The 144,179-nt window shown below is 44.2% G+C and overlaps 1 protein-coding gene across 4 annotated transcripts; it reads right to left on the reverse strand.

The window, feature by feature from the left end:
• Positions 1–44,448: 44,448 nt before the first annotated feature.
• TBC1D30 (TBC1 domain family member 30) lies at positions 44,449–115,670 on the reverse strand. 4 transcript variants are annotated; one of them, XM_040409297.1, is made up of 15 exons: positions 115,591–115,670; positions 110,316–111,274; positions 82,266–82,430; positions 72,690–72,751; positions 70,467–70,532; positions 68,013–68,138; positions 65,714–65,899; positions 60,548–60,716; positions 56,763–56,931; positions 54,543–54,648; positions 53,991–54,103; positions 50,162–50,301; positions 48,834–49,040; positions 48,646–48,696; positions 44,449–46,333 (listed from the first exon to the last, which is right to left on the reverse strand). In XM_040409297.1, the coding sequence occupies exons 2-15, from the start codon at positions 110,803–110,805 to the stop codon at positions 45,582–45,584; spliced, it is 2,802 nt and encodes a 933-aa protein (XP_040265231.1). In that variant the 5' UTR covers positions 110,806–111,274; positions 115,591–115,670; the 3' UTR covers positions 44,449–45,581. The 4 variants fall into 4 exon arrangements, with proteins under 4 accessions (XP_040265231.1, XP_040265240.1, XP_040265248.1 ...); XM_040409306.1 differs by lacking the exon at positions 48,646–48,696; XM_040409314.1 differs by lacking the exons at positions 82,266–82,430; positions 110,316–111,274; positions 115,591–115,670 and adding an exon at positions 72,982–73,162.
• Positions 115,671–144,179: the final 28,509 nt, after the last annotated feature.

Raw genomic sequence — 144,179 nt, forward strand, 5'->3', positions numbered from 1 at the left:
TGTCACTTTCTTAGGGTCCATTAGGTGACATAAAAACGATTGTTTCTGATTTCCATCCAGTCTGTGCAACACAACTGAAATTGCTTCTAAAAATAAAATCAATGCATCATCTGAAAAGAAGTGGAAATCCAATATCTGTGGTTTCCAAAATACAAAGAAGAAAGGAAGGAAATTACAGAATGTTTCAAACAGGGTGACAATTTGCACACAGTTGTGGCAGTATTGATGGGAAACATATTGTAATGGAATGTCCAGACAATGCTGGAAGCCGACATTTTAATTACATAGAGACATTCAGTTCTGTTCACTTGGCAGTTAAACATAAATACAAATGCCCACTAGCTGATTATGGTCACCATGGTGGAGACACTGATAGCAGAATGTTTTCTGAAAATGTCCCACTTAAAGATAATATCACTCAGTGTTTCCGTTTTCAAACTATTTCCCAGACAGTTTAATACTAGCCTACAGCAAAATCATACTGGAAATACAGGGATAGGTTTCAAATGAAATCTATTGTTTTTAACTTTTTCTTGGATGTGAAAGCAAGTATTAAAAAGAATAACATTTTATGTCTGAGATGAGTAAATATGTTATACTGCAAATGTTGTGTGCTAGTTAGGAGGAATCAATAGGAAGGTTGACCTGCAGCAGTGAATAAGTATGTATGCAGCACTCCTCAAGAATGAGTTTTTCTGAGTTAATAACTAGGGTCTTTTTATACATTACATGGATAGCCTGTTGATTTTATAATGCTTTTATCTCAAATACTGTGACACTACAGGGGAGTTAAAGGTGTTGTGTCACTTCAGCAAGGGGCATTTATCATGTAGAGAAAGTTAATACAAGGCACTTACTAATGTATTTTTATTATCCATATTGCTTCCTTTGCTGGCTGGATTCATTTTTCCATCACATTATACACTGCTAATTTCCATGATTACGACCGCCCTGCAATCCATCAGTAGTGGCCTTGCCTGCACACTATAGGAAAAGGGTCAGCATCTCTAACGGCCCAGGACCGTCGGAGCTCACATAGGCTAGTGATTTTTTTTCTATAGTGCTCAAGCACGGCCACCACTAATGGATTGCAGGGTGGTCGTAAACATGGAAACTAGCAGTGTATAATGTGATGGAAAAATCATTCCAGCCAGCAAAGGAGACAATATGGACAATCAAAATACATCAGTAAGAGTCATGTATTAACTTTCTCTACATGATAAATGTTATTTGCTGAAATGACACAATCCCTTTAAATGCTTATGACTGGGTTCCTGATCACTGCTGGTCAACTTAGTGACCAGTTTATCATTGGGCACCCTTTCAACAAAAATAGATTGTCCAAAACATTATCCAAAGAAACAAGCTGCAATAAAATATTACTAAGGAACAAAAGCTAATTGGTGAATAACGGCCATATCCTTGGTTGATATGTACAGAACGTTTACATGGGGCAATAATCAGGAACAAGCATTTGTTCCCCATCACAGGGCCTTGTAAAAGGGCTCTAAGCCGTACCATCTCTCCAAATCATTTCTACACTTATTTTACCGCCAACTTTCTTCCTATAGTGCTCATTCGGACAAGTACTTTAGCAGCATTTAAATGCAGGGCTCTTAAATAACACTGTGAGAATGTACCACTGGGAATTTTGTATAGGCAAGGCGAACAATAATGGCAATTGAAGAAAGACTCCAAAAAGAAAATAGACAAAACCACTACAATGTGCTGCTGAACCTTGTTATAAAGTTGCTTAGTCGCGATATAAAAAATAAGCCACTTAGAGATACAACTCTTATTTCTAAGTTTCACCTCTCTAGTTCTGGTAATGCAGACAAGCAGTGAATATAATGGTCGTTTTCATTCAGTTTGCTTAATAAACAGCATAAATATAGGGTATTTGAATATAAGTATATCCTGTATACAATAGAATAGGAATTGTACCAGTATTGTATAGTTAAAAGGCTGTTGAATAGTTCTGAGAGATGTACCAGATGAGTGTATTACATATACTGAGCCTCAGAAAGGCGAGATTCTGGAACCCCCAATACTTTTTAGGCACATTTATCTTCATTTAACAAGCAGCCAGGAATGTGTGTGCTCTTGTGGAAGGGTTTTATTATGTGCACAGCTATTTTTCTGCATTAACTTCACCTGCATGACATGTGAATACTTTATTAAACTTCATTCACACTGTATATGTGCTTCACATGTGTCGGTTCAGTGCTTTTATCAAAAACAGGAAATGAAGAACATCAGGTCACACCCGGGGCTGTGGGAGTTGAATAAACGGGTCATAAATCAATTTATTTTTGGGAGATTTACATATTGGCATTTACCAGTCTGTAAGCATTTAACAGGTTAAAGAAGCAGAGAGGAGACATACGGTAGCAGCATGGCATATGAAACAGGAGGTTCTAAATGTTTATCATCTTCAGAATTTCTATCCATAAGTCTTAAACTGTTAACATTCCAGTAAAACATCAATGTGAAACTATGTTGGGCTGGTTAACCAGAACCATGCAGGTACACCTCTAAGAATGATATTCCATCCTGCATCCAGATGTGGGTGCTCTTACAAAAAAGGTCCATTGTAGCCACTGTGTATAGAATATCACACAACACGTACTTAGAGATGTGATTCCTCAGGAGTAATGTGTGTGTTCTTTCCCATAAATGTAAATAGCTCCACACTGAACTGGAAAGATAAAACCTAAGTTTATTTTTTCAAAAGCACATAAAAGACATCCAGTATTTTGGGGTATACACAAAACACCTTCAGCAAATAGTAGCATACAAAACATAGAAAGGTCAGCCAATGCCAGTGTAGTACCAATTACAAACCAATCAGAACAGGATTTCAAAAGCCTACATTATAAAAGAATATACATAAGTAAAAAGAAGGCAAAAATACATATAAATACAAAACATTTGGAATCTCAAACTGAATCTTTTGGTGGATATAAAGAAGAAAAGAAAAAAAACGACTTATGTAACCATTGAGTAGATACAGCGTTAAGGGTGTAAATCTAAAACTGGACAAATAATAGACACTGGGAGATTTATAGATTGGAAATTTTTCAGCTAAGTAAAGATCCATTGCTTATTTCATAGAAAAGTACCAAAAATCTGTTCCCTGCTGATAGTTATCTCACCCACTTATATCACGCTGACATATTACGCAGTGCTTTACCGCCATTATCATCACTTGCTGTCTCCAATGGGGCTCACAGTCCATGTTCCCAATCAGTATGTCTTTGGAATATGGGAAGAAACCAGAGTACCCAGAAGAAACACGCAAACATGGGGAGAACATACAAACTCCATGCAGATGTTGCCAGGCACCACTTGTGCAGGGGACTAGCGGCCTGCTTTATTCAGGGGACTACCTGTTCCCCTGAGGGCCAGTCTGAGCCTAGTATGAACTATGTGGAGATGGTAACACCCAAGATTAGAAATAATCCTAGCTGTATCTGTAGACTTGGGCATATGTGATATTAGTGGATTAACCCCTTTAAGGGTCAAGTTGTAAATATATGGCACTAAACTTAGTCTATAAAATGAATGATCAGTATGGTTTGAAGGCAACTGAAAAAATGTATTATACCACCATTGATCCCATCACCAGTGTTGGAAAAACAGATAAACCGTTAGGTGGAATCAATAGTAGTGATTTGTTTCATTACTAATCGGATAGACCACAACATGGACTCTGGTATTATCTAGCTCCCACCTCACTTCTCAGCAGGCAGTAGTAATTTCCAAGAAAAACTATCTCTGGCTAAGCATGACAGATAGATGCCAAATATTTAATTGTGAAACACCAGATTGTAGTGAAATAGAGAGCACATCAGGAATTCATTGCCATCACAAAAAAAATAAAAGGAGATTGGAAACAAAAGCCTACTGTATGAATTGCTTGTTAGTATCAAGTTCTTAACCATAGCAAACACGCTCCTTTTGATGTGGGTATATAATAAGGATCTAGTGTCTAAGAGGATTAGTGTAACATAAACCATACAAATGTTTTGTTTAGTGGTTAATATATTTGTGTATATTTTTGTCCAAATCCTTTTTAAATTCTAGAAGAAATCTCGAGATTGAGTGACCCTGATCTGTGGTTGGGCCAACAACTGCAATTAATGGCTATACCACTATGCTCAGATGTCTATAAACCAACGGGTATGTCTGGCCAGTGGTAAATACACCAACAGCAATGTTCTTAAAGTATGCATTTTTTTTGTTTTTGATCTATTACAAGGTTGATTGAATGTGTCTCTATTTTCCTACATTTTTCATATTGAAATAGTGGCCATAGGGTATATTATTCTATTTTATTTGTTATATACAATAAAATACCTTTGAAAAAGTCCTTGAAAACAATTTCTCTCAATAACAATATCTCACTGAGCCCACTGTCTCCACTCCACTATGGTCTGGTGCAGCAATGGCAGACAGCACCAGAGACTTACAGTACCTTGCCAGCTCGGAGATATATTCCCAACCTCTACGCCTGATTTTCCACCACTATCTCTGGGGGACTGTGCGCACACAGATCCCCTGTAGTTGGTTGAAATGAGTGCAGAACTGGCATGCTTGGAAAACCACATGGCCTCCATGTTTACGAAGGGCAACATAGGGTGTTACATCGTTCGTCTAGAGTCCATGTGCAAGGTTGAGATACGCTCTCTGAAGGAGAACATCTCTACTCTAGATCCTAAAGTACAGTCTTTGGATGCCTCGCTTTCTACTCTACAGCAAGACTTGGAGTACCACCACTCTATTATACAGCAACAAATCCAGCACATTCGCATGCTGTATGATATCACAGATGACGCAGAGAATCCTAATAGAAGGAGCAATATAACAGTAGCTACTAAAGACCTGCTTCCCTCACATCAAAGTATTTTCAACTCTCTCTTAGACAAACCTCCTGATACTCCACTGGAAATCAACAGAGCTCACCGTACTCTGCGTCTATGTAGAGATCATCCAATTGCTGTATGGGTCTAATAGCAGTAACCCTCCTATAGATACAGCATATCCCCATATAGACAAATGCTTCAAGTTCCAATCGGGGTTCAGTCTCTGCCCCTCATTGCCCTAATACTAATAGCCTTTGTGGCTTGTACTAACAAGCTACTATACAGTACTCATATACACTGCGTGCAGAATTATTAGGCAAATGAGTATTTTGACCACATCATCCTCTTTATGCATGTTGTCTTACTCCAAGCTGTATAGGCTCGAAAGCCTACTACCAATTAAGCATATTAGGTGATGTGCATCTCTGTAATGAGAAGGGGTGTGGTCTAATGACATCAACACCCTATATCAGGTGTGCATAATTATTAGGCAACTTCCTTTCCTTTGGCAAAATGGGTCAAAAGAAGGACTTGACAGGCTTAGAAAAGTCAAAAATAGTGAGATATCTTGCAGAGGGATGCAGCACTCTTAAAATTGCAAAGCTTCTGAAGCGTGATCATCGAACAATCAAGCGTTTCATTCAAAATAGTCAACAGGGTCGCAAGAAGCGTGTGGAAAAACCAAGGCGCAAAATAACTGCCCATGAACTGAGAAAAGTCAAGCGTGCAGCTGCCAAGATGCCACTTGCCACCAGTTTGGCCATATTTCAGAGCTGCAACATCACTGGAGTGCCCAAAAGCACAAGGTGTGCAATACTCAGAGACATGGCCAAGGTAAGAAAGGCTGAAAGACGACCACCACTGAACAAGACACACAAGCGGAAACGTCAACACTGGGCCAAGAAATATCTCAAGACTGATTTTTCTAAGGTTTTATGGACTGATGAAATGAGAGTGAGTCTTGATGGGCCAGATGGATGGGCCCGTGGCTGGATTGGTAAAGGGCAGAGAGCTCCAGTCCGACTCAGACGCCAGCAAGGTGGAGGTGGAGTACTGGTTTGGGCTGGTATCATCAAAGATGAGCTTGTGGGGCCTTTTCGGGTTGAGGATGGAGTCAAGCTCAACTCCCAGTCCTACTGCCAGTTTCTGGAAGACACCTTCTTCAAGCAGTGGTACAGGAAGAAGTCTGCATCCTTCAAGAAAAACATGATTTTCATGCAGGACAATGCTCCATCACACGCGTCCAAGTACTCCACAGCGTGGCTGGCAAGAAAGGGTATAAAAGAAGAAAATCTAATGACATGGCCTCCTTGTTCACCTGATCTGAACCCCATTGAGAACCTGTGGTCCATCATCAAATGTGAGATTTACAAGGAGGGAAAACAGTACACCTCTCTGAACAGTGTCTGGGAGGCTGTGGTTGCTGCTGCACGCAATGTTGATGGTGAACAGATCAAAACACTGACAGAATCCATGGATGGCAGGCTTTTGAGTGTCCTTGCAAAGAAAGGTGTCTATATTGGTCACTGATTTGTTTTTGTTTTGTTTTTGAATGTCAGAAATGTATATTTGTGAATGTTGAGATGTTATATTGGTTTCACTGGTAAAAATAAATAATTGAACTGGGTATATATTTGTTTTTTGTTAAGTTGCCTAATAATTATGCACAGTAATAGTCACCTGCACACACAGATATCCCCCTAAAATAGCTAAAACTAAAAACAAACTAAAAACTACTTCCAAAAATATTCAGCTTTGATATTAATGAGTTTTTTGGGTTCATTGAGAACATGGTTGTTGTTCAATAATAAAATGAATCCTCAAAAATACAACTTGCCTAATAATTCTGCACTCCCTGTATACTTTAACCTACTCACCTTCTCTTCACTGGTCTCTTCTGCAGCTCCCCCGGTCCACACAGTAGCACACCCCCGCAGGAACCTCAAACATCTCGACTTTCACTTGCTTTCTGACTCTCTTCTCCCACTCTCTACCATCTGTTGCCTCCAAGACTTAGATGCTGCTACCACCCTATATAACACCACAATAAGTACAGCTCTCGACACTGTTGCCCCCCTCACACACAACAAAATCTGGAAAATCAACAGACAACCCTGGCACACCAACCTGACCAAAAAACTCAGACAAGCTTCCAGGGCTGCTGAGCGGCAATGGAAGAAATCCCATTCAAGTGATCATTTCACCGCATACAAGCAATTCCTCCTCATATTCAAATCCTCACTCGCTAATGCAAAACAGGCCTACTTCTCATCTCTCATATTTTCCCTGTCACACAGCCCTAAACAACTTTTTAACACTTTTAACTCCCTTCTCCGTCCCCCAGTGCCCCCACCCTCTCCACTCTTCTCAGCTGAGGACTTTGCCAAATATTTCAAACAAAAGATAGTCCACATCAGAGAAAGCTTTACTGCACAGTCCCCACAGACCCTCTACACAACTGCTCGGTCCTCTTCTCCCAAAACCCGCTTCTCCACCATTACAGAAGAAAAACTCTCCACTCTACTCTCCAAATCTCATCTGACCACCTGTGCACTTGACCCAATCCCATCCCACCTCATCCCTAACCTCACCACAGTGTTTATCCCAGCCCTAACTCATCTCTTCAACCTATTACTAAACTCTGGTGTCTTCCCCTCTGCTTTTAAACATGCTACCATTACACCCATCCTCAAAAAGCCTTCACTTGACCCATCTTCCTTGTCCAGTTATCACCCCATATCACTTCTTCCGTATGCCTCAAAGCTACTTGAACAACATGTCCATTCAGAACTGTCCTCCCTCCTCTCCTCCTGCTCCCTCTTTGACCGCCTACAATCTGGCTTCCGACCCCACCACTCGACCGAGACTGCCCTTAACAAAGTCACCAATGACCTACTGACAGCCAAAACCAAGAAACAATACTCTGTCCTCCTTCTCCTTGACCTGTCCTCTGACTTCGACACTGTTGACCACTCCCTTCTGTTGCAAACTCTCTCATCTCTTGGCATCACTGACCTGGCCCTCTCCTGGATCACATCATACCTCACAGACCGGAGGTTTAGCGTCTCCCACTCCCGCACCACCTCCTCGTCTCATTCCCTCTCTGTTGGTGTCCCGCAAGGCTCTGTCCTAGGACCCCTGCTCTTCTCTATCTACACTTTTGGCCTGGGACAGCTCATAGAGTCCCATGGCTTTCAGTATCACTCCTTACGCTGACGACACACAAATCTACCTCTCTGGTCCAGACATCACCACCTTACTATCAAGAATCCCACAATGTCTATCTTCTATATCATCCTTCTTCGCCTCTCGCTTTCTTAAACTTAACATGGATAAGACAGAATTCATAATCTTTCCCCCATCTTGTTCAACCCCCCCAACAGACCTATCTATCATGATCAATGGCTGCACACTCTCCCCAGTCAACAAAGCCCGCTGCCATGGAGTGACCTTGGATTCTGCCCTTTCCTTCCGACCGCACATCCAAGCCCTTTCCACCACTTGCCGCCTCCAACTCATAAACATCTCCCGCATCCGTGCTTTCCTTAACTTTGAATCTGCAAAAATGCTTGTACATGCCCTCATTATCTCCCGCCTAGACTACTGCAACATTCTCCTCTGTGGCCTTCCATCTAGCACTCTTGCACCCCTCCAATCTATCCTCAACTCTGCTGCCCGACTAATCCACCTCTCACCCTATTACTCCTCTGCCTCTCCCCTCTGCCAATCCCTTCACTGGCTCCCCATTGCCCAACAAATTCACTTCAAAGTACTAACAAATACATACAAGGCCGTCCATAACCTGTCCCCTCCCTACATCTCTGAGCTACTTTCCCGATACACCCCCACACACACTCTCCGATCCTCACAAGCCCTCCTTCTCTCCTCTCCTCTCATTGCCTCTTCCCACAATCGACTCCAAGATTTCTCCCGTGCATCCCCCATACTCTGGAACTCGCTACCCCAACATATCAGACTCTCACCTACAGTGGAATCCTTCAAAAGAAACCTGAAAACCCACCTCTTCAGACAAGCCTACAACCCGTGACCCTGCTGCCTCTATACCGCCATGACCAACTTAACCCGCACCTACTGTGTCCTTCTCCCATACCATGTAGATTGTAAGCCCTCACGGGCAGGGCCCTCTCTCCTTCTGTACCAGTCTGTAACTCGTCCTGTTCCTGCTTAGTGCACTTGTCTGTATTATGTATGTGCACCCCTTATCATATGTACAGTGCTATGGAATGAATGGCGGTTTAATAATAAATAATAATAATAATATCTATACACACATACATACAACAGAGGCCCTAAGGCATTGCAGCACAGTGTGTTGATTATTACACTGGCAGTCAGTCACTCACACACAGTGTGACCAAGACTGCTGCAGTAGACCTGCAGCCTCTGCTACCCACTGAGGTCACCAACGTGTCAGTCACTGAGGCAGGATGTTGGTTGGCATGGCCGCAGTGGTCACTCTGGGAGGGCAATTTGGAAACTTCTCTTGGCACCTGCAAAAACTATGTCCCCCTCCTCACATCCCTGCAGTGGAGCTGGCAACCGGAAACCACGCCCATGCCACACCAGAGTTCAGATGAGATGATGCTGAAATTCAGCTGGCCAATAAGCAGACCCAGCACCATAGCATCTCCCTGCTTATTGGCCAGCTGGCTTACAGACGGAGCCAGTAGGAAGGGCAGACTTCACTATACAATACTTCCTTCTTCTGCTGCTGTGTAGACCAGCTTTTAAGACTAGAAAGTGAGGGGCGGGACCATTAAGCCCCCACGGGCCCCCCAACATCACAGGTCCCATAGGGATTGCGTGGACTGCCGCCATTGGAAGGATGCCACTGCAGTTTATGTATTAGCTTTTTCTTCTCTCCTTCTTTCTTCTCTTCTACTTCTTTCCATTGCACCAATCCTAATTCTCAATCCATAGGAGTTAGCATAGCACTACATAAATCGCTTGCTGCTACTCTTGTGGATACTTTTATCAATCTTCATAGTCAATATATTTTTTCGAATCTTCAATTGGGAGACAAACTTTTTACGATAGTTTAATGTATATTTACCAAAATTGAAAATTAACGTGCTTAATTAGAAAACTTGATACCTTTATTAATAAATGGGTATGAGCAAGAGTGGTTGATATACTCAGATGCTCTGATGTATAAAAAGAAACGAACCTCCTATTATAGATAGGTGGTGAAATACTAAATCACTAAAGGGACGGGGGTAATTGTGGGTAAGTCTGTGGAAAGTTACTCTCCCTGGACGACCCTATGGAACTATGTCCTTAGCACAGGGATGTCCCCTGATGGTGGAGACACCCTGCCCCCGTACCTAGGCCTAGATATGGCTTTTCTATGTTAAGCATCGATTGACATACAACTAATATACTATAGATCAGTATACTAATGTAATTAATGTCTGACATACAGTGTCTATATCTTCTGATTTGCATAAACATCTGACATAGAGTACCTTTTACCCCCAGACTCCATCATACATACGGACAAGAGGTACATATCTGTATACACAGCGCCATCAAGTATGCCAAGGAGCTAAGTACCATCTTTCTTTGAAGCACCACCTTTTTGCTTTCTTCATTCCCTACGTATAGTACATTGTCATCACCTCCTGATGAGCTGCTGTATGCAGCCGAAACGCCTTGGGGTTGTGTCTTTATATTTATTATATTAGACTTATTCTTTTTGTTTTTTTCACTGGATCAATATTTCCCGATCCAGCTTTTCTAAGTAGGGCATCACTAGGGCCATATCTAGGCCTAGGTACGGGGGCAGGGTGTCTCCACCATCAGGGGACATCCCTGTGCTAAGGACATAGTTCCATAGGGTCATCCAGGGAGAGTAACTTTCCACAGACTTACCCACAATTACCCTCGTCCCTTTAGTGATTTAGTATTTCACCACCTATCTATAATAGGAGGTTCGTTTCTTTTTATACATCAGAGCATCTGAGTATATCAACCACTCTTGCTCATACCCATTTATTAATAAAGGTATCAAGTTTTCTAATTAAGCACGTTAATTTTCAATTTTCTTCCAAACCTATTTTTCACGTGTAATTTACCAATAGACATCCTCTTAAGTATTTTTTCATATATTTACCAAACCTTAATCAGGCAAACATTGGAGTTAGGCTTTTGAGTCTTCTTTCCGACTTTGCGGAGGGATTGATTGCAATGGAAGGAGATTTTAATTTTACGCTTAAACGGTTTGGCCACTTTCTGGTTACTGTTGACCAATGTGTTTGTGAGATAATTATATGGCACTTACTAATATAGCCTTTGTTGATATTCTGCACCATTTTCTGTATTTTATCAGGTATACGCCCTTGTTTACAAAGTCTTATGTCTGGACTTTTATAAAGCTAAATGTGAAGCTCTGTCTTTTTATAGTTTCTCTTATTTAACCTGTCAGATGTCTCATTTAAAATATATATATCTACATTGGAGCAAGCTCGTCTTATCCTAGTGAATTCTCCCACCAGAACTGATTTAATGGTGTGAATGGGGTGATTAGAAGTAGCATCCAAGATAGTGTTCCCTGCCTGTGGCTTTCTGTAAATGGAAGTGTGAATACAGTTGTAAATGAATCCCCAATCAGAACCAGACCAAAAAATGTACTCTTTCAGTACCTACTTCCCTTGTGGTGGCAGCCACTGTAACGTGGTAAAGTTTACAAAAATAAATAAATACGTTTAGTTCCAAGACCAATAATAATTCCTTTTTAATTACAACATTTATCTATGTAGATCTGCGTGCAATTCTCCGTTTCCTTTCAATGTCCTCATAAACTCAAATTTTTTTAAGGTATGACCCCCACTCCCTTGTTGAGGGCGGGGAGACAGAGCCCCAATACTTTATCAATATAGCTTTAGCGACCATCAATCCCCGCATCCAAATCCGTCTGACCTGGGCCGGGACTTCCACTTCTGACCCACATTCTCCAAAAAGCACTATCAAAACCCCCGGGTTATAATTCATTGAGCTCTCCCTTTGTAGGGTAGCGAAAACCTCATCCCAATAGCTTCTTATTTTGCTGCAGCTCCAAAGCAAGTGGACATAGTCCGCATTAATATATCCACATTTGGAGCAGCAGCAATCCCGATCTTTATTTTGGGGAAATTTTCCTTGGATTTTAGGCGTATAAAAAAGTCTGTGGAGGATCTTAAATTGGATTAACCTGTGCGCACTGGAAACTGACGCCTTTCTCACATTCCTATAAATAGTAGACCACTGTAGTGGGGGGCAATTCAGCTCTTGCTCCCACTTATTTGTGCTTTTGAAAGGTGTTACAGTTGCCAGTGCAATTCAGAGTTTTGCATAAAGTCTGGATAACTTCACTTTTTCATACTTCTGAGCGTCACAAAAATCAAAAAATATATTCTCTCGTGGAAAAAAGGGGCCTCTATTCCTAGAGGCTTCAAATATGTTTTAAACGTGAATACATAAATACATCTAATGGTGAACTATCAGTAAAACCAAATTCCAAAAGTGATTTAAACCGACCCATTTAAAAAAGGTCAGACACCCTGTTGATACCTTTACGTACCCAATAACCAAAATCTGTAATTTTGAAGAACTCCTCCAGCCCCCTGTTCTCCCACAGAGGGGTGAAAACAAACGGACCGGAAGATTTAAGGATCTTCTTCAGACTATTCCAAACCCTCTGCAGTGAGCACGGGACCAGCAAGGACCTCCTCATTCCCATAAACCCATTCTCCAACCATACAAAAATATTATCAACTGGTTTATCAAAAAGTTTTGTCAAATATCGTGAAAGTAAGCTCTCCTTAGAACAGCAACAACGCTGAATCTGTGCACACAAATAATAACCTTGAAAAAAGGGTAATGACAGCCCACCATCTGCCTCCGACAACCATAGATATCTCTGCTTTATGCGAACCCTCTTCCTTCCCCAAATTAAATCATTGATCATAGCCTCTAACCTATGAAAGAAAATATCTTCTATCCAAATGGGGGAGGCACACAACGGAAATAAAACTATCGGGAGGATAATCATTTTAATCAGAGCTATTCGATCCGTCTGTGCCAGTATCAGCTTCCGCCAAGCGCAAATTTTGTCCCTGACTTTATTCAGAACTGGGGCCAGATTAAGATCATAAAACCTATTTATAGGGAGCCCAATCTTAACCCCCAAATAATCTAAAGTGTCATTGGGGACCAAAACACGGACTCGCCTCCCCTCGTCTACAGCTTTTCGGTTTAGCCGGAGGAGCGATGATTTTGACCAGTTGATTCTATAGCCTGATAGTTTACCATAGTCTTCTATTACCTCTATGACGTACGGGAGAATTTTCCACCCCTGGTCCAGGAACAGAATCACGTCATCGGCATATAGACTTATTTTATCGCCCGTTCCCGCTACTCCAAAACCGTCTATACGACTATCCAAGCAAATCCGAGAAGCCAATGGTTCAATAAAGAGAGCGAAGAGGAGAGGAGACAGGGGACAACCCTGTCGCATCCCTCTTTGCATCGTAACGGGGGAAGATCTAATACCATTGACACTAATACATGCAACAGGATGTGCATATAGCATTTGAGTCATTTCCAAAAAGGGATTCCCAATGCCAAAATGGGACATTGTAGCCCACTCCATCCTGTCAAACGCCTTTGCGGCGTCCAAAGACAGAATGGAGTGGTCTATACTACCCCCAACAGACAGATTCAAATAAACCCTATATAGACTCATCTGTATTTGCCGTCCCGGAATAAAGCCCGTCTGATTGGGGTGTACCAAACCCGCTATAACCCTCTTTAGACGATTAGACCAAATTTTGGCGAAAATCTTATAATCCGTATTCAGGAGTGATATGGGTCTATATGATCCCATATCACACGGATCCTTGTCCTTTTTCAAGACCAAAATAATCACTGCTTCCCCAAATGATGGAGGTAAAGAACAGCATGCGCGAGATTCATTCAGGACTAGAAGCAGGATCGGCAAGAGTGCGCTAGCGTGGTACCTATATCGATCAAACGGCAATCCATCTGATCCAGGGGCTGATTTATATTTTAGAGAGGGAAGAGTCGCCTGGAGTTCCTCTAACAGAATAGGGGAGTCCAAGCGCTCTCTATCTTGAGAACATAACTGGGGAGCTCTAATTTTTGAAGATATTGATCCATAACGGTGCGACTAAACATAGACTCAGATTTATAGAGGGTAGAGTAATATCTCGCAAATTCCTCCCTTATCTCCTCTGCAGAGTTCACCCCAGCACCTTGTAAGTTCCTAATTTCTCTTATACTGGTAGACTCCCTCTGGTTGGCCACCAAGCGAGCCAGAAACCTACCCGTTTTACCAGATTCGCAAAAACGATTCTGGCCTTGAAATAGGAGCTTATGTTGTGCTTTTTTATAAAGGAGCGTCTTAAGCTGTAAATTGGCCTCTTTTAAGTGTTTAATAGATTGCTCCGTATAGGAGTCAATTAATGCGGCGCGTAAACTCCTTATTAAGTCTGTCAATTGTTGTTCCCTGCGCCGTACTTCCGTTCTGAACCTATTAATTTTACTAAAATATAAGCCCCTTATATGAGCCTTCAAAGCGTCCCACACATAGTGAATATGTGCCGATCCTACATTAAGGTCCCAAAATTCCCGAATATCTTGGTCTATTCGGGATTGCTCCCCTATCACATCAAACCAGTGCGGGTTCAGTTTAAAAGTTCTACCTATATTTGGAGCCTTCTTAAACACAACAAGAACTGGGGAGTGATCCGAGATTCCGTGGGGTTCATATCTCATTCTCAGGACTCGACCGCACAGATCACGACTTGCGAACGCCAGATCTATACGGGACATTGACCCAAATGACTGGCTAAAACATGAAAAGATTTTTTTATTGCCATATAGGTGGCGCCAGATATCGACCAGCGCCAGCTCCTAGCATATAGCAGTCAAGGGGGATCCCGCGCGGCCGTGCCCGGAGAACGACGAGAACCGGTCCAACTCAGGATCAGGGACTGCATTAAAGTCACCTGCCACTAAAAGCGCACATTGATTTTTTGTGGATATATATTGAACTAGCAGTGCAAACACCGTTGCATTAAATGGTGGGGGGATATAAATAAAAGCCAGTATGACCTCCTGCCCTTTCCAATACCCATGGAGAAATACAAATCTTCCCTCTTTATCAATCAAATTATCTAACGGTTGATACTCCATCCCGTGATGAATATATACGCTAATCCCTCTTGCATAAGAGGAGTAGCAAGCGTGGTACTCAAGAGAAGCCCATTTCCTTTTCAGTGTGTAGATCCTATCTACTGTAGCGTGGGTCTCCAGTAGTACCACAATCGCCGGCAGGTGGCGGACTACAAGGTCAAACACCACCGTCCTCTTCACCCTGTCTCCCAGCCCTCTCACATTCCAAAATAGAATGTTACACGGCATATCCTATGAATACAAATTTCCAAAACCCCCTTCCTTAACGGAGAAGCACGCATATCCACACAGCAAACGACGGCAGCCAATCCCTCCCTTGAACCCACCCCCAAAAATCCCCCCTATCTGGTTGACAGGGCATTTCACAATACCCATCAACCTCTCTCCTTCCACCAAACCTCCCCCCCGCCACCTCCCCTCATTAACCTCTACATAGCCATAATTAATATTATTTTACACATTGATGAATGGAGTGGACGGCAGCCAATGGGGGGGTGGGGGGGTGGATATAGTTATTATTATATATTGTCGTGAGGGTGTTCTTAGGATGCTGTATAGAATTTTTCTTCTTGTAAGGATGTTTATGATTGCCATGCTAGGCATACCGTTGTGATTATTACTGTTTTATGTACTAATATCATGATTTGGAAAAATAAAAATATATATTTATTTAAAAAAAATTACAACATTTATCAATTGCGATACTACTTGTGTGGTCTATGGAATTTGCTATATGAAGTGTGATCTATTATACACTGCTCAAAAAAATAAAGGGAACACTTAAACAACACAATGTAACTCCAAGTCAATCACACTTCTGTGAAATCAAACTGTCCACTTAGGAAGCAACACTGAGTGACAATCAATTTCACATGCTGTTGTGCAAATGGGATAGACAACAGGTGGAAATTATAGGCAATTAGCAAGACACCCCCAATAAAGGTGTGGTTCTGCAGGTGGTGACCACAGACCACTTCTCAGTTCCTATGCTTCCTGGCTGATGTTTTGGTCACTTTTAAATGCTGGCGGTGCTTTCACTCTAGTGGTAGCATGAGACGGAGTCTACAACCCACACAAGTGGCTCAGGTAGTGCAGCTTATCCAGGATGGCACATCAATGCGAGCTGTGGCAAGAAGGTTTGCCGTGTCTGTCAGCGTAGTGTCCAGAGCATGGAGGCGCTAACAGGAGACAGGCCAGTACATCAGGAGATGTGGCGGAGGCTGTAGGAGGGCAACAATCCAGCAGCAGGACCGCTACCTCCGCCTTTGTGCAAGGAGGAACAGGAGGAGCACTGCCAGAGCCCTGCAAAATGACCTCCAGCAGGCCACAAATGTGCATGTGTCTGCTCAAACAGTCAGAAACAGACTCCATGAGGGTGATATGAGGGCCCAACGTCCACAGGTGGGGGTTGAGCTTACAGCCCAACACCGTGCAGGACGTTTGGCATTTGCCAGAGAACACCAAGATTGGCAAATTCGCCACTGGTGCCCTGTGCTCTTCACAGATGAAAGCAGGTTCACACTGAGCACATGTGACAGACGTGACAGAGTCTGGAGACGCCGTGGAGAACGTTCTGCTGCCTGCAACATCCTCCAGCATGACCGGTTTGGCATTGGGTCAGTAATGGTGTGGGGTGGCATTTCTTTGGAGGGCCGCACAGCCCTCCATGTGCTCGCCAGAGGTAGCCTGACTGCCATTAGGTACCGAGATGAGATCCTCAGACCCCTTGTGAGACCATATGCTGGTGCGGTTGGCCCTGGGTTCCTCCTAATGCAAGACAATGCTAGACCTCATGTGGCTGGAGTGTGTCAGCAGTTCCTGCAAGACGAAGGCATTGATGCTATGGACTGGCCCGCCCGTTCCCCAGACCTGAATCCAATTGAGCACATCTGGGACATCATGTCTCGCTCTATCCACCAACGTCCCGTTGCACCACAGACTGTCCAGGAGTTGGCAGATGCTTTAGTCCAGGTCTGGGAGGAGATCCCTCAGGAGACCATCTGCCACCTCATCAGGAGCATGCACAGGCATTGTAGGGAGGTCATACAGGCACGTGGAGGCCACACACACTACTGAGCCTCATTTTGACTTGTTTTAAGGACATTACATCAAAGTTGGATCAGCCTGTAGTGTGTTTTTCCACTTTAATTTTGAGTGACTCCAAATCCAGACCTCCATGGGTTGAAAAATTTGATTTCCATTTTTTTATTTTTGTGTGATTTTGTTGTCAGCACATTCAACTATGTAAAGAATCGTTAATTTCTAACGATAATTTGTTTTCCCTTAGTCCTAACAGCAGCACAGATGGGGGTTAACTGCCCCCTGTGGACTGGTAGGACCGGCAGAATTTTTAATGAGCCCAAGAACCAATAAGCGATCTTCAGCTCCCTGAAAGGGAGGAGATCGCCCCCCAGCCCACCGTGTCTTTAACAAGCAAAATGTACCTAGGGTGGGAAATTTGTGTGCTGCTGTTAGGACTAAGGGAAAACAAATTATCGTTAGAAATTAACGATTCCCTTACGTCCTACCAGCAGCACAGATGGGGAGATAGCAAGAAGAATCCCCTAGGGAGGGTCCTCATGCCTGGCAGAACTAAGAACTGTCTGCCCAAAAGCCGAAAACTCTGCCACCCTAGCATCTATCCTATAATGGGAGATGAAGGTTGACTCAGAGCTCCAGGAAGCCGCCTTACAGATCAACTCTAAGGGGAGAAGTCTTCTCTCCGCAACAGAGGTGGAGACAGCCCTAGTAGAATGGGCCTTTACAAACTCCGGAGGATCTAGAGATTGGGAGACGAAAGCCTCCCTAATGGCTTCCTTGATCCAGCGACTAATGGTAGCTTTAGACGCTTTACGGCCTTTAGACTTACCGGCAAACAGGATGAGGAGATTCTCATCTATCCTGAACTCTCTGGATGTATCCACATAGACCTGGAGGCACCTCGAAATATCCAGCGGGTGTCTGGCTGGAGTATCGGAGGAGGAGGCTGAAAACAAAACTGGTAAAGAGATTACCTGGTTAATATTTTGGAAGGTTGGAACCTTAGGCCTGAAGTAGGGTAAAAACTTCAGGAGTACTCTGTCCTGCAAGAAGATGATGTAAGGGTGAATTGCAGAAAAAGCCTGTAGTTCAGAGATCCTTTTGGCTGAAGCTACAGCCAAAAGAAAAACCACTTTTAAGGTCAAAAATCTAAAATCCACCTCCTCCAATGGCTCAAAGGGGGGAGATGCTAACCCCATGAGCACTACTGAAAGATCCCACTGGGGAATAGGTTTCAGTATAGTAGGCTTTAGTCTTTCAGCTCCCTTCAGGAAGCGATTGATGAGTGGGTCCCGAGAATGCGGCCTGTTGAGGCAGGCCGAGATGGCACATATCTGTACTCTCAAGGTAGCTGGAGAGAGACCTTTATCTAGTCCATCCTGAAGAAATTGTAATATCGCAGGAAGGGGCGGATCTGCAGATGCCACCTGTTTGGAATCACACCATGACGTGAAGATTCTCATGATTCTGGAGTAGGCCTTCTTTGTAGACTCTGCTCTGGAATGCGACAAAGTTCTCAGGACCGACTCGGAAAGCCCTTCTATGTTGGGAAGGTAATGATCAACCTCCAGGCTGTCAGGTTGAACCTGTGCAGATCTGGGCAGAGGTGAGTGTCCCACGACACCAGGGTCTGCTCCGGGGGGAGCCTCCAGTATTGTCCCTGACTCATCTAAATGAGCTGGGTAAACCAGGATCTCCTGGGCCCGAACGGTATGATGGCTATTACCGAGGCCTGATCCTGACGGATTTTCGTCAATACCCTCGGTATCATGGAAAACGGAGGGAAGATGTAAGCCAGCCTGAACCTCCACGGTATCGACAGAGCATCTATCGCCAGGGGGTTGTCTTCCCTGTACAGGGAACAGAACCTCAGCACCTTGGCGTTGAACCTGGTTGCCATGAGATCCACCTCTGGCATACCCCATCTGTGAACTAACTGCCTGAAGATCTCCGGATGCAGAGACCACTCCATGGTCGGTAATCCTCGACTTAAGCGGTCCGCGATCATATTGAGGGAGCCTCGAATATGAGTGGCAGATAGATGGGAAAGGTTTGTCTCTGCCCACCGAAGAATTACCCCGATCTCTGACAGAAGGGGCAATGATCTTGTGCCTCCCTGCTTGTTTATGTAGAGATCCGCAGTCATATTGTCTGACTGAACTTTCACTGCTTTGCCCCGGATCTGAGGGGCGAAGTGAAGGAGGGCTAGCCGGATAGCTCGCATCTCGCGAAGATTGGAAGAGAGACGCCGCTCCAGAGGAGACCAAGATCCCTGCACTGGGGATCCGTCCAGGTGAGCGCCCCAGCCTATAAGGGACGCGTCTGTAGTCAATATGAGCCAAACTGGTTGGGTCATAGACTTCCCTGCTGGCAGATGGAACCACCATCTGAGGGAATTCCGGGTTTGACTGGACAGGGAGCACAGGGAATCTAGCCCCGCAGGGCTGCCGTTCCATAAATGTAAGACCTCCGACTGAAGAGGACGGAGGTGCCATAGTGCCCAAGGGACTGCGTCCGCAGCCGCTGACATGAGCCCCAGCATCTTCATGAGAGTTTGGATGGAGACTCGACGAGGGACGTAAAGGACCCTTGCCAGGTCCTGAATCCGTGCTCTCCTTTCTAGAGTCAACTGGAGGGACATCTCCACAGAGTCGACCACGAATCCTAAATAATGGATTGAAGTCGATGGGCTCACTGTCATGGTCTTACCTGCTTGCTGCTCTCCTTCGTTTGACATGTGCTGGCGGCCATCTTGGGTCCTGGGTTTCTTGTAGCCTTCCACCCTGCGGCTCCTCCTTCCCCTGGGAGGAGCTGGATGCCTAGCTCATATATATAGGAGGTCTGTGGCTTCAGTTCCTTGCTTGGTCCTCTTGTGTTCACATGCTTCTAAGACTGCTGCTGCTTCTGGTTCCTGATCCTGGCTTCGTCTGACTACCCTGCTGGTTCCTGATCCTGGCTTCGTCTGACTACCCTGCTGGTTCCTGATCCTGGCTTCGTCTGACTACCCTGCTGGTTCCTGATCCTGGCTTCGTCTGACTACCCTTCTGGTTCCTGACCTCTGGCTTCGCAAAGACTCTGCTCGGTTTCACCATCCGTTTGGACTTTTGGTTTACAGCTTTATTTTCAATAAAGCCTTCTTATTTTCACTTATCTCTTGTTGTACGTCTGGTTCATGGTTCCGTGACATTAGGACCAAGCCATGAATTCTGACGGTACAGGGCCATCCTCGCTACCCACGCTGGTTGCCAGACTTGATCAGCAGGATCACCTGTTGGGTCGGTTCGCTGTGGCGTTGCAAACCCTGCTTGAACGCACGGCTCATTTCGCTCCCGTTGCCGATGGGTCGGTTGTCGCTCCTGGGCTCGCTCCTACTGCCGCTCCGGTTGTTGCGCCAGAGTCTACCCCGACACCTGTTGTTGCGCCTGCGGTGTTTCGGGGTATGACCGGTTCTGCCCCTCTTCCACAGCGCTTTGGGGGAGAGCCAACTCAGTGCCGAGGTTTCCTTAACCAGGTGGGCATTTATTTCGAGTTGCTGCCACATGCCTTTCCTACTGAGAGATCAAAGGTGGGCTTCTTGATCTCGCTGCTCTCGGACAAGGCCTTGGCCTGGGCCAGCCCTTTATGGGAGAACAACAATCCGGTGGTTGCCGAGTTTTCCGGTTTTGTTGCTTCTCTTCGGAAGGTATTCGATGTGCCGGCTCGTGCTGCCTCTGCTGCGAAGCTCCTTATGTCCATCAGACAGGGTTCACGATCCGTAGCTGAATACGCCATTGAGTTTCGTACCCTGGCAGCAGAGGTGGGCTGGAATAATGAGGCTCTGGTCGCTGCTTTCTCTCATGGTCTCTCGGATGCCTTGAAGGATGAGGTTGCAGCTAAGGACCTACCAGTTGAGCTCGAGTCTCTTATTTCTTTCCTGATTTTGATTGACACCAGACTCAGGGAGAGACCTTCCTTTAAGGAGAACCTGCGGAGGTCTTCTAACAGATTGGTGCCTACGTTTGCTGTCCCACCCGTGCCTCCCTCTCCTCCCACGCCTCCTGGGGATGACTTGTCTGGGGGTGAACCCATGCAGCTGGGGTTTGCTCGCCTGTCCGAGGGGGAGAGGGCACTCCGGAGACGCGAGGGCCGATGCATGTACTGTGGTCTCGGTGGGCATTTTCGGTTGGCATGTCCGAACCGTCCGGGAAACGCTCGTACCCTGAGATCCTGTCGGGGGCAGATCTTGGGTGGAGTCTCCTCGTCCCCGGTTTCCCGTGTTGACAAACCACTGATCACTGTTGTCCTCTCCTGGGTCGGGGGCTCGGTAACGACCCAGGCGTTGGTGGACTCTGGTGCTGGTGGTTTGTTCATTGATAGTGTGTTCGCTGCCGCCAATTCCATTCCTCTGCAGGCTCGAGGTTCCCCACTGGCTCTTGAGGCGATAGACGGCAGACCCCTTCTGCCGCCACACGTGACTCATGAGACCCTTCCAGTGGGGATAGCCATTGGTGCCGTTCACAGAGAGTCGGTCTGCCTCCAGGTTATTTCGTCTCCACACTACTCGGTGGTCTTGGGGTACCCCTGGCTCCAGAAGCATAATCCGACTTTCGATTGGAGATCGGTCGAGATCCTCTCGTGGTCACCGCAGTGTGGGGCTAGTTGCATCCATGGGTCTGTCAAGTTGCTGTGTACTTCCTCGGACTCTCTGTTGCCTCCTGAATACGAGGAGTACCGGGATGTATTCGATAAGGTGCGCGCGGTTGCCCTACCTCCGCACCGCCCATACGATTGTGCCATAGAGTTACAATCTGGTGCCGTTCCTCCTCGTGGCAAAGTCTATCCACTGTCGGTAGCGGAGAATGAGGCCATGGAGGAGTACGTGAGGGAGGCGCTTTCACGCGGACACATTCGCAAATCTTCGTCCCCGGCAGGGGCTGGATTTTTCTTTGTGAAAAAGAAGGGCGGTGAGTTGAGGCCTTGCATCGATTACAGGGGTCTCAATCGCATCACGATCAAGAACGCTTACCCGATACCCTTGATTTCCGAGTTGTTCGATCGCCTTAAAGGGGCCACGGTCTTTACCAAACTCGACCTGAGGGCGGCATATAACCTGGTAAGGATCAAGGCGGGCGATGAGTGGAAGACCGCGTTTAACACCAGGACCGGTCATTACGAATCCTTGGTTATGCCCTTTGGGTTGTGCAATGCGCCCGCAGTCTTTCAGGAATTCATCAACGATGTTTTCCGTGACCTGTTGCAGCAGTGTGTGGTAGTCTATTTGGATGACATCTTGGTATATTCTGAATCCATGGAGGCCCACATTCTGGATGTCAGACGAGTGTTGCAACGGTTACGAGAGAACAAGCTGTTCGGTAAGCTTGAGAAATGCGAATTTCACCGATCCCAGGTAACCTTCTTAGGTTACATCATTTCCGCTGAGGGGTTCTCCATGGATCCTGAGAAGGTTTCGGCTGTCTTACAGTGGCCCCAGCCCAGTGGTCTTCGTTCCCTGCAGCGCTTTTTGGGCTTCGCCAATTATTATCGGAAGTTCATCAGGGACTTTTCCATGCTGGCCAAGCCTCTCACGGATCTGACCAGGAAGGGCAGTAATTCCCAGGTCTGGCCGCTCGAGGCCATCCGAGCTTTTGAGGCCCTAAAGTCCGCCTTTGTGTCGGCTCCGATTCTGTCGCATCCCAACCCTGGGTTGCCCTTTGTCCTCGAGGTGGACGCGTCTGAGACGGGAGTAGGCGCCCTTCTGTCTCAGCGTAGAACACCAGAGGGTCCTCTGCTTCCTTGTGGGTTTTACTCCCGGAAACTGTCTTCCGCGGAGTGCAACTATCAGATTGGTGACAGGGAGTTATTGGCCATCGTGCAGGCCCTTAAAGAATGGAGGCACTTGCTCGAGGGTTCGGTGGTTCCGGTTCTCATCCTGACGGACCACAAGAATCTGACCTACCTTTCTGAGGCCAAGAGATTGACACCACGTCAGGCCAGATGGGCTCTGTTCTTGTCACGTTTTAATTACGTGGTCTCCTACCTACCCGGTTCCAAGAACATCAGGGCGGATGCCTTATCACGGCAGTACTCCGAGCTGTCCAGGGAGGAGTCGATTCCGACTTCGGTCATACCTCCGAATCAGATCCTGGCCGCCATTCGCACCAGCCTGACCTCTCCCCTGGGTGAGCAGATTTTGGCGGCTCAATCTGGTGCTCCCTCTGGGAGACCCAACGGCAGATGTTTTGTGCCTGAGGAGTTGCGCACTCGGTTGTTGCGAACCTACCATAACTCCAAGACTGCGGGGCATCCTGGAAAGAATCAGCTGTCCTGGGCTGTTTCACGTCTGTTCTGGTGGCCTTCCCTACGTTCCGACATCGCCGCATATGTAGCGGCATGCTCCGTTTGTGCCCAGAGTAAGTCCCCTCGGCACCTTCCGTTGGGCCTTCTGCAACCCATAGCCACCGGGGAGCGCCCATGGTCACACCTGGGGATGGATTTCATTGTGGACCTCCCTGCATCCCGAGGCCATACGGTCATTCTCATGATTGTGGATCGGTTTTCCAAAATGTGCCACTGTGTTCCTCTCAAGAAGTTACCCTCTGCACAAGAGTTGGCCACGATTTTTGCCAGGGAGGTCTTCCGGTTGCACGGTTTGCCTAAGGAGATTGTGTCGGATCGGGGGAGTCAGTTTGTGTCCAGGTTCTGGCGCGCCTTTTGCTCCCAGTTGGGGATTCATCTCTCCTTCTCCTCGGCCTACCACCCTCAGTCCAATGGGGCCGCAGAACGATCCAATCAGGCCTTGGAGCAATTCCTTCGTTGCTATGTCTCCGATCACCAAGACAATTGGGTTGACCTCCTGCCTTGGGCTGAGTTTGCCAGGAACACGGCGGTGAACTCTTCCTCTGGGACGTCTCCCTTCATGGCCAATTATGGGTTCCAACCTGCCGTGTTACCGGAGGTATTCTCTCCCCAGGATATTCCGGCTGTGGAGGATTACCTTTCCGTCCTACGTGCTTCTTGGGTACAGATCCAGAAGTCCCTTGAGGTCTCTGCGCAGCGCCAGAGATTCCAGGCTGATCGCAGACGAGCGCCTGCTCCTTCCTACCAGGTCGGAGACCGTGTATGGTTGTCCACCCGCAACCTCAACCTTCGAGTGCCCACTCCCAAGCTGGCGCCTCGCTTTGTTGGTCCCTTCCGAGTGCTTCGCAGGGTAAACCCGGTAGCCTATGCCCTTGCGCTTCCTCCTGGCATGCGGATCTCCAACGTGTTTCATGTCTCCCTGTTGAAGCCACTGGTGTGTAATCGTTTCACTTCCTCGGTTCCTCGGCCTCGTCCGGTCCAAGTGGGCAATCGTGAGGAATATGAGGTGAGCAATATCCTGGACTCACGCCTGGTCCGCGGTCGGTTGCAGTTTTTGGTCCATTGGCGTGGTTATGGTCCAGAGGAGCGTTCCTGGGTTCCCTCCGCAGATGTCCATGCTCCTGCCTTGCTCCGAGCCTTCCACGCACGCTTCCCTCAGAAACCGTTTTGTGCTCCGCGGAGGAGGGGCCCTTGAGGGGGAGGTACTGTCATGGTCTTACCTGCTTGCTGCTCTCCTTCGTTTGACATGTGCTGGCGGCCATCTTGGGTCCTGGGTTTCTTGTAGCCTTCCACCCTGCGGCTCCTCCTTCCCCTGGGAGGAGCTGGATGCCTAGCTCATATATATAGGAGGTCTGTGGCTTCAGTTCCTTGCTTGGTCCTCTTGTGTTCACATGCTTCTAAGACTGCTGCTGCTTCTGGTTCCTGATCCTGGCTTCGTCTGACTACCCTGCTGGTTCCTGATCCTGGCTTCGTCTGACTACCCTGCTGGTTCCTGATCCTGGCTTCGTCTGACTACCCTGCTGGTTCCTGATCCTGGCTTCGTCTGACTACCCTTCTGGTTCCTGACCTCTGGCTTCGCAAAGACTCTGCTCGGTTTCACCATCCGTTTGGACTTTTGGTTTACAGCTTTATTTTCAATAAAGCCTTCTTATTTTCACTTATCTCTTGTTGTACGTCTGGTTCATGGTTCCGTGACACTCACATTCGACTTCTGCCAGTTGATAATCCAGCCCAGGCGGAGGAGAAAGGAGATTGCGATCTGAAGATGGTGGGTAAGGATCGGAATTGAAGAGGCTATGAAAAGCCAATCGTCCAGATAAGGAATAATAGTCAGTCCTTGAAGTCTCAAAGCTGCCACCACCGACACCACCACCTTGGTGAAGATAAGAGGGGCAGAAGAGATTCCGAAGGGAAGAGCGGCGAACTGAAAATGCCTGCGAACCCCTGAAATCTGGACCGTGATCCTGAGGAACTTCCAGGAGGCGGAATGGATCGGGATTTGGAGGTAAGCATCCCTGAGGTCCAGAGTAGCCATGACGTCCCCTGGGTTGAGGATGTGGCTGACTGACCTTATGGTTTCCATCCGAAACCTGGTTTTCCTTACAAATCGATTGAGAAATCTCAAGTCGATGATCATCCGGAGATCTCCCGTCTTCTTGGAAACCAGGAATACTGGAGAATAAATCCCTAGGCCTCTCTCCCCTGCCGGCACCTCCTCCAGAGCTCCCTTGGAGATGTAGTCCTGAATGTAGGACTCTAGGATCTTCTGTTTGGCAGACCCAAAGTTTCGCGTGGCGATGAATCTCTCTGGGGTGGGGGGGATGAGATCTACCCGGTAACCGGCAGAAACTATACCCTGAACCCAGGGGTCTGCAATCTGCTGGGCCCAAATGTGTTTGAAGTGGGAGAGACGGCCCCCCACGGGAATTTGGGGGAGGGGTACGGGAAAATCTAGAGGAGATACGGCAGGAGCAGCAGGGCTTAACCAAGAGCCTCGGGGAGGCCCATAGTCAGGAGGGTTTCGCCTCCCTGGTGGGTTTGCGGGGGCGTCTCGAGGATCTACGAGATGGCCCCCCCATCTCTACGCCTAGCCTGCTGCCCTGAACGGCCTCCGCCTTTCTGATCCTGTCTGGTGCGTCCCCGAAAGGGCTGCTGGGGGAGACTCTTCCCTTTCTTGTCGGAGAGTCCCTCCATAATTTTATCCAACTCGGATCCGAACAGCCTATCCGGCTCGAAGGGGAGCCCACATAAATTAAACTTGGACGCGTTGTCCGCATTCCAAGGCTTCAGCCATAGTGGTCTACGGGCGGCTGAGACCAGAGCCATTGTTTTGGCTGCCAGTTTTAACTGCATCTGGGTGGAATCACACAGAAAATCCATAGCCAGATTGACTGACTTGAAGGCGGTCAAGATGTCATCCCGGGAGACGCTCTGGTCCACGTCTGTCTGAATTTGATTCAGCCTGGAGCGTAGGAAGGAGGCTACTTCAGTGCTCGCAATAGATGTCGATGCGGAGGCAGCGGCCGCCGCGTAACCCCTTCTTAGGGTGCACTCTGCCCTCCGGTCTAGAGGGTCCTGCAGACTAGACCCATCGTCTGCAGAGACCAGAGTGCGCCTGGACAACTTGGCTATCGCCATGTCCACCTTGGGAATGGAACCCCACGATTCCACCAAGGGTTTAGCCATTGGGTATATAAGCTTGAACTTCCTGGTGAGGACTGGACCTTTTTCAGGCTTTCTCCACTCTGTGCGCATCACAGAAAGAAGGGTCTCATCCGCCCTAAAGACACGCTGTGTCCGCCCGGCGGGATCGGAGGACTCCCCCACGTCAACATCATGGTCCCCCGACCTGATGGACTTCAGCAACTTCTGTGTTTTCTCTGGAGGAAAAAAACAAGAAGTTAGTTCTTCTTCCTCAGAAGATGACCCCACCAAATAGGGGGTGGGTCTCTCGACTGGTGCAGCCACTTCCATAGGAGTCTGGGAGGATCCTGGTAGCCTCTCATTAAGTAGGCGCACTACTCCCTTTATGGAATCGTCCACGTAGGTCTTGGTCCACTGGAACATCTCCTGCATCGTGGGTTCCGTGGTTGCCTGTGTGCGACAACTTTCACACCTTGAGTAAGGGCAGTTGTTGTCCAAGGGTGTGTTACAGTCGTAACAGGCCAAATGCTTTCTTTTGGCCCCGGACTTCCGCTGTTGATCCGAATCCCTAGGGGAAGCCATCACTGTAACAGAAAAAAGACAGGTCATAACTCCCAACACACACACAGCGAGGTGGAAAGAGACCATATGGGACGCCCACCAGCACTTGAAGAAAATAGAACTGGAAGAAAATACCCAATAGCAATGAAATATATGCCAAGCACAGGGAACTCTGGAGCTAACTTGTCAAAGTAACGCAACCAGAGACTGAATGACCGGCTCTGGGCGTTTAAAAAGGGGACCTAATGGAGCCTTATTATAGGCTCACTTTACACATACACATCTCCCTTGACTACCCTGCTAGTGCAGGGTGTCCCTGGGAGGAAAAAGACTGTGCGGTGAGAAGAAAAACCCACCGTGCCGTCAGAGATTACGAAAAACCGGAAGTGACGTTGCGCACCTGCGCGTCACTTCCGGAAGATGGCGGCGCCCAGGGCGCCGGCACTAGCACGGCGAGAGCAAAACGGGCACTGCTGAGTCACCGAAAACCAGCGACGGAGGAAGAGGGGAGGGGGGCCACCTCCCCCCGAGGTAAAACTATAAAATATAGCCGCAATAAGCCTAAAAAACAAAGGCAAAAAAAGGCAAAAGGGGGCGATTTCTTAGAGAAAAACAAGAGAGCCCCCTTCAGCTCCCTGAAAGGGGAAGCCTCACGCCAGTCCACCTGTCCAAGGACAGAAAAAAACACGGTGGGCTGGGGGGCGATCTCCTCCCTTTCAGGGAGCTGAAGATCGCTTATTGGTTCTTGGGCTCATTAAAAATTCCGCCGGTCCTACCAGTCCACAGGGGGCAGTTAACCCCCATCTGTGCTGCTGGTAGGACGTAAGGGAACAAAGTATTTCAGAAGAATATTTAATTAACTCAGATCTAGGATGTGTTATTTTTGTGTTCCCTTTATTTTTTTGAGCAGTGTACATAGGTTGCACCACAAGGAAACTGAAAAAGCGCATAGTTGAGTATATTGGTTATGTGAACAAGGGCCAAGGCACTTCACAGAAGTTCATAATAACCAACTCACTTATTTCATTTCTTTTGGTACTTAACATGCTTGTTAACCCTTTCGAGGAGGAAACAGACAGCAACTTTTGCTAGCCAGGAAGGCTTTTCGAGTACATTTTCGAATTCCTACAGGTATGAACTGGAGATATGATCTATTGTATTTCTATTAAAGGTATCCTTTATCCATAACTGATTTATTTATTCGCTTGAATTTTTGTAATCGTGACAGTATATTGAAATTGTATTACAACTGCAAGCTTGTATCCAATCATGATGCTGCTTTCCATTGTATTTACTCATCGGTCCTTTCTGTTTTTAAATGTCCAGCCTTTGTAACATGTATTCATACCATGATTAAACACGTAGGTCAACTGGACCTTATTTTATGGATTTTTTGATGTTTCTACATTTTATGAGGATTATCCTTTTTCTTTTGTTCTAGGTGTTGAGTGCCGAGTCCGGGCTGTGGATCCTATCCTCAAGTGGCAAGGGTGCGGTTCTACAGGGAGTGCAGAATTATTAGGCAAGTTGTATTTTTGAGGATTAATTTTATTATTGAACAACAACCATGTTCTCAATGAACCCAAAAAACTCATTAATATCAAAGCTGAATATTTTTGGAAGTAATTTTTAGTTTGTTTTTAGTTTTAGCTATTTTAGGGGGATATCTGTGTGTGCAGGTGACTATTACTGTGCATAATTATTAGGCAACTTAACAAAAAACAAATATATACCTATTTCAATTATTTATTTTTACCAGTGAAACCAATATAACATCTCAACATTCACAAATATACATTTCTGACATTCAAAAACAAAACAAAAACAAATCAGTGACCAATATGGCCACCTTTCTTTGCAAGGACACTCAAAAGCCTGCCATCCATGGATTCTGTCAGTGTTTTGATCTGTTCACCATCAACATTGCGTGCAGCAGCAACCACAGCCTCCCAGACACTGTTCAGAGAGGTGTACTGTTTTCCCTCCTTGTAAATCTCACATTTGATGATGGACCACAGGTTCTCAATGGGGTTCAGATCAGGTGAACAAGGAGGCCATGTCATTAGATTTTCTTCTTTTATACCCTTTCTTGCCAGCCACGCTGTGCAGTACTTGGACGCGTGTGATGGAGCATTGTCCTGCATGAAAATCATGTTTTTCTTGAAGGATGCAGACTTCTTCCTGTACCACTGCTTGAAGAAGGTGTCTTCCAGAAACTGGCAGTAGGACTGGGAGTTGAGCTTGACTCCATCCTCAACCCGAAAAGGCCCCACAAGCTCATCTTTGATGATACCAGCCCAAACCAGTACTCCACCTCCACCTTGCTGGCGTCTGAGTCGGACCGGAGCTCTCTGCCCTTTACCAATCCAGCCACAGGCCCATCCATCTGGCCCATCAAGACTCACTCTCATTTCATCAGTCCATAAAACCTTAGAAAAATCAGTCTTGAGATATTTCTTGGCCCAGTCTTGACGTTTCAGCTTGTGTGTCTTGTTCAGTGGTGGTCGTCTTTCAGCCTTTCTTACCTTGGCCATGTCTCTGAGTATTGCACACCTTGTGCTTTCGGGCACTCCAGTGATGTTGCAGCTCTGAAATATGGCCAAACTGGTGGCAAGTGGCATCTTGGCAGCTGCACGCTTGACTTTTCTCAGTTCATGGGCAGTTATTTTGCGCCTTGGTTTTTCCACACGCTTCTTGCGACCCTGTTGACTATTTTGAATGAAACGCTTGATTGTTCGATGATCACGCTTCAGAAGCTTTGCAATTTTAAGAGTGCTGCATCCCTCTGCAAGATATCTCACTATTTTTGACTTTTCTGAGTCTGTCAAGTCCTTCTTTTGACCCATTTTGCCAAAGGAAAGGAAGTTGCCTAATAATTATGCACACCTAATATAGGGTGTTGATGTCATTAGACCACACCCCTTCTCATTACAGAGATGCACATCACCTAATATGCTTAATTGGTAGTAGGCTTTCGAGCCTATACAGCTTGGAGTAAGACAACATGCATAAAGAGGATGATGTGGTCAAAATACTCATTTGCCTAATAATTCTGCACGCAGTGTATATGAACAACGTGGTGAGATTTTTTTCTATGGATAAGTTCTGTTCTTAACTTGAGTCTTCAGCGCAATTTTCCCTTTCCCCCCATTCATCTTGCATCTCTCACATCTCAGTTATTCCTAACCCTGAGAAGGAGCTCTCCCACTGTGCCAATTATCATCCCATCTCTTTAATTAACACAGCTGTAAAATTACTTGCCAAGATCAAAGCACTGCTGCCTTAGATTATTCGCACTGACTAAGTCAATTTTGTAAAAGGGTGGGAAGCATAGGATTATACTAACAAAACCCTCCTTTTACACTCTCATATACTGAAATGCAGATTCCCTACTTGCTTGGTCTCAGTGCGTTCATTGGTGATTCTTGAACGCAGCCCTTTTTGTAAAAGGGTGGGAAGCATAGGATTATACTAACAAAACCCTCCATTTACGCTCTCATATACTGAAATGCAGATTCCCTACTTGCTTGGTCTCAGTGCGTTCATTGGTGATTCTTGAACGCAGCCCTTTTTGTAAAAGGGTGGGAAGCATAGGATTATACTAACAAAACCCTCCTTTTACGCTCTCATATACTGAAATGCAGATTCCCTACTTGCTTGGTCTCAGTGCGTTCATTGGTGATTCTTGAACGCAGCCCTTACACAAATCGATACAGGACACTCTCTGATAGGAAATGTTTGTTCCCTTAGAAACATAGAATGTGTCGGCAGATAAGAACCATTTGGCCCATCCAGTCTGCCCAATATACTAAATACTATGGATAGCCCCTGGCTTTATCTTATATGAAGGATGGCCTTATGCCTATCCCATGCATGCTTAAACCCCTTCACTGTATTTGCAGCTACCACTTCTGCAGGAAGGCTATTCCATGCATCCACTACTCTCTCAGTAAAGTAATACTTTCTTATATTACTTTTAAACCTTTGCCCCTCTAATCTAAAACTGTGTCCTCTTGTGGTAGTTTTTCTTCTTTTAAATATTCTCTCCTCTTTTACCGAGTTGATTCCCTTTATGTATTTAAAAGTTTCTATCATATCCCCTCTGTCTCTTCTTTCTTCCCCCTTTATTCTAATCTCTCTGTCCAAGTTAAGGTGAATAATCTTCTTTCCTTTCCCTTTCCCATCTTTAATGGCACGAGGCAGGGGGTTTCCCTTGTTCCCCCTGCTTTCTGTAATGAAAAAGGAAAAATACAGCACCCACTTCAAGTTGTGATTGATGTCTCAGGTTCACGCCCCCATAGAGCCTTGTCCAGTTGCTCCCTATCAACATCCACAAAAAAGAGGAGTGGAGGCAGCATCTAAAAGGAAATAATGCTCTTTAATTCATATAGGACGTTTTGGCTGTTACCTAGCCTTCCTCTGTAATAGTTATGGAGCATGCTCTGACATTACTGGTGTATAAGTAGGTTGTTGAGACCATAAACTGGCTTTATACACAGATTATTTATTACTTTATGTGCCTAATCCCATTATCTCTATTACCCTTATTATAAAAAAAAAAATGCGAGCAGTTTAGGAGTGTTAGTAATTTGAAAATAACTTACTCCAAATCCGAAGCTCTTAAAGCTGACTTGTCACCACAAAATGCAGTGCAATCTGAAAGCACCATATTATAGAGCAGGAGAAGCTGAGCAGATTGATATATATCTTTGTGGAAAAAATATTGGTGAAACCTGTAATTTATACATTTATACCTCAGCTTTTTCCACTTTCTGGGAACACCTATTGGTACAGGAGGGAAGTGTTATCAGTGACTGACAGCTATCTCTGTATGCCCTACACACAATGCTATCAATTACTGATAACACCTCCCTCCTGTACCTGTGTATGTTTTCACAGGTAGTAAAAAAAAAAAAAAAGCAAAGATATACTGTAAATATATAAATTACAAGTGCTACTGAATTTTTTCCTACAAAACTATATATCAATCTGCACAGTTCCCTCTGCTCTATAACATGTTGCCTGCAGATTGCTTTGCACTTTGTGGTGACAGGTTCTCTTTAATCTCACAATGCCTCAGGGCCTAATATCTAGTCAGTTTTCTTTCCGACGGAATTCTAAGTCTCTTCTGGGGGTTCAGATTCCATCAGATCTCTCTAAACTGTATCCTTTAAATGTCACCCCTATACTACAGCAGACCCTTAACGACTTACGGTTATACAATAGTCCAATACAATCGACTCTCATGGTTAGGCTGCATTAGTGCTGTCAAAATGGATATTTTACCCTGATTTCTCTATCTCTTTCAAACTCTTCCTATCATCCTGCCAACAGCTTAAAGAGTTTGCAGGGTGCCATAAGTAAGTTTGTCTGGGGTACTTTATGACTGCATATTACTCAAAAGATTCTAACTCGTCCGAAAGCTCATGGCAGAACAGGGCCTCCCTCCTCATGGCTTGTAGACTGGATTCACAGCAGCACTCATAAACAATGATCGGGCATTGAAAGAGCCAGTTCCTCCTTACATCCTCACCTTGGATCTCTCTCATAGACCAGTACACATGACCCCACTATTTGACAATCCTACCTTTCCCCCAGCAATGCACAAATCCACTTTCCGCTATGAAGTCTGCTCGGTTGGTGCAGGTGGTTGCTGAGGGTAGGACCCCGCCAACATTTGAAATGCTGCAGGGGACCTGCCCTGAGAGGACTTTCAATATGCTCAATTCCGAGATTTTGCAAGAACTGGTATCCTGCCACAGCTTTCTTTGGTCTCCTCTATGGATTTTGAATCTGTACTCCTGCAGTCAACCCCATCCGTGCATGTCATATCAGTGTTGTACAAATTCCTTCAGTCTAAATTTGATACTTCTACACTCCCTTTTGTGAAAGCCTGAGAAACTGAATTATATATAAATCTGTCTAAAACAGAATGACATAAGATTTTATTTTTTACTCATAAAGCCCCAGTCGCTTGGCATGTTTTATTTTTAATATGTATTGATTCTTGAGTTGAGTTACCAACACCACTTTAGGGCCTTCACCACAAATAGTGCTTTTGTCTCTTCTCCCGGTAGCCATCTCTGTTTGCATGAAGGGGCTTCTATGTTACTTTATCACAGCAGCTCAAATGGTTATACCTAGAAACTGGAGGTCAGTGTAACCCCCCCTTATTTAAAGAATGGATCTATGAGCTTAACTATATCCAACATATGGAGACTTTCATGGCTGAAGATCATAACAGATCCTACCAAACAGAGACAATGGTTGCCCTGGATTACATACAGCTTCCTGGTCTGGCTAGATAAATAGGTTTTCTTGACATTCTGTTGGTACGTGCATCCTTCCGTACCTGCTAGACAACCTCCCCCCCCCCACTTTATTTGTCTCATTCTTCTATGGATTTGCGTTCCTTTGACATTGCAATTTCTCTCTGTAGCATGCTCTGTTTCCGGTTTTCTCACTATGTTTGTAGACTATGCAATGTATGCTATTTTGTATGAATTTTGACACATTTGCCTATTTGTTTTGTATTTCTCATCAAAATTAATAAAACTTAGATTTAAAAATCCATCCATTGTTTCCCTGCCGGTCCTGGTTTACTGGCTCTGGATATTACATGTGACCTCTGCAGTCACAGGCCTCCGCAGTGACATATGCTGAGATGTCATTGCTGGAACCAGAATTACAGGGATCAGGAAAGCCTCAGCACAAAAGAGGCAGAAGGTGAGTATACAGTTTTTGGGGAGTTTTTCACATCAGCTGTTGGAATCAGCTGCATGAAAAACCGCAACATAATCAGCATGGTTTGGTGTGGATTTTGTGGCACATTTGTGAAGTTCCCAGTCGCTAAATAGGGGCATCTGCAGTGGCATAGCCATCGGGGAAGCCACTGCTTCGGGGCCCAAACTCAGAAGGGGCCAGGGAGCAGTAGCATGGGTGTTGCCAGCAGGGCCGTATTAGGTTGCGCCCCATACTTAAAAACAAGAGGGTAGAGGGATTCTCGTATCTCTTCTCTGCACTGCTACACTGTGTTAGCTGATTGGTGGAGCAGCAGAGGGCGGAAGCTGCTGCTCTACCAATCATTTCAGTCACACTTCAGTGACAAACAGGGTCCTCCAAAAGGAAGCACTAGGACCAGCCTGGATGCGCCGGCCCGTCTCGCTCTTAGCACAGCTGACCTCCTGCCCTGGCATAACAGACAGCCAAGAAGAAGCACGATTGTCCCTGAGCAGTGCGCCCTCACCTGCCTGGCTCTAAGCACTGCTGCTGCCTGCCAGCCAGTGCCACTGACCTCCTGGTTCAGACTCCCTGTCTGGTGGAATATGGAAGTGCCACTGCATTGATGCAGTAATTCATGCAAAAGGAGCGTTGACCAAAGAGTGCATAAACTGTACATACTTATCAGTAGACCAACATTTCTGTATTAAAAATCATTTTTAATTTGTCTTTTTTACATTTTTTGAGATACTAACTTTGGGGTTTTTATTAGCTGTAAGCTGTAATCCTCAACAATAAAATCAACGCCAGAAACAGATTGTTGTGTATAATAAAGCTATATAAAATGTGAGTTTCACTTTTTGAGTTAAATTACTGAAATAAATTAACTTTTCGAAAATATTCAAATTTATTGAGATGTACCTGTATATACCGAATTTTTGGCTTTATAAGATTCACTTTTTTACCCCAAAAGTGGTGGGAAATGGCAATGTGTCTTATAAAGCGAATGGTGCAATTTGTACATTTCTTACACTCATACATCGCCGGCCGCTATGCTGCACAGCACGGCCTGCGATGTTTTAAAGCTCTATCACGCGGGGTGGGAGGAGGGGCTGGAGGCCGGCAACTGCTGTTGCACTAGCTGTGGGGCCCGGTGCAGTCACTGTACTTCATTACATCGGCCCCGCTCACAGCACTCTTCATATGTAAAGTCTAGTCATGTAATCCTCAACCAGTGGCTCTCCTTTGTTAAACTACGATAATAGTCTGTAGTAGTGCTTACTATCAAACTAGCAGGCAGGCTGGCAACGTAACATCACTCCCTCCGTCATGTTCCTCCCACTTCATTAATGAAGCTGGCGGAGCAGGAGCGTGACTGAGTGAGTGACATTACGCTGCCGGCATGCCTGCTAGTTTGATAGTGAGTACTACTACAGACGATTATAGTAGTTTAACAAAGCAGAGCCACTGGTTGAGGATTACATGACAAGACTTTACATATGAAGACTGATGTGAGCGGGGCCCGGTGTAATAGGGGTCACTATTTACTCAGGGACATGAGAAGACACAGAGGGGACCAGCATTAGATGCTATCAATGTGTCATCTACAAATCTCCCCCATATCAATGTGTCATCCACAGATCCCCCCCATAACAGTGCGTCATCCACAGACCACCATTAGTTCAAAACCCACCAAAAGCGCACCTTTTCGTTTAAAATATTTTTTTTCTCATTTTCCTCCTCAAAAACCTAGTTGCGTCTTATAAAGCGAAAAATACAGTATACTTAAAAAGGCACCAGGTTGGTCGAAGCTAAGAATGGCAATGACACGGAAAGATAGAATAAATCACAAAATCTGGTCATACGAGTACAAAATTATTTGGATAAAACTAAAGCATACACTGATACAATCATATAATGAAAGAATGAAACCCCAAATACAAAAATATATGCATAGAGGAGTCCTGCACTGGATATAAATGCGTGTAGCCTCAGAGAATAAAACTGTCACTAGGAATTAAAAACAGATTATGTTAGGGGAGGTAAGGAAGAGGGCAATGTGGGAAAAAAGTATGAATAAAAATCAATGATTCTCTAAGAGTCAATAAAGTGGTTTGTGCAGTGACAGGAGATGCAGAGAACAGGCAGCGCTCACAGCGTCCTGGTTGTCATGGGAACAGTGGAGAACTGAAGCAGCAAGCTTATGGGTGCTGGCTGAGGGCAAAAGGGTTGTATAGGTGCTGGGATGAAAACTATGGCAGAAGGATGAGCAAGTGTAACAGACATACACAGTATGAGTAGCGAGAAACAATGTTGAGAAGGCGTAATGAATGGGGAACAGAATTGGTTAGTGTTCATGAATGATATATAAAACAAAAACTAAAGCACGTAGTGTTAATTAATAGTAGATCTTATTTCATGCATGGCAATAATCGTGTAACGTTTCGGCTCGCAAGCCTTCATCAGACATTATGCCGCAGTTGAGATGAGGAAAAAGAAGATTGAAGAGGAAATCAGGCTCGGTAGATGACTTGTGTATTGAGTTATATATCCATGTGTATATAGAGCAGGCGCAGTGTTGATGAATGATTCAGATTGACTTTGTTAATGTTAATATACAAATAGTGTGAAGAGAGAACGACCTGTAAATTAAAAGAGGCGAGGGAAGATATAAAACTACAGTGTGATGACTGAGGAGGTCCGATCCACAGGCTTGGAGTGGAGGCTATTGATGGATCATGGGCAAGATGTGAAAGGAAGGATCAGTAGTATGAATATATGCACTGTGTTGGGGGAAAAAAAAACTTACAAATTATTACAATATATCATGTGGGGATACCCCGATAAAGAAATCCCTATAGACCCACACCTACAAAAAATAATTCCACCCAGACCCAATATTATTTTAGGGGGCAATATTCCTGAGAACCATCTCAGCTCCCAGTCACATCAGAGGTCCCCTCCAACTTATCAATATATTCAAACAAGAAAGTTTCAGATGCAGATCTACCAAATAGAAGTCTCAAGGGCCCTTTACACGGGCCGGCAATTGAACAGATTATTGCTAACGAGTGTTACTAGTGAAGGAATCTATGAACGACCGAAACACTCAGTCATCGGGTAATTGGATTTTTTGTGCTGCCCAAAAGATCATCGTTTCCCAGTGGCAGATTGTGCTATGTAAACACGATATCTTGCCGGGAAATAACAAGACAGTATGGGGAAGAGTGATGGCATTGTTATTATGAAAGCGCCATTCATTCTATGGCGCTGTACATATGAAAAGGGGTGCACATACATATTACAGACAATTGCACTAAGCATGAACAAGATGAGTTACAAACTGGTAAAGAAGGAGAGAGGGCCCTACCCGCGAGGGCTTACAATCTATTAGCGATCGCTCCTCCCCATACTCTGGGAGATCGGTGCATGTCTCCTCCGCTAGCGATCAGCAGATTGTCAGGAAGGAACGCTTCCTTCCTGACAATCTGCTAGGTCGTCGTCCCGTGTAAAGCTGCAGAACCATCCTATCAGTTCTTTCACCTCCAATATCACACATGAATCATTTAAGTGTAGACTCACTGTGTCTGTGGAATACTACATGATGGAGAACAAAAAAGCACAATGCAATCTGTCAATACAATTAGTCAATGCAAACAGAATTGGGCAGAAAATATCACATAGAATCTGAAGGGCATACATGGATTTGGTTAATTAGATAATCTTGGTTTGGATATCATCTTGTCCAGGAATTTGGGGAATTTAAGGGGCACTAAAGGCAGAATCCAAACACAAAAAAACATAATCTACTTATGTGTCTTTGTTATTTGCTCTTATTTCATCAGATATCACAATTGCAGACCATGAAAAATACAATAGAAAAGCATTGCATTGTTCTCTCAGGCTGCACCCATGTCTACTCCCCCTCCCTCCTCTGATGCTAGTGCATGTGAGACAGAAAATATAGGAGGAGGAGAAGGCTGTATTTAGTCTGGGAAAAAAGGTAAATTCCAGCTCACCAAATGCTCCCATGCACGGAACGGACAAGTCCTCTCAGCATACAAGATAAAAGAAAAGTTCCAGCACTTCGTATTCCGGTTATTGCTTCGTCTTGTGGATAATCACATCCCACCACTGCAACAGGTTAAGATGTTTCAAACGCAAACGTTCTTAATCATAGGGGTTATAATTAAGAACGTTTGAGTTCAAAAAACATGTTAGGGTCCATTCACATGTCCGCAAATGGGTCTGCATCCGTTCTGCAATATCGGGAACGGGTGCGTACTCATTCATTCTCAATGGGGCAGAAATGGATGCGGAGAACACACTATGTGCTCCTCGCATCCGCATTTCCGGAGCGCGGCCCCGGCTCCGCAAAAAAATAGAACATGTCCTATTCTTGTCCGCAATTACGAGAATACAAGAATAGGCAGTTCTATGGGGGTGCCGGCCGGGTGTATTGCGGATCCGCAATACACCACGGATGTGCGAATGGACCCTTAACCTGTTGCGGTGGTGGGATGTGATATTCACAAGATGTAATCTGCAACTGATAATGAAATAAAGACGAAGCAATAACCGGAATACGAAGTGCTGGAACCTTTCCTTTTATCTTGTATGTATTTAGTCTGGATAACTTTTGTCCACACAAAGAGAGAGGCCATTTTGTTGGAAGGACTCTCCTAGTTACTATAGTACAAAATAAATGTGTAACTGCCAACCACAGAAACAATATGTAGCAGCTCTACTATAGTATATACAACTAATCTGCCCAGTTACACAGTGATAATTCCTCCTTTCACTACAGAATTGTGCAGATCTGCCTTTCAACAAAACTGCGGAGTATGTGGAGGTAAGCTGGAGGCCAAACTACATATACAGTATATACTCAGGTTGTCCTGATATATTTATGGATATAGGGGAAGACTTATCAAACTGGTGTAAAGTAGAACTGACTTAGTTGCCCATAGCAACCAATCAGATTACACTTTTCATTTTCCAAATGAGCTGTGAAAAATGAAAGGTGGAAGCTGATTGGTTCTACTCTACACCAGTTTGATTAATCTCCCCCATAATTTATGTGAAATGTATGTACCAAGTGTGGGCTCCATTACATCTCTGCAGAGGTTCTTACCCAGCTTTCCCAGACTGCTAAATTCCAAACACTGACAGAGGGGTAAAGGAGGGCAGTAGGAAAATAAAAATAGTGATCTGGACTCCTTATTTGAAGTACTACTCATGTATTACTATAGATAATTGTCCAAGATCCTGGTGACATATTCCCTTTAAATGCATGCACCTAAGGCAATTTTATGGGATTGTTTTTATTTTATAAAAAGATAAAAGGAACACAAAAAAAAAAATAGGGGGTGCTAACTGTTCTGTTGTCAACAGAATTTGTGAAAACTAGAAGGACATTTAAAAAAGGAAAAATGATGCAACAGCATTTTACAAGGAACAACTTGCACAGCAGAGAAAGAACTTCAAACATTGCAAATACGTAAGGTTGTTAGCATTCAAAGGCAGGAGCAGAGGGGAATGCAGTTCACAGACGGAACCTAATTCTATTTGGCAGGGCTGAACAGGCATGTCAGTTTTTACAGCAACTGACATAATACACTGCAATGCAGAAGTATTGCAGTGTATTATATGGACAATCAAAGATCATAGCACATGTTCAATCGCCTATTGGGACATAGCAAAAAAAAAAAAAAGTTAAAAAACTTTTAAAAAGTGCTTAAGTGTTTGAAAAAATAAAAGAAGCACATTTTTCAGCTTGCAAAACACATTTATGTACAATTTTAAAAAAAAACATACGTGATGGGCAGTTCCAAAATATATGAAAGAGTGCTACTAGGGCAGTGATGGCTAACCAATGGCACTCCAGCTGTGGTGAAACTACGACTCCCAGCATGCTCTATTGTATTTTTACCACATCTGGAGTGCCGGAGGTTAGCCATAACAGCCCTTGGGGAACCAAACTGCCAACAGATGTTTGGCATAGCAGAGGCAAGTTTGTTTAAAAGCTTAGGGGTGCAGTACCATGTCATTAATACTTCCAGGCTGGGTTCACAAGTGACTGTCTAGCTGTGGATTTGCTGTTGCAGATTTTTGTGAGGCAAATCTACAGCATTATACAGTACTAGCAAAGTGAAAAAGCTTTTAGCTCGTCAGTCACACTTGGCAGAATAAAATCAGCAGCAAAAACTGACCTGTGGTACGGATTATAAATCCGTAGCATATCAATTTATACTGAGGATTTCCCCCTTTTCAATGCAAAGAATGAATCTGATCTGCAGCTTTTCTGCAACATTTGGTGCATTTTTTCTGCTGCAGATTGTCAGCTAATCAGTCACTTTAGAACCCAGCCTCAAAGTCTACCTTTAAAAAGTCTTTGGTAAAATAATCACACGTGTCAAATTTCTAGGCGATTCCTAAAATGGTTATCTGGGATTTTGATACTGATGACTAGGAATGAGCGAATCGACTTCGGATGAAACATCCGAAGTCGATTCGCATAAAACTTTGTTCTAATACTGTACAGAGCAGGAGGTCCGTACAGTATTAGACTGTATTGGCTCAGATGAACCGGTTATTGCTAGACTTTGTGCAATAACTTCATAAATTAATTTGTACTGTAAGAAACCATCTTCCAAACTCGGGTTCGGTTCCAAGGTGACAAACAATAACTTCGGCTCATCGAAGCCAATACATTCTAATACTGTACAGAGCTCCTGCTCCGTACAGTATTAGAACAAAGTTTTATGTGAATCAACTTCGGATGTTTCATCTGAAGTCGATTCGCTCATCCCTACTGATGACATATTCTCTGAATAGGTCATCAACATCAGATATTCAACAGTCCGACTCTCAGCACACCTGCCGATCAGCTGGATATCCATTGGATAACACCTGTGTTCTTGGTATTACAGCTCAGCCACATCCACTTGAATGGGACTGAGACGCGCCTAGACCATGTGAAACATATGGAAAAGTCACTCGCCTTGGAAGAAGAGTTCAATATCAGAACGGACCCTGCCAACCTGATATTAATGACTTATCCTGAGGATAGGCCATCAATATCAAAATCCCAGATAACCCTTTTAAATCCGTACCAAAATGAAGACAACAAAGAATAAACTTATCAATAAATAGATCAAAATATAATATCATGGAGTATAATCCTGGACTAGACCCGTTACTATGAATGATCTGAAGCAAAAGTTTGAAAGACAATTTTAATTAAAATTATTGTAGAGTAAATCCAAAACAACTATTAACAGGGTTGTCCATGATTTGCATACTGATGGGCCATCCTCAGCATAGGTCACCAATGGCACCCCTGACGATCAGCTGTTAGAAGAGACCGTGGCACTATTTGAGTGCTAGGATCTCTTCCTAAGGCCTCTTGCACACAACCATATGTATTTTGCGATCCGCAAAAAACGGACCCGCAAAAAATAACGGAACGGAACAGCTGGCCCCTAATAGAATAGTACTATCCTTGTCTGTAATGTGGACAATAATAGAACATGTTCTATTTTTTTACGGAACGGAAATACGGAAACGGAATGCACACGGAGTAACTTGTGAACGATACCGCATATAGTCCGCAAAAAAAAAAACTGAGTGGACACGGAAAGAAAATACATTTGTGTGCAAGAGGCCGAAGCCTGTGACATCACGTTCATTGGTCAAATGGCCTAGGCGCAGTTCAGTCCCATTCAAGTGAATGAACTGAGCTGCAATACCATGCACAGCCGCTATGCGCTGTGCTTAGAAAACTGAGAGGAAACCATGTCATAGCGGCCTCTTCAAACAGCCGTTCAGCGGGGGTGCCGGGTCTCCAACAATCAGATATTGATGACCTATCCTGAGGATCAGTCATCAATATTAAATACCTGGAAATCCCCTTTGAAAGCAAATGAGAAAATCTATTCCATAAAGAGCATTAAAAAAGAAAGCAATAAAAGTAAAAAAAAAAATAAATAATGCGTGCACTCCACACTGTCATAATGTGTCACCTGCTGAAGTAGCATAGTACAATACCGCCCTCTGCTGTTGAAAACTGAATAATAAGCATACTTCAAAGCAAAGTAGAAACCTTTAGCTATATTAAATACGGTATGTTCCAAATAAAGTTCGTTATGACAAGAGGCAGCAATAAGATCAGGATTTTAATATCAGTGACTGAATGTTGTATATATGTAAAGGTTTTGAAGCACCAAGTTTTCTAGTTTAAAGGGTTTGGCCACTTTATACATTAAAGGTGTTTTCCGGGAGTTTTATACTGATCGGTGAGGTTCCAACACCCAGGACCCCCGTTGATCTGCCGTTTGAGAAGGTAGCGGCGCTCGGAGTATCGCCGCGGCCTTCTTTCAGCTTTTCCTAGGTCAGTGACTACACATTAGTCATTCACGTGGCCAAGGAGCAACTCAGCCCCATTCAAGTGAACGGCACTGTGCCTGGTAAGCTGTGAGAAGGCAGCAGGGCTCACAGGAGTGCCGCTCCCTTCTCTAAACAGTTCCAGTTGTCGGACCCCCACTGATCAGAATCTGATGACCTATCCAGAGGAAGACCCTTTTAATCCTAATGTGGGTCATATGGCACTTTTTTATGCATCCTGAACGGATTACTCTCCATTCAGAATGTATGGGGATATACCTGATCAGTTCTTTTCCGGCATTGAGCCCTTTTGACGGAACTCAGTGTCGGAAAAGAAAAACGCTAGTGTGAAAGTACCCTTACTCATGCATCTATACTTCAACATTTGGGCCTGTTTCTATATTCTTTTACTTGCCAACCCTCCTCCGCCTGGCCAGGCAGTTAGCCTCAGTGTGCCTGCCATTTAAACATGTGCTGGTTCTAGACTTCAGATGTTCATTAGAGGAGGCATGTGACATTAGTTACCTAGAAACAGGCCCAGATGTTGGAATAAAGCATGAATAAGTTTTATATAGTCCACAAAGGATGCATGTAAAATCGTTGCTGAGTTAATCCTTGATCGCTGAGACGGGCACTTTTGCACTAATGTAGTAAATGAAATGCCACAGAAGCAGAGAAAGACAGATAAGGGAAGCCTAAAACAGCTTACCAACATTCACAGTTTCTTACCAAGGTTGTTACTTCCTGAACCATGATCCAGTTTACCAGAAAGGCTCTTCTGATTAGCTGTGAAGCCCAAATATTTCCGTGGTACTGAGCTTACAGCAGCAAGGCCAGTTTCACACAGGCATATTCAGTCCAGTAAACGTCCTCTGTGTGGGAACAGTATTCCTCAGACTGAACACTGCTCCTCTGAAGTGAACTCGCATCATAATGATTTATGATGCTATGAATTCCCATCTCGCTGTGAAATGTAGTTACAGAATCATGTGAGTAAAGTTCAGCAGACCCGTGGTGAGACAGGAATTCACAGCAACATAAATCATTGTGATGCTGCTGGTTCACTTCAGAGGAGCAGTGTTTAGTCCAGGAAATACTGCTCGCACACGGAACGGGTTTCCTGGACTGAATACGCTCGTGTGAAACTGGACCGACTCTCACAAACATAAGCACATTAGAGATTATTTTATATTCCTAAAATATATATGTATTAAAATAAAATAGCAAATCTGCTCATATATTTGACACTAATAAAACAAATCTACGTATACATATGGGATTTGCAGCATGCACAAAAAACGCCTATAAATCCATGTTTTTTTCCCCATAATCTCAAAATTTAGATTTTCAATGTTGATGATTCAGATTCAGTTTGGATGTGTTTTCTACAAGTGGAAGTCTTCCATTCCCTCTCAATGTTGCCATTACCTTAGGGCAGTGGTGGCAAACCTATGGTACGGGTGTCAGAGGTGGCACTCTGAGCCCTCTCTGTGAGCACCCACACCCTGGAAAAAGTCTATGGTGTACCAATATGCCTTAGACCAGGGATGCTCAACCTGCGGCCCTCCAGCTGTTGTAAAACTACAACTCCCACCATGCCCTGCTGTAGGCTGATAGCTGTAGGCTGTTCAGGGATGCTGGGAGTTGTAGTTTTGCAACAGCTCGAGGGCCGCAGGTTGAGCATGCCTGCCTTAGACTTTCCCTGCCATTCATCAGCGCAGGGCGCACTATGAACGGCACAGGCAGCGCACTGAATGTAGGCAGGCTATTATAGCTAAGTGATAAAGTACATGGAAGGTATACTGTATTGGACTGTAGTATTCAGGGTAAATTGCCGTGTTGGCACTTTGAGATAAATATGTGGGTTTTGGGTTAGTTTGGGCACTCAGTCTCTAAAAGGTTCACCATCACTGCCTTAGCGTCTATTCAGTAGCTCGCTATACAACCTGAATTTAAATATGACTCAGTTTTATTTCATGTGAATTAAAGTGAGACTTGAAAATTCAGCATTTGCCCATAGTTTTCCCTCAAAACTTCTTTTGTAGGCTGCTCCTTGTGTGTCTGAGCCACAACTATCATGTGTGCACCTTGAGGGATAAGTGACCAACCAATAATCCACAGAATCTGCAGGTTTCTGACCTTGAAGGGCATCTTGATAATCATGACACCAACACCATGCTGTTCTAGTACTTTATTACTGAAAAGAAGGAAAGGAGACAACACATAGCACATATCTAGATTCCACCTTGCAGTTTTGCCTTTCTAGAGAACCATGCATTTGGCACTTCAAATATGAACAAGTAATATTTGGGAATCAGCATTACAAGTAGCTAGACATTTTACAAAGTCAAAAAGTAAAGTTACCACATCAGTGAGACTTTTTCCTATGGGAACAGAGACTAAGATTTGCAAGAACATCTTAACTGTCTTCTAGAAAGAACCACCTCTTTCTAATAACACATGTGAAGAACAAGCCAACACAGGATGCAAATTAAAGCATGCAGAAATGAGGCGTTCACATGAAAACTGGTTCTTCACTTTCTGACAAGGACATTTCTCAGGCCACAATGCGGGTAAGCAAGCTTCCTAACCATCCTGCCGCACTACTCAAACCTAAGCCATGTACATGATTTCTGAATATACAGGACAGGTATATAATTAAATAGGATTACATGATAGTAAACAACAACACCCCGATGGAAAAATATAAATATCCCACATTTCCGTTGCTCTGCAATAACTTACCTTTGTGTCAATTAAGCAAGTCTGAAGCATAGACCAGGTGGCCACTGCATATGCTGGCATTTGGCAACGATTCTGCAAAATGTTCAATATTTTTTTTATATATTCCCTTATAATAACAAATAATTATATTAGATTTGTAATTTACATCCAGAATATAAATATTGGTCTTGAAAAAAAGTTCCACTGAAATTGGATGAATGACTTTCTGTGGCTTCCCATTTATAGCACATCAAGACTAAGCTTTCTGTATCATATTATGCCAGTCACACTTACTTAGCAGAGAAAGAATTCTAGCGTGACAGCAAACAATTAAGATTCCAAAAAGCAATGACAAAAAAAAAGCAAGAATGATACATAATTGACGCAGAAATTATTCTTGCCATATCAGTCCCCCTCAATTACAGCCTTTTACTGCCAAATTCTTCTTTCATACCCAAGCAAAGTCTCTTATGTGGAACCACAAATCTACAGAAACATGTTACATGTGGACAAATTTTCCACGAGAGCTATGAAAATGTAAGGACAGAGAAAATGAAATCAAAAAGAGTCTACATAGGGAATAAAGTGCTGTTATCGTTTTTTGCTGCCAGTGGCACCATTAGCAGGCTTGTTAAAACTTCTGCTCATATGAGGGAAATTTACGGTTGGGGTTCTATTATTTGGCCCATACAACCCCAGATTCCTAGCAGCTGTAGATTTCCTAAGAGGCTTAACACATGGGAAGGGGCTGAAAACAGGCCCTTTTGGTGATTTTACTGAAGTTCCACTTTCACTTGAGGAGCTGTGCGACTTTGATGGGGTTTTTTGAATATTCTGGATCACCTCAGACATGTCTTTAGATTCATCACTGGTGCTCAGCTCCAAAGTCTCCAGCTTGCTCTGCACAACAGTTACATTTGCATTTTCATCCTCAAAAACAGGCTCCGGAGAATGTCCATCAGCCTTCATAACAGTCCTATCTAAGCTTATGTCTCCGCTCTCCACTGTGGAAGTATCGTCCTCAATGTCCTCTGGTTCTTTGGCTGCATCAACCTGATCTTTGAAAACTTCATTTTGCTCTTCTATCAGGCCAATTGTGTCCCCATAGCCTTTGGCCTTTGCTATATTTTTTCTATGAACGCGAATGTGGGTCCGCCATGGAGAATTCAGCTTTGCTTTGGCTTCTTCGTTGGGTAGGATCATGGACTTAGAGGTTGGTAACTGGACGGCTGTATTTTTAGCAGCTTTGTTTACTTGCTTTAACTTCTTGCCGAGTAACAGATGGTTTATTACTGGGGAATGATTAACTTGAGATGGCAGTATGCTGCTCGCAGGTCCTTTATCTGAAATGAGGTTACACAACATTTTAAGATGTCAAATACGGAAAGTCACTTGTCAGGCACACCAGTTTACCACACCAACTCCCGTCTGCAATTATTTATGAATAAAGATGGATTTTGGCATTTATAGTCACAATGGGTGGTTTATTTCAGGATATAGTCAGACCTACCGTGAAGGCCTGTTCTTATCTCAGACATTGATGGCATATCCACAGGGTAAGTCTAATAATGTCTAATTGGTTCAGGTGCTAAAAGTGAAACCACATCTATCTCACTGACGGCAACATCCAAGCTTCATGGGGTAGCTTGGTTTAAGGAAACTGCTGAGCTCGCTGTGTTACACTGTTTTTATAATAGGAGTGAATGCAAGTTACAGAAACCGTATAACACAGCGAGTCATCTCTCACAGCCTGGACACGACGGCCAGTGGGGCGAGACGGGACCCGCATCTATCAGACAATTATGGCATATTCTGTGGACATCACCAGGAATAAAGCCTCTGTAGGCTAATAACCTCACTTGTCCCGGATATTAAAACGTAACTTTTACTAACTGAAATAAAAGGACTCTTATATCAGTGACTGTGAGCTAAAGAGAAAGGGTTAAAACTATCTAATGCTCTGTCAGTTCTATAGCACGTTATCTGTAACTGCATTGTCAGCCGGGGGTGCACTCCCCATGCCTGCACATACTTGAACACTGTATTCACTGGGCAGTATCACACCGTCCTATATATAGTGTACTCTGGATAGTACTGGGCAGAACCACTATTCACTCTTGTGTGGGCTCCATTGTATTGTGCTGACCGAAGTCTGTCCGATACCCCTGATGAAGCCAGATTAGCTGGCGAAACATGTTGGGGGACAGTTTAGATTTTTAGTTTCTGATGCCTGTGTCAGGTCTGGCAACAAGTGCAGCACAATACAATGGAGCCCACACAAGAGTGAATAGTGGTTCTGCCCAGTACTATCCAGAGTACACTATATATAGGACGGTGTGATACTGCCCAGTGAATACAGTGTTCAAGTATGTGCAGGCATGGGCAGTGCACCCCCGGCTGACATTGCAGTTACAGATAACGTGCTATAGAACTGACAGAGCATTAGATAGTTGTACCCTTTCTCTTTAGCTCACAGTCACTGATATAGGAGTCCTTTTATTTGAGTTAGTAAAAGTTACGTTTTAATATCCGGGACAAGTGAGGTTATTAGCCTACAGAGGCTTTATTCCTGGTGATTTATATAAACCCTTCCCGGATAGGGTCGTATCTATTTATTGTAATATTCTGTGGACATGCCACAAATGTCTCTGAGAATACATCTTTAAACCTTAAACCACTCTAAGATCAACAATCCCCTAATAATCGAAACTTAGAAGGGCAAATAAATGAAATAACTGAGAAAAACAAGGGTTTTTACAAATTGGGAAAAAAAGAAATAAGGGAATACTGTATTGTTTGCTGCAACAGCAGTAGAATTTATCTTCATCATTTATATAGATGAAAACTCCCCTCCACCAGACAGAAAGCAGATTAATCAACAAGAAATCCCATATTTATGATTTGTCTTTAAATCTTACATAAACCGATTTGTGAAGAAATATTAGAAAAGATGGTTAATGGTTCAAGATCATGAAAGTATGCATGGTAATCCTTCACAGTGTGAAACATCTTTAGAGTCCTACAACAGACACTACATTAGGCATGGAGAGTATATTAAAGGGGTATTCCGGTTATATTACGTTATCACGATAATAGGGGTCCCATAATCTGTAGAGCCCCCTAAAATAAGCAGCCAGTCGGGCATGTGTGTGGCCGCTCCAATCATTTCTAGGGGAGTTCCGGAGAGCAGAGTATTGCTCTCAGCTATCTCCAGAACTCCTACAGAAATGAATGGAGCAAAAGCACACATGTCCGACTGGCCACTCCGTTCATTTCAGTGGGCTCTATAGGGTATGGGGCCCAAATTATCATGATCCTGTGGGGGTCGCAGTGATAGGACACCACCGATCTAATAGTTATCCGCTATCCTGTGGATAGGGAATAACTTATAACTGGAATACCCCTTTTATTATTACATACTTACATACTAGGTTTTAATGAGTGTGAGCAGTAGTGATTGTCATTATGAGCCATGACAGTGTAAATTAGAAATAAACTTCTTATTGTACATACTGAGCATTGAGCAAGAACATATGCTCAAATTCCCATATGCTCAAGATGTTAATCAACAAGCAAAATAAAGATGTTTCATTACAAAAGATGACCAGTCATGTTAGAAACATAACCCCAAACAGGTATTTCCTTTTTTAAATACCATTATTAAGTTGATCCCTAGGATCAGAAGGGATCTTTTCTTCTTCGAGTCCTATGTTAAAAATAAAACATGCAAGTGAATGGCAAATTTAAAAAAATATGACAATGGCAAATGGTGACGGCAATATTAAAAGAGAGAAAAAAAAAGTGGTGTATAAAAACGTATAAAAGACAGTTTAGGAGAGTTACCTGCTCGAATGTAAACCTGATGGACTTGCTGCAGCTGCCTCTTTTTAATTCTGGAGTACTGCTGCTTTAGGGCATTGATATCAGTTGTCATACGCTCCATCATCATACTATTAAAAACAGCATGATATTCTCCTCGACATGAATCAATTGCTCCCGGGCTAAGTTCTGCAATGTTGCCAAATTTGAAACTTTGGTCTTCTTTTTGATCTGAAAAATAGACCAGGAGAATTAAAAGGCTATTTCTAAAAATTGTTAATAAAAGTGAACCTACCCCCCCTGCTCCCTTGTCCAATGTCTTGTCTGTCTATATGTTACTGCAATTTTACATGTCCATTTAGATATGTCTAACTCATATTCTCCCATGAGCTGTACTATGTGATGACGGGTGTATACCCAGTTCTGTGGACATCATGTTTGAACTGTTAACACTGTTTGAATTTGCACATGTCTCTATTTTGGTTGTACTGAAAAATTTCAATAAAACCTAAATTTGAAAAAGTGAACCTAAAGGGCATCTGTCAGCAGATTTGTACTTATGAAACTGGCGGACCTGTTACATGTGCGCTTGGCAGCGGAAGGCTTTCGAAAAATCATGTTTTAATATATTCATATGAGACTCTAGGAGCAAAGTAGGCGTTGCCGTTACTCCCAGAGGTTCTTGGCCAAGAGACAATGATGGGGAGCACCAAGGGTCAGCCAAAACTGTAGTCAGGTACAGGCCGAGGTCAGAGCAGAGTCTGTGTGATCAGTTAAACAGTCCATTGGCTGTTCCATCAGATTTCACAGCAAACAATTAGATACATGCAATATGCAGATTATGCATTTTTAAAGTATAATTAGGTTGTTTGTAGTCTGCTTTGTGCTAAATATAGCACCTTTTTGCTCTCATTATATGCTGCAGCATTCATACTTTACCACCTAGTTTTTATATTCAAGTATAGGTCCCTTCTAGGAAAAATATTTCAAGAAAATATAAGCAATATGGGGTTCATTCATTATACTGAAATACGCCTATATTAGGAGTATTTCAGGCACAGATGGCGGCGAAACAGTTAGTTGTGCCGCAATCAGCGACTTTTCCCTGCTCACGCCAGGTCTAAAATTGTTGGCATGGAGTGAGCAGGGACGGGCCGACAGGACAGACTCATTCATCACTTTCTACGCCTGTTTTAGGCATAGAAAATGGTCCAAATGTAAGACAGCTCGGAAGCTGTCTAACATTTAGAAGCAGCATTGGAGGCCTGCGCCTCTTCATAATTTAGCCGGATCCACCGCCGTCTAAAACGCCAGTCTTAATAAGTTACCCCTATATGTCTGTTATTTTTTACCTCTAATCTGCCTTTGATACTTCTGCAGTTCTGGAGTCAAAAATCCACTAAATGGGCCAAGACACCCAACAGCATTGGCATTTAGGTCATCATCATCAATGTCATTTTCTTCATCACTGTCTTGCATCTTACTTGGGAGCCTGTAATATTAAAAAGTACACAGTATACTGTTTTAATGCCACTTTTTTCTCAGTTCTCAGTCATCACCACTATAGTTATTTAGAGGGTAATATAAACCAGGGCTGTGGAGCTGCAGTTAGTAGAAATGTACCAACTCGGACTTCCAGCTTGACAAAATATCTATTATTAATATTAACTTTCATATACATTTAGAAATGTTAATCATAAATATAATTTTATGTTCTATCAATCTAAAGCCCTTATTTATCAAAATCAGTGATAAGCAGGGTGTTCTAGTGGTGGTGGAAAAATCAGTTCTCCCCTCTCCTGTCCTTCATACTATAAAAAGTGATAAGCAGGGTGTTCTAGTGGTGGCAGATAATCTGTTCTCACCTCTCCTCTGTTCTCTCCTGTCCCTAAAAGTATAAATAGTGATAAGCAGGATGTTCTAGTGGTGATAGATAATCAGTTCTCAACTCTCCTGTCCTTATATTATAAACAGTGATAAGGAGGGGGTTCTAGTGGTGAAAATCCGTTCTCCCCCTCTCCTGTCCCTCCCTCATACTATAACCAGTGATAAGCAGGGTGTTCTAGTGGTGGCAAATAATCAGTTCTACCTTCTCCTCTGTTCTCTCCTATCCCTTATACTATAAACATTGTGATAAGATTTAAACAGCACTCGGTCTGTAGCTTATGCAGCGCAGGAAGCCCCGTTCCCCAAAAGCAATATGAAAGTAATTCCAGCAGACATTAGTCAATTCATCACGGTCTATTCTTTTATTCCAGCATACAGATATAGGTTTACAGAAATGCGTCCTGTAAACCTATGGCCTCATGCACACGACTGTTGTTTGGGTCCGCATCCGAGCCGCCGTTTTGGCGGCTCGGATGCGGACACATTCACTTCAATGGGGCCGCAAAAGATGCGGACAGCACTCCGTGTGCTGTCCGCATCCGTGGCTCCGTTCCGCGGCCCCGTTAAAAAAAATATAACATGTCCTATTCTTGTGCGTGCTTTGCGGACAAGAATAGGCATTTACATTGCCAATGCCCGTTCCGTTACGCAAATTGTGGAAGGCAACACGGGCGGCTTCCATTTTTTGCGGACCGCAAAAAACGGCAAGGCCGTGTGCATGAGGCCTATATCTGTATGCTGGAATAAGAGAATACACCGTGCTGAATTGAAAAACGTCTGCTAGGATTACTTTCATATCATACTATAAACAATGATAAGCAGGGTGTTCTAGTGGTGACAGATAATCAGTTCTCACGTTTCCTGTCTCTCATACTACAAACAGTGATAAACAGGGAGTTCTAGTGATGGTAGATAATTAGTTCTCATCTCTCCTGCTTTCTCTTCCATCTCTAATATTATAAACATTGATAAGCAGGGTGTTCTAGTGGTGATAGAAAATCAGTTCTCAGCTCTTATATTCCAATAAATATGGTTTAAGTTTCATCTAAGTAGCCCGATTACTTACAAGATCGTAAGAAAAATCCCAATGTCACCATTTTACTACCGAAAATTTGTTATTACTAAATAATTGGCCATTTATGAAGGCATCGGAGTATTATAAAATGCAAGAGTCGGAGTGAGAACTTTGGCCTTCCAACTCCACAGCCTATAATAAACTTAAAGAGTATATCACATAGCTTTCTGCTTTAATTTTCAGAAACAAAATCACTTAAATATATATGGTCGCATCTGTGCTGAATTTCCCATTGAAATAAGAAGGAAGAGTCTAAAACAGCTCCATATGTATCTGCGCATTTTCTGTGCAGTTTTTGCATTTCAACTTAGTGATAAATGAGCTCACCTGAGTATCACAATATAATATTTAATTCTTTTTTTTATTTTTTTCCTTAAAGAGGACCTTTCACTAGATCTCCCTGCACTTACTGTTATCCCTGGGCGCCGCTCCGTTCTCCCGGTATAGGCTCCGGTATCTTCACATGTTAGGCTCCACCCAGTTGAGCCTGCCTGCGTCTCCTTCTCCCATGCTGTAGCGCTGGCCAATCGCAGCGCTCAGCTCATAGCCTGAGAGAAAAAAAAACTCTCAGGCTATGAGCTGAGCGCTGCGATTGGCCAGCGCTACAGCCTGGGAGAAGGAGACGCCGGCAGGCTCCACCCAGTTGAGCCGAACATATGAAGATACCGGAGCCTATACCGGGAGAACGGAGCGGCGCCCAGGGATAACAGTAAGTGCAGGGAGATCCCTGGGCGCCGCTCTCCATGTCTGTATGCTTAGTTCACATCTTTTTATTCTAGTGAAAGGTCCTCTTTAACTCTTTCCTGAAGAATGCAATTTTCCATTTTTACTCCCTGCCTTTCCAGACTCCTAACTTTTTTATTTTTCCGTTCATATAGAAGTATGAGGGCTTGTTTTTTGGAGGACAGATTGAACCTTCTAATGGCACCATTTAAAATTGAATATAAAACTGGAAAAATTGAATAGAATTGGAAAATACATGCAATTCTGCCACACTTGTATGGCTTTTGTTTTTGCAGCGTTCCCAATGCGAAACAACTAACGCCTTAACTTCATTCTGCAATCAAGTCAGTACGATTACATATTTATAGTATTTACCACTATGTCCTTCCTTGAACCACTTCTGGTAGGTACTAACTAGGGAAGAGCGAATCGACTTCAGATGAAACATCCAAAGTCGATTTGCATAATACTTTGTTTGAATACTGTACGGAACAAGCGCTCCGTACAGTATTAGAATGTATTGGCCCCTATGAACCGAAGTTATTACTTTCTGAAGTCTCACGACACTTCGCATAATAACTTCATAAACCAATTTCTACTGTAAAAAAAACATTTCCCGAACTCTGGTTAAATTCCAAGGTACCACTTGGAACCGAACCCGAATTCGGGAAATGTTTTTTTTACTGTAGAAATTATTTTATGAAGTTATTATGCGAAGTCTAGCGAGACTTCGCGAAGTAATTAGTGTTGAGCGAACTTGTGTTTTAAGTTCGGCGTCTAAAGTTCGAGTTCAGGTTATCGAAATATCCCGTTATGGATTCCGCTACCATGGACCATAACGGAATTTAGAATCCATAACGGGATACTTCGATAACCTGAACTCGAACTTTAGACGCCGAACTTAAAACACAAGTTCGCTCAACACTAGAAGGAATACCTTCGGCTCATCAGTTTTCATGCAGGAGTCTTGGGGTGGTAGTGCTCTTTTTGGTGCAAATAGCTTCATTTTCCAACAAGTACAAGCGAAGCATGGAAACCACGGCAATGCATGTCGTTTTGCAGCACCACATGGCACACTACAACCCTGCTGCTGCACGAAAAAACCCTCACAGGTGTCACTGTCACCAGAAAATCAATATTACTCACTTTAGCGGTCAGTGCTTTAAATGTTATTACCTTCATACAAAACAACAATCCAAACTCATCAGTTTCATGAAGTGTAAATGCCAGCTCTAAATTCTTACAAATACAGAATACAGGTAACTTTAATACAGAATAAGGTAATTGGACACAGCGCATCCACAGACTTATTTTCAGCAACAGTTACATTATATGATACATGCACAACATTGCCTTGCATGAAATTAATGATATTTAGAAAATAAAATGGTAAATTTTATACAATACTGTTAAACTGAAAAGTTTTATGATAAATTGTACTATGCATAGGACAAAGGAAAGGTTATATGTTATGGTCAAAGACTGGATGTGGTTACCCAGAAAATGAAGCAGACTTGACTGGTGCTGGGAAAGGTGTGATATTATATGTATACTTCTCCCTCAGCTCGGCTAGTTGTGGAAATGGGAAAGTAGCCATCGAGTACACCGTCTACAAAAAGTAAATTGTACCAAAGTAAATATAACAAATACAAACATAAAAACACGTCATAGCCACAAAGATAGTCAGTACTATATACAGTATGAACTAGTAATATACAATACACAACTTCAAATAAACAGATGGTGGACAATTCATTCTTGTGCTCTTTCCAAATAATGTATGCAGTTACCAAATGAGTGGCACAATATCTCAATGACTCAGGCTCCATAATCCTCCTTAAATATTTAGAATGGAAAGCTTGCAGATAATGGGAATGGATTTATAATTAGCGATTTACGCATCAGTATATGTGAGATAGCACCCAAACAAGTGCTAGCAATTCTCACAGGGGCACATTTTAAACACTAATAATACACAGTGTTGTTCACACATGAAATGACACCATTCTGCAACTGAATGGGCTAGAAAATGAGAGTTTGCTTATAACCTGCATCAGTTCATTGCTGTCTATCAGGTTGTCTTCAAGCATCTCCTGGGTCAATCTCCCCATTGTACTATAGAATTCATCCGCATTTTGGCAACACTCAATTTGCCTGAAACAGAACAGGAATATTTTAATATCATTTAACAGCGCTATAGAATAACCATAAGATATAATGCACATGGCCGTGTCCATATTTTTCAGTCTGCAAAAAACATTTTGCATTTTTCTCACTCCCCTCAAAAGAAAGGGCTAATCTCATTTGTAATGCAGAAAAGTATATGACCTTTCCTATAATCTACAGAATGGTCACATGGATCTGAAAATTAAAAAAAAAACTGATGTCAGTGTGCTCTCTAAGAAAAATGCGGATAGCAAATAGATAAAAAAATATGGTGGTGTGCATAATATCTGAACAAACAAAGAATGCTGGGAAATTTCAGCTCTGAAGCCAAAAGAATTGTGAATGCATCCCTGGAGTAGAATGCATTGTATAACTTAGTATGTGGTGTATAATTTGTATGTAGATAATTTCTATGATGAAATGGGCCTAGGCTTCTGCAGCTCTCAGATCTCCCCAGATCAACATCCAGTTGGCTGCAGCAGTGACCTATCTCCAATGCGTCATGCCCCAGTCATTTGCTGCAGTGGCCATGTGACCCACATCAAACCACATGTTGATGCAGGGAGATCTGAGAGCTACAAAGGAGACGGAACCCAGCGGCTGGGATCAGGTACATATGATTTCCTCCGCAGTTCGATTTGCACTGGGAATTCTGCTCGAGAGGCCTCCAAGGGTGAACAACCCCTTTAATGTGTAGGTTCACTTTCTGTCATGTCCATTCAACGCGAGTGTCCAAATTCCTGGACATATGGGGACTTTTTCCACTATCCATAAAATAAAATGTGAAGTGTCCAAAGTTTCTTTGAAGCTGGAGGAGCTTGTGTAGGTTATTCTGATTCTAATGATCTTTTCAAAATTACACAGCAAATGCTGCCAATCATGTTTTAAATGGACAACGTTTAACTGTAGCTCCATGTGCAGTGCAAAGCTGGGTTATGGCCAGAATCTCAACAGCATATATCGCAAATTTTTTTTCATAGATCAACAATAAAAGAATAGATATATATTGTACATAGAAATGTTGATCAAATCACACTGTGGACAGGGTACATTATTAAAACATAACTTTTACTGGATATAGATAAAATACTACCAATAAGAAAACAAAAATTGCAGTGAGTAAACAATAACTAAACTATAGTCAGCACTCCCTGATTGCTAGAATACTTAAGTGATAAATGGGTAGCTCTTACCACTTCCATCAGGTGTGCGACACGGATATATCCTTCAGTACGGTGACAAAAGGACATAGGTGACTGGTGCTCCTAGTGTCAATGGAGAGTTAGGGGGATTAATTTCACCTGCCTACCAGACACAGAGCAGCCGCCCAGATAGGGGAGACACCATACGGAACCTCTCCCTACTTGGGGCCTGTTCCCTACAGTTACCCTCACTTTATTCCCTACATTCCACTTTTCATCCCAACCACGGGAAGTGAAGAAAAATACGATTAGGAAGCAATGACGATTCCTTGTCACGTAGAGGGTGTAGGCACAATTGGAGACAATGGTCCGTGCCTTGGTGTGAGGGAGTGTCCCCTATCCACCTTAGTCTCACCGCTAGTTGTGATAAACTGGGAGACGTGGCATCTAGGGAATTAAGTGAGGGTAACTGTAGGGAACAGGCCCCAAGTAGGGAAAGGTTTCGAATGGGGCGGGTGCTCTGTGTCTGGTAGGCAGGTGAAATTAGTCCCCTAACCCTCCTTCAGGTAGGGCTTTACATTTAGGACTAATTTGGATAACTAGGAGCATCGGTCACCTATGTCCTTTTGTCACCGTACTGAAGGATATATCCGTGTCGCACACCTGATGGAAGTGGTAAGAGCTACCCATTTATCACTTAAGTATTCTAGCAATCAGGAAGTCCTGGCTATAGTTTAGTTATCGTTTACTCACTGCAATTTTTGTTTTCTTATTGGTAGTATTTTATCTATATCCAGTAAAAGTTATGTTTTAATAATGTACCCTGTCCACAGTGTGATTTGATGAAAAATTGGGGTGAGACGGTATACCTTTACACTGTCATCTACAGTGTATTGGGGTATTTGTAGTTATTACATAGAAATGTTATCAAATTAAAAAAAACAAAAAAAACAAACATACTCTCCAAGCTTTGCCCAAATGGCCAGTGCTACTCGTAGGATGATCTCAGATCCCTCAAAGAACACGGAATCCCAGATTTTAAGAACAGTGTGGTTTGGAAGACAGGTTGCAAAGAGAGTCAAGAACCACTGCATGGTAAACACGTTTGTAAGAGGGGGCTCATATCCACCTGGAACAAAAAGGTCCATATGAAAGTAAATGTAAACTTACATAATAAGCGAATTCTCTAATACATACAGCTACTGTATGTTTGTATATTTTAGTACACATGGCATTTTTCTTAAAGGTTCAGCCACCGGGCATACACTTTTTTGGTGCTGCCGTTTTAAATCAATACAATCCCATTGCATATACAGTATCTAATTGTCACAGACGTACCGAGACATACAGACGTCCCCGCAACAGTGAGTGGCAGGAAATCTTTGAGACTGGCAACACGTGGTTTGATTTGACATGTTTACCTTGTGGAGCAATAGGCATCTGTGTTGTTTCTGGTACTGGCCACACCCTTAACCCCTTCAGGACCCTGCCATTTTTCACCTTAAGGACCAGGCCATTTTTTGCAAATCTGACATGTGTCACTATGTGGTGATAACTTTAAAACGCTTTTACTTATCCAAGCCATTCTGAGACTGTTTTCTCGTCACATATTGTATTTCATGACAGTGGAAAATTTGAGTCAAAATATTACATTTTTATTTATAAAAAAAAATACCAAATTTACCCCAATTATTTTTTAAATTAGCAATTTTCAACATTTAAATTTCTCTGCTTTTAAAACAGATAGTGATAACTCCTAAAATAGTTATTACTTTACATTCCCCATATGTCTACTTCATGTCTGGATCATTTTGTAAATGACAAATTTCTTTTTTTGGGACGTTAGAAGGCTTAGACGTTTAGAAGCAAATCTTGAAATTTTACATAAAATTTCCAAAACCTACTGTTTAAGGACCAGTTCAAATCTGAAGTCACTTTGTGAGGCGTACATATTAGAAACCATTTTAGAAACTACACCCCTCAAGGTATTCAAAATTGATTTTACAAACTTTCTTAACCCTTTAGGTGTTCCACAAGAATTAAAAAGGAAAATTTAGGCAGATTTTAAATTTTAATCAATTTTTTTCCGCTAACAAAGCAAGGGTTAACAGCCAAACAAAACTCAATATTTATTGCCCTGATTCTTTAGTTTACAGAAACACCCTATATGTGGTTGTAAACTGCTGTACGGGCACATGGCAGGGCGCAGAAGGAAACGAACGCCATATGGTTTTTGGAGGGCAGATTTCACTGATATAATTTTAAGTTGCCATGTCACATTTGAAGACCCCCTGATGCCCTAGAGTAGAAACTCCCAAAAAATTACCCCATTTTGGAAACTACGGGATGAGGTGGCAGTTTTGTTGGTACTATTTTAGGGTACATCTGATTTTTGGTTGCTCTATATTACACTTTTTGTGAGGCAAGGTAACAAAAAATAGCTGTTTTGGCACAGTTTTTTTTTTTGTTATTTACAATGTTCATCTGACAGGTTAGATCATGTGGTATTTTTATAGAGCAGGTTGTTATGGACACGACAATACCAAATATGATTTGGTTGATTTTGGTTGTTTGTTTCAGTTTTACATAATAAAGCATTTTTGAAAAAAATGCTTTTTTAGTCCCTCCATATTCTGAAAGCCATAGTTTTTTTTTTTGTTTTTTTTCGGGCGACTGTCTTATGTAGGGGCTCATTTTCTTCCGTATCAGATGACAGTTTGGTTGGTACTATTTTGGGGTGCATTTTTTGATCGCTTGGTATTACACTTTTTGTGATGTAAGGTGCCAAAAAATGGCTTTTTTGACACACTTTTTATTTTTATACGGTGTTCACTTGAAGGGTTAGTTCATGTGATATTTTTATACAGCAGGTCCTTACGGACGTGGCAATACCTAATATGTATCTTTTTTTATTTAAGTTTTACACAATAATATAATTTTTGAAACAAAAATAAATAAATAATAATAATAAATCATATTTTTTTTTTGGGCCGATTGTCTTATGTCGGGTATCATTTTTGCGGGATGAGATGGCTGTTTGATTGGCACTATTTTGGGTGGCATACCACTTTTTGATCGCTTGCTATTACAAGGTGACAAAAAATGGCTTTTTCGACACCGTGGTAGGTCACATGGTATTTTTTTTTATTTTTAGAGCAGGTTGTTACGGACGCGGCGATACCCAATATGTCGACTTTTTTTTTTTTACAATTAACACAATAAAAGCATTTTTGAAAAAAAAAAAATTGATTTTTGTGAACTCGCCTGTAAAATCTCTTTCTCGCTTAATTCATTGGGGGACACAGGACCGTGGGTATAGCTGCTGCTGCCACTAGGAGGCGACATTAGGCTGAAAAGTTTTACAGGTGAGTTCACAAAAATCTTGTTTTCTCGCTCGTATCATTGGGGAACACAGGACTGTGGGACGTTCCAAAGCAGTCCACGGGGCAGGAAGAACACACCCTCATGAAAACTGCCTCGCGGAAGCTCAAGACACCGCTGCCTGCAAGACCTTGCTGCCCAGTGCAGCGTCCGCTAATGCAAAAGTATGCACCGGGTAAAACTTGGTGAACGTGTGCAAGGCAGAACTAGTCGCTGCCTTACACAACTGTGAAGCGGAAGCATGGTGGAACCGAGCCCAAGAAGCACCCACCGCCCTAGTCGAGTAACCCGTGACACCAAGGGGTGGTACCTTTTCCCGGGAGCGGTATGCTTCAGCAATCGCCAAACGAATCCACTTGGCAATCGTCACCTTAGAGGCTGGCAAGCCTTTGCGGGGACCTTCAGGAACAACAAATAGGGAGTCCGTACGGCGGAACGAACTAGAAATGGACAGGTAAATACGGCGGAACGAACTAGAAATGGACAGGTAAATCCTCAGAGCCCGAACCACGTCCATCTGATGGAGAGCTCGCTCCCTAGGATGTGAAAGAGAGGGGCAGAACGAAGGGAGAACAATGTCTTTGTTGACGTAGAAGACAGAGAACACCTTCGGCTAAAAAGAAGGTACCGGGCGGAGCACCGCCTTATCTTGGTGGAGAACAAGAAAGCGGTCCTTACAAGAAAGCGCTGCCAAATCCGACACGCGCCCAATGGAGGCGATTGCCAGAGGGCTAGATCTCACAGGCTGTCACGATAGGCATCGGGCTGCCTTCCCTGCCATCGGGTCCCCGTCACCGCAGAGTGGGGACCCGATGGCCAGCCCGCACCGTCCCGCGGTCAGCACGGACGACGGCAGTGCGAGGATAAATGCACCGGCATCTGTGTTTTCACAGATGGCACGTACAGTAGGGATCCCGCTATCAGTGACTGCAGGACCCCTGCGGCTAATGGGGCGGGCGCAGCTTCTGCACCAGGCCGATCAGCACGCCATACATGTACAGCGCGGGTCCTTAAGGGGTTAACCTCCCGGTGTTGCTATTGTGTTCCCTATCTATAGTTGTTTCTCCACAATGCTGTGTGGTTTATAGCTTCAGTTGGACCTGTGGATAGCTGCTGTTTGGATCTCGGCTGAGATGCTGCCATGGTGCTGCCACAGCTTTTTGAAGTTAAGTGTTACCTAGGAGGTGTCCGTCTTCCTTCCCTAGTTTTCAAGCCTTATTTCCTTCCCCCTTTCCCTCCTATGTTCGGTGTGGTGTTTCCCTCCCACACTAGAGCGTGACACTAATATTAGTAAAGTTTCCATGACAACACAGTCAATAAAGATACAAGAAGGGTTTAAATGTGATCATTATGCATGAACATACCTCCACTTTCTCGATTTGCGGTTCTCTGAAGTACATCCAAATGATGAGATAGATCCGGCAGCTTCATTCTCACGAGATCCCGAAACACAGCCATATCCACTGACAGAGCCCGCAGGTTATTGACAAAGTAACTGTCTGGCAGCACTTTGTCAATGAGATAAATCATTATCTGTGGTGGAAGACAAACAATGTTTATGCACAAAAATAATAAGCTCTAAGGTATACAATGAACTACAACCCAAGAGGGTTTGTCAAAAAGTTCTGACTGCCCTGCCCAGAACAGATGACACTATCGACTTGACCTTGTTAATATCAAATATGCATACATTTGTATACTTAGCTGTGTAAGGCTCAGTTCCCACCACTTATTTGCTATATAACAATTATTTTTTTGTTTTGAAGAAAAAAGTTTACACGTAAATCAATAAAGATTCAACATAAAGTAGCTGCATTTTTCTGTCATTGTTTAACTTCCAAAAGACGCAGCACTCCAAACAGGGGTAGTGGAGTCAGAAGAAATGTACGGACTCCAACTCTGGTTTTAAAACAAAAGTATTACATATTATATGTTATTAATATTATTAACCTTAGCGTTCCTTCCTGGCAATTGCCTACCTGTCAGCGGAGGAGACTGCTACTATTACATGCAGCAATCTCCTCCTCAGTATGGGGAGGAGGGATTGCTAATGCCATCGCCGGGAAACGGTGATTTTTAAACTTGCTAAAAGATTCCAATTACCTGATGAACGAGCCTTTGCTTGTTCATCAGGTAATCGGCGGCAGTCTCACACAGGAAGATCATCGCTAACGAGCGTTCATGCAAACGCTTTTTAGCAATGACCTTAGGCTACTTTCACACTCGTGTTTCGTGCTGATCCGTCATGGATGGATCCGTTCAGAACGGATCAGTTTGTATCATCTTTAACCACGTCTTGAACACCATTGAAAGTCAATGGAGGACGGATCCGTTTTCTATTGTGCCAGTGAAAACAGATCCGTCCCCATTGACTTTGGCTCAGTTTCATCAGACGGACACCAAAGCGGAATGGAGACTGAACTGATGCAAACTGATGCATTCTGAGCGGATCCTTTTCCATTCACAATGCATTAGAATGCACACTGATCCGTTTTGGACCGCTTGTGAGAGCCCTGAACGGATCTCACCAACGGAAAGCCAAAACGCCAGTGTGAAAGTAGACTAAAGGATTATCTGCCCATCTAATATAAGCTTTAGAGTGTGTGCCGTGTACATCACATGTTGTAAAGCTCCCAGTGTATACATCCGGTGTATCCATTGGCCTCCATTCTCCCAGTAGAGACCAAAAGAGTGATCTGCTACCCCCTTGTTTGCTAAACAAAAAAAGCATAGTCAAAACAGTAAAAAACAATGTATATAACACAGTATACATTATTTTATTTTTTTAAAGACTGGAACTTATGGCTGACGTACGCAACTGTATTCCTATACTGCTACATACATTGGAGGCATCCGTCGGGAAATGTAAATGCACCCCAACATGTATTAAAATAAGGTGGATGATAGTCAGGAACTCATGACTATAAGGTTTTCTGCTTCATGCAGGGCTAAATACTGTGAGAACAACAAGGGCTGTGAACAGCCATAAATAATTCATGTGCATCCTTTTAAGATTTCTAAACGATAAAATAGTTATCTGCATTTTGATAAATATTCATTTTATCTTTCTGCTTCAATTATTTTGTGAAATATGTTACATTAGAGGAAGCTTTGATGAAATTAACACATGACTAATTAATTGGGGGGGGGGGGGGGGGGGTTGTAATACGTAGCTTTAGTTCTCCATGAATTATTAGCAGGCACTTTCACCATAAAATCTTGCACGGCTATATAATCTCTCATGCATTCATTAACTGTGTTTCAAGAGACTAAGCGGTTGCTGAAGATACTTTACCAACCCAATGTGGTGCATTACCCCACTTCTTAGTATGTGCCTCAAAGGGAACCTGTCCGCACCAAAATGAATGATAAACCGCCAGCACTACCTTACAGCTGTTGACATCAGGTTTCTAATGATGTTCTTGTGTAAGAGTCAGAGGCGCATGGTCGCTGCGAAACAACTTTTATTCCTTGCCTATATGCAAATTAGGTTCTTGAATTCAAGCTCATTGTGCCCCCTTTTTTTTACCATTTGACTGATGGCCTTTTGGATTCTTTCAGGTGTGGTTCCAGCCTGAGATCTCGAGCATGTGCCATATGATCTTGTTTCCGGCGCCTGTGCATTGATCCTCGCTGTAGTGTAGATGGCATCTGGATGTTGATGTTAGAGACAAGGCGATTCTCGGCGGTAAGCTGGCGCTCCCCTGGTCCTGTGACTGACGCTGATGTGTGACAATGTTTTCTGGAGAGCTAGCCCACGCGAGTCTGTGCATTGACCCATTGACACTACAGCGGATCAACGCACAAATGCGGAAAAAGAGATCACACGTCGTATGCGCCTGAAAAAAATCAAAAAGGTCACCAATCAAACGTAAAGGGGTGAGAAGGGGTGCGGCAAGCTTGACTTCAAGCATAAAAGCCGCTGCCCCCTTGACTTCAAGAACCTCATTTGCCTACGGCAAGCAAGGGAATAAAAGTTGTTTTACAGCGATCAAGTACCTCTGGCATCCTAGACAAGAACATCATTAGAAACCGGATATCAACAGCTATAAGGTAATGCTGGTGGTTTATGGTCCATTTTAGCACTGACAGGTTCCCTTTAGAAAAAAGCTTTTTATTCAAGTTTGATAGATATACAGCACATAGTCCTTACTTAAAAAAACAATCACCACATCTAATAATACAAATAAGACATAAAAGACAAAACATAACAGTAGATTCTTTTTTCACAAATCATTCCTACAAAATAGTCCCTGCTATTTGTTAGAATATTGGGAAATGGGTGGTCTCTCTCTCTCTGTCTCAGCAGTTTCTGAGACATTTTGGCCCACTCTTTACAACGTTGCTCCACGTCATTAATATTTGATGGTGTTTGATTATGCACAGCTCTCTGAAGATTTCATATCAACATCTTAATAAGGTTAACATTTGGATTTTGCTGGTGTTCTTGAGATCACTGTATAATAATTTGTATAATCCAATTTTGGCAAAGCGTAATCTGCTGGCTTCATATTTGTTCATTGTTGCCTGAATTTCCAGGTCCTGTGGTTGCCAAACAAGCCCTAACCATCTCCACTCTATCACCATGCTTTATAGTTGGTATGAGATGTTCGTAACAAAACACGTTTTTTTGCCGATCATGATGCTGTACATGATGATCAAACCTTCGTCTCATCAGTCTGAAGGATATTGTGCCAATTTTGTTTGGATACAATTTTGCAAACCTGTTTTTTTGCCATATTATTTCTGAAGAGACAGGTTTTTTTCTAGTCGCCCTTTTAATAAAAGCCATAATTCTTTTTGTTGTGCTATATTGAGTGACCATTAAGCCAATAAAAATTGAATGTGCTTAGAAAGATCAGTAGGCCACATGATAGCTAGATTTTTCTTTATATCTCTGAGCATTAAACAGCCTGATCTTGAAGTGAATTTGCAGGAATGTCCACTCCTGGGAAAATCTGGCAAGGGTCTTGATGGCTCTCTGTTGACAGACCATTCTTCTTACTGCAGACCCATGCCAGACTGATAACCAGTAACAACTGCTTCTAGAAAGTCATGGCTGATGTCCTTTCTTCTTGTCATGTGTGTAAATACATACCCAACTTCAGTGCTTCAGACAGCTGTAGGCAAGGTGCACATACCACACGGATGTGCAGATTGGCACACTTTTCAGACTGAACACATTTAAAATCAGTTTGATTGTTGGTGGCCTAGCATTAAATAGCCATTTAGCTACATAACTGCATGGCAATTAACAATCAAACCACTTTTAGCTGCAGCCCATTTGAAATAACAGTTTCAGCAACATCATGTGTGTACCTGGGCCACAGAGCGGCTGCAATGTGTGAACCCAGCCTCATTGTTGACGCTTCTTGGTATTTAACTTGTGCATTAGTAATGTCTGGATGCAAAGGACTCACAATGATTTTGGAAGAAGGAAGAATGTGCTTATGTTTCCTACCTGGTTTGTGAATGTTGGTTTAGGGTTTCATATACATAAAAAAAAGTTTAATTAAAAGAGGGTTTACTTTCTTTTTCAAGACCAATAATATATATACACGTATTTTCCACTTTATAAGATGCACTTTTTTCCCCTGAAAAGTGGTGTAAAAATGACAGTGTGTATTATAAAGTGAATACGAATACTTATGGAAGCGCTCATTAGTATGCAGGCTGGGAGGTGATTGTTGCGCTGTCAGCGCTTGATGTACTCACCGCCAGTGATGGCCAGTTCGCCGGCAAACACATGCAGGCTGCCATCTTAACTCACAAGTCCGGCGATGCACAGGTAAGCCCTTACCTGTGCCGCGAACCGGTCTGAAACAAATGCGGTCACCGGGAGCAGGCAGTTCAGAGAACAGCCGCCAGGGGCCTTCATCGGGCTGTTCTCGGAACTGCCTGCTCCCGGTGACCGCATTTGTTTCAGACCGGTTCGCGGCACAGGTAAGGGCTTACCTGTGCATCGCCAGACTTGTGAGTTAAGATGGCAGCCCGCATGTGTTAGCCGGCGAACAGGCCATCACTGCTCACCGCTCCCTGGTCTACTCCGGGCCCACACTGCACTTATCCTGACTGTGTGGAGAATCCGGACGTAGTGCGTGCACTATGACCTGGTGCTGCACATAGTCAGGCCACAGTGCAGCACAGGCCCAAAGAAGACTGGGGAGTGTGAGTGCAGGAGAGACCGCCAGGCCTATAGAGTAGCAGTGGAGCAGGAGAGTTAAGTCATTTGATTTTAAATCTGATTGGGGTCTGATTTGAGTTTTGATATGGGGGTCTGATCTGAGGTCTTATAAAAAATGTGTTATTCTTATTCCCCCCCCCCCCCCCCCTCCCCCTCTTCTAAAACCCAGGTGAATCTCATCATCAGTTCTCTTATAAAGGGAAAAATACGGTGTATGCAATACGAGTTTTTACAGGTCGGAGGTAGCTTTTAGCGATTACATAACTGCCATACTTAATCCATTTAAATATACAACTACTGAGTATTATCCAACTTGACTAACAAGGGTTTAAGTAGCTTTACCCACCTTAAGTGCATCACCCTCATTGCCCTCCATCACTTCCAGTATAAGAGCAGCCAAAATATTAAATCCTTGGCAGTAGCCTACAGTCTTGTTCCATCTAGCATAAGCCAGAAGCACACGTTTAAGTACCACTCTATCCTGTTCTGCTTCCTGTCCACAATAGGAGCTGCAACCTGTTCTATGGAGATCCTAGAATAAATCACATATACAAATAACATCAAACAACTAGTGTACTATTGAACTTGGAAGAGCTGTCATGGAGGTTAACGTACAAGAATTTGGTCAATATATCTACGCCACATTGTACAAAGACATGAGCATTTGGTTCCCATAAACATGCTTATGAGGAACTGACCCCTTTTATTGAAGCAACCACATATAAAATATATAACAAATATTGACCTGCAGTGTAAGAAAAAGGAAAAACATTTAACCGAATAACGTATGTGATCAGAGTCTGAAAATAGCATTTACCAACAAGAAATATTCTAACAAAAGAGGATTCTAATATCTGTACCTACCATAAATTCTGCTTCAGTCCTGTGTTGCAGAAACCCCCGAGAACCTGTAGGTGATCCTTTTCAAGTGGTTCTGATATCAATGCCAACCGGTAAATATATACAAGTGCTAAACGGGCGTTGATCAACATACTATATTAACTATCAAAGCTCATTTATGGACAGATGACCTGTCTATTGCATACACGCACACTTTTTGCTTTTGTAAAAGTCTATTGGATTGAGACAATGCATGCTATTAGAATATAATAAACTCCCTTTCATATTCATAGAAGCAGCTTGAGATGCCATATGCTTTTGTAACAATCATGTGGCAAGCAAGCAGAAATATTCAGAAAGTCTGTTGCATCAAAATGGTGGTTACTCTGTATTAAGAAACCTAATGTCAAGAAAATGTTCCTCATACTATTACAATGCATTAGGCCCCACCAAACTAAGTAATTGGAGAAAAAAGGACCTTAGTAAAAAAGGACCACAAGCCCAATGGTCACTCTGGCTGAGCTACAAATATCCTGTGTGCAGATTAGAGAAACTTCCAGAAGGTCAACCATCACTGCAGCACTCCACCAGTCTGGGCTTTATGGCATAGTGGCCAGAAAGAAGCCTCTCCTCAGTAAAAGCACCTAAAAGGACTGACTGTGAGAAACAAGGTTCTCTGGTGTGATGAAACCAAGATTGAACTTTTTGGCCTCAATTATAAGCTTCATATCTGGAGGAAACCAGGCACTGCTCATCACCTGCGGTGGCAGCATCATGCTGGGGGTATTTTTCAGAGGCTGGGACAGGAAGACTGGTCAGGGTTGAGGGAAAGCTGAATGGAGCAAAGTACACCTATTCTTAATAAAAACCTGATCCAGAGAGTTCCGGGCCGAAGGTTCACCTTCCAACAGATGACCATAAGCACACAGCCAAGACAACACAGGATTGGCTTAGGGTCATCTCTCACAGAGATTGAGAGGATCTTCAGAGAAGAATGGCAGAAAATCCCTAAATCCAAGTGTGCAAATCTTGTGGCATCACACTCAAGAAGACTGGAGGCTGTAATCATTGCCAAATATGCTTCAACTTAGTACTGAGTAAAGGGATACTGAATACTTATGTCAATGCAAAATTGACTTTATCCTTTTCAATTAATTTAAAAAAAAATATCCAACTTTGTTATTATGAGATATTGAGTGCAGAATCATGGAGAAAAGCCCGAATTTTGTTTTTTATTTTAGCACAAGGCCGCAACACAATTTGTTGATAACAGTGAAAAGGTTTGAAAACTTTCTAAATGCATTGTATATCAGCAAAAACCTTGAAATATTCACACATGTCAGAAGGGATCCATGGAATTTTAGATTTGTCACGCAAAGTGATGTGTTTTAAATCTTCACCTTTTTACTTTTGGTAAGCCTTTGCGTACTTTAACATATTAACGTGAAGTCTTGCTCCGCATACCACTAACTAACAAGGCATTTTAGTACATGGAATAGGCCTGTACAGGACGATTTTCTGTTTAATGCTCCGCGTTTCAGTCACGCAGTTCACTATTTGAATGAATAAGCAGGCATAGCAAAAGAGCATGCCATTCTGCACTTCTAAGGGAAAGACTGGAACTACATGCAACCACAGTTTTCAGATGCAGGTCTTGGACATACAGTAGAAACCTGTAAAACCACAGCCAAAAATGTGTTGCATAACCACTGTGCTTTCAGATAAAACTGCATGTGGCTGCAGTTTATGACCTCAGCTGTGCCTCAGTCACTACATGTGGCCTTACCTTCACTGTAAAGTATTACCTTGACAATCTGTATGCCCATTGAGTCATCATCAGGATTGCTCCTTTCATTGAATGTAAAGCGCATTGTTTTCTCCCAGTCTATAGAAATACTGTGAAGGTATTGGTCTGCAAGTGTCAACCATACCTAAAAATACAAGAAATACAAGTCAGCACTGCAGAATTGATAAAATACACAATGTTTCATTACACAGAGGATTTTCATATCTAGTTGTTTAGACATAAATATAATTTTCAATCACTGACAGCATAAGAGAAATTAAAGGGGTTTTCCTGGACATAAAAATAGAAGGCCTATCCTCTGGTTAGGTCATCAATATCAGATTGGGGGTCCCGACTCCCAGCACCCCTGACAATCGGCTGTTTGAGGGGGCTGCATCCCTCGGATGACAATTGTGGTCACTTCACAGTATACCAGGCACAGTGCTGGATACTGGTATTGCTGATCGGCAATGCAGCTCAGTTCCATTCATTTGAAATGGTCTGAGCTGCAAAAAGGCCAATGACCAGATGGACGTGACATCACTTTCCTGAGTGCCACAGCCCCTTTTAACAGCTGATCAGCAGGGATGATGGGAGTTTGACCACAACCAATAAGATATTGATGACCAACTGGTAGCACACAGATGGACCTTTATTACATGCTGCTCACATTTCATAAACTTTCATAAACTTCTGGTAAGATTAATACAGGAATGGCACAACAAAGATATAGGAAATGATGATCCACAATTTTTAATCCATGGGGAATGCAAGAGGTTAATAAAGAGACATGTCAGGATAGGTGACAGTTTCTCTGTAATGAGATAAATATCAGGAAACCCATACCCTAAAGTTCTATTAGGGTACCGCTATGATCTGATTACAATTTACATGGACTGTCAAAAAGGAAGAGGGAGGCAGTCTAAAATCTATTTCTGTCTAATCAAAGATGCCATGCTTTGTACTGCAATTCAAACTAGCTGTTGAGTACAAGCAGATAGCTGGGAAGTTAGGGTGAAGTTAAAGAGGACCTTTCACCGATTAGAACAATGTGAGCTAACTATACAGACATGTAGAGCGGAGCCCAGGGATCTCCCTGCACTTACTATTATCCCCGGGCGCCGCTCCGTTCTCCCGCTATGCCCTCCGGTATCTTCGCTCAGTAAGTTATAGTAGGCGGAGATTTCAGTCTCTAAGTTATGGTAGGCGGAGTCAGCCCTTGTTCTGCTGTAGCGCTGGCCAATCGCAGCGCAGATGCAATGCGATTGGCCAGCGCTACAGCAGAACAAGGGCAGACTCCGCCTACCATAACTTTGTGACCGAAGATAACGGAGGGCATAGCGGGAGAACGGAGCGGTGCCCAGGGATAACAGTAAGTGCAGTGAGATCCCCGGGCGCCGCTCTACATGTCTGTTTACTTAGTTCACATTGTCATAATCGGTGAAAGGTCCTCTTTAACTTCCATTACAGTAAGTACAGAATAGTTATTAACTACAAGAAACTAAATCTAAACTAAGAAAACAAGCATTAGCCAAGTGGCAAACCTATAAGAAGTCTATTAAAAGGAGGATTCTACAAGACTAAACAATTGATGACTTATCCTCAGGATAGATCACCAGTATCAAACTTGGCAGGAGTCTGACTCCCAGCACCCAATCAGCTCTTTGCAGGAGCTCTAGGCACCAGAACTTCATGGCTCTGCCCACTGTATGGTGGCTGGTGCTTGCTACTGAAGCTCTGCCCCAGCCACTACATGCTGGACGAAGCTGCTGCAAACAGCTGATTAGCTGCCAGGAGTCAGACCCCCCTGATCTAATATTGCTGAACCCTCTTAATCAGACATTGTCCACTAAAACACAGAAGTCTGTAAGGGTGTGCTCGCATCAAATTTTATGCCTCTATTTGACTTATAGGTTACAAAAAAAAAAAGGATACAAAAACGCAGCATACCAAGTTCTTGTATCCTGCACAATCCAGTAAAAAAATAAATTAAAACGTATACTTTTTTTTTTACAATGGAACTCAATGGTGAACAGATGCCACTGTATGCATTTGAGGCATGAGGCATCTGTTTAACATATACTTTTTTTAAATGCGTTAAACGGATGGGAAAACATGATGTGAACCCAGCCTTAGTGTGTTTGTCAGCCGCCTTTTCTTTTTTACTTGGCCAAAAATGTACCTTTAGTTGTGATCTCACAATCTCCACTGGTGAGAGAGATACTACTGCATCATGTACAGCTACCGTGGCAAGCGAAAAAGCAGTATGTATTAATGTAGATAATAGTGCAGAATTCCCTTTACCAGAGATAGTACTTATCCTGCACTGCCTTATATACTCTTTTTTCCCCCCCACAATCTAGTAAAATATATATGTTGCACTATGAAATCGCACACTTCTTCACTACTGGAGTAAAAACAATTTGTATATCTCTGTAAAAAAAAAAAAGACATAAATTTGTAAAGAACTTACTCTCCTCCGCCACTCTTTTGGTATTCCAGTGGGTAACCTTGCAACAGCTTTGAGAGCATCATACCACTAGGAAAACAAGTAGCGTATAATAACATAATGAAAAACTATTTAAAAAACTACAGGCAAATGTTCTCACATAAAACAGATTGCTTATCATCTACAAATCTTTTAGGAATTATACAGAGCAAAGAATGTAATTTACAACAGAAAATCACCAGTAAATACAAGTTCTTGAGTTGCCTTAGGTCAAATTGTAGAATAAAATATTTTTTAGCATAAAGAACATCAGTGCTGTCTGCATAGAGGTCCTGTCCATCAGACCAGACCCATCGCCCAGTCTCCTCCATTCACATACACTGCACATGCACTAGACTCCCAGCAGTAAAAGTACAGACGGCAGGTGCAGTGTATGTGAATGGAGGAGACTGGGCGATGTGTCTTGTCACATGACCCTCCATCAGCATCCATTTTATAGACAGAACCTCCGTAAGGGCAGCACAAAAGACTTGGCCAACAAGGAGGCTCATCTTATGAAATACAGAAAATGGTGCAGAATATCAGTGGCAAGAAAATGACCAACCGCTTTAATCTCTTTCTTCCATGAAAGAATATCAAACATTCCAGCAGCTCGTATCTCCTCAGTTGGCCTTATCTGACCTGACGGTGGCTCAGTGGTTAACACTGTTGCCCAGCATCCTGGGTTGCAATTCAACCAAGAGCAACATCTGTATAGAGTTTGTAGGTTCTCCTGTGAGGACTCTGGTTATATCCCTCTTCTTAGGCCTATGTCATTGATCAGATGGCCTACGCACACCCCAGTCCCATTCAAGTGAACGGCGCTAGGTTGCAATACCAAGCACAGCCGCCATGCAATGGACATCACTGTGCTTGGTATGCTGTGAGAAGGACACGTCGCTCACTGGAGCGCCACAGCCTCTTCAAACAGCTGATTGGCGGTGATGACCTATCCTGATGATAGGTCATTAATTTTAAACACCTGGAAAGCCCCTTTAATTAGAAAGATCTAGTCTGTGATTTTGATAAAATTATTTTATAGGTTAACCCAAAGTCAAGGATTTTTTATTTTTTTTGCTAATTACCGTATTTTTCGCTTTATAAGACACACTTTTTTCCCCACAAAAGTGTGGGGGGGGGAATGGCCATGTGTCTTATAAAGCGAATACTAGTGAGCGCTTCTATTATGGAAGCGATCACTAGTATGAATTATGTACCGGTAGAGGAGAGCTAATCGCCGCAAGCGCTTGTAGTACTTACCCTTCCCGGTCTTCCTTGCTGGGGCCGGCGCTGCACTGTCCTGACCGCGTACAGCGTCATGACGTAGTGCGCACACTATGACCGCACGCAGTCAGGTGACAGAGCAGCGCAGGCCGGGAAGACAGGGGAGCGTGACTTCTTCCGGAGGTGGAGACGAGCCGCGGCGCAGGACAGGTAAGAGATGGTTTTTATTTTAATCTTATCTGAGGTCTGATGGGGGTCTCACTATCTGGGCTGATGGGAGTCTCACTATGTGGGCTGATGGGGGTCTCACTATGTGGGCTGATGGGGGTCTCATTATCTGGGCTGATGGGGGTCTCACTATGTGAGCTGATCTGAGATCTGATGAGGGTCTCACTATCTGGGTTGATGGGGTCTCACTATGTGGGCTGATATAAGGTCTGATGGGGTTCTGACATGAAGGGCTGATCTGATGTCCTGTTATTTATGGGGATCTGATGTCCAGATATTTATGGGGGTCTGATGAAAAATATTTTTTTCTTATTTTTTAAACCTGGGATGCGTCTTATCATTGGGTGCGTCTTATAAAGTGGAAAAATACAGTATATCTTTAAATAATAAAGGAAGCGTTATAAGACAGAATCAACTAAAACAATATATACTGACTATGAGGTTCAGTCTCATTATTTTATGGGATATCCTGTTCCCTTCAAATCTCTGCATATAAGTATAGAACATATCAAGGGAAAAAAAATAAAAAAAATTAAAAAATAGTGTACTTCTAAAGACCTGAAGAAATTGAGTCCTAAAAACAGGCACACATATGTGTTCAAATAGAATGCAATCTCAAAATTTTTGAAAAAAAATTATGACGTGAATCATTAAGTGAATCATTTTCACTGACTCATATTTAAAATGCCAAACCTGGTAAGAAAGCTGGAAAACAAATGACACATTAACCTATGGGCACCTCCAGGGTGGTCTTACCTGTTGAAAGCCATGCTGGCCCAGTGAAGGCTCCAGGGTAAATTTCAGCTTGGTGTCCACACCTGCAGGACAGGAGAGAAAGGTTACCTCCACCGTAAGGACATGAGAGTGAGAACCCCTCAGCAAGGCAGGTGAGGCAGCAGAGAGGGGCGCTGTCCAGTGCTGAAGCCCCGGCAGCACAGCGCCTCAGAACAAGGGCTGTCTTTTACCAGGCGTCTCCTCTTCCGGCCTCACTCACACCAGCCAAGCCGGGGTTAAGCCTGGATTACTGAGAACTGCTTCTGGGCTTCACCTGGCTCCAGGGTGCAGAGCAGGCGGGGGGCCGTCCTGGAGATGCAGCTCCTCTTCTTCAGCACGCTGCTGAGGATGTTGCCCACTCCTCCTCCGCCAGCATTCTGCCTCTTCAAGCCTTTGCCCCCTCGCCTCAGGCTGCAGGACAGCTTCTCCTGCCTCATCTGTAGGCGCTGGATGAGACCCTCGGGGACGGATGTCAGACGCACATGCGGCCAGCCAAGCCGAGGGGTCGCGGTGGATGCTGGCTTTGTGGAGGAGATCTGCAGTGCAGAGGCGGCGGATGAGGAGGAGCGCCCCACCTCCCAGCAATGGTAGAAGCCTCCTCCTAACGGCACCGCACATCTGCTTATGGAGGGGGCAGAGCAGGAGCTACCAGCTACGTCCTAGGCACCCAGGGAAGGGAGGCATGTCTTGCTATGGAAGCCAATAGACCTATATCTCTGGATTTACTAACCCTATAGATGGCTCAGGCTGGATGATACATGTGGTGCACCCATAGATGCTTTTCTCTGACTCTATACCAACTACTGGTTGGATTACTTTCCGACAGATTATTACCCCAGAATTGTGACACAATTTTGGAGTAAAATGGTGCACCCCTTTTAAGTGAAGCTCCACCCACCGACAGTGAGTGACGGTATTCATTTAAGCCACGCCTCTTTTCATGCAGTACAGTATCTATGCTCTCCATACCCTGCTATGACACAAAACACACAAGACCCTTAAAGGGACACTTACTAAAGTGTTTACGTTAAAAAAAAAAAGTCGTAGATCATGCTATAATTCCACAATCATTTCTGACTTTTCACTTGTCTTGCACTTTGGAAGAGTGGAAAGAAAGGTAGGTGGGGAGAGGTCGGGGCAGCCTGCCAGATTTACTATAATTTATCGTTTCTGGCATAAATACTCATAGCAGGCGTAGCTTTGAAAGTCTGGCACATGGACTGCGCCAAATTTATGAAGAGGCCTGTGCATACCAAGACTGGCGGTTGTAATGCCAGTATTAGTACATCCCCTCATTATTCATTGAACACATTTTTAAAGAATTGGCTGTTTTTCTTTTTCAGTACTATGCCATTAAAAATGATATAGGTATATTATAAAATACTGTCATTTTTAGCACAGAGAGATAAAACTCATATAGATGTAGCCGAGCTAAAATGGACTCTGATAACACGTTACAGTGACAAAAGTCATTGAAAAAGTCAATTGACTTTTTTTTTTTTTTAACATTGATTACTTAATGCATTAACTATCAATTTTAGCTTGGCTGCATCTGCATATAGACGGTTAATCCATTGTCAGTTTACAGCAGCTGTGATGGAAGGATGTTACCTGTTAGTATAATAGTAGATTGTAGAATTGGGATAACACTATGACAGCTCTATTGTTCTATGGATAGGTCTAGATCAGGCATCCTCAAACTGCGGCCCTCCAGCTGTTGCAAAACTACAACTCCCAGCATGCCGGAACACTCTACAGGTATCAGCCTACAGCAGGGCATTGTGGGAGTTGTAGTTTTACAACAGCTGGAGGGCCGCAGTTTGAGGATGCCTGGTGTATATAAAGGTGTCCACAGAAGAGCATTGCACTTATCAGGGTAATATGTGGTGCTCTAATGGAGTCACTCATCCCCCTACCCTCTCTGGCTGCAGTGTATGGTCCGACAGTCAGATGAGGCTGTTTGCTGTGCTAGAAGTCCTAACGAAGAAAGTTAAAGCCAGGAAAGGAAGTAGAATACATGGAGTGACTTCAAAAAATTTTATCCAGAAAATGATCTTAAAAAGCACATAGAAAGTTTACATGTAAGCTGTTACAGTAATACAAAATGAAGGCAGTGTCCCTTTAAACTAAAGCAACTGCACCTCCTGATCCATAATGCTATATATCACAGTGCAGTCCCAGTGGTTTCTGGAAATGGCAATTGAATGTTAGTCATTATAGTGAACGGCAGAAAGCAGACAGGACATTATTGTGATCGGCAGGGCTCACACTCTGCAGTAGTCCACCAATATCTGTCTTTTCTGGAGCAGCCCATACAGAAACAACACCGCTGATCATAATTAGAGGCCTGTTCAAAGGAAAGGATCGTTTACACACACACATCCAGTGATAAAATATGGAGAGACTATTCACACTTAGCAGAGATTTTCTTTCTGAATTAATTTGTGGCAACACCTTTCCATGAAAAGCGACATACCAGCATTAGTGTTAAAGCAATCCTCGACGGCTTCTATAGCTAGCACATCCTCATACGTTTTGCACAGTGTGCTAGATACTGTTTATTGCTTTGTCCAGAGAATGTGAGGCATCATCACTAATCTCCCCATCTACGTCCTCTTCACGCTGCATACAGTATCAGTACTGCATCCACTGAGAGGCACAGGGCAGGGATACAAACAGCCGAGGTCCTCCTGATGCTGATTGTTGACATGCCGGTATTCAGCACATGACCACTGCAGCCAATCACTGTCCTCAGCAGTCTAACTCTGGGGATAGTGATTGTAGCAGTGATGCTCCGTATATCTTCACTTCACTGCGCACATCACAGAGTCTGGATGGTAGTGTGACGTTCCATCCATAGCCGCATGCACCTCAGCAGCCATTCACTGACCTCAGCAGTGATGTGTCCCCAAGCGCCATGTGACCACAGAGGCTCACTGAATATACCCTTAACCCCTTCAATTACCATGACGTACCGGTACAGGGGATGTATGGAGCGGGCCTCTGCAGTGAGCCTGCTCCATATGCAGCGGGTGCCAGGCTGGGTCTCAGACGAACTGTCAGTGTGAAACTGACAGCTCAGTGCAATACAATACAGCATGCACTGTACTGCATTGTAAAATGGATTGGACTCTGAAAAGTTGAAGTCCCATAGTGGGACAAAAATCAAAAGTTAACATTTTTATTTATATTTATAAAGCACTTCTCTCATCAAGCTATTTATAATTAAAATAAAAGATAGACATATCAGGTATAGCCGGCTCTATAAAAATATTACAGGATCTATTGTCAGGGGAATGATGTAAAAAAAGAAATCAAACGGATGCCAAATCTATCGAGTGATCAAAATGGATACCAATGATAACATCACCTCATCCCACAAAAAAAACAAGCCCCCAGACAAGACCATCACTAGAAAAATAAAAAAAAACATGGCTTTAGGAAAATAGTGATACAAAGATTTCTTTTCAAAAATGCTGTGTGTAAAAATGATCAAACTTAAAAAAAATATATAAAATTGGTACCTGACCAGCAGAATAAAGATAACGTCATTTTTCCTGCACAGTGTATGCCACAATAACAAAACTCATAAAGCAATGGCAGAGTTGCTGCCTTTTCTTTATCCTGCTTCCAAAAAAGTGAACTAAAAAGTGACCAAAGTGCCCCAAAATAAAACCAATGATAATGGCAACTGATCCTGCCCAAAAAAAAAAAAAAGCCCTTACACAGCTCTGTCAAGAGAAAAAAAAGAAGACATATGGTTGTCAGAAAACGGCTGTACTGGTTCCCCAGAGGCTGCTCAATAGCAACATGGTGTGCAAAACTCATCTATCAAAATCTGCACTGCAAAAACCATAAGGTGGTCTCCCTTCTGATCCCATGTGTTTCAGATGGCACAGGCTAGGCACAACATATTGGGCACTGAAATGCCATATCAGTGTAAGGCCTCATGCACACGACCGTGGCGTTTTTTGCGGTCCGCAAAAAATGGAAGCCATCCGTGTGCCTTCCGCAATTTGCAGAACGGAACGGGCGGCCGTCAATATAATGCCTATTCTTGTCTGCAAAGCGCGGACAAGAATAGGACATGTTATATTTTTTAAGCGGGGCCGCGGAACGGAGCAACGGATGCAGACAGCACACGGAGTACTGTCCGCATCTTTTGCGGCCCCATTGAAGTGAATGGGTCCGCATCCGAGCCGCCAAAACGGCGGCTTGGATGCGGACCCAAACAACAGTCGTGTGCATGAGGCCTTAGGCTACTTTCACACTAGCGTTTTTGCTGGATCCGGCAGGGTTCAGCAAAAACGCTTCAGTTACTGATAATACAACCATCTGCGTCCGTTATAAACGGATCCGGTTGTGTTATCTATAACATAGCCAAGACGGATCAGTCATTAACTCCATTGAAAGTCAATGGGGGACGGATCAGTTTTCGATTGTGTTATTGACTTGCATTGGGGGTCATGACAGATCTGTCTTGATCAGTTTCCCAGGACGGAAAGCAAAATACAACATGTTGCGGTTTGCTCTCCGGTATGGGAACGCAACTAAACGGAACGGAATGCATTTTGGAGCATTCCACTCTGTTCAGTTCAGTTTTGTCCGTATTGACAATGAATGGGGACAAAACTGAAGCGTTTTTTTCCGGTATTCAGCCCCTATGACGGATCTCAATACCAGAAAACTAAAACGCTAGTGTGAAAGTAGCCTAAAACTTTCAATTTTCATTTCGCATGGTCCCCTGCTCATTAATTTCTGCAAAACACCTGTGGGGTCAAAATACTCACTTAGCACTCCATCCCTTAATAAATAGCTTGATGGGCAGGTGGAGTTTCCAAAATAGGGTCACTTTTTGGAGGTTCCAATTAATTGTTTCACCCCAGAGCCTCTACGGTTCTCTGCACCAGATGCGTAAAAAAACCATATTGGGCCTCAGATACGCATGGTGCGCTTTTAATCCTGAGCCCCGTTGTATGTCCAGGCAAAAGACTACAGCCACATGTAGGGTGTAAGTTAAAAGAAAACAAGAAACATAGCATAACAAGAGGGCTTGCTTTTCAGACTGGCGCACAATGGGCACAACATATTGAGCAGTGAATTGGCATATCTGTGATAAATTGCAATTTTCACTTTGCACCATCTGCAGTGATTTCTTGGAGGTTTCTTCTTTTCACCTTAGAGCCTCTGCTGTATAAATCACCAAACTTAGGCCTCAAATTCACATGGCACTCTTTCTCTTCTGAACCCTGTGGTCTGGTGAAACAGAGCAGTTTTTTACCAAATATGGGGTTTTGTCGTGGGTAAACAATTGAGTGGTGCTTTTTCTCCCATAACCCTTCTGAAACTAAAAAATCTGGGGTTAAAACAACATTTTCCCAGCCAAGTGTTCCTAAATTCTATGAAACGCCTGTGGGGTCAAGACACTCACTAACACAGTGTAGTTTCGACATGGCGCCTGAAAACCATTCAAGAAAAATCTGCCCTCCAAAAGCCATAAGGCCCCTTTCACACGAGCGAGTTTTCCGTGCGGCTAAGATGCATGACGTGAACGCATAGCACCCGCGCTGAATCCTGACCCATTAATTTCAATGGGTCTTTGTACATTAGCGTTTTTTTTTTAATGCATCAGTTCTGCGTTGCGTGAGAATCACAGCATGTTCTATATTCAGCGTTTTTCACGCAGCCCTGGCCCCATAGAAGTGAATGTGGCTTCAGTGAAAAACGCATTGCATCCGGATGTAACCTGGATGCAGTTCGAGCGCAATGCGTCTTTCGCTGATGGTTGATAGGAGATGTTGTCTGTTTTTTTTACAAGCGTGAAAAACACTTCAAAAAAGATTGCACCTGCACGGAAAAAACTGAACGCAATCGCAGAAAAAAACTGACTGAACTTGCTTGCAAAATGGTGCGAGTTTCACTAAACGCATCATGAGCCAATCCGTATTGTTCGTGTGAAAGAGGCCTAAGGCTTTTTGAGCCCTGCGGTGTGCCCATACAGCAGTTTACGACCACATATGGGGTGTTTTTTTAAAACTGTAGAATCATAGTAATAAATATTGAGGTTTGTTTTGCTGTTAACCCTTGCTGAGTTACAGAAAAAAAAAAAAAAAAGATTAAAATGGAAAATCTGCAAAAATAAAAAAAAGTTATATTTTGACATTTCACCTCCATTTTCTTTTAATTCGTGTGGAGCATCTAAAGGGTTAACACAGTTTGTAAAATCAGTTTTGAATAAATTGTGGGGTGTAGCTTCTAAAATAGGTTTATTTATGGGTGGTTTCTATTAAGTAAGCCCCACCCTGTGGTTCGCCTGATTAAACCGCAGTTTTTCTTTTGTTGTCTGTTTCCAACTATGATACTTTTTCTTTATATGCAAACTAGATCTTTGGTGTAATGAGGGCGTCACCATTGCTCTGGTTGCATCCAGCCTACATTCATTTCTGTGATCAGCCCCTTCCTGTCTGCTTTGCCACTGCCTGGCCCTGTACATCAAAGCAGAAGAGCGGGTGGCCACAGAAAGGAGTGGAGATGCAACAAGAGAAATAGTGACACCACATCATTGATTTCCAGTCACAGATATAGCTCCAACAAAATCTGCAGTGTAAAGGCACTCATTCTTTTTATTTATTAGTAGACACAAGGTACAAAAGTATCAACTAACTCCTTAATCTAGATGGAAAAAAAAAATAAAATACGTAAATGATCCTAATTTAATTTTTATGTAGGCACTACAGTACCTATATACACTGCTCAAAAAAATAAAGGGAACACTTAAACAACACAATGTAACTCCAAGTCAATCACACTTCTGTGAAATCAAACTGTCCACTTAGGAAGCAACACTGAGTGACAATCAATTTCACATGCTGTTGTGCAAATGGGATAGACAACAGGTGGAAATTATAGGCAATTAGCAAGACACCCCCAATAAAGGAGTGGTTCTGCAGGTGGTTACTACAGACCACTTCTCAGTTCCTATGCTTCCTGGCTGATGTTTTGGTCACTTTTGAATGCTGGCGGTGCTTTCACTCTAGTGGTAGCATGAGACAGAGTCTACAACCCACACAAGTGGCTCAGGTAGTGCAGCTTATCCAGGATGGCACATCAATGCAAGCTGTGGCAAGAAGGTTTGCTGTGTCTGTCAGCGTAGTGTCCAGAGCATGGAGGCGCTACCCGGAGACAGGCCAGTACATCAGGAGACGTGGAGGAAGCCGTAGGAGGGCAACAACCCAGCAGCAGGACCGCTACCTCCGCCTTTGTGCAAGGAGGAACAGCAGAAGCACTGCCAGAGTCCTGCAAAATGATCTCCAGCAGGCCACAAATGTGCATGTGTCTGCTCAAACGGTCAGAAACAGACTCCATGAGGGTGATATGAGGACCCGACGTCCACAGGTGGGGGTTGTGCTTACAGCCCAACACCGTGCAGGACGTTTGGCATTTGCCAGAGAACACCAAGATTGGCAAATTCGCCACTGCCGCCCTGTGCTCTTCACAGATGAAAGCAGGTTCACACTGAGCACATGTGACAGACGTGACAGAGTCTGGAGACGCCGTGGAGAACGTTCTGCTGCCTGCAACATCCTCCAGCATGACCGGTTTGGCATTGGGTCAGTAATGGTGTGGGGTGGCATTTCTTTGGAGGGCCGCACAGCCCTCCATGTGCTCGCCAGAGGTAGCCTGACTGCCATTAGGTACAGAGATGAGATCCTCAGACCCCTTGTGAGACCATATGCTGGTGCGGTTGGCTCTGGGTTCCTCCTAATGCAAGACAATGCTAGACCTCATGTGGCTGGAGTATGACAGCAGTTCCTGCAAGACGAAGGCATTGATGCTATGGACTGGCCCGTCCGTTCCCCAGACCTGAATCCAATTGAGCACATCTGGGACATCATGTCTCGCTCTATCCACCAACGTCACGTTGCACCACAGACTGTCCAGGAGTTGGCAGATGCTTTAGTCCAGGTCTGGGAGGAGATCCTCAGGAGACCGTCCGCCACCTCATCAGGAGCATGCATAGGCGTTGTAGGGAGGTCATACAGGCACGTGGAGGCCACACACACTACTGAGCCTCATTTTGACTTGTTTTAAGGACATTACATCAAAGTTGGATCAGCCTGTAGAGTGTTTTTCCACTTTAATTTTGAGTGTGACTCCAAATCCAGACCTCCATGGGTTGAAAAATTTGATTTCCATTTTTTAATTTTTGTGTGATTTTGTTGTCAGCACATTCAAATATGTAAAGAACAAAGTATTTCAGAAGAATATTTAATGAACTCAGATCTAGGATGTGTTATTTTTGTGTTCCCTTTATTTTTTTGAGCAGTGTATTATGGTGCATATATAGTTGTATAAAATTGTACTATTTAGGTTTTCTCATCTTGGACAATGGGGGCATATCTCCTAAACGGAGCCCCGAAAGTGGTGGTGGGTGCACTGCGCATGCACAGCTACCCTTCATTCATTTCCATGGGGCCACCAAAAATAGCTGAGTGCTGGCTCAGCTATTTACGTCGGCCTATAGAAGTGAAGGGCAGCGGTGGCTGGGCATGCACTCCCATTCACTTCTATGAGGAGCACGCTTGGTAGTGGCCAGACCAGAGTCCTCCAGTCACCACTTTGCCCGCTCCGCTCTCGATATAGGTGCAGGTCCCAGCAGTGGGACCCGCACCTATCAGACAATGGGAGTATATCCTAGGGATATGCCCCCCTTGTCTCAGATAGGAATACCCCTTTAAACCACACCTCTGACAACGACTTACAAACCTTAGTGGATTGAAAAGTTGCCTCCACCACATTTTTATCTTCCACTGCTAATGTGTTAATTAGTATATTGGGGACTATGGTGTAATATGTTGACCTTACAAATAGTTTATTACAGTTTTATATATAAGCATTATATCGGGGTGAATGGACACATGTACGGCACTTTATAGTTTTCTCACTGACCACAGAACAGTTTCATTTATGTTAGCATCTTTTAACACAACACAACTGAAATTCAGTTAGACTCAAAGAATTGGAAATAATTACTAATTTGTAAGAGAGAGCACAGAATCAAATAAAAGAAACAGCGATGCACACATCATGCATTCTGTGCTGAGGTACTGTACCTTAAACCAATACAATGCCATGCTGCATGTCAATGAAACAAAGAGAGGACGTTAATAAAAATAAAATAAAAAATAAAACTTTTCAGGTAGGGCATTAAAACAACTTTTGTTTTTAATTCAAAAAGCCAACATATTTTAAAAGAAAGAGTTAAATAATAAAATATTTAGCTGTTTAGCGTTGAAACCCCCTTTAAAGGGAATGTGTCAGCAGAAAATTCACTGTTAAAACAGGCACCATGCCTTGTAGGGCTATTGCTTTATCCTACAGTGAAAGTACTTTTAATCCGTATGCAAATGAGCAGCTAAGTGCATCGAGGGTGCACCTTGCCCCCTCCCCTGCCAGAAGCACCATATGGAGCAGCATACAGCGGCACATGGAGTCACTGGGACTCCAGCGCAAGGATTTACAGACACGTTCTAAACCTCATTCCCAGTAAATACTCACGACGTTTCTGGGAGACTGCCTGCAGGCATGCCGTGACAATGTCGCAGTTCTTCTGTACTTTGTGCTGAAGTCTATCCTTCTGCTTCAGCTGGCGGAGCAGCTTGGCAGACTGAACTCTAATGCGATGCTTAAGTTCTTCTCTTACGGCTTTCAATTCATTGCAATCTGTAGATAACAAATGCAGTAAGTTAAAACAAATTCCACACAAACGACATGCACACACGTACACAGCAACATTAAAAACTGCATGGAAATTCACCACAAGGGGAATTTATTAAATAAAATGGTATTTAATCAAGATGGTCACATTGCCATGTATTACATGGTGCAAATCAGCTGAAAAAAAGTTAAAAATGGCATGTAAAAATATACATTTAGAAAGAGCAGCATACAAACATTACAGCGGTCAGTGATAATGCCAGTAAGTGCAACACTTGACTTATGAGACCACTCATTGGCTGTACCCGTCAGGTTTTGGGATATTGGCACGTCATCACAGTCTGTAAAACAAAGGCTGGCAGGCGGCTCCCAGAGCACCCAAGCTGCATGCAGAAGGGATTGAGTAGGTGACTAAATAAAGAATGTCATAGAATAATAAACTACCATATACTCACGTCTTTCTCCAGCACCGTTTTCGGCAGCCCTGGTCTAGCACTCCCACTGCTATTTCTTTTCATATGACCGCTGCAGCCAATCACTATCCTTAGCTGTGTACAGCTGAAGACAGTAAAGTGCTGAATACAGGCACGTCACTGTACACATCATGACTACTGTGACGTGCCTTGATTCAGCACCTCACCGCTGCAGCCAATCACGTGCTGTATCCTGAAGCGTTGCCACTGCTGTTTGAAAACAAGTACTGGGAGTACTGGACTGGTAACAGAGAACGGCGCTAGTAAAACGGGTGACTATATGTTAAAATATTGTAGGTGTTGTCCAAAATTTTTTATTATCCTGGACAAACATTAAACAATCCATTTAATGTAACTTTTTTCACAAATTGAAATGGCATATGAACTTGTATCACTTTTACATGTCATTTGAATGAAAATCAAAATACTGGTACAGTATTGTCCACATAAGTTAAAATCCAAGTTTTTGGAAGAGAGGTTTCTCCAGATGTTCTTCAAAGCTCTGATTCGGCTAACTTTTGGAAATGCTATTGAAATGAATGGAGAGAGCCGCACATGCGCAGCCACCTCTCAATTTCCAGCTGGTTGTGAAGGGGACATGGGAGTACTCCTTTTAGTTGGCCACACACATTGAGCCTCTTGCACACAAACGTTTTTTTTTTCCGTTTACGTTCTGTTTTTTGCGTTCCGTATATGGAGTGTATACGGAACCATTAATTTCAATGGATCCGCAAAAAAAACAGAAGGTACTCTGTATGCCTTTCATTTCCATATTTCCGTTCCAGTCAAAGATATAACATGTCCTATTATTGTCCACATAACGGACAAGGATAGTACTGTTCTATTAGGGGCCAGCTGTTCCGTTCCGCAAAATACTGAAAAAGCCATACGGTTGTGTGCAAGAGGCCTTAAACTGACTTCTCCCAACAACAAATGTTGGGGGGAAGAAAAGTCAGGCATGTTGCCTTTCAACATGTCTGATCCTTTTTTTTCTTGGATAGAGATAAGCTGTCTGCCATTCACAAAACATGCGTGTTTGGCCAAACATGAATTTGTACAGTGGGGGGTCAGGATAGACAGCTGTGGGCTGAACAAGAGATCGAACAACAGTAATCTCATTTTTAAGGGAACTTTTAGTTCAGAGCCTCCAAATAAGTATTGCCATAAACGGAGTATAAAAACTAGGCCCGACTTATAAATTGTGGCAGTGTTCATGCCTTGTGTAACGAGTTTTAAACATCATTTTTCCCTTACTAGATACTTTTAAAAATCTACAATGAGGGCATTGCTAAGTGGAGTCCTAAATTATAACAAATTTATTAGTGATGTACGCCATAATGTGTGCACCAGGTACTGTTCTAAAGTAAGCGAGCTAAGGCCCCTTTCACACGAGCGAGTTTTCTGCGCGGGTGCAATGCGTGACGTGAATGCATAGCACCCGCACTGACCTATTCATTTCAATGGGTCTGTGTACATGAGCGTTTTTTTACACGCATCAGTTCTGCGTTGCGTGAAAATCGCAGCATGTTCTATATTCTGTGTTTTTCACGCAGCCCTGGCCCCATAGAAGTGAATGGGGCTTCAGTGAAAAACGCATTGCTTCCGCAAGCAAGTGCGGGTGCGATGCGTTTTTTTACTGATGGTTGCTAGGAGATGTTGTTTGTAAACCTTCAGTTTTTTATCACGTGCGTGAAAAACGCATCAAAATGCATTGCACCCGAGCGGAAAAAACTGAACAACTGAACGCAATCGCAGACAAAACTGACTGAACTTACTTGCAAAATGGTGCGAGTTTCACTGAACGCGTCTGGAGCCAATCCGTCACGCTCGTGTGAAAGAAGCCTAAGAGGTGGCATAAGGCTGAGTTCACACGGGCGAGTATTCCGCGCGGGTGCAATGCGGGAGGTGAACGCATTGCACCCGCACTGAATCTGGACCCATTCAATTCTATGGAGCTGTTCACATGAGCGGTGATTTTCACGCATCACTTGTGCGTTGCGTGAAAAACGCAGAATATAGAGCATGCTGCAATTTTCACGCAACGCAGGCCCCATAGAAGTGAATGGGGTTGCGTGAAAATCGCAAGCATCCGCAAGCAAGTGCGGATGCGGTGCGATTTTCACACACGGTTGCTAGGAGACTATCGGGATGGAGACCCGATCATTATTATTTTCCATTATAACATGGTTATAAGGGAAAATAATAGCATTCTGAATACAGAATGCATACTAAAATAGCACTGGAGGGGTTAAAAAAAAAAATATATAATTTAACTCACCTTAATCCACTTGATCGCGGAGCCGGCATCTCCTTCTGTCTTCATCTTAGCTGTGTGGAGCAACAGGACCTGTGGTGACGTCACTCCGGTCATCACATGATCCGTCACCATGGTAAAAGATCATGTGATGGATCATGTGATGACCGGAGTGACGTCACCACAGGTCCTGTTGCTCCACACAGCTAAGATGAAGACAGAAGGAGATGCCGGCTCCGCGATCAAGTGGATTAAGGAGAGTTAAATTATTTTTAATTATTTTTTAACCCCTCCAGCGCTATTTTAGTATGCATTCTGTATTCAGAATGCTATTATTTTCCCTTATAACCATGTTATAAGGGAAAATAATACAACCTACAGAACACCGATTCCAAGCCCGAACTTCTGTGAAGAAGTTCGGGTTTGGGTACCAAACATGCGCGATTTTTCTCACGCGAGTGCAAAACACATTACAATGTTTTGCACTCGCGCGGAAAAATCGCGCGCGTGTTCCCGCAACGACCGTGTGAACTCAACCTAAGTTAAAGAAAAGCGTCTAACATGTCTCTCATGATGTGTGTGGTGATAGAGGGATTCAGATATTAAAATTATTGTTAGGAGTAGGCAACCCCTCCCTTTACATTCCTGTAGGGGGTCATCACCTCTTCCATGTCCTGTCCAGAGACAGGTCAGGAAATTGTAGCAATAAAAACCAGTAAGATGGAACTTCACAGAAACCAGAGACCCCTATCATAAAATGTGAAGATGTCAGATACCAGCGTTATACAGACAAGAACTGTTAGAGGGGTCAGGAAAAGGCTAGTGTCTGTTCCACCGAGGTCACACATGAAACCCCTATCTTGCAATATACATGGAAGTAGGGTTGTTTCGGGTATCGAACTTTCGATACCCAATCGATACTTTTAGCCCGCAATCGATTTGCCTTTTATCGATACTAGGCTGTGCTACTGCACAGGCCAGTATCAGGGAACATGCCGCGATGCTCTCAGCGCGGCCATGTTCCCTTAGCAGCACGGGGAGAAGGAAGCAGTCTCTCCCTCCCCCTGTACTGCTGCTGCCACTGCCACCAATGGGAGCGAAGAGGAGGGGAGGGGCTGTGGCCACTGCGGCACCTGAGGGGTTAACTGCCACGGATCGCAGCGTCCTGTCAGAGGCAGGGTGCCGGCAATGTGTTTCTGCTGCCGGCTGTAGTTGTATATTAAACGTTAATTATCGTTGGTGGCGCAGTGGCCACAGCCCCTCCCCTCCTCTTCGCTCCCATTGGTGGCAGTGGCAGCAGCAGTACAGGGGGAGGGAGAGACTGCTTCCTTCTCCCCGTGCTGCTGAGGGAACTCCCTCCCCAGTATTAAAATCATTGGTGGCAGTGGCCACAGAGTCCTCTTATTGGTGGTGCAGTGGCAGCTTCTGATCGGAGCCCCAGGGCTCTGATCGGTTACCATGGCAACCTCCCTGCTGCTGTGTGTACTATGCACAAGGCAGCAGGTAGAGTGTGAAGTCCTATTCACCCTAATAGAGCTCTATCAGGGTGAATAGGACAAGGGATTAAAAGATCCCAGGTTCTAGCCCCTAAGGGGGAAATAGTTATTAAAAAAAAAAAAAACACACACTAATTATAAATCACCCCCTTTCCCAATTTTACATATAAAATATATAAACAATAAATAAATAAAATATTACATATCGCCACGTCCGAAAAGTCCAAACTTTTAAAATATAAAAAAATATCTCCTATGCGGTGAACGCTGTAAAAGAAAAGTCACCTTGTCCCCCCAAAAAATAGGATAGGACTGTTCGATTATGGGCCGGACGTTTCATAAATATATATTTTTCGCGTGGTATCGAGTATCGCAATACTTTTTTATGGTATCGAAATCGAATCAAAATTTTGGTATGGAAACAACCCTACAAGGAAGAAATAAGTGGACAAATCTATATTTGCGCCCTGTGCTTCCGCCTGAGAACTCAGGCCATGTATATGCTTCCATGGTATTAAAACCAAATAGATCCCAGCTTAGTAACAGGGAGCAATTAGATAACTCCAGCTATCCTGCCATTACCTCCGCCATGTTCGGTACACACGTGTGCGGGACATTTGGACAGAGTGGATGGAGGTAATATGAAATTGCGAGGGTCCATACCCGAAAAGATATTTCAATACAAAGAGTTTGAGGCAGACTTGGTTACCAGGAAGTGGTCATAAAAAATATCATGAAAGGTCATTACCATACTCCCTGGCCTCCTTTCACATCACAGTTTGGGAGGGGGGGGGGGGGGGGGGGTGATGGTGCTATGGATTATTGAGACAAAATGTATACTTGCTTGTTGAGAACTATACTTTAGCTAAAATGGCGGCCAGGCACCCAGCCAACGCCTAGAACAAGAAGTTTCTGTTCATCTCAAGCAAGCAGCTTCCCCCATCTGGAAGAGTTTATAGCCAATAGAAAAGATATACGCCACCTTACACCCCCCACTCCTTCCTGTTCTATATTTGCTGTCCTATATACTGTCTGCTGTTCCGCAATAAACCAGAGATCTTGCTTTGACTCCCAGCTGTGTGTGTCTCAGTTTGACCTTTCCGTGCACGTATTCATTTAACATTGATTTGGAGCAGTACATCAACTGAACTGGCAGTTTGACCAGATCCAAAACAGTTGGCAGCCCAACGTGGGGCTCGAGGATAGGATCCCCTGTTCCGGCACCCCTGATGACCAGACGAGGAGGACCTCACTAATGGACACCGGGACTGCAGGCCCGTGATAAGAGGTAAGAAAACTGTCTTATCTTACCTCCATGTGTCCTTTGGTGTAGTCCATCCGTGCCTGTCCGAAGGAGGGATGCCGTGTCAGCTTGGGGCGTCCTCGAGGGCATGAAAGTAAGAACCCCATGTGTTTTAAAGTCTTGATGTACTGTGTTTAAAAACTGTAAAAGACTGTGCTGACAAGTATCACTGACTGAGAGTTCTCCTATTTGCCTGTATTGGAGTGCAGGCCGGTTGTCTGACTCAATCACAGAAGGGGGAAGAGCGGTCCACAGCAGCCCAGAGGTGTGCTTGTCTGGGACTCAAAGCTTCATCAGGTCCAGTGATTACTCTATACAGAGGTCTCTAGACGACTCCAGTAGGTGCGAGAGATGATGGGACATTACGCAAGGGTTCTTTCTTGATGTATTGTGGTTTATTTTTTTTAATGTGCAACCCTTTGTAACGGAAACACAGACTGATAGAAATCCAAAGGTCTTCTAAAGGGCCTGTGTCAATCGGTCACCCCGATGTTGTGACCGAGAGACGACAGAAGGGAGGAGACCGGCCAGTGTCTACCCAGAGTGTGTGGGACATTAGGCTTAACGTGTTGTCCAGAACAAAGTGAAGGATCCAGAAGATGGGAAATGAGGAAAGTGTCCCGATGGGCTACTGTTCACCCGGACAGTACGTGGCGGACCGGAAAGGCAAACGCCATGTTAAATGTTTAAGCAAGTTAGAAAAAATGTATAACATACCAAAAGGTGGCACAGTGTGCCCTGCTACGTGGCAGACGTTGTTGAATGAGAAAAGAGGTAATCTGGAGGACGAAAAGTTAATAGATACCATCCGTGTGTGGTTGGACTGTAGTAAGGAATTTGAAAAGATTGGGGAAGAACTAAATTATGATGAAAGCAGCCGGACTTTTACTACTGTAAACCCGGTATACTAACTGGGCGAGAGCAGCCGCCACCCTATAATGGCGCTGTCAGACAGGAAAAAGGCTGGACTTGTAAAGTGTGCGGTCAACAGAATTCCACCTCCGGTAATACGTGCCTAGCCTGTGGTGCTCCACGCCCACATAACCACACCTCCGTAGTTCCCCAGCACGTCTCATCAGTCCCCGCTACGGCACCATCTTTTCCACAGCCAACGCCCATGGCTGGACCTTTAATCTCCTTTGGCCCGGATCTCCCCCGTCACCCCTAGAGTCCCATTGGTCTCTACGCTGTACCCGGTGATAAACTCGGATGGCACTTTCATGACTCCCCGTTAGATCACGACCCCCACACCCATAATGGTGGGAGGTCAGACAGAAGAGCCCGATCAAACGCAGTCTGACGAGGCAGTAGAATCTATGTCGGGCACAAGGAACGAGGGTAGCCCTGCTGCACAGAACCCAAACACCTCCCTCCAGTCTCAGATTACTGCATTGCAAAGAAACATACAAAATCTAGAGAGGGGCAATTACAAAACCCTTAGGGAAGCCCTGTCACTAACACGTCCCCAGGGCCTGCCCAAATATGTGTCCTTCACCCCACAGCAGTTGTTCACCATAGTGAATCTCTTGCCAGATCCCGATACTCATCCAATGCCATTTTACAGGAAATTGTCTCAAGTGCACCAAACATATGGATGTACGTGGTCTGATTTGCAAAGTATAGTGGAGAATAAGACCGGTGAATACTCGCCACTGATATTGGATCTAATCCATACACCCGTTTGGATGGGTGCAAATTTTGATCCTAGAGACCCAGACTCTGGGTTACCTTTCATAGAACATTTGCAGAAGAGGGCAAAGGACAGAATGGCTAACCAATCCTCCACTCTGCAAGACATGACAAAGGAGAAAATAGAGACCGTTGAAAAATTTGTACAAAGAATAAAAACAAAAACTATAAAGACATGGGATTCAGCCCAAATGAACCCGTGAATCTAAGAATCACATTCGTACTGTCTGGCTCTGTCAAAGTGCAGAGGGCGAGGCAGTTGCAGAGAGAGCAGAGCCTCTAGGTGTAATGGTAACACCCCCGTTGCCCCTAAACGTTCATTTGCATATATTAAAACTTCATTTTTCTCAGCAACGCTGGCACATATGAACATGGGGCCAACACAGATGCCTTCAGCTGTGAACCTCACATGTAACAGGTCAGCCAGTTTAATAGGTACAAATCTGCTGACAGATGTCCTTTAAGTGGGGAGTTTTATAAAAAGCAGTGTGATGGTCTTTTTACATTTACCAAAAATCCGGGCAATTATCGGAGATGAGCTTTTGTAGAACCAAACAATTGGCCTGTTTAAAGGGTGCCAGCAATGACCCAATGAATGAGCAAACACTTAATTGGGTGATCGTGTCTTTCATTTGGCATCTAAAATGATTGTTTCTGTGCAGCAGATCTTGCTGTATAAACATAGATCTGCTGACCAGGAACAACGATTTTCAATGGGGACAATCCATCGCATTCCCTATAAAGTGGAGGCGATTCCTCCATGTAAGCGCAGCTCTTATCTCCGCTGACAAGCAGACAATTATTGGGAACGTTTGGTTCCTTCATGCCTGAAGCACTGGTGTCGCCGGTCTCTAACGTGACTGGCTGCACGTGATGTGATCTGACAGCCTCTTTGGTTTTACTGGTTTGTGTGTGGTTTCTGGTAATGACCACCCCTCTTGTCTCAGGTGTAGCTTAGTGGTCATTCCAATTCCTCTATTTAGTCTGGCTTCACCCATCATGCTATGTGGTTGATAGCTTCAGTTTGGTATTGGAAGTGCTGGTGTGTGGTCCTCTAATGAGTTCCTGCTCGTCCATTTACTTCAGAAGTTAAGTGTTACTTCCCTTTTATATTTTGTTGTTTCCCCTCTGTCTTTTGTTACTAGGCCCCAGGGAGACGCTGGTTCCTTAATATTGGAAGGAACAGGTTGTCTTAAGCCCTGATACTATTCCAGGGCAATTCAGGGTTTCCAGGGTCATACTGTAGGTTCCAGTGTATGAACATTCCTACCCTCAAGGTCTGTTCATATGGATAGGAGTCAGGGCTAGGATTAGGCTTTCCATAGGTAGTGTCCGTTTCCCTTTCCTTAGCTTTGGGGCCTAGTTCCTTTTCCCTTCCCTCCTGTTGTCGGTGTGGTGTTCCCTCCCACATCACTAACGTGACAACTGGTCCATGTAAAAGCAAATCACACACAGCAAAACTTGCATTAACACAAAAATTACATTAATTACAAAATTGAGTTACATAATTAAATTTAAAGAGCATCTGTCAACATGATCAACCCTATTAAACCAGGCATACTGCCTGGTAGAGTTGATCATACTGATGCGCTGGAGCTGGAGCATATGACGGCGCTCCTTCCCTGTCTCTGAATCCAGGGTGGCATTAGGGTGGAATGATGTAGTTGGCAGCAGCACTTCTAGAGCGCAGGTGTCGGAAGACAAGGCAAGATGTCTTGCCCTGTCAATCAAATGGGAGTGGGGAAAGTACGGACTCCCGGAAAGTAGCTGTAGCAGTGTTCCTAGTGCTACAGCCAGCCCCTTGATGCTCCAACTAGCTCATTTGCATAACTATAAGTTATAATATATCTGCAGCAGAAATTGACCTGCCATGCAGATTTCCAAATCTGCAGCATGTCAGTTATGCTTGCGGTTTTAGCAGCAGATTTCACTCTTTTCAATGAAAGGTTTAAATCCGCAGCAAAACCGCATCTAATCCGCAACTAGAAATTGCGGATTTTGGTGCACATATGCTGCAGAAACACACATAAATCCTTGCAGATCTTAAGTGGCACCCGTGTTTCAGGTGGCCTAAGGGGTAACTTAACCCCTTAAGGACACGCCCATTTTTCACCTTAAGGACCAGGCCATTTTTTGCAAATCTGACCAGTGTCACTTTATGTGGTGATAACTTTAAAACGCTTTTACTTATCCAGGCCATTCTGAGATTGTTTTCTCGTCACGTATTGTACTTCATGACAGTGGTACATTTTTCATTTTTATTTATAAAAAAAAATAAAATACCAAATTTACCAAATGTCTACTTCATGTTTGGATCATTTTGTAAATGATATTTTCTTTTTTTGGGACGTTAGAAGGCTTAGAAGTTTAGAAGCAAGTCTTGAAATTTTTCAGAAAATTTCCAAAACCCACTTTTTAAGGACCAGTTCAGGACTGAAGTCACTTTGTGAGGCTTACATAATAGAAAGTTCACGGACAAAGAGTATTGGATCGATAGAACGTCTCAATTATGAGAAGCAATCACGGACTGAAATAGAGACACTAAAACTACAACTTTATTGGATATACACTAAAATAAGGGGGAGGGAGGGTCAAGCCAGCAGTGTGGAAGATCACAAACCTGTGGCTAGACTAGCGCGGTGAACATAAGAAGCAATAGTAGACGTCCACCAGGATCCCCACCATAATTTTAAACCGGGGGATATGAAATTTTTTATCCTGTACGTTGATCAGAGGAAGAGTGTCTGAGGCATCTGTATAATGTTTGGTTTGTGAACAGAAGACCAACACTACTCCTCTCTACTAATGGCATTCAAGAGCTATGTCCGATAGCTCAGCTTCATAAGCAACAGGCAGAAAGTATAGGCTCAATGCGTTTCTTCTGATATGAGTCATCAGGAGCGAGTAAAACTGCCTATAGATACGTAATTATGCTGAGCTGCAGCTGTCCCACCGGCATGGCGGCCGAACATGCTACTTTATAAAGGGGGGATTCTGGAGCAGACCATTTGCTGACCTTGAGCAGCTCCTTAATTGCGATCGTGAGCGCTGAATAAGGATTCCCAATGTAGGAATTCAATGCTTGGCATAACGAAAGGCAGGGTGAAGGAATAAATCGGCGGGGGAAAACAGACGGGGACAATGCTGTGGCACTGAAAGTAGTGCGCTGAGAGGCCAGTCACATAGAACACACAGAGATAAAAAAACAAGTGTAGGTAAGTATGCCATATGAGCAAAGATACAAGGGGGAGGTAGCAAAGGGGGGTGGGGGGGGGTACGCATAAATTGGCAAAAAGCAGTCGGAAGATGTATCCCTGTGTCATAAAGTATAGCATATACCTAAGCCATGCCTCCTCTCCTCCTTGCATAAGATGGAACTAGGAGATGACAGACCGCAAAGAATATACTCCCTAAACAGACCTGCATCTACTGTATTCAGTCAATAAAGCTGACATACGAAATATGGTCATTGAGTCCATATTGTATACCGCAAGTACATGTAATCAGGTATACCAGCCCGGAGGATCTACAATTAAAGTACGGATGGTATATGACTTGGTGGTAACTGTACTACAGAATGTGGACCCGGGCTTGATGGAGTCACATGCAATGCAACTGCCACAGCGAAACGTCCCTTTAAGGGGCTAATCCACCCAGGTATATGTTGGTGTCTGAAAGAAGCTGTGGCAGAGGCTATCCTTGAGTTTGAGACCCCTCCGGTACGTAGTCGCAGGAGTAGAACAGACACAGTTACCAACGTCGCAGGCGCATGATAGCGAATGTTGGTAGGCTGAAGAGACTACCCTACGGGGGTAACCTCTATTCACGAATCTGTTGGTCAGATCATAAGCTTTAACCTGGAATATTGTAACAGTCCCTGTTATTAAGAATGTCCATGCACATCCCAACATATTGTTCCCGATCTAATAACACAATATTCCTCCCCTTATCAACAGGCTTTATAACGATGGTATCGTCACGCTCAAGAGATAGAAGGCCCTCAATTTCCTCCTTAGAGAGATTATTGATGCCCCACCTTTGTCCCTCCAGTTGTACTAGTTCATCAGTGACAACCCTCAGGAACATATTTAAGGGGGTGTTGTCATTTATAGGGGGATTTAGGTGGGAGCATTTCCTCATCAAGGTGAAAGGGCCTTAACCCGGGATCCCTTCTCCCTCAATGAGGAGATCAGCAAGGTTGCGCACATCCTCCAGATCTGCCAGATCAACACCTAATGCTTCACATTGACTTCTATCGTGGTGAGTAAAGAATTTTTTCCATTTCAGGTTCCTGATAAATAAATTCAAATCCTTGATCCATGTGAACAGATCAAAGGAATGAGTAAGAACAAAGGAAAGGCCTTTCTTGAGAAGGCTAGTCTCACCATCAGATGATGTCCTATGCGACTGATTAATTACTTGTAACCTCATCTCCTGCGGTGGCACCGGAGGGGGGCTTAAACAGACACATATTCACTGATCCCTCCACTCTCTCAGATACGTAGTTAGAGGGGGACCCTGGCCTATAAAATTACTAGTGGCCCTAGACCGAGTACCTCTACGTGGCCCACCCCTATTCTGTCCCCTGGAGGGTCTAGGAGGCTGCAATTGTGTTCTGCCACTGCGCGAGGATTTTGTGTCAGTATCCCCTTCTGATGAAGAGGGCTCAGTTTCGGCTTCAAGGCCCCTAAAAGGTCTGTCCCTATAGTCAAATAGCCGCCCTTCCCTGAAGTCAGTAATATCTCGTAAATATTGTAAGCGTTTTATTTCCTTCAGCTGGGCAGTATATTTTTGAACGGCCTGTTCCAATCGCTGTTCCTTGCGTTGAAACTCAGCATGAGTTGAAAACTTCTTGGCTGACTCAATCAACTCTTGCAGGACAGCAGTACTTTTTTCAAAGAGAGATTTCTCTTCCTCAATCAATAAACCCATAAAGCGAAGGGAAGACTCAATGGATGTTGTTTCCCATTTTTTTTTATAAATTCAGGGGACCTCAGGTGTGTATTCGGGAATAGTGGGATACTGAGACACCTCGACACAATCTTATTTTTCAAATACGTGTCGAGGGTCTGGAACTCCCACCATCCCCTAATATTGTCTTTATAGGCCCTGGTCAGGTTTAAAAAAAAAATATTTATCGTCACTGTGTGTTCTGTGACAGGAAGGTTGCCTTTAGAGAACACCAGGGCCTATAAAGAAAAGTGGCAGAACACAATTGCAGCCTCCTAGACCCTCCAGGGGACAGAATAGGGGTAGGCCACGTAGAGGTACTCAGTCTAGGGCCACTAGTAATTTTTTAAGCCAGGGCCCCCTCTAACTACGTATCTACTGAGAGAGTGGAGGGATCAGTGAATGTGTCTGTCTAAGCCCCCGTCCGGTGCACCCGCAGGAGATGAGTTACAAGTAATTAATCAGTCGCATGGGACATTATCTGATGGTGAGACTAGCCTTCTCAAGAAAGGCCTTTCCTTTGTTCTTACTCATTCCTTTGATCTGTTCACATGGATCAAGGATTTGAATTTATTTATCAGGAACCTGAAATGGAAAAAATTCTTTTCTCACCACGATAGACGTCAATGTGAAGCATTAGGTGTTGATCTGGCAGATCTGGAGGATGTGCGCAACCTTGCTGATCTCCTCATTGAGGGAGAAGGGATCCCGGGTTAAGGCCCTTTCACCTCGATGAGGAAACGCTCCCACCTAAATCCCCCTATAAATGACAACACCCCCATAGATGTGTTCCTGAGGGTTGTCAATGATAAACTAGTACAACTGGGGGGACAAAGGTGGGGCATCAATAATCTCTCTAAGGAGGAAACTGAGGGCTTTCTATCTCTTGAGCGTGTCGATACCATTGTTATAAAGCCTGCTGATAAGGCAGGGAATATATAATTATATATATATATATATATATATATATATATATATATAGATAGATAGAGAGAGAGAGAGAGAGATCGGGAACAATATGTTGGGATGTGCATGGACATTCTTAATAACAGGGATTGTTACAATATTCTCCCATCCAATCCAACTCAGCAGTACTCAAGTATATCCTGAACTCAGCTCTTGAAGCACGCATCATCAGTAGAGTTGAGTTTGACACGCTCTTACCCGCACATCCCCAGATGGCATGTTTCTATAGTCTGCCGAAGGTGCACAAGAGTCGACATCCCCTCAAAGGTAGACCTATAGTGTCAGGCACCAACAGCCTTACCCAACAGATAAGCACCTATGTCGACATCAACCTGCGTCCTTTTGTGTTGGCATTGCCCTCCTACGTGAGGGACACTATGGATATTGCAAACAAAATGGATGGCCTCCACGTCGATGACTGCACATTTCTTGCCAGTCTCGACGTGGAGGCCCTCTATTGTTCCATTCCTCACATGGAGGGGTGTAGGTTTATACAGCATTTTTTCCAAGAACGAGGTATGGAATATACTCTGCATAATGATTTTGTTGCCAGACTGCTTGACTTTATCCTACATCATAACGTCTTTATGTTTAACCGGCGTGTCTACCACCAGCTCAGGGGCGTGGCCATGGGTAGCCCATGCGCGCCGTCTTATGCCAACCTGTACCTGGGCTGGTGGGAGAGGGAGACAGTATTTGGAGAGGAGATGAACACCTGGTCAGGTCACATCACGATGTGGGCTAGATACATCGATGATGTGCTGATATTCTGGAATGGGACTGTACAGGAGTTCAATGAATTTGTGCAGGCCCTTAATGTTAATAACTATGGCCCGTTTATCACCTTGGAAATTAACCCTACTAAGATCACGTTTCTCGACGTGACCATCATGAAGGCAGAAGACGGTAGGATACATACGAGTCACAATTATAATAGCACGGCAACAAATACTCTACTACATTGGGAGAGTTGCCATCCCTATCTGCTGAAAAAGGGTATACCGAAGGGGCAATTTCTTCGAGTGCGTCACAACTGTTCATCCCTTTCAGATTTCCAGGTTAAAGCTTATGATCTGAACAACAGATTCATGAATATAGGTTACCCCCGTAGGGTAGTCTCTTCAGCCTACCAACATTCGCTACCATGCGCCCGCAACGTTGTTAACTGTGTCTGTTCTACTCCTGCGATTACGTACCGGAGGGGTCTCAAACTCAAGGATAGTCTCTGCCACAGCTTCTTTCAGACACCAACATCTTCTACCTGGGTGGATAAGCTCCTTAAAGGGACGTTTCGCTGTGGCAGTTGCATTGCATGTGACTCCATCAAGCCCGGGTCCACATTCTGTAGTACAGTTACCACCAAGTCATATACCATCCGTACTTTAATTGTAGATCCTCCGGGCTGGTATACCTGATTACATGTACTTGCGGTATACAATACGTGGGGAAGGCAATCCGCAAATTCCGACACCGCATAGGAGAACATCCTAATGACATCCGCAAAAACAATGACACCCCTGTGGCCCGTCATGTCAATACTCGACATTCAGGCAACATACAGGCCATACGGTTTCAGGGGATTGAAGTGGTGCGTCCCTCTCCCTGTGGGGGCTATTTGGATCAATGAGTCCTACAGGAGGCGGCCCAATGGACCTTTAAATTGGGGATACTGCGGCCTCATGGACTCAATGACCATATTTCGTATGTCAGCTTTATTGACTGAATACAGTAGATGCAGGTCTGTTTAGGGAGTATATTCTTTGCGGTCTGTCATCTCCTAGTTCCATCTTATGCAAGGAGGAGAGGAGGCATGGCTTAGGTATATGCTATACTTTATGACACAAGGATACATCTTCCGACTGCTTTTTGCCAATTTATGCGTACCCCCCCCCCCCCTTTGCTACCTCCTATCTTTGCTCATATGGCATACTTACCTACACTTGGTTTTTTATCTCTGTGTGTTTTATGTTACTGGCCTCTCAGCGCACTACTTTGAGTGCCACAGCATTGTCCCCGTCTGTTTTTCCCCGCCAATTTAATCCTTCACCCTGCCTTTCGTTATGCCAAGCATTTAATTCCTACGTTGGGAATCCTTATTCAGCGCTCACGATCGCAATGAAGGAGCTGACAGGCGAATGGTCTGCTCCAGAATCCCAGCGTCATGAAGGGGGAGGGATCTCCCCTTTATAAAGTAGCATGTTCAGCCGCCATGCCGGTGGGACAGCTGCAGCTCAGCATAATTACGTATCTATAGGCAGTTTTACTCGCTCCTGATGACTCATATCAGGAGAAACGCATTGAGCCTATACTTTCTGCCTGTTGCTTATGGAGCTGAGCTATCGGACATAGCTCTTGAATGCCATTAGTAGAGAGGAGTAGTGTTGGTCATCTGTTCACAAACCAAACATTATACAGATACCTCAGACACTCTTCCTCTGCTATTGCTTCTTATGTTCACCGCACTAGTCCAGCCACAGGTGTTTGTGATCTTCCACACACCTGTGTTTTCCCCTGTCACATTGGGGATGGCGTCTGGCTTAGCTGTGAGTGAAGTTATTTTTATTCACCTGGCTGCTGTCTTTCCCTCTTTCACTGGGACCCCATATGGGGTGGAGGGCTCAGTGTAATGGACTAATAGCCAGTTGGTATGCACATATACAAATAATCCCCCCCCAGTGGCAGTAACTGCTGGGTAGTGACTTACAAGCATCACATTCGTCTACCCCCTGTGCTTTAAAAAGTCCTCTGAACATTGCATACGTTATTTTCTCCTCTGACAGGGGGCTTTTTCTTTTTACAGAGTTTGACCCTCCCTCCCCCTTATTTTTGTGTATATCCAATAAAAGTTGCAGTTACATAATAGAAACCACCCATAAATGGCCCCATTTTAGAAGCTACACCCCTCAAGGTATTCAAAACTGATTTTACAAACTTTGTTAACCCTTTAGGGTTAACAGCCAAACACAACTCAATATTTATTGCCCTGATTCTTTAGTTTACAGAAACACCCCATATGTGGTCGTAAACTGCTGTGCGGGCACATGGCAGGGAGCAGAAGGAAAGGAACGCCATATGGTTTTTGGAGGGCAGATTTCACTGGTATAATTTTAAGCTGCCATGTCACATTTGAAGACATTTTAAGCTGCCATGTCACAAGATGCACCCCTAAAGTAGAAACTCCCAAAACAATGACCCAATTTTGGAAACTACGGGATAAGGTGGCAGTTTTGTTGGTACTATTTTAGGGTACATATGATTTTTGGTTGCTCTATATTACACTTTTTGTGAGGCAAGGTAACAAAAAATAGCTGTTTTGGCACAGTTTTAATTTTTTGTTATTTACAGTGTTCATCTGATATTCATCTGTTATTTACAGGTTAGATCATGTGGTATTTTTATAGAGCAGGTTGTTACAGACGCGACAATACCAAATATGACAACTTTTTTGGTTGTTTCAGTTATACATAAAGCATTTTTTTTTAAAAAATCTCCATATTCTAATAGCCAAAGTTTTTTGTTATTTTTTGGGCGATTGTCTTAGGCAGGGTCTCCTTTTTTGCAGGATGAGATGACTGTTGGATTGGTACGATTTTGGGGTGTGTCTGACTTTTTGATCACTTATTACACTTTTTGTGATGTAAGGTGAAAAAAAAATGGCTTTTTTTTTTTTTTACACCGTTTTAATTTTTTTTTCGGTGTTCACCTGAGGGGTTAGTTAATGTGATATTTTTATACAGCAGGATGTTACGGATGCGGTGATACCCAATGTCTACTTTTTTTATTTTTTGACATTTAACACAATAGAAGCATTTTTGAAAAAAAAAAAAAAAACATGTTTTACGCTGGGTTCACACCTGAGCATACGCTGTTGCGCTCTGTATGCGCGATTTCATCGGGCATTTCCATACGCGGCTCCAGAAACAAGCAAACGCTCATTGTCGCGCGTTCCCGGAAGTCTATGTACGGGAACGCGCGACCATACGCCCCAAAGAAGCTCCTGTACTTCTTGGGGCGTAGGGCATTGTACAGCGCGTTCGTACGCGCTGTAAAACGCTCAGGTAAGAACCATGCCCATAGGGGATCATTGGTTCTTGCCTGTTGAAGGTTTTACAGCGCGTAGGAACGCGCTGTAAAACGCTCAGGTGTGAACCCAGCATTAGTGTTTCCATAGTCTGAGAGCCATAGTTTGTTTTTTTGGGCGATTGTCTTAGGAAGTACATACTATTTTTTGATCACTTGGCATTGCACTTTTTGTGATGAAAGGTGACAAAAACTAGCTTTTTTTAGCACAGTTTTCATAAAACTTGTGAATGCTTGCTATTTTCATGCAACCCCATTCATTTCTATGGGGCCTGCGTTACGTGAGAAACGCACAAAGAGGAGCATGCTGCGATTTTCACGCAACTCGGATTCAATGCGGGTGAAATGCGTTCACCTCACGCATTGCACTCGCGTGGAAATCTGGCCCGTGTGAAAGGGACCTATGAGATTCAGCGTGGGGGCTGGGACTCATAGGCCTCCGTACATGCCAGACCTCAAGGCCTTGGAATGGCTTGGGGCTGCCACGGCAACTATCAGCGCTGACCACGGCATATGAGGGGTTAATCCACTGGCATCAGCGTGATCACCGATGCTGGTGGATGCAGCAGGGATCCGACTGTCAGTATCAGTGCTGGATCCGTGCTGCTGGTTGCTGAACCACTCAAGGGGGGGGGGGACGAAGGACCACAAGAGGAGAGTGCTCTTCCTGGGGCGCAAAGTATTGGCCATTTAGGACGAGCATTCTCATCCTGGGTCCTTAAGGTGTTAAATTAGCAGTAAGATTAGTATCTGTGGACAACTACACTGCTCAAAAAAATAAAGGGAACACTTAAACAACACAATGTAACTCCAAGTCAATCACACTTCTGTGAAATCAAACTGTCCACTTAGGAAGCAACACTGAGTGACAATCAATTTCACATGCTGTTGTGCAAATGGGATAGACAACAGGTGGAAATTATAGGCAATTAGCAAGATACCCCCAATAAAGGAGTGGTTCTGCAGGTGGTGAACACAGACCACTTCTCAGTTCCTATGCTTCCTGGCTGATGTTTTGGTCACTATTGCATGCTGGCGGTGCTTTCACTCTAGTGGAAGCATGAGACGGAGTCTACAACCCACACAAGTGGCTCAGGTAGTGCAGCTTATCCAGGATGGCACATCAATGCGAGCTGTGGCAAGAAGGTTTGCTGTGTCTGTCAGCGTAGTGTCCAGAGCATGGAGGCGCTACCAGGAGACAGGCCAGTACATCAGGAGACGTGGAGGAGGCCGTAGGAGGGCAACAACCCAGCAGCAGGACCGCTACCTCCGCCTTTGTGCAAGGAGGAACAGGAGGAGCACTGCCAGAGCCCTGCAAAATGACCTCCAGCAGGCCACAAATGTGCATGTGTCTACTCAAACGGTCAGAAACAGACTCCATAAGGGTGATATGAGGGCTCGACGTCCACAGGTGGGGGTTGTGCTTACAGCCCAACACCGTGCAGGACGTTTGGCATTTGCCAGAGAACACCAAGATTGGCAAATTCGCCACTGCCGCCCTGTGCTCTTCACAGATGAAAGCAGGTTCACACTGAGCACATGTGACAGACGTGACAGAGTCTGGAGACGCCGTGGAGAACGTTCTGCTGCCTGCAACATCCTCCAGCATGACCGGTTTGGCATGGGGTCAGTAATGGTGTGGGGTGGCATTTCTTTGAAGGGCCGCACAGCCCTCCATGTGCTCGCCAGAGGTAGCCTGACTGCCATTAGGTACAGAGATGAGATCCTCAGATCCCTTGTGAGACCATATGCTGGTGCGGTTGGCCCTGGGTTCCTCCTAATGCAAGACAATGCTAGACCTCATGTGGCTGGAGTGTGTCAGCAGTTCCTGCAAGACGAAGGCATTGATGCTATGGACTGGCCCGCCCGTTCCCCAGACCTGAATCCAATTGAGCACATCTGGGACATCATGTCTCGCTCTATCCACCAACGTCACGTTGCACCACAGACTGTCCAGGAGTTGGCAGATGCTTTAGTCCAGGTCTGGGAGGAGATCCCTCAGGAGACCGTCCGCCACCTCATCAGGAGCATGCACAGGCGTAGTAGGGAGGTCATACAGGCACGTGGAGGCCACACACACTACTGAGCCTCATTTTGACTTGTTTTAAGGACATTACATCAAAGTTGGATCAGCCTGTAGTGTGCTTTTCCACTTTAATTTTGAGTGTGACTTCAAATCCAGACCTCCATGGGTTGAAAAATTTGATTTCCATTTTTTAATTTTTGTGTGATTTTGTTGTCAGCACATTCAACTATGTAAAGAACAAAGTATTTCAGAAGAATATTTAATTAACTCAGATCTAGGATGTGTTATTTTTGTGTTCCCTTAATTTTTTTGAGCAGTGTATATCCATGTGACATTTTCCACTGTGTTGGTTTCCTGTGACATCATTACTGGATACCAAATACTGTTTTGTGATATTTAATAAAATAAAAAAAAAAGCAGTAAAATTATAAGGCCTCTTGCACACAGCCGTTGTATGCATTGGGGACCGCAATTTGCGGTCCCCAATGCACGGACACCATCCATGCGGCTACCGCGACAGATTCAGATCCATTCAACAAGTTGAATGGGCTGTTTGCGGGCCGCAATACGAACCACGGCTGGCAACAGCCGTGTGCATAAGGCCTCATGCACACGACCGTTGTGTGCATCCGAGGCCGTTGTTCCGTTTTTTTTCGCGGACCCATTGACTTTTTTAATGGGTCCGTGGAAAAATCGGAAAATGCACCGTTTTGCAGCCACATCCGTGATTAGTGTTTCCTGTCCGTCAAAAAAATATGACCTGTCCTATTTTTTTGACGGACAACGGTTCACGGACCCATTCAAGTCAATGGGTCCGTGAAAAAACACGGATGCACACAAGATTGCCATCCGCGTCCGTCATCCTTGTCCGTAGGCTACTTTCACACAGACGGATCCGCTAATCCGTCTGCATAAAAGCTTTTTAGATCTGATTTTTCACTTCGTCCGCACTGGCAACCAATGTGTTAAATACATGGGAGGGAGGGAGGGGGGCCGGCCGCACTGGCCACCAATGTGTTAAATACAAGGGAGGGAGGGGGGGCCGGCCACACTGGCCACCAATGAGTTAAATACAGGGGGGGGAGGGGGGGGGGGGGTCTGCTGCCTGGCAGCACCTGCCAGGCAGCAGAGGGCAGTCATGTACACAGTTCTTTTAGTATATTCTAACCTGAAGTGTCCCCATCACCATGGGAACGCCTCTGTGTTAGAATATACTGTCGGATCTGAGTTTCACGATCTAACTCAAATCCGATGGTATATTCTAACATAGAGGCGTTCCCATGGTGATGGGGGTACTTCAAGTTAAAATATAACATCGGACTGGAGAAAACTCCGATCTGATGGTATATTAATAGGGACTCCTGACTTTACATTGAAAGTCAATGGGGGACGGATCCGTTTGCAATTGCACCATATTGTGTCAACGTCAAACGGATCCGTCCCCATTGACTTGCATTGTAAGTCAGGACGGATTCGTTTGGCTCCGCACAGCCAGACGGACACCAAAACGACTTTTTTTTCATGTCCGTGGATCCTCCAAAAATCAAGGAAGACCCACGGAAGAAAAAACGGTCATGGATCACGGAACAAGGGAAATCCGTTTTGCGGACCGCAAAAAAAAAACGGTCGTGTGCATGAGGCCTAAGGCTTAACAAATCCCAACTTCACAGCAGAGCTTTTCTATAGAGGAGTGGGTAAGGCTAGTTTCACATCTGCAGCAGAGCTCTTTGGCAGGCTGTGCCAGCATTGCCAGATACTGCCACATGACCCCATTGACTTATAATGGGGTATGACAGGGATCTTGCTGCAAACAGAAGGTTCAAAACTCACTAAGACCTGCAAAATAATCTTTATAGTACAAGTTATGGCAGAAAAACAGAATTTTTTTTTGGTAAAAGTTACAATTTTCTGCAAAGTTATTGTTAAGAATAGAGATGAGCAAATTTCCGCTTATCAAATTCGTTCACACTTCGTTTTGTGGTAAAAGGTGAATTGCGTTATGGATTCCATTACCACGAACCATATTGCAATTCTAGGACGGAATGCCTTTAGAGGCATTCCGTTATTCATTCCGTCATAATAGAAGTTTATGGGCTGCAAAACGGAACCGTCCTGTTTCCGTTATGCAGGGGAGTCCTCTCCTGCCTCTAAAGGCATTCCGTTAGGCGTTCCGTCCTAGAATTGCCTTTTACCAACAAACGAAGTGTGAACGAATTTCATAAGCGGAAATTCGCTTATCTCTAGTTAAGAACATAACAAAGCAAAGTTTTTTTTAACATCCTAAGGGTCCATTCACACGTTCGTATGTGTTTTGCAGATCCGCAAATTGCGGAACTGCAAAACACGGACACCGGCAATGTGCGTTCCGCATTTTGCGGACCGCACATCGCCGGCACTCTCATAGAAAATGCCTTTTCTTGTCCGCAATTGCGGACAAGAATATGACATGTTCTATTTTTTTGATCCGGAAGTGCGGATCCGGACAGCACATTCCAGCCCCATTGAAAATGAAAGGGTCCGCACCTGTTCCGCAAAATTGCGTAACGCATGCGGACCCATTTTGTGGACGTGTGAATGGACCCCTATTATGAAATATCACAAAATAATATTTAGTATGCCTGTAATAATAATAATAATAAGCTGCACAATATAGTGAACACATTGAGGGACATTTATTAAAAATGGGTTTTCCGAGATTTTTTTTTACTTTGGATAGGTCATCAGTATCTGATCGGTGGTGGTCTAACACCTAGGACCCCCGCCGATCAGCTGTTTAAGAAGGCAGCAGTGCTCCTGTGAGTGCCTCTTCCTACTCTGTTTTTCCTAGGCCAGTGATGACCTAGGAGCAGCTCAACCCCATTCAAGTGAATGGGGCTAACCTGCAATACCAAGCACAGCCACTATACAATGTACGGCACTGTGCCTGGTAAGCTGCTAGATGGCAGCAGCGCTCACAGGTGTGTGTATGCCTTTTCAAAGAAGCTGATCGGTGGGGGGGTTCAGGGTGTCGGACTCCCACAATCAGATACTGACCTATCCTGTTAAATAAGTCTACTTTCACACTGGCGTTTTGGCTTTCCGTTTATGAGATCCGTTCAGGGCTCTCACAAGTGGTCCGAAACGGATCAGTTTTGCCCTTAATGCATTCTGAATGGAAAAGGATCCTCTCAGAATGCATCAGTTTGCCTCTGATCAGTCACCATTCCGCTTTGGACACCAAAACGCTGCTTGCAGTGTTTTGGTGTCCATCTGACGAAACTAAGCCAAACGGATCCGTCCTGGCACACAGTGTAAGTCAATGGGGACGGATCAGTTTTCACTGACACAATCTGGCACAATAGAAAACGGATCCGTCTTGGCTATGTTACAGATAATACAAACGGATCCGTTCTGAACGGACGCAGACGGTTGTATTATCTGAACGGATGCGTTTGTGCAGATCCATGACGGCTCCACACCAAACGCGAGTGTGAAAGTAGCCTGATTTCTTTAGTAAACGTCTATGTGCTAGAAAAAGGGCCCCTCCCCCAAGCCATATCCAACACAGCTTCGTTAGCATCCACTGCATTGAAGCGAATACTAATGGACTGCCAGACCCTGCTTGGTTCTGTGATATTCCAGCTGGTAGGGGTAGGAGAGGCAGAGACTTGATGCTACAGACATTTCCCGTCAGTCTTGCACCGGGATGTAAACACAGGGTGCGTGTCGCAGATCACAATTAGGGTCCATTTACACGTTCGTAGTGTATTGCGGATTCGCAATACACCCGCCCGGCACCCCCATAGAAATACCTATTCTTGTCCGCAATTGCGGACAAGAATAGGACATGTTCTATTTTTTTCCAGAGCTGCGGACCAGAAGATCGGAGATGCGCTCTGGAAATGCAGATGCGGAGAGCACTCCGCATCCATTCCGTCCCCATAAAGAATGAATGGGTCGTCACCTGTTGCGCAAAATTGTGGAACGGATGCGGACCCATTTGCGGACGTGTGAATGGACCCTTATGCTGGAGGAGTCAAAATGCACTCAGAAAGTCATCATCTGACATATAATGCAGTAAGGTTGACTGCTAGTGTTTTTTTTTGTGCAACTGGAATACTCCTTTAACCTCTTAGTGACCAGCCTGTTTTGGGCCTTACTGACCAAGTGTTTTTCTTCCCTTTTTCATCGTCGCGTTCCAAGAGCTATAACTTTTTTATTTTTCAGTCTATGTAGCTTTATGAGAGCTTGTTTTTTGCCGGACAAGTTATAGTTTTTAATGGCGCCATTTTGAGGTACATATAACTTTCTGATTAACTTTTATTAACTCTTTCTGATGGGAAAAACAGCAATTCTGCCACTGCGTTTTTACAGCGTTTATTTTTCGGTATAAATAACATAATATCTTTATTCTCTGGGTCACTACTAGGGATGTCCCGATACCGATACCAGTATCGGTATCGGACATTTGCACGAGTACTTGTACTTGTGCAATTGTCGCCGATACCACTGCCGATACCTGATGGCCGTGCAGCAGCGTGTCCTGTGTCCAAGATGATAAGCGGTGGGGATGGCGGCTGCGGCGCCGGGTCCCGTGTCGTCTTCTGTGTGGCGGCGGAGCTCACAGCCAATCAGCGTGGGGACGGGACTTCTGTGCGGTGGTGTTTCAAGTCCCATGCGGTTGCCTAGCACTGGGAGGAAGTTAAAGCCACTTCCTCCAAGTACTCTGGTGCATCCGCATGGGAAGTTTTACAGCAGGCCAGGTGGGTATGGTGCATGAAATGGAGGAGAAATTCAGTTAATTTCTCTCCATTTCATTTTCAAACAGTGAATATAAAATAAGGTGGGGGGGGGGGAATGGGCATATAATAATGATTCCCAACCAGTGTGCCTCCAGCTGTTGCAAAACTACACCTCTCAGCATGCCCGGACAGCCAAAGGCTGTCCGGGCTTGCTGGGAGTTGTAGTTTTGCAACAGCTGGAGGCACACTGGTTGGGAAACACTGTATATGCCCATTTATTAATTTATTAACCCTTGTACAAAGGAAAAGTAAAGCAGTTGTCCATAGCAACCAAATTCCAGCTTTTAATTTTTTCATTGCTATCAGCAACTGCGCCGCTGTTTCTTTATACAAGGTTTGATAAATCTCCCCTATGACTAAATTAAATAGAAATTTGCTGTAAAAACATTACCACACCATAATTGGTATCGGCAATTGGTATCGGTGAGTACTGCCTACTGGAAATTACTCAAGGCTGCTCTGGGGCCTACATCAGACCCCAGGCAGCCTTCACACGCATCGGCACCCCGCAATCGCATTTGCGGAATGCCAATGGGAGACAGAGGGAGTCTGCTCCCTCTGTCAGCAATTTACATGCAGCAGGCGCCATTGCCCTCTGCATGTAAAGTGTTAAATAGCCCGGATTGGCACTCCTGCCGGTCCGGGCTGTTCGAGCAGGACCGCGGCTCTCATGCGAGAGTCGGGTCCCCACTCTCCGCTGCACGGGAGACCCGTAAAAAAGGCAGCCCAGCCTAAGGCCCCTTAGTGACCGCTGTAAAAAGGCGTATGGGTGGTCACTAAGGGGTTGAAGGGGTATTCCAGTAGGGGTGTTCCGTTCTCTTTTTTGCAGGACTGCCGAACGGACATACGGTGTGTCCTGTCTGCATCTTTGGCGGCCCCATTGAAATGAATGGGTCTGCATCCAATCCACAAAAAATGCAGACTGGATGCATACAAAAAATAAAAAAAAGTTGTCTAAATTAGGCCTTAAATGCACAGGTCTGCAGGAAAATCAAACCATTATCTACAAGCAGTCCCCTGTGTTTCCGGCTGGAACATGGACGGAGTTTCCCCATCACTCATCTGATGTTTCCAAATGTAGCAAAATACATTCTCCTGAATAATGCCTCTTGCAAAAGTGATTCTGTATACAGAATGTGGATCCCTGCAAGAAGGCTTTCCGGTACATTGTGGGTTGTAGCCAGGCCTAGATCATGTGCACAATGTACAGCTTGTGATCCAATAAGTGTCAGGAGCCCAATTACACCGGGGAGGGCAGCGTTGGCCTGATAGGGATGTTGTCATAATCATCAATGTGATAGTTGTAAGCCACATTGATAGATGTAAGGGGGACACATTAGTTAAAAAAAAGTGATGGATAACTCCTTTTTAAAATTAAGGGGGTCATTTAGTAAACACAAATAAGCCTAAATTAGGTGCATTTCTGGCACAACTTTTCCCTGCTCACACCAGGTAAAAAAAAAAGTGGGCTTGGCGTTGCCGGGGAAGGGGACCATTTACCATTTTCTACGCCTGTTTTTGCAGTTGAAAATGGATTAAACATGAGACAGCAAGGAAGATAGCTTACATTTAGAAGCGGTGGTGGATCAGCAGAAGTTATGAAGAGGCCGGCCCCTCTACATAACTGCGGCGGATCCACCGCGAGTGCAAGGCTTTACTAAGACCGGCCACTAAAACGCCGGTCTTAATAAATGTGTCCCTAAGTATATTTAGAAGCGGTGGTGGATCAGCAGAAGTTATGAAGAGGCCGGCGCCTCTACATAACTGCGGCGGATCCACGGCGAGTGCAAGGCTTTACTAAGACCGGCCACTAAAACGCCGGTCTTAATAAATGTGTCCCTAAGTATATTTAGAAGCGGTGGTGGATCAGCAGAAGTTATGAAGAGGCCGGCCCCTCTACATAACTGCGGCGGATCCACCGCGAGTGCAAGGCTTTACTAAGACCGGCCACTAAAACGCCGGTCTTAATAAATGTGTCCCTAAGTATATTTAGAAGCGGCGGTGGATCAGCAGAAGTTATGAAGAGGCCGGCGCCTCTACATAACTGCGGCGGATCCACGGCGAGTGCAAGGCTTTACTAAGACCGGCCACTAAAACGCCGGTCTTAATAAATGTGTCCCTAAGTATATTTTGCCCTCACTTAGGGTACCTTCACTAAAGTGAAAAACAGCCGTGTGCCATCATACACACATTTTCAGAACCATTGTAGTCCATGGGGGCTATTCACATGGTCACTTTATTTTCTTTTTTTTCTTCTTTTTTTACGGTAAAAAAAAATAGAACATGGGCGAGTTTTTAACGGCCGTTTAGACAGAAGTGCGCTCGTTTATCAGTTTAAAAAAAAAAGTCAGGTGCTGCTGCCTCCCGTGAGTGCCTGTGGTAAGTTGTGTATTTTTTTTATTTTTGTCAGCACTATCATAGAGTGTTGGGCCATATATATAGGACCATGGGGAGACTAGAGAGGGGCAATAATTATACTGAGGGTGCCATGGGGGGCATCAATATATACTGAGGGCACTGCAGGGGTTCGGGTTTTTAAAAAAGGCAAGGAAATTCATCCTTATTTAACAGACTTTCAAAAGGGATGGAAAACATATGTTAAAAACGTATAGATGGACAGAAAATGGATGCATGTGTAGATGCAAAATGGCCATAAAAAAACTGACAGATTATTTTTAACTGACTTTGTTCACCGTCATGTGAATGTACCTTTTGGAGATCCTGGTCCAACAAGCCGACTGACATCTGGGGAGTTGTCTGACAGGGCTCATGCACATGGTCGTGTTTTTTGCCTGCATCCGATCCATTTTTTTTATGGATCGGCTGTAGACCCATTCATGTCAATGGGACCGCAAAAGATGCGGACAACACCTTCTGCAGCCCCGCAAAAAAAAATAAATAGAACATGTCCTATTCTCGTCTGTTTTGAGGACAACTATAGGACATTTCTGAGGAAATTTAAAAAAATTAATAAATAAATTAAAAAAAATGGTGGCAGGCTCTCGACCGGTATCCACGTTTTGTGGACTGCAAAAATGGCTATGGCAGTGTGCATGAGCCCGTAACTGCATAGTAAAGCATTACAAGGTCATCATTAGGAAGTAGTAGGGATTTTCAGAATCTCCAGAACCCAGTCTATACCTGTACCTCGAGTACAAGCTGTTACTAAGGGTGCATTCACACGACCATATGTATTTTGCCGACTGCAAAATGTGGATCCACAATCAATACAGATAACATCCGTGTTGCATCTGTTATTTTTTTTTTGTGGACCCGCTGTAAGAATGCCCAATCTAGTCCACAAAACGGACAAATAAAATTTTTTTTTTTTGCAAGGCTGCAGAACGGACACACGAATGTAGACAGCACATGGTGTGCTGTCTGCATTTTTTGCGTCCCCATTGAAATGAATTGGTCTGCATCCGATCCTCAAAAAACGCAGAGGAAAAATACGGTGGCGTGAATGAGGCTTTAATGAAATGCTATCCCCTGACAGTTCCGCTTGAATATAGTTCTGCAGATCTAACGAGTAGAATAGTTATCATCCAAGTTTTACAACTAAATAAGATTATCCCTGGCAAATAAGTTCTGGAATTATAATGGAAGAAGACGTCTGAGGTATGCCAAAACAGTGTCCTTTTGGCATAGGTTTGGCCAGTACACCATTGCCCCAACTGTATTGAAAAGTGCAGTATGCCTTATATACAACTGTACAGAAAAAAAAAAAAAGACCATGTCGGAAGTTGCAACATGCTGTCAAAATGTATCCCATAAGTGACATAAAATGCAATAAAATGTGGTTAGTGCAAGCTGTCTTAGGTTGTATATGCAATGGCTTCCTTACTGCATAATGGAGAGATAAATCACGCTTACCTTTCTGCCTGAGGAACAGTATCTGATGCCTGCGGCTCTGTCTCTGGGAAAGCTCCAGCAAGAATCCAGACTCAGGGTTACTCCTGCTCAGAAAGGCATCGGACCCGGACGCCTCTGTCGAGCTGTCCACGCTGTCATGATACAAGCCAAGACCAGACCCAGATCCATTCCGATAAGTGTCGTAGAGTTCTGTAAGTAAACCGTTCACCAGGGATGAAGTGCGGCTGCGTGCTTCCAGGCCACAATTACAGCTGGCACCATCAGTGCTACCTTTTCCACTTGAGTTCTCATTAGGAAGCGCCTGTGCCTCGCAACCTTCAGAAGATGGAAGTGGCCAGACAACCGGGTACGCGATAGGCCATAAATTTAAGTTTTGTGTCAACCCAGAGTCAGGATGAGTGTTAACAAACATATCACTCTCATCATCTATGCATAATTCATCATAGATGGACTCGTCCCCATTTTCCTTCTCAGTTAACTGTGAAGACATGGTTTTAGCACATCATACAGGAACAATGCAGGACAGCCCAAACAATATCCATTCCAGTCTCTGTCTCCTAGTCTCCTCCACGAGATCCAACTTTCAGACACTGAAAAAGTTCCGGGAATGTACTATTCATAGGGGAAGGGAGGGAGTACAGTACTTGCCATTATTCCGTCCTCGCTCCTCAGCTGCCTCCTTTATTTACTCTCCCCTGCTTATCCTTCGCAGTGGTAGAAACCTGTCTGGTAAGTTTTCTCAGCAACTTGTGTAACAGGTGAAGAAGAGTGACGTCTCCAGTCATTCCACCTGCAGTTGCTTGCAGGCATGCACGTCAACTTTCCTACTTCACTTGGCAGGACGGGGCGGGGTGGCCGGGATAAGGAGACAGGAACACAGGCCAAATGATCCTAAATGTCTTCACAGCAGAAGGGACACTTCTGTAGTTATAACCTGATGAAATCAGACACTGCAATCCCTACAAAAGAAATATTATGAGATGAGTGATATACAACAGAAAGAGGTTCCTGCTTTATCTGACGCTGGGTGGAATGGTGGTCACCAGCAGACCCTTTGTAGGAGAGAAGAGTACGGTGACCACTGTCCAGTAACTACAATTGCACTCAAAAATGACAACTAGTGCAGGACTTGCAATGTATTATTTAAAACTGTAGATTTGTCTGGTTTAGTTTAGTTAAGGGCTCTTTCACACTTGCGTTCTTTTCTTCCGGCATAGAGTTCCATCGTCGGGGCTCTATGCCGGAAGAATCCTGATCAGTTTTATCCTAATGCATTCTGAATGGAGAGAAATCCGTTCAGGATGCATCAGGATGCCTTCAGTCCCGGAACGGAACGTTTTTTGGCCCGAGAAAATACCGCAGCATGCTGCACTTTTTGCTCCGGCCAAAAATCCTGAACACTTGCCGCAAGGCCGGATCCGGAATTAATGCCCATTAAAAGGCATTAATCCGGATCCAGCCTTAAGCTAAACGTCGTTTCGGCGCATTACCGGATCCGACGTTTAGCTTTTTCCGAATGGTTACCATGGCTGCCAGGACACTAAAGTCCTGTTTGCCATGGTAAAGTGTAGTGGGGAGCGGGGGAGCAGTATACTTACCGTCCGTGCGGCTCCCGGGGTGCTTCAGAGTGACGTCAGGGCGCCCCACGCGCATGGGTGACGTGTCGCATGGATCATGTCATCCATGCGCATGGGGCGCTCTGACGTCAGTCTGGATCGCCCCGGGAGCCGCACGGACGGTAAATATACTGCTCCCCCGCTCCCCACTACTACTATGGCAACCAGGACTTTAATAGCGTCCTGGCTGCCATAGTAACACTGAACGCATTTTGAAGACGGATCCGTCTTCAAATGCTTTCAGTTCACTTGCGATGTTATGGATCCAGCGGGCACCTCCGGCAAATGGAGTGCACGACAGATCCGGACAACGCAAGTGTGAAAGAGGCCTTAGTTTGTAAGGCTGAAAAAGGGCACCTGTCCATCCAGTTCGGCCTGTTATCCTGCAAGTTGACCTAGAGGAAGGCAAAAACAAACCCCTGTGAGGTAGAAGCCAATTTCCCCCACTTTAGGGGAAATAATTCCTTCCTGATTCCATTTAGGCAATCAGAATAACTCCCTGGATCAACGACCTCTCTCTAGTAGCTATAGCCTGTAATATTATTACACTCCAGAAATACATCCAGGCCCCTCTTGAATTCCTTTATTGTACTCACCATCACAACCTCCTCAGGCAGAGAGTTCCATAGTCTCACTGCTCTTACTGTAAAGAATCCTCTTCTATGTTTGTGTACAAACCTTCTTTCCTCCAGACGCAGAGGATGCCCCCTCGTCAGTAACAGTTCTGGGGATAAATAGATGATGGGATAGATCTCTGTACTGACCCCTGATATATTTATACATAGTTATTAGATCTCCCCTCAGTCGTCTTTTTTCTAAAGTGAATAACCCTTTAGTTACCCTCCTCTGAACCCTCTCCAGCTCTGCTATGTCTGCCTTGTTCACAGGAGCCCAGAACTGTACACAGTACTCCATGTGTGGTCTGACTAGTGATTTGTAAAGTGGTAGGACTATGTTCTCATCACGGGCCTCTATGCCCCTTTTGATGCAACCCATTATCTTATTGGCCTTGGAAGCAGCTGCCTGACACTGGTTTTTACAGCTTAGTTTGCCGTTTCACTCACAGAATTAAGTTGAAATTTTATTATCCATGGTGTTTTTTTTGTGGGGGGGGGGGGTGGAATGCTGCAGCCATATGTAGGGTACATGATGCTGATTTGCTCCAAATCTCATGCTTTTCTGCTCTGAAAATCTTCACAAACAACTGACATGCTGCAGGTTTTAAAATCCACACTACAAGTAAATTTCTGCACCAGGTACATGAGATTTTTTAAATCTACAGCACATAACAGCCCAGCGGCGTTCTCCAATTTCGGCATAGCATGCCCGTTGGCCCACCAATGACTATAATGGGATCTAGCCACTACTTGGCAAATATGCCAGAATTTGGCCAGGCAAAAACCGCTGCACGCAACGGCTTTTGCCCCAGCGAATCCCGGCATATTTGCCGGGTCGCGGTCAGATCTCAGCCGGATCCCATTATAGTCAATGGGACTGGAGGAGATGTGGTAACATCTTGCTATGTCAAATCCAGGGAGCTCCAGCGGGCTGTTCTATGCCGGCACAGCCTGCCAGAGGGCTCCAACAAACATGAAAGAAGCCTGAGCTGGTACTGTATTACACAGGGTGTCGCACCAATTCTCAGAGCACTCAGCACCTTCAGCTATCATCAGCTCTGCTTTTCCAGAATGCAGAGTATAGATCCCCTACACTTTCTATTGATCCATACAGAGCAGATGAAACCCGAAGGTGCAGAACACTCTGAGACGCACTGCTGCACCTTCGCGGGTTCAGTAACGGTTTAGGTCCCTTTTAAAGGCGCTGTCAAAGTTAAAAATGGTAAAGAGTTGTGAATGTTTTAAAACAAAAACTGTTCTACCCCCTTTTAGAACCCCATTCACTCCACTGCTACCCCGGCTGCAGCAGTCATGAGGTCATATTCCTACAGTGGTCAAGCACGTGTCACCACTGCTGTCATGTGAACCAAGCCCGGCCGGCAAGATCACAGTGGTGGTACTACAGTGGGGTTTGGAACAATGGGGGTCTTTGTTAGCCCCTGTGTTGCCAGAGGATTCATCTAATGTATGATGAAGCATATGCCTCCACATAAATTAGGTGCATCCTCCGGCAGTCCGTGCACCTGGAGTAAAAACTACTCCAATCCTTGAGTAGAGTATTTTTTTGCCAACAATTATGCTTGTAAGGGGGAGTTAACACTTGCGGCAGAGTGATCCGGCAAGCAGTTCCGTTGCTGGAACTGCCTGTCGGATCCGGCAATCTGCTTGCAAATGGACAGCATGCGGATCCGTCTCACAAATGCATTGCAAGAACGGATCCGTCTTTCCATTTGTCATCCGGAGAAATGGATCCGTTATATATTATTTTTTTCACATTTTTACCGGTCTGCATCCGGCATTGCCGTATTTTTTTATGCCGGATCCGGCACTAATACATTCCTATGGGAAAAAAATGTTAGATCCGGCATTCAGGCAAGTGTTCCGGAATTTTGGACGGAGATAAAACCGTAGCATGCTGCGGTTTTATCTTTTGCCTGATCAGTCAAAAAGACTAAACTGAAGACATACTCTCCATTCAGAATGCATGGGGATAAAACTGATCAGTTCTTTTCCGGTATTGAATCCCCTAGGATGGAACTCTATGCCGGAAAAGAAAAACGCTGTACCCTAAGGGGGAGTTCACATCAGCGAACGTGCAGACGGGACTTTTTTTGAGTCCAAAACACCGGAAACCTGACGAAATGCTGCTTTCCGTTTTTTTTTTCTTTTTTTCCCCCTATTGAACTCTATAAGGACGGATCACAACGGAATGCATTTAAAGTGTTCCGTTATTTTCCATTTTAATGACGCTGATGTGAACTCCCTCTTGAATGAGTATAATTTATTTTACTACTTTTTTTCTTTAACTCAGACAATCCCGTCACTCTATAGTGAAATAGAAGTACATACAAAGCATTTTGCTTTGGGAAGTTTTTCTGGCATTTTGGGGTTGAGAATATTTCAAAAAGCAGCGTGCTCTGGGAACGACATTTATTTGAAGTTTTTTTTTTCCCTATAAGTTTCCTAGTGTTGAAGACACCAGGAAAAGAAAGTACAAAACGTCACAAGATTAAAAAAAAATGCCACTAAAAATTAAATGCTGAGCAAATTGTTTTTAAAATTGCTAAAAGAGTGTGTTCAGTGGGCCTTTACAGTTTCTTTTCACAAACAGTATTATAGTGTAAAAAAATTAACAAAAAAAAAAAAAGCACCCATGGCATACTATGCCATCTGGCATACCAGGTCATGGCCACTCACACTCCTGTTATAACATGGCACCAGGTCCTTCCACCTAAAAATAAAGTGCCAGTGAAGGGGGGAAATGTGACACTGGTGCCAGGGATTGGTTGGCATTGTTCATTATTAAAAAAGAACATGGTGCCAACCTAACCTGTGTGTTCTCCCTCCATGAGCTGCCCTTCAGTGCCCACCTCAGGGTGCAGGGGCTAACCCACCACTATGTAGTCACCAGACTTATGGCATTTCCTCTGACAAGTTTCCTACAGCAGCAGTGCACATCCTGCAATGGCCCTCCACACGGGCAGCCTGCACGCACTCATGGCAGTGGCGCAGTACACATGACACATGGCAGGGCATACACACCTGGTGCTATGACACTAGTCCGGCCATGCTAGGAAGCCTCCTGCCACCTCCACGACTGCTCTCCCGGCTGTGTAGCTCAGCAGGGTGGAGCCATGTATGAGGAGGAGGAGGAGGAGGAGAGGAAGGGCGGGAGTGGGACCTGATGACAAGTGCTTCACCGCCTGGCATCATGTGCCAGGATGTACAAATACCTATGTACACTGAATAGCAGCCTGTACCCTCCTCCATAGCTGGAATACCTTCTAGAGAGCCATTTTCACTCCTTGCATAAAGGACTACACACCATTCCAGATTGCCTGGCTTTCTCTGTGCGGATTTTATATGTGGAAAAACCACAGGGCCAGTTCACACTGTAGCGTTTTCGCCTTAAAATCAGCTCCAAAAATATGCCTCAAAACAGCCTCCCATTCATATCAATGGGAAACAGAAGAAAGAAGAGGCATACTCAACCTTGGGGCGCAATCCACGCTGAATCTCCCATTGAAATGATTGGGAAGCATAAAACAAAACCGCCTAGTACACCTCCATGCTGTTTATGTGTGTTGTCTACGGATCTGCGCAAAACTTACAAGCTAAAAATGTAGTTTTGTATTGAAGTAAACACCTATTGGTTTAAAAAAATTATTTATGTGAGCATACCCTTAGGCTACATGCACGCGACAGTGAAAAACGGACTTGAGGTCCATTCACACGTCTGTTGTCTTTCCGGATCTGTTCCGTTTTTTGCGGAACAGATCCGGACCAGTTGCGTACCCATTCATTTTCAATGGGTCCAGAAAAAAAATCGGACAGCACAATGTGTGCTGTCCGTTTCCGTTGTTCCGTTCCGCATGTCCGAAAAAATATAAAACTTGTCCTATTATTATCCGCAAAATCGGATCCTGGTACAATACAAAGTCAATGGATCCACAAAAAACGGATGACATACGGAAACATTTTCAGGAACAACGGATCTGCAAAAAACGGACCGAAATTCGGGATATAGAAAAATACTGACGTGTGAATGGACCCTTATGATGTACATTTTTTTAACGGCCATCACGTCTGTTTTAAGACCAATGGTAGTCTATGGGATTATTCACACGGCAGTTTTTTTCACTGTCAGTGAAAAACGGACGTCAAAAAATAGAACCTATTCTATCTGACAGACTGCCCTATACAATTGAATAGGTCCATTTTTAACATCTGCTTCTCAGAAAGACATCAGTGAAATAAACGTGCGTTAAAAATGTCAGTTTTTAACACATTTTTTTTCACTGTCATGTGCATGTAGCCTTAGGGCTCATGCACACAACAGTATTTTGCGTTCAGTATACTGTCCGTTTTTTGAGTTCAGTCCGTTTATTTTACTGATGTCTTTCTGAGAAGCGGATGTTAAAAATGGACCCATTCAATTGTATAGGGCAGTCTGTCAGTGAAAAACGGACAAGATAGAATATGTTGCGGATTTCAAAATCCACACTGCAGGTCAATTTCTGCACCTAAGAGAAAAGTGATTCCCAGACACTTGGCTGGTACTGTATTACTGTATTACACTGCAGTTTTTCGGGAGCCTCCTGTTCGTCCTTCCTTTTGGAGGAACGGGATGTCTCATACCTGTCATTAGTACCAGGCTCCTGTAGGTATTCCTGTGTATGAACTCACCTACCTCTGGGGTCTGTTCATACTGGTAGTCAGTCAGGGCTTTGATTAGGGTTTTCACTAGGAGGTGTCCATCTTCCTTTCGATTTCCTTCCCCCTTTCCCTCCTATGTTCGGTGTGGGGTTTTTCTCCCACACTAGAGCGTGACCCTGGAGTGTGCAACTTGCTTGTCTGAAAGGGAGCTAAGACTGTGATTTTTCTGTACTTTTGGGTATTTTCGTCGCACTTTTTTGCACCTGTGCTTTTTGCAGCAATTTTTACCATATAAGGTAGGGCACACCTTGGGCACACGACCATATATCACAGGGCTCCCTGCTACATGAATGAATGGATGGGGTGCCATGGCGACCGCACAATGCAAATCAAAAATAAAATCCAGCATTGTTGGATTTTCTGTGACTCGCATGTCAGGTTCACGACAAACTTGTGAGCCACGCTGTGACCCCATTCGTTCCTATGGCAGCCATGCTACACGTCAATACTTGGGCGCACGGATCGCTGTGTAGCCCTACCCTAAAAACTCCAGCTCCAGATGTTAGCTGACGGTCTATGGGAAATATGAAATGCAGGACACACGAGTGTTTTTTGGCGACTGGCATTTTAATTCACCAGTGCCAAGGTGTGCTTTTTCTGCCATTTTCCTGTAATAAAATAAAATGGCACAGCCAAATTCATGTGTGAAGCACCCTTAGGGCTCATGCACACGGTAGTTGCCCGGAAGTGGCCATATTGCGGCCCGCATACAGCGGGTCCACAATACACGGGCAGCAGCCATGTGCACCCTGCATCACGGATGCGGACCCATTCACTTGATGCACTTTAATGCACTACTTTTTTGCAAGGCGGACAGTCGGATGCGGATCGAGAACTCATTCAAGTGAATGGGTCCGCGATCCCCATGCGGCGGCCCCACGGTTGGTGCCCGTGCATCGCAGACCGCAATTTGCGGTTCGCAGCACGGGCCCGGCCGGCACACTACCTTAGACTACCTGCTCATGGGTGCGGGTTTTCAAACAGAATTTCCACACAGATTTTAGTTCAGATTCAGATTTAGTTTAGATTTCTCTGTGTCTCCGCACCAAATCCACACCAAAATCCACATGTATTACTTGTGGATTTTGTTGCAGATTCTGACATGGATTTGCTCTGGATCTCACCCTGTAAATCTCATGGGGTGAAGTCCGCACTACAAATCCGCAGAAACAATTGACATGCTGTGGATTTTACAATCCACACTGCAGAAAATATACGCAAAGTGTACATGAGATTTGTCAAATCTCATTCACTTTGCTAGTACTTGATTACTCTGTGGTTTTTTGGCACGAAAACCTGCATGGAAAAAACACATATAATCTCCAACAGAAAACTGGTTTAGTTGCCTATAGCAGCCAATCAGATTCCACCTTTCATTTTCCAAAGGAGCTCTGAAAAATCTGATTGCTTTTGTTAAAGGGGTCATCCCACAAAAAATATTCTACAGTTTCAAACCAGCACCTGGATCCGAATACTTTTGTACCTGCATGTAATTAAATTTTTTGTATAGCCACAGAGTTATTCAATAAAATGTATCTGTATAGCGCCACCTGGTGTGTTTTTCTTTTCTCATTTCTTTGACCTGCTCACTGAGATGGCCGCACATGCTCAGTTTTATTTTTCAACTGCCTCCTGAGCTGTGATAGGGAGAGAGCTCCAGCAGAAAAGACGCCTCCTGAGCTGTGATAGGGAGAGAGCTCTAGCAGGAAAGACACACCTCCTGAGCTGTGATAGGGAGAGAGCTATAGCAGGAAAGACACGCCTCCTGAGCTGTGATAGGGAGAGATATAGCAGGAAAGACACACCTCTTGAGTTGTAATAGGGAGAGAGCTCTAGCAGGAAAGACACGCCTCCTGAGCTGTGATAGGGAGAGAGCTCCAACGGGAAAGACACATCTCCTTAGCTGTTATAGGGAGAGAGCTATAGCAGGAAAGACACGCCTCTTGAGTTGTGATAGGGAGAGAGCTATAGCAGGAAAGACACACCTCCTGAGCTGTAATAGGGAGAGAGCTCCAGCGGGAAAGACACGCCTCCTGAGCTGTGATAGGGAGAGAGCTCCAGCAGGAAAGACACACCCCTTCAGTTGTGATAGGGAGAGAGCTATAGCAGAAAAGACACACCTCCTGAGCTGTGATAGGGAGAGAGCTCCAGCGGGAAAGACACCTCCTGAGCTGTGATAGGGAGAGAGCTATAGCAGGAAAGACACGCCTCTTGAGTTGTGATAGGGAGAGAGCTATAGAAGGAAAGACACACCTCCTGAGCTGTAATAGGGAGAGAGCTCCAGCGGGAAAGACACACCTCCTGAGCTGTGATAGGGAGAGAGCTCTAGCAGGAAAGACACACCTCTTGAGTTGTGATAGGGAGAGAGCTATAGCAGGAAAGACACACCTCCTGAGCTGTGCTAGGGATAGAGCTCCAGTGGGAAAGACACACCTCCTGAGCTGTGATAGGGAGAGAGCTATAACAGGAAAGACACACCTCCTGAGCTGTGATAGGGAGAGAGCTCCAGCAGGAAAGACACACCTCCTGAGCTGTGATAGGGAGAGAGCTCCAGTGGGAAAGACATGCCTCCTGAGCTGTGATAGGGAGAGAGCTCCAGTGGGAAAGACATGCCTCCTGAGCTGTGATAGGGAGAGAGCTACAGCAGAGAAGACAGCAGAAAATACACTCCCCTTGAGCTGTCATCTCTTATATATACAGTACAGACCAAAAGTTTGGACACACCTTCTCATTTCTTTATTTTCATGACTATGAAAATTGTAGATTCACACTGAAGGCATCAAAACTAGGAATTAACACATGTGGAATTATATACATAACAAACAAGTGTGAAACAACAGAAAATATGTCATATTCTAGGTTCTTCAAAGTAGCCACCTTTTGCTTTGATTACTGCTTTGCACACTCTTCGCATTCTCTTGATGAGCTTCAAGAGGTAGTCCCCTGAAATGGTTTTCACTTCACAGGTGTGCCCTGTCAGGTTTAATAAGTGGGATTTCTTGCCTTATAAATGGGGTTGGGACCATAGAAACATAGAATGTGTCGGCAGATAAGAACCATTTGGCCCATCTAGTCTGCCCAATATATCTGAATACTATGGATAGCCCCTGGCCCTATCTTATATGAAGGATAGCCATATGCCTATCCCATGCACGCTTAAACCCCTTCACTGTATTTGCAGCTACCACTTCTGCAGGAAGGCTATTCCATGCATCCACTACTCTCTCAGTAAAGTAATACTTCCTTATATTACTTTTAAACCTTTGCCCCTCTAATTTAAAACTGTGTCCTCTTGTGGTAGTTTTTCTTCTTTTAAATATGCTCTCCTCCTTTACCGAGTTGATTCCCTTTATGTATTTAAAAGTTTCTATCATATTCCCTCTGTCTCTTCTTTCTTCCAAGCTACACATGTTAAGGTCCTTTAACCTTTCCTGGTAAGTTTTATCCTGCAATCCATGTACTAGTTTAGTAGCTCTTCTCTGAACTCTCTCTAGAGTATCTATATCCTTCTGGAGATATGGCCTCCAGTACTGCGCACAATACTCCAAGTGAGGTCTCACCAGTGTTCTGTACAGCGGCATAAGCACTTCACTCTTTCTACTGCTTATACCTCTCCCTATACATCCAAGCATTCTGCTGGCATTTCGTGCTGCCCTATTACATTGTCTTCCCACCTTTAAGTCTTCTGAAATAATTACTCCTAAATCCCTTTCCTCAGATACTGAGGTCAGGACTGTGTCAAATATTCTATATTCTGCCCTTGGATTTTTACGCCCCAGGTGCATTATCTTGCACTTATCCACATTAAATTTCAGTTGCCAGAGTTCTGACCATTCTTCTAGTTTTCCTAAATCCTTTTCCATTTGGCGTTTCCCTCCAGGAACATCAACCCTGTTACATATCTTTGTGTCATCAGCAAAAAGACACACCTTCCCATCGAGGCCTTTTGCAATATCACTTATGAAGATATTAAACAAATCAGTTGCGTTGAGGAGAAGTCAGGTGGATACAAAGATGATAGTCCTACTGAATAGACTGTTAGAATTTGTATTATGGCAAGAAAAAAGCAACTAAGTAAAGAAAAACGAGTGGCCATCATTACTTTAAGAAATGAAGGTCAGTCAGTCAGCCAAAAAATTGGGAAAACTTTGAAAGTAAGGGCTATTTGACCATGAAGGAGAGTGATGGGGTGCTGCGCCAGATGACCTGGCCTCCACAGTCACCGGACCTGAACCCAATCGAGATGGTTTGGGGTGAGCTGGACCGCAGAGTGAAGGCAAAAGGGCCAACAAGTGCTAAGCATCTCTGGGAACTCCTTCAAGACTGTTGGAAGGCCATTTCAGGGGACTACCTCTTGAAGCTCATCAAGAGAATGCCAAGAGTGTGCAAAGCAGTAATCAAAGCAAAAGGTGGCTACTTTGAAGAACCTAGAATATGACATATTTTCAGTTGTTTCACACTTGTTTGTTATGTATATATATGTAAAACTCTTTGAATGAGAAGGTGTGTCCAAACTTTTGGTCTGTACTGTATATAAAAATGAGTTTCTGTCTGTCTGTCTCTGTCTGTCTGTTCTTTATGCGCGACCAAACGACTGGACCGATCTTCACCAAATTTGGCACACAGGTACATCAGGTGTCCGGGAAGGTTATAGACAGGGTCTCAGCTCTCTAGGACGTACCGTTCCAGAGATATTCCCAAAAAATGACCCACAATAGCCAATACAAGCCTGCAAGTCTTTCTCTTCAAATCCCAACTGCCATAAACACAGTTTTACTCCAGGTTTCCATAACAACCCAGCCACTTTTCTTTACTTCTTAAAGGGGCGGGCACAGTGGAGGTCACTGTTATTAAAGGGGCGGGCACAGTGGAGGTCACTGTTATTAAAGGAGCGGGCACTGTGGAGGTCACTGTTATTAAATGGGCGGGCACTGTGGAGGTCACTGTTATTAAAGGGGCGGGCGCTATGAAGGTCCCTGTTAAAGGGGCGGGCAGTGTGAAAGTCACTGTTAAAGGAGAGGTTACTGTGAAAGTCACTTTTAAAGGGGCGGGCGCTATGAAGGTCCCTGTTAAAGGGGCAGCCACTGTGAATGTCACTATTTCACTATTAAAGGGGCGGTCACTGTGAAGGTCACTGTTAAAGGGGCTGTCATTGTTAAAGGGGCAGTCACTGTGAAAGTCCCTGTTAAATGGGCAGTCATTGTTAAAGGGGCAGTCACTGTGAAAGTAACTGTTAAAGAGGCAGTCATTGTGAAAGTCACTGTTAAAGGGGTGGTCACTGTGGAGGTCAATGTTAAAGGGGCGGGCACTGTGGAGGTCATTGTTAAAGGGGCAGGTACTGTAGAGGTCACTGTTATGGGGGAAACTGTTGATATCTTTTTACGACACACGGAAACATAAAATAAAATAGATGAAATATACCCGTGCAAAGCTGGGTCCTTCTGCTAGTCTTGATATAAATCTAGCAGAACAATGAATGGGGAGATCTCTAGATCCATGTGTGGTACAGGGCTGGTTCTAACTTTGTTAGAAAGAGCTTGTCATGTACTACTGTACTCATTTTTTTACATTATTCATGGGATAATCCCTTTAAATATCCTCCAATTACTTTTTTGGAGGAAGAAGATTTGAGGCAGATTATCCTCCAGCCAAAACTAGAAGTCGATTTTAATGAATTGAATATACTGTAACTGCTTATACTGGTAATTACAAGCAGGGTGCATATGTAATTATCCTCTGTACTGTATATACTGTATATACTGTATCTGCTTATACTAGTAATTACATGCAGGGTTTATATTGCCATATACACACTGCATTTAATTACCACTATAGGCAGATACAGTATATACAGTACAGAGGATAATCACATATACACGCTGTATAAAATTACCACTATAGGCAGATTCAGTATATACAGTACAGAAGATAATCACCATATACACCCTGCATGTAATTACCAGTATAAGCAGATACAGTATATGCACAGTACAGAGAATAATCACCATATATACTACGGGGGCAGGGGAGCACCTAGATTTTTTGCTGCCTGAGGCGAAAACTGAAATGGCAAATGTCCCTATAGTGGCCACCTTAGAATGTGTGCCAGTACTAAAACTTTCCCTTACAATGTGTGCCAGTATAAAAATGCTCCCATACAATGTGCGCTAAGTACAAAAAATGCCCCCTTATGTGCCAGTACAAAAAATGGTCCCTTATAACGTGTGACAGTACACAAAACTACCACTTTTTAGTGCCCCCAGTAGAATGAATGTCCCCATAGCGGCCCCCTTATAATGTGTGCCAGTACAAAAAAGCTCCTTTTTACAGCCGCAATGTCATAGTGCTTTCTCCAGTTAAAAATGACTCCCACTCCATTGTGGGTGAACAGCATGCTGCCAAATATAAATAATAAACTCAAATACTTACCTCCATTCTGCTGTCAGCGCTGCAGTGCAAGATACAGACCTCTTCTAGTCTGTGCCCTAAGCCTTATGCAGCCCGGCAAAGGCAGCATGATAATGATGACACCGGCCTCTAATAGGCTACAGGAACTAGGACTAAAGCCTATTAGAGGAAATGGTGGACCAGGGAGACATCACTCCCGTTCCCTGTCACAGCATTCAACTGTATTGCTGTTTTGAGTACAGCGATGTAGTTGAATATGTAGAGATGAGCGTTTCAACAATGGATTTGATCATTGCCCATGGCCCTTCTGCTGCCCCCCTCTTGCCCCTACCTGATGCAACCTGAGGCAATCACCTCATCTGGCATACAGTATATGCAGTAAAGAGGTTAATCACAGATACACCCTGCATGTAAATACCACTGTAAACAGGAATTACTTGTAGGGCATATATGGTGACATACCAGAAAATCTGTTGCAGTTTTATTTTTTTTATGGCATACACTGATCATAAATTATTATAATTACAGTACTTACATTTCACCTGTCTCCAACAATCTTGTACTGGGGCCCTGCCAGGGGATTCAGCCTTAGGCCTCCTGCACACGATCGGTGTCCTGTTGCCGTATTGTGGACCGCATATGCGGATCCACAATACACTGACACCGTTCCGTGTGCATTCCGCATCACAGATGCGGACCCATTGACTTGAATGGGTCCGCAAATCCGGAGATGCGGAAAGGAAGCACGGAACACTACAGAAGCACTACGGAGTGCTTCCGTGGGTTTCCGTTCCGTACTTCCTTTCCGCAAAAAGACAGAACTTGCTCTATCTTTTTGCGGAACGGACGGATCACGAACCTCATTCAAGTGAATGGGGTTGCGATCCGCATGCGGCTGGCCCCCGTTCGGTGCCCGTGCATTGCCGACCACAATTTGCAGTCTGCAGCACGGGCACGGACAGCACACGTTCATGTGCAGGAGGCCTTAAAGAGTGTAACCTTGATTGCATGTGCTAATCCAGTGATCATGTAGCTCCTTAATCAGACTATCAGGTATAGTAATCCCTCTTACAGTAAAAACTATTTTCTATAATGTTTACCAGACAAATATTAACACTGTCCTGCCTGTGCAATAAGGGTATGTTCACATGGAGTTTTTTGGCCATGGATTTTGTCATTTTTTCTGTACTGAAATCCACAGCAAAAAGACCTAACATTAACTGATCATTGATCAAAATTTGGAATCCACGTTGTTTTTGGAAACTGCAAGTGCATGCTTATGGATTAGCCCCACTGAAAGGTGCTAAATCCACTGGCGGACCTACAGCATGTAAACTGAAAATCCAGTGATGGCTACAGGTTCTGGAAGATTGAAATTGGTGGTGGCTGCTCTCCTATATAGCCTATGATATGGTGCTACAAGTCCAGGGAGAGGACACCCTACCTCTCAAGATAAAATAGAACTGGAAAAAAGGTGTGTGGACGAGCACTCTACCAATTGACACACATTTATTTGAGAAATTGATATAATTAGCTAGCAATATAAAATTGATAATACAATTCAATAAAATAGTACAATAAAATAGTACAATGGCTACAGGTTCTGGACTGAACACTGCTCCTCTGACCCGAACTTACAGCATTGTATTACTGTACTGTACAGTCGTGGCCAAAAGTTTTGAGAATGACACAAATATTAGTTTTCCCAAAGTTTGCTGCTAAACTGCTTTTAGATCTTTGTTTCAGTTGTTTCTGTGATGTAGTGAAATATAATTACACGCACTTCATACGTTTGAAAGGCTTTTATCGACAATTACATGACATTTATGCAAAGAGTCAGTATTTGCAGTGTTGGCCCTTCTTTTTCAGGACCTCTGCAATTCGACTGGGCATGCTCTCAATCAACTTCTGGGCCAATTCCTGACTGAAAGCAACCCATTCTTTCATAATCACTTCTTGGAGTTTGTCAGAATTAGTGGGTTATTGTTTGTCCACCCGCCTCTTGAGGATTGACCACAAGTTCTCAATGGGATTAAGATCTGGGGAGTTTCCAGGCCATGGATCCAAAATGTCAACGTTTTGGTCCCCGAGCCACTTAGTTATCACTTTGCCTTATGGCACGGTGCTCCATCGTGCTGGAAAATGCATTGTTCTTCACCAAACTGTTGTTGGATTGTTGGAAGAAGTTGCTGTTGGAGGGTGTTTTGGTACCATTCTTGATTCATGGCTGTGTTTTTGGGCAAAATTGTGAGTGAGCCCACTCCCTTGGATGAGAGCAACCCCACACATGAATGGTCTCAGGATGCTTTACTGTTGGCATGACACAGGACTGATGGTAGCACTTTTCTTCTCTGGACAAGCCTTTTTCCAGATGCCCCAAACAATTGGAAAGAGGCTTCATCAGAGAATATGACTTTGCCCCAGTCCTCAGCAGTCCATTCACCATACTTTCTGCAGAAGATCAATCTGTCTCTGATGTTTTTTTGGAGAGAAGTGGCTTCTTTGCTGCCCTTCTTGACACCAGACCATCTTCCAAAAGTCTTCGGCTCACTGTGCGTGCAGATGCGCTCACACCTGCCTGCTGCCATTCCTGAGCAAGCTCTGCACTGGTGGCACTCCGATCCGGCAGCTGAATCCTCTTTAGGAGACTATCCTGGCGCTTGCTGGACTTTCTTGGACGCCCTAAAGCCTTCTTAACAAGAATTGAACCTCTTTCCTTGAAGTTCTTGATGATCCTATAAATTGTTGATTGAGGTGCAATCTTAGTAGCCACAATATCCTTGCCTGTGAAGCCATTTTTATGCAACGCAATGATGGCTGCACGCGTTTCTTTGCAGGTCACCATGGTTAACAATGGAAGAACAATGATTTCAAGCATCACCCTCCTTTTAACAGGTCAAGTCTGCCATTTTAACCCAATCAGCCTGACATAATGATCTCCAGCCTTGTGCTCGTCAACATTCTCACCTGAGTTAACAAGACGATTACTGAAATGATCTGAGCAGGTCCTTTAATGACAGCAATGAAATGCAGTGGAAAGGTTTTTTGGGGATTAAGTTAATTTTCATGGCAAAGAAGGACTATGCAATTCATCTGATCACTCTTCATAACATTCTGGAGTATATGCAAATTGCTATTATAAAAACTTAAGCAGCAACTTTTCCAATTTCCAATATTTATGTAATTCTCAAAACTTTTGGCCACGACTGTACTCACATAATGCCATGAGTACAATACAGATAGGAACTGGCAGCATCATAAGTATTTATGCAGAAAATGCAGCCATCACACGGAGCATGTTTCCTGGACTGAATATGCTCATGTAAAATTAGCTTTAGCCCCTAACTGTAGTGTGCTGGTTCGCTGGGAACTCATTCCCGCTTAGTACACTAAAGTATACTGCCATATACATTCAATAGTTGTCAGCAGAGCGATTGTTCAGCCGACAGCTGTCTCTCCCGACTCCTCCATACACAAACACATGAACACTGTGCGCTCAATTATTAGGCAAGTTGTATTTTTGACAATTAATTTTTATTATTGAACAACTATAGTGCTGTCTGTCAATCCAAAATGTTAATACATTTCAAACCTGAATATTTAAGAAAGTAAAATTGAGGCTTTGGCTTTCTTAGAAGCATATATATGAGTTCACACTTATTAGGCAACTATTAATGTGAAGAATTATTATGTAACTAAATGAAAAGGGAAATTTTTCAACTCACTTTTTTATTTTCATCTGTTAAAAGTGAGAATAATAAAGGAACAACTCAAAATTTACAAATAAACATTTATGACATAAAAAAAAAAATATATATATATATATGTTATTGATCAATATAGCCCCCTTCTTTTCAAAAACAGCCATAAGCCTTCTCTCCATGGAGTCTGTCAGCAGCAACCAAAGCCTCCCAAACACTGTTGAGAGGTGTATGTTTTCCTTCACCATAAATCTCCCGTTTAAGAAGGGCCCACAAGTTCCTACTAGGGTTTAGATCAAGCAATGAAGGGACCACGTCATTATTGTATCATCTTTAAGGCCTTTACTGGCTAGTGTAAGAAGGTACCTGGAACCATCGTGGATGGAAGGTATGTGTCACTGAGGTTCCTGGCCTCGGTGAAGTAAGAGTCAGTATTTTATGTGTCAGCAGCAGCTATTGCTAATTGACACCTTGAGATTTAGCATGGCTATCATAGCTGATCTGGGATGGCTCTTACTGGGAGTAGTCAAAGTGCTGAGTGGGTGACTACTCCCTATGTTCCAGGCTGGGTTTTGCCAGGCATAAAAAACAGCCAGCACTGTCTGTCAGGTGTGGTGGATTTACCTTCCTCTGACAGTGGAGCTCAGAAGTCTGTGTGCTGTTAACTGAGGGCTATGATGGGATTTGAGGTTTGAGCCGGGCTGGAGGACTCAGGCCCCTCTAAAGGCGAACAGGCCGCCTATGGACCTTGATGAGGCTGAACTGCTAACAGGGTGTGAATTAACACCCAGGAGAAAAGGTGACTTTTATTGTTTATGGACTTTCCTTGTGTGTGAACAAACACCAAGCCACCTGCCTTTTGTGATACACCTTATCTGCATTTTGTTATACACCAATGTGTGAATAAACACTGCTGTTTGATTCAAGAACTGTGTGCTTTGCCTCTATACTGCATCCGCTAGTCCAGGGAAGGCCAACCTGCGGCTCTCCAGCTGTTGTAAAACTACAATTCCCACCATGCTCTGCTGTAGGCTGATAGCTGTAGGCAGTCTAGGCATGCTGGGAGTTGTAGATTTGCAACAGCTGGAGAGCCGCAGGTTGACCATCCCTGCGCTAATCCTAATTACCAGAGCGAATCCCCACACTAGCCATGCAGTGGAGTACTTCGATGCATGCGATGAAGCATTGTCCTGCATACAAATCATGGTTTCCTTGAAAGATGCAGACTTTTTTCCTGTGCCACTGCTTGAAGAAAATGTCTTCTAAAAACTGGCCATACGTTTGGGAGTTGATTTTGAGTCCATCTTCAACACAAATAGGTCCAACTAGCTCATCTTTAATAATACCAGCCCATAGCAGTGTCCCCTCCTCCACTTTGCTGGCGTCTGAGTCAAAATGGAGCTCTGTGCCCATTACTGATCCAGCCACAGGCCCATCCATCTGGTCCGTCAAGAGTCATTCTCATCAGGCCATGAAACCTTTCAAAGGTCGGTCTTTAGATATTTCTTGGCCCAGTCTTGACGTGTCTTGTTCAGTGGTGGTTGGGTATCAGGCTTCCTTACCTTACCTTGTCTCTGAGCACTGAACACCTTGTACTTCTGGGCAATCCAGAGAGGTTGCAGTTTTGAAATAATGGGTTCCTGGTCACTTCACATTTGATTCGTCTCAAAGCTTTGTCAGTTAAAGGGTTTCATGCAACCCTGTTGACTATTTTCAACAAAACGTTTGATTGTTCTGTGATCATGCCCCAATTTCAAGAGTGCTGCATCCCTCTGAAAGACTTAAAAAATGTTTAACTTTTCAGAGTCAGTTAAATCTCTTTTTGTCCTATTTTGCTAGAGGAATAACAATCTGCCTTGCCTAATAATTATGCACCCCTTGATATAGGGTCTTGATCTCCATAAGCCACACCCTCCTTCATTACACAAATACACATCGCCTGATATGCTTCAATCCAATAAGCATTCAAGTTTATACAGCTTGGAGATGGAAAATATGCATAAATATGATATAGTCAAAATACTCACTTGCCTAATATTTGTGCACACAGTGTATGTGTATTCAACGGGGAGAGAGGAGAAAGTAGCTGCCAGACAATCCTGGCGGCAGCTAATCTCCCAGGAGAACGAAATGATCAGGAACTTCCCATTCAGGGCCGGTTCTAGGTGAAATGGGGCCCTGGGGCGAAAAAAAATAAGGGTGCCCCCTCCCCATCACTACAGAAATACAGCGCCCCATACCTCTTACATCCAGTGACGTCTCCTTTGATGTAGATGTTCTCTGTCCTCGTCTTCTCCTTTCAGATCTTCAGACCAGACCACCATTTTGTCGCCATTTTCCGTCTCTGCAGTATGACAACAAAAAAAATCTTAGTTTACTACTTTTCCATCATCCTCCCATCTTCTGGACAAATCATCCTACTACCCCCAATACTGTGCCACTGTGCTCCCCAATACTATACTGCAGAAACAGATAATACCCCTGATAATACTAGTACCACACAGAGCCCCCCATATAAAATACCCCTTCTTTGTGGCCTCAGTAGAAGCCCCCATAGTGCCCCATAATAATGTGCCAGTATCAAGTGCCTCTCTTCCACCCCCCTTGTGCCAGTAACAAGTGCCTCTCCATGCCCCCATGTGCCAGTAACAAGTGCCAACCCCCCATGTGCCAGTAACAAGTGCCTCTCCATGCCCCTCATGTGCCAGTAACAAGTGCAACCCCCCCCCCATGTGCCAGTATCAAGTGCCTCCCCCCATGTGCCAGTATCAAGTGTCAAACCCCCCCATGTGCTAGTAGCAAGTGCCAAACCCCCCCACCATGTGCCAGCATCAAGTGCCAACCCCTCCATGTGCCAGTATCAAGTGCCAACCCCTCCATGTGCCAGTATCAAGTGCCAACCCCCCCATGTGCCAGTATCAAATGCCTCCCGCTCCCCCCAAGTGCCAGTATCAAGTTCCAAACCCCACCCCACCCCCAAGTGCCAGTATCAAGTGCCTCCCGCTCCCCCCATGTGGCAGTAAAAGTCTGGTATTAAAAAAATAAAAAATAAATAAAAAAAAACACTTATACTTACCTCCATCACACAGCGATGCGATGCAGGCCTCTTCTGGGATGTGTCCCGCACTGTACGGCTCAGGCGGTGCGATGACGTCATTGCGCCGCATGCACCGGCCTCTGATGGGCTGCGGGCCTTGTGCCGGCAGCCTATCAGAGGAACAGGGAAGGGAGACGCCTTTCCCTCCCCTGCCCCACAGCACAGGCATCTGAGCGCAGGCCTTATCTCCTGGGAGAACAAAAGTATCAGGCAAAAAATTCACTTCATCTGTCAGGGGAGAGTCGGGGACTCTCCACAGATTTGGCTAATTTATGATGAGGCCATCAATGTCCAAGATGGGCCCACCCCTTTAATTGGTATTAAAATATCTACTTCTAGTGTTCTATCATATTTAGGCCTTATTCACATGTCAATGTCCATTTTTACATGCCTAAAAAATGGTCAGTGTTTTATCCATGTAGATGTCCTTGAAGGGTCTGGGTATCTGTTTTTTGCCCTCCGTGTGTCATCTGTTTTCCACATAAACTGCTAGGCTGAAAAGAGGATCTGCATAGCATATCCCAGGGGTGGGATTAAAATTTTTAACAACAGGTTCTCTACTCAGCGGTGGACCCGCGCGTCACAACACATATTTACATATGCATACACCATGTATATGGAATAAACATAAATACACCATATATACACTACACAGATACCACCCAACTTTTAAAAAGCCTAAGGAGCTAAACTATGGAATGGAAGCGCTCATCTCCAGCTGCTGCTGTAATTTCAAAGTGGTTCTCCGGGAATTAAGAAAATGAAAATACTTAAATATCACTTTAATATATTACCAAATACCTTTCATTAGTTAAAATGTCTCGTTTTGTCCGGGGAGCAATCATTAGGAAAAATAAAATGGCCACCATCCTACTAGTCCACACCAAACCTGTCCTAATTACACAGGAAGACAAATTAAAGAGCTGCGCCATCTTCCTCTCTTACTTGTCAGGGATTATGATCCTGAATATAGTTTAATATGATCTTCAGATGAATCTCTGTAGGAATGGAGTTCATTAGGAGACACGAAGTACAGAGAGGATAGTGGGGGTGTAGATAATGAGCAGCATCACTTGTATACAATCTCCATTACCACAGTCTGTCCTCTCTGTACTTCATGTCTCCTCATGAACTCCATTCCTACAGAGATTCAGCTAAAGATCTTATCATCTGTATTCAGGATCATAATTTCTGACAAGCAGAGTAGAGAGGAGGATGAGGCAGCTCTTTACCTCACTGCTGTAAAGTAACTTGTCCTCATGTGTGATTAGGACAGGTTTTGTGTGAACTAATAGGACAGCGGCCATTTTATTTTTCCTGATGATTGCTAACCATTATAGATAATGAAATGTATTTTGGAATATATTTATACTAAAGTAATATTTAAGTATTTCCATTTTCTTAATTCCCAGAGAACCCCTTTAACAACCAGATCTGGAGAACCTGAGGGAACTGGCTGAGTCCCATGCCTGGCATTTCAAACCAGTGGTCAGTGCAAATTACTGACAAAACATGGTTTTCACAGATCCATAGACTTCAATTGTCAGTGGAAGAAAAAGGATGTGTGAATAAACAAATTAAGATCAATGAATATTAGTGGCAGCACACTTCTGCAATTCACTAATGTATAAAGAGGCCCTAATATTGTGTATTTCTAGCGTAGACATCATGGCAAGAGTACAAGACGTAACAATGAATGTTTGTTTCCAAGTCATATGTAATAGTATACCACTGGGTTTAAGGAAAACCAATAGCATACCAACTAAGCTGCAAAGGAAGACAATGGGCTCAAATGACAACCTCGCTGATTTAGCAAAGCTTCATTTCCTATTTAATTAGAAAATTCCTGTATGTCCATAGAGTCAATGTGCAGTGAAATAAAGTGTCCTATTGTACAGTGTGGAGCATGCTGCATAAAGGAAGGGTAACATTGAAAATCGAAGGATTTATATGTGATATGTGATTTATACAACATATTAAGGAAGCAATCACATGACCGTAAGTATTTGGCGGTCCACAAAATGTGGATTGTGGATTACACAGTTACTGGCCGCTGGCATCACAGTGCGGACCCATTGACTTCAATGGGATTTGAGTTCTGCATGTTGCAGCCACACAAATGCAGAAGCACATGGAAGCAATAATCTGCTGATATAAAGGTGCCGCTGATTACCGCATGAACAAGCGATAATCATTGGGTAATATCGCTTGTGTGGTCACCCAAATCATCTTTTGCTGGCAGCATATTGTGCCGTCTAAACAGCACTCTGCTGATGGCAAACTATGATTCGATATAAGAATTATGCCAAAAAGCATCAGATCCAGCTGCTTTGGGATTGGGAAGCTGGATCTGCTGCTTTGGGATTGGGAAGCTGGATCTGCTGCTTTTTGGGATTTGTCTGACCCTGTCCAGGTTTTTCCGTGCCTCCCTTAACAGATTACACAGGTGAGCGCTGCAGTATTTGCTTTGTCTTTGAAGTGTATGAGAACGATGGCATCATTGATCACTCCTCCCCATGCTGACGAGCACACAATTGCCGGGAAGGAACGCTTCCTTCCTGACAATCGTCTGCGCAGTGCAAAGCCTCTTTCACACGAGTGTGACGGATTAGGTCCGGATGCGTTCAGGGTGCGTTCAGTGAAACTCGCACCATTTTGCAAGCAAGTTCAGTCAGCTTTGTCTGCAATTGCGTTCAGTTCAGTTTTTTCCGCACGGGTGCAATGCGTTTTGATGCATTTTTCACGTGCGTGATAAAAAACTGAAGTTTTACAAACAACATCTCTTAGCAACCATCAGTGAAAAACGCATCGCATACGCACTTGCTTGCGGGTGCAATGCGTTTTTCACTGAAGCCCCATTCACTTCTATGGGGCCAGGGCTGCGTGAAAAAAGCTGAATATAGAACATGCTGCGTTTTTCACGCAACGCAGAACTGATGCATGAAAAAAACGCTCATGTACACAGCCCCATTGAAATGAATGGGTCAGGATTCAGTGCGGGTGCTATGCGTTCATGTCACGCATTGCACCCGCGTGGAAAACTCGCTCGTGTAAAAGGGGCCCACCTTCTATCTTCATTCAGCAGGACCTGCGCTGACATCATCAAAGGTCCTTTTGCAGGTCCTGAAAGAAGAAGAAAGAAGACATGCCGGATGTGCGAACAAGAGGATGAGGTGCGTTAATTTTTTTTACATTTTTTAACCCCTCAAGCCACATTTTAGTAAGCATTCTGTATTAAGAATGCTATTATATTTCCTTGTTATAATGGAAAATAATACAGTGAATTTACTTTAATGCGGTTGCTTATCCCTATCATCTCCTAGCAACCATGCGTGAAAATTGCACCGCATCCGCACTTGCTTGCGGATTCTTGCGATTTTTCACGCAGACCCATTCATTTCTATGGGGCCTGCGTTGCATGAAAAACGCAGAATATAGAACATGCTGCGATTTTCACGGAATGCACAAGTGATGCGTGAAAATCACCGCTCATCTGAACAGCCCCATTGAAGTAAATGGGTCCGGATTCAGTGCACCCGCGCGGAATTCTCACCCGTGTGAAAGGGGCCTTAAGGCCTTATTCACGTGTCAGTGAATAACTGACGTGTGCTCTGTGGACAGCACACCTACCCATTGATTTTAATATGTTTACGCCTCATGCACATGAGCGTATCCATTTGCATTCTGCAAATTATGAATCTGCAAAATACAGAACTGCTTGCCCGATCACTCTGCCGCAAGTGTGAAAGTACCCTAATGCAGCACACATTGTACAGGGCATGACCACTTGTTTGCTTTCTTGGCTTGTCTGTTTAACTTTGCAGCGTTCCGCCTCTGCTGTGTCTCCTGATTGATGACTTCATCTTTTAGTGGGAAGGTAATTGAGCTGTTGGCGTTTCATTCATGATCTAGTCCACAGAGCCTTAGTAACAGTAACTAGAAGAATCTCTGTTATACAGTATTGTCCTACTACAGTACCGTCACAATCTGTGTCGATCTCTTTTCTTCTTTTACTTTCAGGGAAATAAAGCTTAGATATTGCCTACTGGAAAGTTAAGAAACCTAAATCTTCTATCATACAAAGTATTTAAACGTCTAAATATTTTTAAGACCTCTGTTTGGTGTCAGTGAATGAAGAAAAATCTACTCTATATACGGAAGCTGAAAACAGGTCCATTCCCAGTCCTTCTTTCAGCTGGAGCAACAGGTGGATGGATATAGCTGTTCACATGCTAAAACTATCAGGGTAGAGATGCACACAGCGGCTGCTGTCTCGCTGAAGTGTGGCCACCCCACTGATTTGTGGTAAAACCACGTGTCAATGCTTTTTTTCAAATGGTCATTCAAAAAAAAGGGACTATTTAAAAACATGGCTGTTAAAGGGGTTTTCCGGGACCTAATATTGTTGACCTATCCTCAGTATAGGTCATCAGTATCTCAATAGTGGGGGTCCGAATCTGACTCCTGCCATCCCTGATCACCTGTTTGAAGAGGCTGCAGTGCTCTATTGAGCTCATAGGTCTCACGTTCATTGATCTGTTGCACGTGTGGCTTAGGGCTCTTTCACACCTGCGTTATTGTCTTCCGGCATAGAGTTCCGTCGTCGGGGCTCTATGCCGGAAGAATCCTGATCAGGATTATCCTAATGCATTCTGAATGGAGAGTAATCCGTTCAGGATGCATCAGGATGTCTTCAGTTCCGGTACGGAACGTTTGTTGGCCGGAGAAAATACCGCAGCATGCTGCGCTTTTTGCTCCGGCCAAAAATCCGGAACACTTGCCGCAAGGCCGGATCCGGAATTAATGCCCATTGGAAGGCATTGATCCGGATCCGGCCTTAAGCTAAACGTCGTTTCGGCGCATTGCCGGAGCCGACATTTAGCTTTTTCAGAGTGGTTACCATGGCTGCCGGGACGCTAAAGTCCTGACAGCCATGGTAAGTGTAGCGGGGAGCGGGGGAGCAGTGTACTTACCGTCCGTGCGGCTCCCCGGGCGCTCCAGAGTGACGTCAGGGCGCCCCAAGCGCATGGATCACGTGATCGCATGGATCACGTCATCCATGCGCATGGGGCGCTCTGACGTCATTCTGGAGCGCCCCGGGAGCCGCACGGACTGTAAGTATACCGCTCCCCCGCTCCCCACTACTACTATGGCAGCCAGGACTTTAATAGCGTCCTAGGTGCCATAGTAACACTGAAAGCATTTGGAAGACGGTTCCGTCTTCAAATGCTTTCAGTACACTTGCGTTTTTCCGGATCCGGAGTGTAATTCCGGCAAGTGGAGTACACGCCGGATCCGGACAACGCAAGTGTGAAAGAGGCCTTAGTCCCATTCAAGTGAATGGCCATGGACTGCAATACCAAGCACAGCCACTATACAGTATACGGCACTGTGATTAGTATGCCGTGAGGAGGGCATAATGCTCGTCTGAGTGCTGCAGCCCTTTCAAACAGCTGATCTGCTGGGGTGCTGAGAGACAGACCCCCACAGATCTGATATTGATGTCTTATCCTGAGGACAGGTCAACAATACTGTACTCCCAGGAAACTCCCTTTTAAAGGGGTTATCCAGGAATTTATAATGATGACCTATCCTCAGGACAGGTCAAAATTATCACATCGGCATTGGTGAGCACAGACAGCTCTCAGCATCTCTCAGTGGCTGTGCTTGGTATTGCAGCTCAGCCCCATTCACTTCTATGGGGTTGAACTGCAACTAGGCCATGTGACTGATGTACGGTGACGTCACATGGCCCAGGAAGAGGCAGCGGCGCTCACGGATCGCCTGCCTCTTCTAACAGCTGATTGGCGGGGGTCCTGGGTGTCAGACCCCCGACAATCTGATATTGATCACCTATCCTGAGGATAGGTCAGCAATATTAATTAATGGATAACCCCTTTAATGTTGGTTATGCAAGTAATACTGTCTACTAGATGTGTCTCTACCGATGGCAGCACAAATAGTTTTCCTGTCCTGATACTGTATCCTGTACCGAAGGGTCCGGCAGAATACAATCCAATTTAGAGCTGACTTTGGAACCAAACTCTTGCCACCAGGGTCTATTTCTTAAGGGGTAATTCAGAAATAGCCTATTTGATCTTATCGATGATATCTCCTGTGTGTGGAATGATGACAGCAAATAGTATGATGGAATTAAATGCGATCTCCAGGGTTTTACCTCATTTTTATTTCAGCTAACCTGTGGAAGGAAGAGAAGTTACTGTAAAATAACTGTAAAACCACTCAAAAAAACACTAGCCTACGACATTCCTTATTTACAAGAAAACCATAGTGTTTTAAAAGGGTTATCCCAGGATAAACATTTACTACCTATTCACAAGATATGTGATAGATGCATGATCTCTGTGACTCCCCTTCCCCCCCAAGATTGCTATAAAGCACCCCATCCCTCCTCACTGCGGTGATGCAGTGAGGAAAAAGTTTATAGAGCGTGATAGTCAGTGTCTATGGGGCTAACAAAAACATCTAAGAGCTGTACGCTGCTGTATTCATCAGACACATAACTGATAGAGATTCTGTTTATTGTAGCTTTCAAGAAACTGAAAAATATCTTTCGGTATGTTAAGTTAGTTTTTTTTTTCGGTATAGTACTAGAATTATTTAAATAAAAAAGATTTCTACAGTATGAAATAACTGTACATGCATTCTGACCTTTAGGTAGGTCTAGGAGGGGCCAGGAGAGTAGATAACACTTAGTGGATGCTCAGCTTCATTGAGCTCCATACACTCTCCGCACCCCTCAATGAATGTCTTGAACCCTGTAGGAAGCCACTTTTTGGTGTTTTCCTCAGGGTCTCTTCAAATGTGACATGACATCCAAAAGCCACCCCAGCAAAATCTGCCCTTCAAAATCATGCTAGGGGGGTGAAGCTAGGAGAGGCCAGGAGAGTAGATAATACTTAGTTTTGGAACAGAGAGCTCAGCTCTATTGTAGACATCATTATATCCATCACCTCAATTTGTTCATATGAATCGAGTGCTATGATGGGCACTGGTCGATGGAGCTGGCCCATTTGTTGCTGACTGTCTCTCGGCGACTGTTACTTTACTTAACCCCTTAACGCTATATGACGAATATATTCGTCATGGAGCATTGCTGCTTAGTGCTCCTTGACGAATATATTTGTCATGGCACTAAACTGTCATCATGTCTATATACATGGTGACAGTGCTGAGATTGCGGCTGTTACACACAGCCAGGAATCTCAGCAAACCGGCCTGGGACCAATGAGGGTGGTCCTGAGCCAGTGATTGCTCTGATAGGCTAGTTCGTGACTGTGGGGATCAGGGCCTGGTTAGATGCCCCCCTGCAGTCCCATGTGACCTCTGTTGTGCCCATGCAGCCCCCAATGTGTTTTGATTGGGGCCCTGCAGCCACCAATGTTCCTCTGCAGCTGCATTATACCATTCTGGATGGCCGGGCGGCCTAAGCAGCGTCAGCTGTAAAATACAGCTGACACTCTGCTGCAACAACCGACATCAGTGCTGGCACCGATCCTGGCCGTTTAACCCCTTCCATACCGAGGTCCATAGAGAACGCTGTATGGAAAGGGTTAACAGAGGGAGGGAGCTTCCTTCCTCTCCCATTGCGGCGCTGCGCTGCCATGCCAGTGTCCTGATGATTAAGGGGTAATAGAGGGAGGGAGCTCCCTCTCCCATCGGACTACTGTGCTGCCGTGGCAGCATCCCAATGGTTACCATGACAACTGGAGTCCTTAGAAAAGTCTTTGGGCCTGCCATGTAAACTAAGCCCGACAGGTCCTGCCAGAGGCAGGAGCCTGATCAGGCTTAGTGTCAGTGTATTTTAGAGCAATCCGACCCACTGGATCTTCAAGAACCAAGTGGGTCTGGGTACAAAAAGTGTTAAAAAAAAGTAAAAAATAAAAATAAAAAATAATTTTCAATTAAAAAAATATAGCTTTTTCCTATAGCCACACATTTACAATTGGTTATTAATGAAAAAAATAAAATACACTACACGATTGGTATTACCGTGTCCGTTGATTGTTGAGTCAATACACTCACCACACCCCTCAATGAATGTCTTGAGCTATGTAGTTTCCAAAATGGGATCACTTTTTGGTGTTTTTTTTTCATTCAAAAGCCATCCCAGCAAAATCTGCATTCCAAAATCCATATGGCGCTCCTTCCCTTCTGAGCCCTGCGGTGTGACCATACGGCCATTTATGACCACACATGTATTCAGGAGAAAATGTATAACAAATAGTGGGGTGCGTTTTCTCCTGTTACCCCTTGTTAAAATGAAAAATCTGAACCTAAGGTGACATTTTCTTGTAAAATATATAATTTTTCATTTTTTTTTTTTGAATCAAATCGTTTTTATTAAACAATAAATACATATTATAACATAATACAATATGTTGACTTTTTCTTTCTTTAAATTATCCACAATGCAGATTCAGTGAACAACAATACTCATAAGTATATCACCGCTCAGTATTATCATGAATCCATACACTACATAAACCTTTGCTAAAACATATTATGGGCAAAAAAAAAAAAAAATTACCAGAAACTTGACCTTTCCAAACTCCCTCCCCCCCTTACCCTACCCTAACCCCCCAACCCTAACATTGGTCTTGACCATCACATGACTATATAACCACGTGGGTATGAGATAACCATTCAGTCCACATTTTTTCAAACTTCTGAGGGCACCCTCTCTTCATAAACACCCCTTTTTCGAGTACCAGCATGTCATGCACCTTCCGTTCAAACTCACTCAGTGTGGGCGGACTCCCCTGGATCCACCTCATAGCGATCAGTTTCCTGGCCACATATAGCAATCTCCCCGCAGCTACCCTAACCGGTTCATTTCCTCCAATTTCAGACACATACCCCAGAATACACACCTTAGGATCTTTTTGAATTCTTAATGTCAATTTACTATTAATCATTTCTACAACTTCCTCCCAATAGTTAGCAACTACTGGACAAGACCACAACATATGTAATAAGTCTGCACCATCTTCCATACACTTTGGGCACTTGTCATCACCTCTTACTCCTATCTTTTTCAGGAACACCGGTGTTTTGTACACTCTGTGTATAATAAATAGTTGGGACAGTTTGCCCTGTTCACTTAGAGACACCTTGGGGACTGCTTCTAAAATATCTTCCCACATATCCTTAGACATATCCCCCACGTCAGCCTCCCACTTTTTCATTCTTGAAAGCGGATATCCCTCTAAGAATTTTTCCATTAGAAGAGCGTACACCTGTGATATTAACCCTCTTTTTCCCCCTCCCGACGGAAGAACAAGCTTATGGACCACCTCCATTTGAGCTATCACACATCCCTTCCGCATCGTGACCCCAAGGGCATGTCTTATTTGAAGATATTTATAAAACCACTCCTTGGGGATATTAAATTCCTGCTGCAGGCTTTGAAATGACTTACATGTCTTGTCCTTAATTAATTGTCCAATTCTCGTCACTCCATAAGTTTCCCAGTTCCTAAGTCCTGGTATGGCCAATAGTTCTGGCAACAAGTGGTTCTTTCCAATAGGTGAAAGTTCACTAATACCTCCCACTCCTCTTAGCAGCTTCACTTTTGCCCAAACTTTTTTCATGAGTTCAATCAGAGGAAGTTTTTCCCTCCCTGCATGCATTCCTAAACCTTCCAGAATGCCCATGAGGTCACGACTGCCCAGCCAATGCTGCAATATCTGCCCAGTCATATCCGGTGCTTGTAGATCAATCCATCCCTTAAAATGCTGACATTGGGAAGCCAAAAAATAAATCCATGCGTTAGGGACAGCTAAGCCCCCTTCCGACTTAGAATACTGCAATGTCTCCAGTTTGATCCTAGCCTGTCCATACTTCCAAGTAAGATCTCTAAATATAGAGTGAATTTTCTTAAATCTATCCAGAGGGATCCAAACTGGAGCATTATTCAGTATATATAACAGTTGGGGCATCATAACCATTTTTAAAAGGTTAACTCTACCTACCACCGAAAGAAAGAGCCTACACCATGACCTCACTTTAAGCCTAAAAGTAGCTAGCAAAGGGGATAGATTTAGTTCTTCAAAATCCGCTAGTCTCGGTGTTATATGTAATCCCAGATATTTAAATTTATCCACCCAGGGCACCAAACTATCTACTTGTCTGCCTACCAGGGCCTGCCCGTCAATTGGCATCAAAGAGGATTTCTGCCAGTTTATCCGTAGTCCGGAAAAGCTACCAAATCTGTCAATCAATGCCATGGCCGCATCCAGGGACGCACCAGTATCGCCCAAGAAAAGTAGGGTATCATCAGCGTACATAGCCACTTTATTATGCAGTTCACCATATCTAAACCCCTCTATACTTGTAGATAAGCGAATATGCGCCGCCAACGGCTCTATTGCAAGAGCAAACAATAAGGGCGACAGTGGGCATCCCTGTCTGGAACCCCTGGCGAGGGGAAAACAGTCTGATAATCCTCCATTAGCTCTAATTCTCGCCTTAGGGCTAGAATACAGAACCTGTACCCACTGAATGAACCGTTCACCAAAGCCCATAATTCTCAGGACCCCCCACAAATACCTCCATTCCACACTATCAAACGCCTTAGCGGCGTCAAGCGCAAGCAAGGCCCTGTCACCACCATTATCCGCCGGAATATTTAAGCTAGTGTACAGCCTACGAAGGTTAATAGCCGTTGATTTTCCTGGCATAAATCCCGTCTGATCCGGATGTACTATGGTCAGAATTACCTTGGACAGCCTGTTCGCCAACACCTTCGCCAGTAGCTTAACATCAGCCGTGAGAAGTGAAATTGGCCTGTAGGAATCCGGTATTTTAGGATCCTTCCCAGGCTTAGGCAAAACCACAATTATAGCTTCCTGCATCGAATGTGGTAACGAACCTGCCTCCAATGAGTGCTCAAACACCTTAAGTAATTCAGGGAGTAATATCCCCTGTAGTTTTTTGTATATCTCTACTGGGAGACCATCAGCTCCAGGGGCCTTACCACTTGCCATGTCCCCAAGTGCAGCTTCCAGTTCCTCTAGTGTAATCGGCTCCTCTAGCCTCTCTCTATCTTCTTCTGACAGCACCGATAACTGCGCCTCCTCTAGGAAATCCTTCAGGGCCTCATCAGAACTAGATCCAGTGGAAGTATATAGAGATACATAGAAGTTTTTTAAAATTCCTAATATTCCTTTTGTGTCCTGACAACTGTTCCCCCTGTCATCTCTCAACTCCTGAATACAAGAGGAGCCTCTCTGAGCCTGCGAGACCACTGACAACAAATGACCCACCTTCTCTCCTTCCTCAAAAGATCTCTGACGGTAAAAGCTTCTCTTTCTATCTGCGGCCTGTACCAGATGACATCTCAGCTGCTCCTGAGCAACCTCCAGCGCCTCACTACTAACCATGGTGGGGGATCTACTAAACTCTCTCTCAGCCTCGGACACTAGTACATGCGCCTTGACATCCGCCTCTCTGGTCCTGGATTTATGTTTGTTGATTTCTTTCATCAGAACTCCCCTCAGAAATGCTTTCATGGCGTCCCATACACCTGGTATCGAAGCCGACCCTGTATTGATATCAAAAAATTCCTTAATTTCCATAGAAATCCCAGATAGGTCACCCAACACATTCAACCAATGAGGATTACACTTCCACAGCCTCGGTCCCTGTCTGAGCACCCCCAGGCACAAGTCAATCTGCACCAGAGAATGGTCAGACAACGACCGAGGATGATAAACAACATCCCTAACTAGTGGTAGCATTATGTCGTTAACAAGGGCCAGATCTATACGCGATAGTGAATGGTGCGTGGCGGATCTACATGAATATTCACGCTTATCCGGGTTACGCCGTCTCCATACATCTTGCACTCCTACCTCACCCAAAATATTCCTGAGAGCCGCACTCCCCGGTGAACCACCTGCTCCCTCCACCCGGCATCTATCTAGGGAGTCATTCATCGTGCAATTAAAGTCCCCAACCAACAGCCACGGCAGCCCAGGGAAGTCCGCCACAAAGCCCATGATCTCTCTTATTAATGGGGAAGCAAACGGTGGAGGCACATACACAGACACCAGCACCAGCTGTATTCCATCTACCTTACACACCACACACACATACCTGCCCTCAGCGTCCACACACTCCTGCATATGTTCATACCTGATACTCCTATGCACTATCATACTTACACCTCTAGAATGAGAGGAATGAGTTGAATGTAACGCATGGATCACCCAATTTTTATTCATCCAGTGTAAATTTTCTCCTGTCAAATGCGTTTCCTGAAGACAACATATAGCCGGCTGAAACCGCCCCAGATACTGAAAAATACACTGTCTTTTCCGTGCTTCAGCCATCCCTCTCACATTCCAGCTTAAGATTCTAATCGCCTGTGACATGGTAAAATTTTAAACCATATTTGAATCTCACACCCCATTCAGATAACACTCGCTCATCGTTCAAGACCCTAACCTTCCCCCCCAACCTTTTCCCTACCCCCCCACCCCCCTCCCTCCCTCTCATACACAGGTTACTGTAGCTGGGGAAACCTTTCCCTTTCTTATCCACTTCCCACATTAAAACAAGGCAATCCGAGAGCAACATGCCCTTCAACCTACAATAAGCATAACAATTTATAACACTTTTCCTCAGGTAGAGAATCCTCCCCACAACTGAGAAATACATTTTACTATCATTACCGCCTGCTCCCTCCTCAGGAACTACCATTTGGTAGCATTACATAATACACTCCCTAACTGGTGCAACATTTAAAGCAATCCTAGAGTGTAAATGCATATATAACTTGAACATAAGAAACGTATATCTGCCTCCTTCAAGTGTCCAGGGCCCCACTTCTCAATTGTCGCTCGTGGACGTCCAGCCACTGCGTCGCCTCCTCCGGATCTTCAAAAAATCTGGTGGATCCCAATGCCACCACACGCAGTTTAGCAGGAAACAGCATAGCGTACTGGACTTGTAGAGCTCTCAGCCTTTTCTTTATATCCATAAATCTGCTTCTCCTCCGCTGCACTTCGTTGGAATAATCCGGAAATATGGATACTTTCACCCCATTCAGGACCATCTCCTCATTGTCCCTAGATTGTCGCAGGATAGTGTCCCGGTCTTTAAAATGGAGTATCTTCGCCAGTATGGGACGGGGAGGTCTGCCAGGTGGAAGCGGCCGCATGGGGACTCTGTGCGCCCGCTCCACCGCATATAATGAGGATAGACCTTTTTCATGAAATAATTGGTGCAGCCATTTTTCCACAAATTCGGTGGCATTATCCCCCTCCGTCTTCTCTGGCACACCCACAATCCGCAGGTTATTCCTTCTGGACCTGTTCTCCAGGTCATCTGTTTTGGCGTATAACGCCGCTATATCTTTAGCAGATGATTTTGCCGCCATTTGCATAGGCTGGATAACGTCCTCAATAGTGGACACCCTCTTCTCCAATTCAGAGGTGCGTTCTGTGATTTTGTGTCGGTCATGCCTAATTAAAGACACATCCGACCTCAGGCTGCCAACCTGTACTGTAAGCACCTTCAGTGTGCTGTTACAACTGGCCACAGCGGCCATAATATCTTTTAGAGTAGGCTCTGCTCCATCCACAACTTTAGGGCCTACCGCGTCTTTTGCCGGCCGTGCAGGGGTTAATGGCGGCCAATTTACCGCGTCCAGGGTCTCCCCGTCGGTGGATTCATCCTCTTGT

Source organism: Bufo bufo, chromosome 1 (assembly GCF_905171765.1).
Source record: "Bufo bufo chromosome 1, aBufBuf1.1, whole genome shotgun sequence".
Taxonomy (NCBI): Eukaryota; Metazoa; Chordata; class Amphibia; order Anura; family Bufonidae; genus Bufo; species Bufo bufo.

What these genes read in the sequence shown, in the direction of transcription:
- TBC1D30 (XM_040409297.1), bottom strand. Translation starts at nt 110,805, where the DNA reads ATGTCTTCACAGTTAACTGAGAAGGAAAATGGGGACGAGTCCATCTAT. An exon ending in ACTGTTCCTCAGGCAGAAAG is followed by an intron (nt 82,431 to 110,315) that starts GTAAGCGTGATT and finishes TGTTATCTACAG; the next exon opens with ATTGCAATGAATTGAAAGCC. An exon ending in TAGGGATCAACTTAATAATG is followed by an intron (nt 46,334 to 48,645) that starts GTATTTAAAAAA and finishes ACCTCATTTCAG; the next exon opens with ATAAAGGACCTGCGAGCAGC.